Raw genomic sequence first — 131,775 nt, forward strand, 5'->3', positions numbered from 1 at the left:
AATTAGTAAAATTATTTATGATTTCTCAAATATTGTACAAAATGAAAAGTGATAAACTAATATAACATTGAGAAAATATTTCTTAAGATGTATAATACATAATTTAAAATAGACAAATAAAAAGGTGCGAAAAAAGTATTAAATTAGAGTTAAATTATGTAAAACATCTAAGCATGGCCAAATATTGAACTTAGCGCATTACCGATAATATAATTTGAGTGCTTGTGGGCAGGGGTTTGGAGTTGATTGTCCTTTCTGTTGACTCAGCAATTTTATGTATTAACGTTCTTCTTCATGTATTTGAATACATATCGATAAATTAAATTGAATGACATTTTATGATGAAAATATGATTAATTTATTTAAAACATATTAATATAAATGCTAATTACTCACTCGGTGCATTTATAATTACATATATGGTTTGAGATACATTGTATTTGCCTTGTGAATGCCCCGACAAATTATTGTTACAATTTACAATCATACAATTAAGGAATAACTTACATAATTTCATAGTGTAAAATTTAAATTACATCTTATTTCTATTTTTTTCTATTTTACAAAAATTCCTTAAAATAAAAGTCATTTGAATATATAGATTTCATGCGGATACATTATTTGTGATACATTGCAAAAGCTAGCAATTGCACCCTTTAAGGAAAATAGTTGGTTGTTGCTATTAATTGAGAAAATTAACCTAAATTGATTCTAAATCCCACGATTCAAGCATAAGTGATTATTATCAATTCACAAAAATCTGTAACAGATTTATATCTTTCAAAATTCAAATTTCTATTATCTTCATCAAGCCGCCATTGCAATCCAAATCGTGAAGAATTCAAAATACTCAAAAATATTGCTGATACAATATGAATATATATCGATTTTTTTTTAGAAAATGAGGAATTTGGGTAAGCAATTGAGTTATAAAGATTACAAAGTGCTCAAAGCCACCATTTCCGTCGAGTTGGAGATCGATGAGATTAGGTAAATCTTAGAAATTAGATACAGGTAATAACTGATCTGCATTGAAAATTAAAAATGACATGGGTGTAAAAATGTATTTGGTGGTGAAAAAAATGAGCATGAATTCGCAAGGTATCCTCTATGTATTGATACAACAGAGAAAGTTGGTTGAGAGACACATAACTTTGGTAAAACGATCTGATTGAAAATGGTATGTGAGTTTTTTTTTATCTCTATCTCTAATATTGTGTGATACATTATTATTATTAGGAGATGTATTGCGTTGATAACTTTTTTTTGCTTTTGATGATTGTCTGATGTTGATAAGATATTCATGATACATTAGTTGTAAATTGTCAGTAGTGTAAAATTAATTTTATATTTGGTATTTCTACATGTTTTTTGATGGTATGCCATAAATCATTTTTTGAGAGAATCTGTATCAAACAGTAGTAAACGCAATGAATTGTACGTGATACATACTTCAAAAGAGTTAGAATTAACATGTATCAGATACATTTTGTATCTCTAATGTGAGAATAACACTAATTTCTATAACGTTATCAGGCTAGTACTGTGAATATGATACATACAACCAATGTAATGTTTAAGATGTATCAAGTTGTTGTAGCGATCATTATTACGAATGATACATTAATGTATATTATTCGTTGAGATATTGTGAATCATTGTACTACTATGTATTTCAAGTTTATCTGGTGTATGTATTAATGTGAATTTTTTTAAAAAAATACATAACTATGTGTTAGTTTGCTTTTTGAATAATTGTGGTTTGGAGGTTATGCATTTTGAATGACTATTTTTTTTCGAAACTTTGCAAGTTGTTCCCCCATCTGAGTTTATTAGTGCATGATCAACAATGACTCTTAACCTTTCCTTTCGCGTTGCCGCTGTCTTTATGACACTTTCCTCCTTTATCAACATTGACTATATACTTGAATACTAAATATCAAATTTGAAATTTTGCTTCTTCTGCAAAGTTAAAGAACATACGATTGATATAACAACTGGATAAATTTAAATGTATCACTTTTATGTATTATGTATCATGCCCATAAAATTGTGCACGTACATTACTATTTATAACTTTAACTTCAGGATAAAAAAATTTGATAATGAAATTTCTGAAATTACATGTATTGTGTTGTGTAGTTGATTTTTTAATTTGTGATCTCGAGATGGACATATCACTTATCAATATACTAAATATTTAAAAATATTTAGTATATTGATAACTGTTATAATCCTACATGATACGTTAAAGTAGTAAAGATTGTCCATAAGGTGTTCAATTTTAGATTGATACATTACTGTTTGGTTTTAGATAGATTCAGCAACTGAAAAATTGTAATAGACTAGCATTATTCAAAATTTGAAATTATTTATTTTCGTTCTCTCCCAAACTCTCAGTTTTTGAATTAGACTTGTCGACAAATTGTACTAATACAACATGAACTTGTCGATCTTTTCGAGCCATTTTGAAATATGGTAAAGTGAGGTGAAGTATGAACGATGCAAAAGTGATGAAATTGTTGTTGATCAAAATATTTGTTTTGTGAATTTCTAATCAGCCCATTGCTGTTAAATTATAAATCAATGAATTGAGAAAAAAATTATAAATCAAATACATTGTTAAGGTGAAGAAGCAAGAGCTTTGATTTCAATGAATTTACTATGCATTTGATACAATATACAAAAAGGCTAAAAGATATACAACTTTGATGGATACATGTCTATGTGGTAATCACTATGTAAGTGATACATTTAGTATAAATTCAAATTTATGTATATGCCTAACAAATTAGTCCATGATATGTTACTATTCATGCATCTTACTTTGAAGATACATTATACATGATATTACTATTTATATATCTGCATTCATTGTTGCTTCATTAAGAGCTTGAGGCGTCTTGATCTGATTCATCATCAGCGTGTATTATAAATTATGGATACATTAAATTGATAATGTGTCATATACGAACAAATTTTGGTGTATCAAACATATGATAATGTGTCATATAATACTAAATATTCTGATCATACTGATACAATCTTAAGGTCACTTATTTCTGCAATAACATGAATATTCTTTTGAGAGATCGTGTATGAGTAATCAAATTCTGAAGCAATGTCTCCATTATCGAATCGATATAACTCGCCTTTGGATCTCGATTCAGACCTTATCGAAGACAACAACAACTAATATTTTTCTCTTATTTTTTTTAGCATTTCTTGATAATTGATTTCAAAATCCTTGTTGTCGGAGTTAAGAACACTGTCTTCATTAGATGAAAAATGCGATGAATAAGAACTACCTATTGCCAATTTTTTTTTAAAAAAAGACAAATGAAGAAAAAAGATAAAAGAGAGAAATTAATGGAAAAAGAAAATGACCAAACAACAAAAGAGGATGAACTACTTGTTGAAAAGATTTGAAATTGATTAATTAGAAAACGAAAACTCTTGAAATTCAAATTAGAATGAAAGAGATAACTGATCTGGGGAGTAAAAATAGGAGAGATGAAAGGAGTGAATATAGGAGCCGAGATGTGATTTTGTATTGGAGAGGGATAATGTATCCACACAGTTGGGTTTAGGATGAAAAATAGGGAGTTTTGAAATATTTTAAAATAGTAGGGAATAGGAGAAAATATAATAAGTAATGTTGTGTAAATAGGTAATTTTTTTATAATATACAACAATCAACTCCAGCTTCGTTTCTAGCCCAACTGAAGATGGGCTGGGCCTAATCTCCAATGGACATTACTGGTGACTCCAAGTTTTACACAAAATTTGGCCCATACTAATTTTGTGTACATAATTGCATATTTTACCTTTCAAATGAGTGGTCAATAGTTTTTAGCCTTTAGCAACTGGACTTAATACTTATATACCTAGCGAGGTGAAGTTGATGTCATGTCAAACATAATTAGTGAAAAATTATTCTTGTTTGTTCGGAAGGACATAACTATATATATAAATAATTAAGAGAAGTGTAAATAATCCTTATTTTTGAAGGGTGGGATGTTGTTTACGAAAAAAGAGAAAGTGGTTTGGCTTTGCAACAGCTAAACAAACTTAGCGGCTGTTTCGTAGCGCTGATGAAATCACATAAGGTTTTTATTCTTGGGGTTCATCTTTTTAAAGGAAGTTATATATATACTTGTATGTGAAGTTGGTAAATTCCAGAAGTGAGTTAACGTCACGTATGTTATGTTATTACATAACCCAAAAGAAGTTAAAGGCCCAAACGTCGAAAGATTCTCTTTGGATAAATATATGAATGGCCCACAGCATGCACAATCGTGACGCAAAATACCCGGCCTTTTTTTTTTCCATTAAGTTAATAGAGCGAATCTATGATGACTTAGTTGCTTGCAAAAATGGAAGTGGATGGAGGTGAATGGACTGGGAATTCGCGGTTTTTGATTGTGAATTACCAAGATGGAGGAATTTTGGACCTCATGCGCTTTCTCCTATCAGCTAACAAGGAAAACGCTCATAAATTTCTCCACTATTCCGACGGCGGTACCCCTGTGGTGGCGGAAGAGTTGACACGTGTTCATGACGATACCACTGCCGGAGATCATCGATGGGTTATATTTGTCTCCGTTATTGTGCGCAAATTAATCGCCATTTTCGGTAAACCCATGGAATGGTTTGGGTATCTCCTCGACTTCATCCTCAACCTTCTCTCTCTCAATGGCAACTTTTTTGGCCTTTTCTACAATATATTGCATGGTAATACTTAACACTTGCTCCTTTTTAGCAGAGTAGCGAATTATAATGTACACACATCCATGGATTCAACTATTAAATATAATGTGGCTTGTGTAAAATACTTTTTTTTACCGCTAAAGATATTGGGTTTGAGTCGCACCGGACTGTTACTATTCATCCTACCAAGGTTGGGGTGGAAACAAAAAGAAATAGTACGTAATAGAAGATTTATGAGTCACATGTTACATGAGGTGCTGATTTTATCTGGTGATTTAAAAAGTAGTAGCTTTTTTGTTGGGCACTCTTTGCTTTTGAATTTGCATTCTTATTCTTGCCACTTGAATAGGACTTCCAAAATTTAGGAACAAAACTATATTTCCCATAACAACCTGACGTTAGTGCCATTTGCACTTACTTGGCACTTCGCTACTAAATATCATCACACTTATCTTTTTGAGTTGAATGCTGCCTCAAACTATTCTGTTGTGTTTCCATTATCAAGCTTTGTCTCTCTCAAATTATATTTATGAACAAAATGTTTTGTGAAAACAGGAAAGGTGGTGATGCCACAGAGAGGGTCAGAAACGTTTATAAGTGCGATTGGGCATTTAGATGGGCGTATAGACTTATACAGGACTGAGACGTTAACCAAGGAAATTGGAGAGCCTGATTTCTGGCAGAAAGATATTCAACTTGGAATAGGACACAGAGCCCTTATGGACCTCTGTATGATGGCTTCAAAGTTGGCCTACGAGAATGCAAAGGTCGTTCAGAATGTCGTAAATATTCACTGGAAGGTTATGTTATGATTCCTATTTATTTTTTATTTTTTTATTCTTCTGCTCTAACTAATGGAAGAAAATAAGTTTACCATGTTGTTTATGAAAACTTATACTTAAAATTGATTTCCATAACAGATGCATTTTGTGGATTTCTACAATTGTTGGAATGGTGAGAATTCAACCTTTACCTTACATTCGAGTCATCCAAAATTACCATTTAAGCACACCCTCTTTCAGGGGAGAGTTAATCCTTTAAGACTTTGCAAGTCGCTTCTTGCCAGCCTTCAAGGGAAAATAAAACCACATTGTGAACTCACCTTTCATCCTTTTGTTTGTTTATCACTGTTACTGGTTTATTCTCTATGTTGGAGCAGACTTTGACTCATTTACTTCTTTTTCTTCATCATCAATTGTTATGACATCTTCTGATTTATGGGCTGTTTTCTTGTTCTTTCTCTGCACTTGCTGATATAGATTTCGAGAAAGAGATGTCCACCCAGGTTTTTATATTGTGTGATAAGCCAAAAGATGCAAACTTGATAGTCATCAGCTTCAGGGGCACAGAGCCTTTTGATGCTGATGACTGGATCACTGATTTTGACTACTCTTGGTACGAGATTCCAAAACTTGGCAAAGTACACATGGGTTTCTTGGAAGCCTTAGGTTTAGGGAGCAGAGCTAAAGTCTCCACATTTCATGAACAGCTGTTCATGAATAATCAGAACTTCACCAAATTAGAGAATGATGCAACTATTGCTCCTTCAGAAAGTTCTGAATCTTCTACCATGTTCAGTGATTCTGATGCACACAGTGTGTCAGACCAGTCGCCTGAATCAGATAGGCCTACTGATGCCGGATCAAAGAAGTTCAAACTAGATATGCCAGAGAGGACGGCATACTATGTTGTCAGGAGTAAACTCAAAAGGTTACTCAATGAGCACAAGAATGCAAAGTTTGTTGTTACAGGCCATAGCCTTGGTGGAGCATTAGCTATATTATTCCCGACAATCCTAGTGCTGCATGAGGAGATGAATGTCATGGAACGGTTATTGGGGATATATACATATGGGCAGCCAAGGATTGGGAACAGACAGTTAGGGAGGTTCATGGAAGCCCATTTGGAACATCCAGTCCCAAAGTACTTCAGAGTTGTTTATTCCAATGATCTTGTGCCAAGATTACCTTATGATAATAAAACATTCCTGTTTAAACACTTTGGGATTTGCCAGTATTACAACAGCTTATATGTTGAGCAGGTAAAAGCTTCAATGCCCTATTCTTTCTACAGTTATCAATGTTGCTCGTCTAATATCTGGTGTTCTTCTCGAAATGTCAATTGGCTTGCAGCACATTGTCCTCTAATATCCATTCAAGCTTCTTAGATGATGAAACATTTGTCAAATTTATTAATTTCATAGTGTTCAGTCTCAATTCTTTAGCTGTTTCCTCATAGTAAAGTTGTCTAATATGAAATGAAAATGTTCTGTGTGTTGTACTAATACCTTTTCATGGTTGTCTATAGAACGTCGATGAAGAGCCAAACAGAAACTATTTTGGGCTGCGATTTCTGATACCATTGTATCTGAATGCTGGGTGGGAGCTCATCAGAAGCTTTACAATGGGTCACATATATGGAGCCGAGTATGAGGAATGCTGGGAATCAGTTGTGCTTCGCGTGCTAGGACTTTTCCTTCCTGGTATTTCTGCCCACAGCCCAGTTGATTACGTGAACTCCGTCAGACTTGGAAAGGAGAGAAGTACCCAAATGTCGTCTTTTTAGAAATACTTTTGTCACAAAATAGCGGGGTTTACAGCTACAGAAGATCATGCAGAAGGCGTCCAGTTTAGTTTTTGAAGGTTGTTTGGAGTTTATTTATCTAAAGTAAACTTAAATCAGCTTTTTGTTTATGAGTTCAGTGAACTATATGTTCAAATAAGACTTCCCTTTGTAGAATATGTGTTTTTTTTGTTGTTGAGCACTTTGTGTGCATTGGATAAACCCCCAACGTGTAATAGCTACCATACAAGAGAAGTAACTCGCACTGTCCATGTCTTATGTGGCTCGACTCAGAAAGCATTCAGGGGGATTGATAACCACCCTCCAAACCAACTGAACCATTGTGAATAACCACCCTTCAAATCAACCGAGTCCTCGTGAAGGACAAATATGTGGTTTTATATACATTAAATTTTGTTTTTACATGCTTCCTCTTACTTCTTTAGTTTTCTTGACCATATCTTCTTTTTCCCTTCTGTAATTGACATTTTCTTCAAACCATCCAGCAATGTGGAAGCTTGACGATTTTCCTTCAGAGTAGAAATTGAAAAGAATCAACTAAAAAGGATAGTCCTTCGATTTGATTTCCGGCTTAAAAATAAACTAATAAGAATGAGAGAGCGAATAATAGAATATTTTGAAATTTTAAAGATATTCAACTATGTTAAATTGCGTTATAAATTTCTTAAATTAGTAGCACCTAATAGTTTAGTTCTCAAAAGTCAAAACTACTACATAATGTGCTCATTTTTCACATTAAAATGCCTACATGATGTAAAAGTAAAACTCGTAGCATTCTACGTGTTTTACTCAACTCAAACATCCTGTTCATTTTAATAAACGTACGATGAGCTTCTCTCTCCAATTTTCTTTTCTTTTTTTTTTTTAAAAAAATATTTTTTTTTATATCAATCCAAATGGGCTCCAATTTATCATAAATTAGGTAGAAACTTAGATATTAAAGAAAGAAAAGGGTTTATCTCGCAAGTGTGGCTATGGTGGGACGTGTCAAATTTTGGATTGTAGCCAAACATGAGATTTGATTTAAAGGGAATTGGCCAAATCACCGAAAGCAGGCATCTTCATCATAAATTAGTTTGTTTATTTATACAGAATTATACGCTTTTACTAGTTATAGCATTCGGTATCTTTTTCTGGGTAACTGCCAAACCACCACAAATTTCAAGTTTCCATTTAACTCTTCAACTTCAACCCAACCAAATTTATTTGCTTAATTGTGCAGAACCACTCCCTATATCTTCTAGGTGCTTTCATTCGTTCCGAGGTAAGAAAAGATTTTTGTTTCTTTGAATGCTTTATGCCACTCGTTTAACTTCTGAGGTTTGTGGATCTTTTAGGCGACTTTTTTTTTTTTTGTATGTAAAATTTGTTTCATAAATGCTTCTCAACATAAATCTTGACAAAGAGAAGGAATTTTACCAAGTATTTAGGTTCAGAAATGGATAATTTTCTTACTGTGAAATATCCTTATGGCAGGTTTTACTGTTATTTTTCAGTAAAATGCCTCAAATTGGACTTGTTTCTGCTGTTAACTTGAGAGTCCAAGGTAGTTCAGCTTATCTTTGGAGCTCGAGGTCGTCTTCTTTGGGAACTGAAAGTCGAGATGGTTGCTTGCAAAGGAATTCGTTATGTTTTGCTGGTAGCGAATCAATGGGTCATAAGTTAAAGATTCGTACTCCCCATGCCACGACCAGAAGATTGGTTAAGGACTTGGGGCCTTTAAAGGTTTGGTTTGAATTCTATAGACTGATGACTTGAATTATTATCTCAAGGCATATATTTCTCTAAAATAAAGGAACTATCTTGTCATTCAGGTCGTATGCATTGATTATCCAAGACCAGAGCTGGACAATACAGTTAACTATTTGGAGGCTGCATTTTTATCATCAACGTTCCGTGCTTCTCCGCGCCCAACTAAACCATTGGAGATTGTTATTGCTGGTGCAGGTGATATTCCGGGTCATCTATATTTGTAGCATTCGTTTTGCTTATTTCGAAGGAAGCATTTTTTTGCTGTATTATCATTTGAATATTTATTGTACCTGTACATGCCTGATTAACTGTTTGACTACAAAATTTGAGGTTATTAAGCTCTTGTCATTTTGCGACTAAATAGAAAGTCACTGCTGATTGGACTAGGAGCAGTTACACAAGTTGTAAATTTTGACTATTCAGCCATCACTCTCTTTATTTCTGCTGTTATAATGTCTTATCTCTCTATCATTTGAGCCATGATAAGTCACTGAACATGCTATTGTCTGTGACATGTCCAAATGGTGACTCTGAAGTATTAGAGGTGTATATATCAATTCTCCAGTGCAAGATTGATCCCATCCCACTATACCTATATATTGCAGTATGTGGAGTTCCAAAATTTGAACACTAAATTAAGTTACACAATAAGGGGTTGCAACCTTTAATGCATGCAATCTGTGAGAACGTGAAGCAGATATATGATAGATCTTCATATTTCATCTTTACTATGCTGGAGCAGTGACCTCTAAGCTGCCTTGAACTTGTTCATTGACTTGGTTGCAAAATACTGTAACATTCATTTTCAACTAGTACTATAATCAACTAGTAGAAAATTATATTACTACCTAAAGAAGTGTTATTTGCATGATTTGTTCCATTGTACTTCAAAGCATATAATAAAGAAGGCAACGCAAGGTACTAGATAGCTATTTCAGATAAATGGAGCAGTAACATGATTCTATGATAATTCAACTTTTTGGAATATCAGGTTTGGGTGGTTTGTCTACAGCAAAATATTTGGCAGATGCTGGTCACAAACCGATACTGCTGGAGGCAAGGGATGTTCTAGGTGGAAAGGTTAAGAAGATCAAAAATTTCCTTTTTTTTAAAAAATCCTTTTTCTTTTTGTGTCTTTCCCTATTAGTAGTCCTTTTTGGGGTAGGGGTTCTGTTTGTTTCATATAAATGTGCTGTCTTTTCTGGTAGATTCTACGTAACCTAGCTAATACCTTTAGTCTAGATCACTATGTTAAGTAGTTTCAAAACAAAAAACTCTCTCTTAGTTTGTTTTATGTTTTGATGCATGTTTTCTCTAAAGATTAGATGTCCTTTTTGTCTACTTGCTTTTGTTACATTTGCATTTAGGTGCAAGTTGGTATTTGCATACTTAATAATGCATGTTTTAATTTTACTTTTCTGCCTATTCTATGTCCTTTAATCAAGAATCGATTTGCACGCTATTTCTTCCTCGTATTTTATGCATCTATATGCTTTCAAGTTGAAATGGCTAGAATGGATTATCTTGCTTATGGAGTCACCAAGAATTCTAGTTGTATAGGCAAACAATTGATTTAGTATTAGTCTTTATGTGTTCTACTGTTGAGAATTTATATCTCCCTTTAGGTAGCTGCATGGAAAGATGATGATGGAGATTGGTACGAGACTGGTTTGCATATATTCTGTAAGTTTGACCTCTCATTGTTATATGTTTACGTTAATCTTCTATATACTGTCATTGTATTTTTTTTTTTGATCTCTAGCCAATTAGACATCTCCTATCCTCGTTTGTCGTTTATCGTTTATCTTTTACAAAAATAGCCTATTATTGTCAGTAAATCTGTATTTTGTCTAGCTTCTCCTTTCTCATCTTATTATTCATATAGTGACTCATACAAATTGGTGCTTGATCTCTTTTAAGTTGGGGCTTACCCAAATATTCAGAACCTGTTTGGAGAATTAGGGATTAACGATCGATTGCAATGGAAGGAACATTCAATGATATTTGCAATGCCAAGCAAGCCAGGAGAATTCAGCCGCTTTGATTTCTCCGAAGCTTTACCCGCTCCTTTAAATGGTGAGCTAATCACGAGTAAATTTCTCCCTCTTGTAGTTATTTTGTTAAACTTCCCTAATAAGCTGTAAAGTTGATTAGAATTCTAAAAAAAAAATCTGTAAAATTGATAAGTCAATCACACCTATGGGACTTTACTAACCTTAAAAGAGCATAAAAGTTCATTACTTCTTCATTGGACCTTTTGTGTGCAGCTAAAATATTAAATTCTTTGATATAATTTGCAGGAATTTTAGCCATCTTAAAGAATAACGAAATGCTTACATGGCCAGAGAAAGTCAAATTTGCAATTGGACTCTTGCCAGCAATGCTTGGAGGGCAATCTTATGTTGAAGCTCAAGATGGGATAAGTGTTAAGGACTGGATGAGAAAGCAAGTGCGTAATCAATTATGTTGCTTTTTAAGTGCATAAACCCTGGCTATATAGTTACCAGTTCACACACAAATTGTTCATTTGAGGTGTTAGATTGTCTACCTGCCTCTCTTTTGCTAAGAGCATACATCTAGCAAATCTCAGCAGCAGCAAGTTGCTTTGCAGGGTGTGCCGGACAGGGTGACAGATGAGGTGTTCATTGCTATGTCAAAGGCACTCAACTTTATAAACCCTGACGAACTTTCAATGCAGTGCATTTTGATCGCATTGAACAGGTTTCTTCAGGTTAGAATCCTGATCCCACATTCAAAACAAAGAGAGAGAGAGAAGTACTTTTGTCCCTTCCAGACTCTCACATAACATGAAATCTCTAACTAAGGAGCTTAAATGTGATTGGGTTGTCCATAAGTTCATCTTGTTTGGTACGCAACACTAGATTGCTGTAGGAAACATTCATAATGGCAGTTTTGAAGATGAAACTTTTGAAGTTACCATCCGTCAAATAATATACTTTGGTTTTGCTTGTTACTTCTGGAGGGACAGGTTTCTCTAGGTTGAGGGCATATTGTTTAACTGCTGGAGAAGTTTTTGTTTAATCGACATACTCTCAGAAGCTTCTACTAGCAGAAATGGAATTGATTTATGCTAACTTGGACACTTATATTAACCATCCTCCTCCTCCTTTTTCTTTTCCCATTACTTTTCTGAATCATCTTCTGGAACTTCTATTAAACTTCTCCAAATTCTACCATGCAAATGGGCCTCTTGTAAATTATACCCTGAATCTCATGGATGAAGGACTACTTTACTGATTCACTTTTAAACAGCTCAGTTGTCATCTAGTATGCATTTTATTGTCTTAAAGAATTTAAGGTGAACTACTTATAACTTGGAAACAAACAAACCCCGAAAGAATAAGAAATGATGGTGAATTTCTCCATTCAGTTTAGCTTTTCTGATATATTTGATTTATTAATTAACAGGAGAAACATGGTTCAAAAATGGCCTTTTTAGATGGTAATCCTCCTGAGAGACTTTGCATGCCGATTGTTGAACACATTGAGTCAAAAGGTGGCCAAGTCAGACTGAACTCACGAATAAAAAAGATTGAGCTGAATGAGGATGGAAGTGTCAAGAGTTTTATACTGAGTGACGGTAGTGCAATCGAGGGAGATGCTTTTGTGTTTGCCGCTCCAGGTATAATATCCATTATACTAGTTGATTAATCCAGTTTTCAGTTTCTTAATATGAGTTTATGATTTTTGCTGATTTTTGATGAACCAATTAGTGGATATTTTCAAGCTTCTATTGCCTGAAGACTGGAAAGAGATTCCATATTTCCAAAAGTTGGAGAAGTTAGTCGGAGTACCTGTGATAAATGTACATATATGGTTAGTGTTGAATATTTTACTTGTTAGTGTTTGTGTGTAGCATACCTATGTATGTGCAATGAAATGTCTATACATGTATGTTTATAAATATTGACTTGCATATCCTCAGTCTTGTGTGAATTTCCCTTGAATGAGGAATTATGGATGTTGGGTTTTCCGAAACTTAGATAGTAAAAGTGCAAATTTCTGTACATATTTTAATGAGAAGAACTACCATCGTTCTGGCCATTAGTGGCTAATATTCTGCTGAAAAGAAAAAAATTCTCATCATGAATTCATATGTATCCTTAATATACTGAAGCGACTACTGTTATCGGTACCAAACCAATAACGATTGTATAAATTAAACTGCAGGTTTGACAGAAAACTGAAGAACACATATGATCATTTGCTCTTCAGCAGGTTAATTTCATTCACTTTATTCTTCCAAAGCAGTTTGTGTGTCGATGACTTCATTTTCATTTAGTTCCCTTCCTCCTCTTCCAGTGTCATTATTATTTGATACAACATTGAGTAGACGGATTATCAATTTCCTGCAAATTTCCTAGTGACTTAAATCATTAGATTCATATCATTGTAAATGGCTATGTTTAATAGAAAGTTAATGAAGTATTTATTGGTCTAAATAAGCATTTGTTGTTGCCCCTCCCCCTTCCCGGTGAAAATCCTTTCTCTAAGCATTAGCTGGTGAGATTCAGTTGAGGATAGACATGACATGTCACGGCAACCACTTCTCCGTGGCATGAAAAATGGACTAGAGATCCAAGTCGTCCACATTTCATCAGCTATATGTTAATTATGTTCCCTTTAGTTTTTAAATGACACCGCTGGTGGAGACAAGATAAATAGAGCTCCTTTTTCAATTCTTAAAATATTGTGTTGTTTATGATACTTCTATTGGTTCCTTTTCTTAATTTCTCTTTCATATTCATGCAGAAGCTCACTGCTCAGTGTGTATGCTGACATGTCTGTTACATGTAAGGTATTCATATGTAACCATTTATATTGCTCTCAAATTATAATCTGTGGACTTGTGTATAATTTGCTGTGAATTGCATAATGCTTGTTGGTAAGTGTATGAATTCCCGCTGTTGTAATCTTCATTTGGGATATACAATGATATTGGTTTTGTATATATGGAATAGCCAGGGCTATGATCCTGTCTGTGCACGGGCCCGGAGCCACCACATGAGGCAAGTTACACAGGACAAGTAAAGAAATTTTGACGAAACTTAGCCGGAGATTTTTTTTTTCCATTTTAGCTAATTTTCTAAGAATTTAATGGGATAAAATTCTTTTATTAGCTATCTAGGTTCTTGCTGCCTTGGGGGTGGAGGGGTAAGAAGAGAACTTAATTCAGTGTTACCTGCAGTTTTGGAAAGAGTCTACAGATCTACTTCTCAGTTTTATTGGTTGTGGAAATCTGTACAAATATAAAGCATTGCCAAAAAGTTGGAGAAGTTAAACTTGAAAAAAGAGGCTTATGATAGAACACTCAGACAATTGTCTATCGTAAAAATATTTTCCTTTGCTGTGTATAGTCATTATCCCATTCTCTTCATGTGTGTTTTACGACCCTCTGACATAGCTGGCCTCTATGCAGGAATATTACAACCCCAATCAGTCTATGTTGGAATTGGTTTTTGCACCTGCAGAAGAGTGGATATCTCGCAGCGACTCAGAAATTATTGATGCAACGATGAAGGAACTAGCAACGCTTTTTCCTGATGAAATTTCAGCAGATCAAAGCAAAGCAAAAATATTGAAGTACCATGTTGTCAAAACTCCGAGGTAATATAGCATTTGTCCTTCATAGTTGCTCATCATGATATGTTTTTTCACTCTTCATACAAATATTTAGATCATATTTGAGAGTCCTGCATTTACTAGAATCGAGTCCGAATGGAGTCTATACATGAATCCTTGTTGATCTGCTTTTTTTCTCTCAGGTCTGTTTATAAAACTGTGCCAGGTTGTGAACCCTGTCGGCCTTTACAAAGATCCCCAATAGAGGGGTTTTATTTAGCCGGTGACTACACGAAACAGAAATACTTGGCTTCAATGGAAGGCGCTGTCTTATCAGGAAAGCTTTGTGCTCAAGCTATTGTACAGGTAAGTTCTCACTGGTTGTCAGCAGTTGTTTCTTTCATTCCTGGTATGTTTGATTATATTCTGTCTTCTTTGTTATGGTAGAGAAGTGTAGAACCATTTCTTAGGCATTACATTTGGTAGCAGTCTCTTTCTGTAAGCCTGTTTCTCATTAATTTGGCGGGAGAGAGGGGTTGTCAAGTAGTACAACTTCACTTCTGACGGAGCTTCTTTCTCTCAACTTGTACCTTCAACAGAAATGGATGTCGAACATGCCTATACTAATTCTGCCTAGCGTAATAGTTTCTCCAACCAAATTTAATAGTTTGTGCACACACCAGTTAAGTTCAAGGAGTACTGTAGTCTCCCATTCTTAATTATGGTCTTGGTTTGATCCCTTGGAAAAGGAGAAAATGTTGGAGGGAGCAATTTCCCCTTTAAACGGCACGCAAAACCAGATAAGTTGGACGAGTGAGTTTTGAATACTGGATGGATTAAACAAACAAAAAAAAAATTGGCGCACAGATTGCAGTGTTGTGTGGTCTTAGAACCTCAGTAGTAGCGTGATATATGCAGAGAGTTGTGTTTATTCATCTTTTATTACACCTATATTTTGCAGGATTATGAGTTACTTGTTGGACGTAGCCAAAAGAAGTTGTCGGAAGCAAGCGTAGTTTAGCTTTGTGGTTATTATTTAGCTTCTGTACACTAAATTTATGATGCAAGAAGCGTTGTACACAACATATAGAAGAAGAGTGCGAGGTGAAGCAAGTAGGAGAAATGTTAGGAAAGCTCCTATACAAAAGGATGGCATGTTGAAGATTAGCATCTTTTTAATCCCAAGTTTAAATATAAAGCATATTTTATGTACCACTTTCTTTATCTGGGGTTTGTAATCCCTTTATATCTTTATGCAATCTTTACGTTAGTTAATATCTATCTATCGATATTCTAGTATCTTATACTATAGATCCAACTGAACCAAGAAATTATGAACCGTGTCTTCCAGAAATTCTAATAATGATGGGAGCAATATAAATATAAGGATGTCTTTGACAATAAAAGGGCGGTGGAAGAGTTATAGTGAAAGCTTCTGGCCATCAAATGGGCTCTTTGTCACATGATTGAACTACTTCACCACCTACCGTTGGTATCCATAGTAAATTGAGATTAAAAAAAGTTAAAACAAACTATTCATTCCATGTCATTTTACTTTTCAACTTGCTATCTTCTAATTATAAGTGGGTTGTGGAGAGAGCACTGTTGGGTCAGCAAAGCAAAGTAGATTATACTCTATAATATTATGATGATTAGTCAACTGCTGCTCACTTACAACGATGGAAATGGGGATGAGGGTAACTTTAGCTACACTCTTGGGCATACATTGTATTTGGATAGGAAACAATCTACAAAAAAAGGAATGTTCTTAGAAAAAGACTCACTGAATCTGCACTCACTTCTTTTTGTCCTTATTATTGCCGCTTCACAGTTCATTACAAAATCTCTCCAATATACAATTGTGATTTGTGATTATTTCTTTGGGTTTATATTCCACCGACCCATTTTGTCAGGATTTTTTCTAGGCTCCAATATCCAAGTTAAAAGGCACATGAGTTTATGGATTCTCAAGTGATAATTATAGAGATACTAAGTATCTTTAGCGGGGAAGATAAAGATATGAAGTATAAGTTAGGCTATGGCCTATGCAATCCCAGTTCCATTAACCTAGTAGAGAAAGATCTGTGATGAGCTGTATCATATCTTATAAAAAATGATGATGAGTATAAACAAGTAGATCTATTGAGATTTGAGGTCCTCCCAAAACGTAACAATTCAAAATTGTATATTTTGTTATTTGCAAGATTAGTAGATAAATGAGTAACTATCACAGCTCGGTTTCATCTAATTAAACATTAAGCAAATCGACTGACTAATGATGAGTTGAGATTTAAATAATAATTAAAGGCAGAGTGGGTTTTGGACGAATATCCAATGTAGTTCAAGTGAGAACGATAAAGAATTATTTGCCGATGGGACTCGGACTCCAAAAATAGCCGACATTGTGTTTCAAAATCCCATAGGGATGCCTTGTCCAGATTAAGCAACCTTCCTTTTCTCACGCCCACTTTACCACTTTTCTAATCAAAACGCACGTAACTACAAATTACAACAATCATCCCTTGGATTCCAATTTACTATGCCTCAAAGTGTAAAATACGTTCACTCCAAGATTTTAAAACCAGTGTGCTTCTTTCCATGCAAATCCCCACTGTTTTCAAAGTGACCATGTTCATTGTTTACCCCCTTCTTGATTTCTTGGTATAAATACTTTGTTTCCTTTTAACATTTTTCCATCAGGGTCCAGCTCCAATTGAGCTTTTTTCCCCTTTTTACTCTCTTCTCAATCTCCCAAAACTAAAAGTTATCAACTTTACTACTAGTAAGAAATTATGGCTGATCAACAAGTAAAGCAAGTATCATCATACAGGAATGGATCATCAAAGAAGAAGAACAACATTTCAAGAAAGTGTGCTTCCTTGATTAAAGAACAAAGAGCCCGGATTTACATTCTCCGTAGATGTGCCACTATGCTTCTCTGTTGGTATATTCAAGGGGATGAATGAGTTCATCCATCATCAATCCCCAAATCAACTACCACTACTTCTTCAATTAAACGTACAACCCCTACTCTACATAGTCTACCTTGTATCCGTATGTGCTTTCCCCTTTTTGGCTCCACCCATCATTTCCACGTGCTTGATCATGAAAAAGAATCGGGACGTGTTGAAGATATAATTAAGTAAATAAATGTGTACTCTCTCGAGATAGTCACACACTTCAACACGGCTACCTACTCAGGCACTTGGTCGTATTGCTCCTGTTTGTCTTCCATAGTTTCTTAGAAGTCCCTAGTTACTCTTGTCATTTTGATCGTGTACCACTTCACATTTTTTACCCAAACTCTATTGGGTTTTTTTGGTCCATGAACAAATTACAGGGGAGATGGTCACTTTGAAACAGAGGTTTTTGGACAAACAGGGGACAAAAATTGGATGGGGAAGCTGATAAGAGGGCATTTCCAAGCATATGGTGGACACAAAGTTGTTCTATATAATCTGAAAGCCTATTTTGATGTAACAAGTGTAATGCAATCCACCTGACTTTTCTAGTATGTTTAATTTGGAGCAAATAAATATCGACAATTGAATAGTAATTCAATAAGTGTAACACATCCATAGTGATGTGCTAGCATGTTTACTACTAGTAATAAGGAGGGCCGCGATGGCAGCCCTTAATGGAATAAAAGGAAGGGATTGTATGTTTAGCCGTCTTTTGTGTGATGATATTGTAATTCAATATTACTTTTTTTGTTATTTGGGGTCAAGAAGTTAGTTTCTGGGAGTTTGTTTGGCATGAGAATATATTAGATAAGAGTGTCGTTGGATTTGGAAACCAGGTTGGTGATCAACATGCTACTAGCTTGAGCCAACCTGGTTCTACTATTCCCATGTATATAAGATATTTTCATGGACACAATTGGTTTGAACTTGAAATTTTAACAGCTAATAATATGTTAAAAAGATTTGAATATTTGATATTATGTGTAACTGAATCCTGCAACATTCATAGGCTGTTGAATACTTGGAGAAAATTAAAAACGAATTATTTACCAGTAAAAGGAATCTTCACTTGCAAAACTACCCATAACATAAATAATTTATTGTGCTAAAATAAAGCTTTTATTCCCGCCCTCAGTCTCAGTGGGCTCTAAAGTTATATATAATGCTTCCAAAAGTTGCTAAATTCCCCTACACACAATCAATGCAGTCATCTTATTAAATTTGTTATATTCGACTTTTAACTTCCAAGGTTATTGGTCATCGTTTCTTTCTCCATCTGAAATTGATGCATATTTGATGTGTATGTTAAATCAACATATTTATTAGCACATGAATTTTTATCCCTAAAGTATAAAATCACGATAGTATTTAGAGAAACTAAATGAGGTATTTTGCTCCTAGAAAAATTTGTGGCGAATTGAAAAGGTTTAAGTAAGTTGAATTACTACAAGTTGGTGTATATCAATTATATAAACAACAATTTAAATTCAATGTAATTTAGATACTGTCTTATTCAAGTGCAGGTTGGAAATGATTTTGGTTTCAAGTTTGCCTATAACCTGCTTGTGGAAATGCCCGAACCAGAGTTTAGAGCATAACTGATACTAAATGGTCAAGGTAAATTCGTGGTAACATGAATTGGATATGCTTATTTCCCCATGTATACTCCTACAACCAGAAACTGTTGAACCCCAAAACGAATGGGTACTACTTTTTTCTTCTGATTGCTTTTACTAGACTAGATTGAATGCTGGCTTTCCATGACCCCTGAACCTCTAGGGAGTTCCTTTCATTTTGCATGATTGCATAGGTTATGCATTGGAGTTACACGTTACTGAATTAGTCAATGAGAATTTCCATGTCTTATTCCCAGATACTAATGCTGCCTAAGTTTGTTATCTTTAACTTAACATCCAATGTTAGCCATGATGCAAAATCGTAAATGTAATTTATTGAGGAAATCGTCCACTTTATACATTTATTCCTATATGTTAACTTCCTACGTGTAAAAACCAAAAAAGTTCATCTATACAGACACTCACAGCTACTTCAAATTTATGCATACCCCACCACCTTATTTAGGTGCTCCCTCGTTGGATACTACTCTGTTGAGCCACTCAACCACTTCTGCTATACTTGGCCTTTTGAAAGGATTCTGGCTGACACACATGCAGGCAACATCAAGCACTTGAAGCATTTCTTCTTCGAAACCCTTGTCTCTTAGTATGGGATCAAATATTTCTTCTTGTTTACCCTCATTTCTCATTAGGTGCACCCATACAACCAATTCCCTTGACATCTTTGGTTTGCTCATGTCCACAGGTCTTCTGCCAGCCAGGAGTTCTAACATCACAACTCCAAAACTATAGACATCTCCTCTCAAAGTGGCTATCCATGATTGACTATACTCTGGTGGGATGTAGCCAAGGGTACCAACCAGTTCAGTGGTGACGTGAGTTTGGTAAGGAAGAATCAATCTGGACAATCCGAAATCTGCCACATGTGCTTTAAACTTTTCATCAAGGAGGATGTTACTGGACTTTATGTCACGATGAACAATATGTGGTTCACATATCTGATGCATGTAAGCCAGCCCACAACTTGCCCCCTGTGCAATCTTCAGTCGAGTTGGCCAATCAAGTTGGGATGCTCCATCAGTCTTCTCGTGCAACCAGTAGTCCAGACTTCCATTTTGCATATAGGAATAGAACAGCAACCTACAGCCATCATGCACACAGTAACCTTGAAGAGAGACCAAATTATCATGTTGGGCAGTGGATAAAACTTCCACCTCTGCTTTGAATTCTCTTTCAATTAAACCCATATCTCCTGAAAGTTTCTTAACAGCCAACGTAGTTCCATCTGCTAACGTTGCTTTATAGACCAGACCAAAGCCTCCACAACCAACTATGTTTGCTTGGTTGAAGTTATTTGTGGCTCTCAGAATGTCAAAAATTGTGAGATCATTAATCTGATCCTTATTGGTTGGAAACATAACAAGCATGCTGTTATCCTTTCCAATCTCAGCAGACAATCCAGAAGTGGAGTTGTAGGACACAATTTCCAAGTCATTTTTCTCGGCGTCACCTCTTGGAAGGATCCTCCTCTTGGAGAATATCCAGAATGCTATGATGATGACTGTGAAGGCAATGCCAAAGGAGATCCCTAGGATGAGTCCAATTAAGATTTTCCGTTTTGAGGTTTTTCTAACTGCAGAAGGTTGTGTAATTCCTGATCGATCAGGGCAAGGGTGCTGCAGGATTTGACCACACAGTCCTGGATTACCTAAGAAACTAGTGATAGGAAATGTGTCAAACTGACCTCCCGTTGGAATAGGTCCCTCAAGATTGTTGTGAGCAACACTAAAAGAAGACAAAAAATGAAGACCCTTGAGTGAAGAAGGAATTTCACCTGAGAGGTTGTTGGCAGAGAGGTCTAGTTTTTCCAGATTAGTGAGGTTGGATATTGTTTCTGGAATGTTTCCTGTAAAGTTGTTCTTGCTCAGATCAAGAACATGAATGTACTTCAGCTGGCCAATCTCCGTTGGAATATTGCCATCAAGGTTGTTGTTTCCAAGGTAAATAGCTGGTGGCAGGTTTGACAGTAGATTATATTGCTGATTTGAGGCATTGTTTGGTTGAACAAACACAGGCAATTCTAAAGCACTTCTGTCGACCTGATCAGCAGCCTCTTGTGATGCGAGTCTTTGCAGTTGAGTAAGTTCGACTGGGAAGCCTCCATATAGAAAATTCTGAGACAAATCCAGGTAAAATAGATTCTGTAAAGTCCCCAACCAACCTGGAATTTTGCCTGTGATTTGATTCATAGAAAGGTCTAGAACCTCTACCCTCCCAAGTTTAACCAACCATGTGGGTATCTGTCCGGCGAAATTACAACCACCTAAACCCAGAATTTGGAGATTTTGAAAATCTTCAGACCCAATCAAGTCCCTATTATCAGGCAACGTTTCATTATAAAAGTTTTTGGTGAGGATTAGTGTGGTAAGATTCTTACAACCCTTAAGGACTTCTATTGCCCCTGCAAAATTGGTTAGGCTGTTATTGGAAACCGAGAGGAAGGACAAAGCTTGTAAAGACATTATACCAGGCGAGATATCTCCTGTCAGGTAGTTAGTAGCCAGACGGATTGCAGTTAATGACCTGCATGAAAAAAGGCTTTGTGGAATGCTTCCAGTGAAGAAGTTATTTCCAAGGTCGATTATGCCAAGTCGACTAAGGTTGGAGAAATCAAGAGCTGAGAGTTCACCTTCCAAGAAGTTGACCCTTAAATTGAGCACAGTGAGACGGGTGCAGGTCATCAGCGATGGCGGCACAGTGCCATTTAGATTGTTTATATGGAGGAGCAACTGTTCCAATCTGGAGAGTCTTCCAATATCTTGAGGGATCAAACCTGTCAACTCATTGCCATAGAGTGCGAGGATTCTGAGGTTGACAAGGTTGACAATGCTTTCTGGGATGGGTCCAGAAAATTTATTGCCAGGTAAAGATATTTCTTGCAGTGTTGACACACTATAAATACCATCAGGAATGAATCCCGAAAGATGGTTGAATCCTGCTCTCAAAGTAACCAAACTGGAGCAACTCCCAAACCCTTGGGGCATCTGGCCCCTGAAGTCATTGGAAGTGAAATCAAGAACTCTGACAGCGGCTGAGTAGCTGCAAATAAAAGAGGGTATTGGACCAGAGAAGCTATTGTTGCTAATATCGAAACTCTCTAAATTAATTGCTGGCTCGAGAAATGATGATAGTATTGTCCCATTGAAGTGGTTGCTAGAGAGATTTACTGTCTTGATGGGTGATGGCAATCTATCTGATAGCGGCAATCGTCCTGATAAACGGTTATAACTCAAGTCAATGATCTGCAAGGTACTAAATGAGTTGAAAAATCCATCTGGGAGGGGACCAAAAAATCGATTATTTGACAGGCTGAGTTGAGAGAGTTTGGTTAAATTTGCAATAGCAGGGGTTATGTTTCCAAAAAGGCTTCTTGAGGGAAGCCAGAGAGTGGTTACTCGGCCATTATCATCACAAGCAACACCTTCCCACAAGGTGCAGCAATCCGCGGAAGAAGACCAATTCAAAGGAGAAGGTGAAGAGATACCAACAGAGAATGATAACAAAGAATCACGATCAAGCTGATTGCAAGAAGCATGACAGATGGTAGCAACAGAAGAAAGAAGTAGAACAAGTATCAGTATTATTGGATAATAGAGAGATTTATGGTGGGGTGAAGAAGAATGGATGGAAGTAAGAAGCATGGCTTGTCGAAATTGATGATATGTCAGACCAGATTGGAGGCGGCTGTCTTTATTATCCATGATGATTAATATTTTTAGACAACTAAAGATGAAGAAGAAAGACAGTTGAAGATGCCAAGATACTCCAATCAACCATGTGGGTATTTTTTTGGCAATTCTTTGTGCTGTTGATCGTGCAGACTTTAGTCTAACCCCATGAAGAGAAGAGGAGAGAGAGAGTGTTAGTTGATGTTGACAAGGTGCAATTTTTATGTAGCAAAAAGGTGAGGTATGAGTTTTTGAAATAAAGCGTTTACTTTTGGGACGGCTGGTGGACTTTGTTTATTCTATGGATATTTGAAAGCGTGTAATATACATGGGAGAGAGAGACTTTACCATACTATTCTCCTCACTTTGTGTCTTCTTTCTAAGTAATTTTAAGCAACAGATTATGGCTTATTGTTATGAATTTGTTGCTATCCTATGGCCTATGGAAACTGTTTCAGATAATAAAGCCAGCCAGACCTTTAGAGATGGTCACATACTTTTCTCTTTTGGTGTTCCTTTTTTATGCAACTGACTAGATGTACATGTTATGTTCTTCAACATTATTTGGCATCGTGTTCATTTTTTTTTAAAAAAAAAAATACATCACCTGGTCCGTTGACTATTCAATTCGTTTCCCGATCCATCCAATTATTTTATTTGTTTTACTTCTCTTTTTTTGGTGACAAGGGAGTAAATATATAGCCGGATTGAGATAGACACTTTCAATGTCTGGAAATTCCAGACTCCTGAATCCACGGAGTTTGACAGCGTCTCAAGGCATCATTTAGAAAAATTACTCTGCAGACAGAGAAAAAATATCTTTTTGATTTGGCCAATCGATGCTGCTAAGAGCCCTCAACTGTTGTGATACAGAATCTTGAAAACAAAATCCAATTTATTTCAAGTGGAGTCGTCATTTTCACCCTTTGAGGAATCATAATCCATTACCGTGCGCATGATGGTGAGAGGAAAGGGGATCCAAATAATTGTTCAAAAGTCAATATTCATAATCACAACAAATAATCCTCAAAGGAATCATTATGGCTTTTATGAGTATAGTGGAAGGAACACCATCAGATAGGAATCGCACACTTTAGCAAACATATATCATGTCTTCTCACGTGATAAATTTAAGTTGAACGGGATGTCACATGGTAAAAACAAAACGTTTCAAAGTTGGTGCAGAGCATTGTATATATACACAGACAGTTGTTGTGTGGAGTATAGTCAGTCACTTTCACCAACCACCAAAGTTTACCAATTTGTAGAGACCTCAAGACTAAAGAGAAGAGTGTTCCATTTTCAAACCACATGTTCCTCACCAGATAGATGCAGATACTAACAACTTATTCGAGACCAGTCAAAGGTCAGAGTCCTTTTCCATCTAATTTTTCTTATCCAGTAAAAACCACTGCATCTTATTAGCATCCTGGACCAAATATTAATTGCACAACAGATTTCCCTTCTTTTCACTTCTCTTTTTAGGTATGTAGGTACAGCATTACATCATTTTCACTTAACTACAATAGTTCACAAGACAATTCATGAAAATCACAGATGAAAAATACCCTTGTGTGCAAGAGTGAAGTGAAAATATCTCCTTGCAACACATTGATATCAAGCAGAGACATCTTGGATTTCTATAGATTTTTTCTTTTTTACAATTGTTACATCTCGTAACACTAACATTTGGAACAACAATTTGAAGAAAGAAAGAAAAGAATAATTATATGAGATTTATACCTTCACCCCTTCTATTTTTTTTTTCTCCAAGTGGAAGACTAAAACCAGCTTTCTTGCATTGCTGGGAATAATTGGAATTGTTTGTCTGCTAGAGAAAAATGATACAACATGGATAAACATTCAAGAAGTCAATACCGAACTACTCTGAACATATCGTTGTAACAAGCAAGTCCCTTCATTCCTCCAATCCAATCATCATTTGGGTAGAGCAGCTGGCCAGCCTCAATGATGTTCATTACATTGCCAGGAGTCGAGGTGCTCATTTGGCCGAGGCATGGGTAAAACCATGGCTGCTTACTCTGCATCTACACCAAGTCCATTGCAACAAAGGTTAATTACCAATTTTTATTATCTTGGGATTTGGTTATATAATGACAGTGGTCAAGATGAGCAAGATCTTAACTCATCAAAGCCTCAACTCATCAATGTCAGAACAAGCATTTCGTATTTGCAAGTCCCACTTAAAGCCTAATATGCAGCTAAAGAAAGAGGGCGTGAAAAAGGGAATCTACCATTAAACAAGACTCATTTCAGGACACATTAAGGGTGACCAAACAGTGATGATATGTGTAATCCTTTTTCTCCTTTCTAATTTATGAACACGGTCTATGTTAATGTTTAGTGTGCACGAATATCATGGCAATTTAAAACTACTAAATTCAAGAGAAAGTGAAAATCATTCCTTATTAATCAAATGCTTAAACCTTGGTGGTAGTAGATAAAGCCAACAAGTTTTGCACAAAAATGGTAGTGATAATGAAGTCATGTGAAAGGAGAAATAGCAAAGTGCTCAACTGTGTATTAGAAAATTATTAAGGAAATGGATTTTAAAGGATGCTCAGGCTTCAAAGGGAACAAGGAAAAAAGAATGAAACTAGGGACCTACCATTGGATGGATCAACGTGTACAAAAAAACTTGCAGCAACAATCAGATAGCATAGGATCAGCATCAACCCTTTAAAATAGTTTGATGTGCCTTCCTACATTGTGTCAAAGGAACATCAGAAGTTAGCGACAAGCCTAAATTTGAAAGGTCCAGGAACAAAGTACAGGGAAAGATGAACAATTTTTTTTTTTTTTTTGGGGGGGGGGGGGGGGGTTTAGGGGTTGAGATGGGGAGGGAGATGAAAGTGAAGGATGTTAAGAAAGAACTGGGTAGAATGCCGAACCTGCAACATGAATGCCACGACTAGCACTGTGATGAAGAGTGTAGCGGTCTCGAATAATTGAAAATTCAAGTCCATGGGCTTTCCCATAAACCAACCAACAACAACGCAAAACGGTATCTGCATATTTAATAGCACGAGATATGAAATTACCAACTACATACATAAACTCTATCATCTATCTTGAATAAATATAACCTGGCTGCCCCAAATTTAACAGTGACACAGAAATACTACGTGCTCTCAGGAGAGATAGGAAAATCCATAAAATGATCTCTAAACATTTTTCTAAAATAAATAAAAAATTCTCCTAAAATTTAAAAAGCTATCTTGGATAGTTGTAATGCATTAAATGTCTTACCACAAACATTGATATCTGAGTAGAAGATCCAATTGCAACTCCAAGTGTGATGTCCTGCCAACAAGGATACATTAGTAACTGTTTTCGAGCAAAAGAGAAAGTAGATTTAGTTTTATAAGCACTCACAAGCTTATCTTTCATTGCGAACATGATTGCACTGGCGTGTTCTGCCGCATTTCCTACAATTGGAAGCAAGATGACACTAATAAAGGACATCGGCATGTTCAACGAGTCAGATGCACCCTGAAAGAATATTAGTGACATGGGTTTATTACCATGAAGAAACAAAAAATTGCCACTAAAGGATTAAAGCTAATATTGAGCCCTTTTGCATTACACACATAGCTCAACCTTATTAGGTGCTTACGGGAGACTATAAATTTAAGGCAGAGTTAAATAAAAATTCTCTCGTGACTGTGACATTGCGTCCAAAACTTTTCTTGCTCTATATGCTAAATGCTGTTTTTGTAATTTAGAGTTCTGGGCTTCTTCCTCACATGGTTAAAAGAAGGAACAAGCCCCATTCATTTCGTGTGCCTCTATCTTGACATTCTTTACCTGGTGATAAGTAGGAATACACCTAGTTAATTTTCTACTGATCTACTGGTTCTCTCAATTACTGCTGTCAACATTTGAAATTGCTTACTACATGATAGTATTTTTTAAAATGTTCAAATATATTTTTTATATTGTATCTTGTGCATACACATATGCACTAGAATCTATGGATTATGTATTTTTGTTATGTGTTGTTTCCTGCTCTTCAGCAGGTTAAACTTTAAAAGAAATCTGATCTCCCACCCAGCTTTTGCACACCTCAATTACCCCACCACGTGGCTGCGTCCCAACAACACAGGCACCAGGTACTTTGAAGCCACACCCTTGGGTGTTTAATAGTTACTAATATTTGTTCAATATTTATGATACTATATCCAACAATTGTCATGTTCTTGATTATTTTCATGCCTCTTCGCGTGCATGCTCGACATTGCCCCTTGTGTATCTGTGCTACATAGATTGACTTTCTGATCAAATTTTATTAAAGGAAAATTAAACATTTTTCGTTTCACTTTTGACAGACCCTCGGCACGAAGAACACACAATCCGAATCCCTAACTTCCATTCACAATTCCCATGTCCAATAAGTAGCCAACCTTTTTGTAGTGTGGACTTTCCAGTGGAACCAAAAAGCATCATGAGGATTGGACAGGAAAATCAAGGCAGTCAATTTCTGGAGGTCTACTGCACGAGGTGATTTATGAGGTTATTAGTTATCATGCAATTTTTTCTCTGATAACCTTAAAAGGGAGCATCCAAAGTTAAGTAGGAGGTAGATATACCTTTATAAAACTGGTATATACAAACAGCTTGCCGTAAAAGAAAAGGAAAAGGAGGAAGGCAAATAGATCACCTCGATGGCATCTACTAGATATCCAGACAGCACTGATATCCATATTGTCAAAACAGCAAGCCACCCAATAGCTTCCCACTGGGTTATCTCAGGCGCCTCTTCCTCTTCAGGATCTGCTGAATTGTGTTCTTCATCCTGTATACATATCAGAGAAACTATTAGACCCGACAAATCATTTACAGCAATGAAAAATAACAATCACATATTTTGGTATAAACTCATCTCGAGAACTATCTGAAATATGTGCACTCTTCAGACCTCATATTAGGCATTTGATTACTCCATTGAAAAACATACTGTAGAGAAACAGAAAGAGGGAACCTACGGAAAATCAGACAGCTAAAATTAGACCATCTACCTCACTCATAGAGCTATAAAGATTTGGTTGACTCTTGAGCTGAAAGAATAGGTAGCTTGCATATGCTACCAGCATTATGCAACTGCTAAATCTTGAAAGAGCCAACTGTGACTTGCCAAAATGCAATTCCGTGTGGGTGAAATGAAGTACAGCTGGAAATAACAAACCCATGACTGCCATCAACAATAATCCTGAGTTCACAATGGCAGTAGCCTGAAACATTTGAAATTCAATGACTGTTTACACATTAAAGCAGAGAGGCACTTAATGGCGACATTATAATAAGAGATCAAACTGAACCATTGCTAATAAAAATGTGAATTTTATTGTATTAACTTTCAGTTTTATTTAATTCATCAATAAAATGTCATTGCCTCCATTACAGATTTAAATAAGAGTATGAGTTCATGACTCAGAAGAATATGATCACCTTATTAAAGACCTGAACTTTCTGCTGATGAATAATTCCACCACTGAAGAAGGCACAGCCAAGAACCAAGAGCATATTTGATAAAATGGAACCCAGCAAGGACTGTTTAACAACCCGCATCATTCCATTGTTCAATGCATATAGCGAGATTATCATTTCAGTTGCATTTCCAAATGTTGCATTCAGAAGGCCCCCAACTATAAATCAGAAAAAAACAGTGTGCTGGCTGATAAGAAAACGATAAATATGTGGTCGGAGTGGATGCAATCACGGGCTCCACATATTAGACACTGCACACATGTATCTGACCCGTTTCAACAAATATACAATGTACAATATCAAAACAACATGATGCACTATTCCACCAAAGGTCAATGAGTGCATGAGAAACTAATTCACAATTATACAGCAGTGCAGCAGGTTTCTCACAAGCCTTCTCAAACAAAAGAGAAGACACTAAGCGCAAAGAACATGGTAAACATGTTGCAGCAGTCTTTTTCCATCAGAACTTCCACCAAATGATGTGCAGTAAATCATCCCCACTTTAGATGTGTTAGGTTCAACATAGTACGTACATTCATCTAAATGCCTTTTGCAGTTCGGAGTTGAATAGATCTGTTGCTCACTTAGTGCCACTTCTAAATTCACCTTAGATACCATATTCAGATTCTTTAAGTTAGTCTGATGACTGCATACCAACTTGACGAAAGCACTAATTATGACAAGCATTTTGAGAAGCTTAACTTAATTCTCCAGACTAATTCATTTAAATAGGAGCATGCCTGAATCTTTTGAAACCGAAAGGGCATGCTTGAAACTAGAAAATAGAAGTGGAGAACAAATGATACAAAATTAAAAGGGAGTACCTGTTGGCCCGGTATAGAATGCGAGCTGCCTGTAACAAGAGGATTAAGATTGTCAATAAGAGCACAAACAAGAAAAAAAGGTGTATAAGTGAACTACACTAATTTGGAGAGAACAAGCTTACTCGGTTGCATAGCCCAAGCGCTCAGCTAAAGGTGTAATGCCCAGTAAACTGAAGAAAAAGACCCAAGTCTGAAACATCAAATTGTACACAAAACACAGAGATAAATAAGCATATATATAATTAATTATAAGGAAGAGAAAAAACATGGTCTATATTCAGCAACAATGATTACATGTTTTCCTGTAAGATAGTGAAGCAATATGGCGAGGGGGCCAAAAGGAAGTAACAAATTGATCTTTGCTTTGATAATAACAATGTATATACTCCTTAGAAGGCTGATCTGATACATCTTTGTTAAGACCCTAGTAGAGCGACAACTTGCAATATGAGGTGCCTCATAATACAGACTGTCTATTTTGATAGTTCCCTGGGATGAGCTAAATGGAATCTCCTCGTCAAGTTGAAGGTCTAACTTATCCCCAGCAGATCCCATCTCCTGAAACATGAAATGGACCAAACAAAAACTTACGTTGTAATCATTCCAAACTAATCAGAAAAGTATGCAATAAGCAAAAACAAAAATTGAAGTTGATTCAGAGAGACAGAGCAGATCAAGATTCGCCATAAAAGATAGTAAAAGGATAGCAGTGTAGTATAAAGATTGAACATTTACCAGAGAAACAAAACAGCAATTAATTTAGTTATGGTAAGAATAATTAGAGTAATTGTGTTGAAGAAGGGAGCCGGCTGTTCTGAAAATGGAAGACGAAGGTTCCTGGAAGAAGCGCTTAATTAATTAATTTGAAATAAACAATTGATTATAATTATGATTAGTAATTGGAAGATTTTTCAAGTAATCAAATAAAGAACTGATTGGGAATATTTTAGTAATATGTATGTAGGTGCAGAAGTGTCCCACCCACTCAATTATTTTATGTATTTAATTAACAAACATTGCATGTTGGATTAGCTCATTACATCTTTTTTATTTTCCACTACACACCCACAACCAGCCCTCATCTCTTTTCTTTTTCCATAATACAAACAAAATAATTTTCATTATAGAAATCCTTAATTCAAAAAACGGAAATAACTCTAATTTTGCTTCGTATTTAGGAAAATTTTCCCATGATATTTTAAACATAAACAATATCGATTTTTCTCGATAGCTTTAAGATTAAAAAATTTCAAATTGACGAGTATCACCATTAATGAAGTAGTAAGGCTTGATAGGTAAGTCGTTCCAAGAGAGAGAGCTTTTAAATATTTGGATTTGACAATTCAAGGAAATGAAAAGATTGACAATGATGTCTCACGTCATATTGAAGCGGAATGAATGAAGTGGAGATCCACATATGGTGTTTTGGAGATAAGAATGTCTCGTGAAGATTCAAAGATAAGTTTTACAAAGTGATGGTTAGATCGACTATGTTGTGCGATTGAACTGTCGCCGCCCCTTATATCGATAGTTGCAAAAATGAGAATATTGAAATGAATGTATTGCATAACTAGATAGATAAACTTAGAAATGAACAGATTCAAAACAAGATAAAAAGTGAATTATATATGTCATAGACATATGCAGAGAAAGATATGTTGATGTCCTACTAATATGGTGTGAGAGGTTGGATGTCATCCTAGGCTTATGGTAAGGGAGAGGTAGGCTAAAAAAATCTCAAATTAGGCAAGACAACATAACTTCAACTTATCGTGACATACTTGTTTATAGAAAGATATAAAAATCAAATATTAAGATAAAGTATTTTAGTAAGTTATTGGGCGTATTAAATTTACCCTACCAGGGGCATTAGTATCTTCTTTTTTATGTTTGCTTATTTTCACTACTGTAGTGCTACTGATTGTTTGTCTCTTTCATTTATTATCTTGGTATTGTTGCTAGTTATTACTATGCTTTTTTTTGGAAAGTCTTTTCTTTTTTAACGGAGAAATATTTTTTTTCATAAATAAAATTTATGTTCACTCTTTCTATATATATTTTTATTTGTGAAATTTTATGATTAAATCTTTTATCAATAAGATGATTAAAAAAGTATGAGTCATAAAAGAGCAGTGCGTTTTCATTTGATGGTGAGCACTGAGAAGAATAGAGATATGTCAATGCCAATAAATAATTAGTTACAGTTAATGCAAGTTGCTTGAGGTGATAACTACCTCTGCGATGTGCTCTTGTCATTTTATTCGCGCAAAAAGATCTTTTTGTTAATTAATCAATTTTAACATATCAATATTTCTTTTCTTTTCACATTTTATCTTTGACATTAATAACCTAAAACTGTATATTAATTAATAAAAAATAATGAAGTAAAATTGAAGTGTGAGAGTACTTATACATCAAGCTAGCCATTAGACTTGTATATAAATATTCAAGAAAGGGTTAAAATTATCTCTGAACTATTCGAAAAGATTAAAAGATATCTTTTATTCACCTACTGAATTTAAAATTTTTAATTGATTTTTGATCCAAACTCAATTAAAAAATTTAATCACCTCTTCTCTCCCTCTCAAACTTAATAATCTATTTTCTTCTTTATCACGACATACAACCTCAATTAATGGTAATTAAAATAATGCATAATATATGTGATGTAGCTAATTTAATTTGATTCAGTCCACTTCAAATTTATATAAAGAGTATAATGATGAGAAGTATTTGAAGCAGCGAAAGGGGAGAAGGAAGAGGCGTGAGTGTTTTGATGTTTAGTATTGAGTAATAAATAGAAAAACTGATCTAATAGATTTTTATATTTGTATAGAATTATTTTCTAAACACTCCTACTTTGCTTATTACTTATACTTTTGTCGTCTGAACCCAACATTTTGGATTTGGATGGAGGCATCAATACTGACCAACTCCTCTCTCTCTCTCTTCCTTTAAAAATCAATTAAGTATTGCGCTCAAAATCTAAGCTATAAAGAGTTCATCTGGAATATGGAATTATAGATTCTTCCTTGAAGTTGAAGACAATCAACAAATAACAAGCTATAATGAATTGTTATACTATGATTTATCTTCGAATAAAAACAACGATATAATCATGCCACTAAACGAATATAATATCCACGAGTAAAATAAAAATAAAGAATTACACCACTAAATGAATTGTTATCTGATATATTACGGATAAAACAAAATAAAGGTAACGATATAATTACACCACGAAATGAATCCTTATCTGATTTACCCACGAATAAAACAAAGACAACATATAATCATACCACTAAATGAATCGTTATATAAAACAAAAACAAAGATATCGATATAATCACACCAGTAAATGAATCGTTATCTAATTTATGCACCAATCAGACAAAGATAACGATATAATCACACATCTAAATGAATTTATCCACGAATAAAACAAAAACAAAGATAACGATATAATCACACCATTAAATGATTTGTTATCTGATTTAATTTAGGAATAAAACAAAAATAAAGATAACGGTGTAATCACAGCACTAAATGGTTTATTATGTGATTTAATCCACGAGTCACCAATAATAATAATAATAATAATGTAGTAAGAAAACAAAAATTGGAAGTGATTGTGACTGTAACGACTTTTCATGAGAGACTAGTTCGCCGACACTTGCGAATTGTGATACTCTCTCTTGTTATAGACTTTTGAATAGGCAACATTATCACAACAAATATGAATAATCACTTACTTATAGAAAAGTTTTCAAAGGAAAGAACTTGTATGTATGTATGTATGAAGAAAGGAAAGGATGGACAGGGGATAGAGGGAAAAGTCGAGTGATCCTTGTTTTATGAATAGCAGAGGAATGAGCGCAAGTCATGTTACTTAAACAATTCATTGATCAACAGTTTTCCCTTCCTTTTTACCTTCTTCTTAACGGAGGAGGAACCAACACCTAAACTAGTATAATAAAAGAATGATTAATCTTCAACACTACACTTGCTCCTCCCCCAAAAGTTTTTATCTCTTTTTCCCCATTTAAATGTAACTTTGAACAAATCCAATACACAAACAATCAATCACAAGCAAAACTTAGGATGATTTAATAAATATCCAAAATATCATTAATTGAATCACTAAGTTGGGGGCAACCCATAATATTTCTACTTCCCTCAAAGTGGAAAACCAGCCCCATTTTTTCTTTCTCCCACAAATAAAAATCCATCATCAGTAAACAACATTTTAACATTACACCAAAATAAAACCACAAAACTAAAACAAAAGAGAGTGGGGAATTTCTCCAAACCTAAAACCGTCAAGAAGAGGAGGAAAAATGAGGAGGTGGAGGTAACAATGGATGACTCAGTGAGGTCGTAGTAGTAGCAGGACCCGTGTGGGTGGTGCCGGTGCTATTCTGGGTGATGAAGGGATGGCGCAATAGCTGGCCTGCCGTCCACCGCCTGGCAGGATCCCTCTGCAAACAGCACGCAATGAACTCCCTAAACTCCCTAGAAGCACTGGGTGGTGCCTCAGGAGGCTGAGACATACAAATGGCACACATGAGGCTGGCCCAGTCTCCTTGTCTCCCCACAGAAAAGGGGAACCTTCCCAAGTAGAACTCTAAGATGCTCACCCCAAGACTCCATATGTCCCCAGCATACCCGTCGTACTGTCCGTGATTCAGATCTGTGTTGATTCTCTCCGGACTCATGTAAGCGATGGTACCCACTGAGGAATTGCAAGGATCCATAGTTTGTGCCAGAACTCTTGAGACCCCAAAATCTGCAATCTTGACCTCACGCCTGGAGTTGATTAAGAGGTTCGAAGGTTTGATATCTCTGTGAACAATCTTACGCCTGTGGAGGTAATAGAGGCCGGATAGAACCTGTCGAGTTAGATCGGAGAGAGGTTGTTCGAGAGGGATATGGATCCCTTCGAGAGAGCCTTTATCCATGAACTCGAGAAGAACTTGGATTTCTCCGTTGTGATCGAACATATCGTGACACCTAACGACGTTAGGGTTGTCTACATCTCGTAGAATCTCGATCTCACGGCACATCTGAAGACGGACAGAATCCTCGTGGTTACCATAGATCACTTTCAAAGCATAGAGTCTTCCAGTGGGACGATGTAGAACCTTGTAAACAGTACCCCCGGTGCCACTACCGATGCGATTAACCCTCTCGAGCTCAGAGAAATGTAAAGGGGTAGGAAGCGGGGAGGAAGAGGATGAGGAAGAGGTTGGTGGAAGAGGGAGAGGAACAGCAAGAGCAACGTCACGTTGAGGAAGAGGAAGGGTCAAATCAGTACGACGGCGGGGACGACTGCGTTGCCCGGCGGAAGATGGAGGAGGCATGGATGATGCAGCGTTGGTGGAGTTGGCGGCTGGTCGCATGATTGATTGAATAATGGTATTGGATTGTCTGCAAAATTAATTATACAGAGAATGAATGAACGAACGAATGAATGAATGGGGATTTTTTTTTTAGGTTCTAAAAATCGAGAGAAAGAGAAATGCAGCCATCCAACACAAAACACAAAACACAAATAGAGAGAGAGAGAGAGAACTTTCTTGGAAGAGAGGAAGAGTAAACGTATTTGTATTGGGTGGATGAGTAGGTCAGCCTAAATCCTACTATTACCATCTCGTTAACAAATAATACGAATCAAATTCTTTATTCATTCTAACCTTACTTACCAACAAAACATTGGCTGTATTACTTCGTATAAAAAGAAAATAAATATATTTACTTATAACAGTATGAAAGTAGCATGGGTTTCTTAATATATTTTTTTTTAAAAAATTTATGTTAAATATTTTTAGTTTAACTTATATTTCACTTAAAATCAAAACGTTTTGTTTTATAAAAATATCAGTGTTCTTTTTCTTTGTCTGACATAAATAAACATATTTGGTTCATGAAAAATTAAAAGATCCACTCTATTTCATACTCCCAAAAGCAAATTTTAGTATTGAAGCATAAATAATAAGTTAAATTTAGGGATATTTATGTTATTGGTCAGACCGCATCACTCCAAAGGTTTTTGGAATTTAGTTTTGTAAAACTGAAAATGGGAACTATATATAGTATTGCTCAATGATTTGTTGAATCGGATGTTTTTAAAATCAAATACAATCATGAAACAAGAATCATTACCTTGCCTAATACACAATTGCTAACGTTTTCTCAACTCATTCAAAATTGAATGAATTTCTTGAAACAAAACCCATATCTCACTTACTTTTTTGTACCAAATGATGATAGGAATTATTTCATTGCTTACTATTTACCAAACATGAATTTTGGTGGGATAATTGAGTCTTGGAATCATAAATTCAAACCAGTTATACTTATCTTCAACGAGGCCTAAATGTTGAAGACAAAATTATGACATTCAGTGGGTTGAGGTCTTGGGTTCAAATCCCACCACTAGAGCTAAAACACTAGGAAATTACTTTGATCTATTCTTGGATAGAGTTATATTGTATGTATACTGGTTTGTAGGAAGTAGAGAATGTGGGGGTAATAAAATTGCGATACGATAACTAGGTTATGGGGAAAGCGTACAATGTGTTGAATCCATCCCATTGTTTTAGTCAACTTTAGTTATTCAATTGGTAAGCAATTGTTAAAAAGGAATAGTAATTGGAGTTGAAAAGAAAAGATTTGGTAGTTGGCAAATTGGTAAGATTTGCAACCATTTTTGACTTTGCTATGTTTACATATGTCATTAGTGACATAGGTATGGCTTTATCCTTCTATAAATAGAGCATTCTTGCTCATTTGTAGAACACACCAAGTTAGAGAGAAAAACCATTTTGAGAGCAAAGTGAGGTATTCCATAGACTATATAAGAAAAAAGTCTGTAAAGAAAAATAGAGTGTGAGCGATATTTTAGTAAGACGGAAACCAAAAGAGTGTTGTTCCTTTTGAGTGTGTAGTAGTCACTTTGAGTGTTGTATTCGTGACTACACAGTGTAAAATTCCTTACTATAGTAATATCAGTTGCTCCTTTTGGCCCGTGGTTTTTTCCCTTATTCAGAGGGGTTTCCACGTAAAATTATTGGTGTCGTTATTTTCTCATTTTATTTCCATTACTTTTACCATATATATTTTTGTGCTTGTCCACGTTTTCCCAACAAAATGTTTATTCATTCCTAAATCCCTTTCACCCTTAACTAGCTAACTCGATGGAACGTCAACAGCAGGAATGCCAAAAGCAAGACCTGGACCTGGTTCACGCAGTCAAGCAGCAAAGACCTCTTTCTCTTCGGGAGCTTTCGTAACGGCTATAAAGAATGCTACGCACCTCGTGAAAGGCTATTGGGATCGATCCCTTCAACCCTCCTTGGCGTGGAAGGTCGCAAGAGAAAAGGCATCTTAACAAAATCAAGATTTACTACTTGCTATACGTTGCATTTGCCCAAATGTATACATGGAAAAGTGCTATCATCAACACGGAAACATGGATAAGACAAAAGTTGCACCCTTTTTTTTTAATTATATTCTTACTTATGTGTGTAATAATCATATTATGATACCTGCTGGACAAATGACATTTAGTACATATTCATGTGCATGCCAAATCATCATATTTCCTAATTATTTAGAGCTTGAAAAGGAAGAAGGAAAAAAAATAATATTTTTGAGTTTTCTTCTCCTTCTCCAAAGAAGGGCTAGAGGCTGCAAAGGTGAAATGAATAAATATCAGTTGGGGTGGGGGGACTTTACAGTCACCAGAGATCGATACGGCTGAAAATGATCTCAAAAATCTGTCTAGTTGTTATTTGGTTGAGCCAAATTTTTTAAGGGATAGTGCCTTGGTTGGAAGATGTGGTACAGTTTTAAGATAGGAGCAAGGATAAGGCCGAAACATTATCTTAGAATCAGTTCCTACATTTGAAATAGGATGAGACTCTGGTATCACGGAAGCTTTGCAGCTTTCAGAAGGCCCCTCACTCTCTTTAAATTTTGGAGCATCATCGCAGCAGCTTGAATTGAGCTGAGTACAGCCACCCCCAGACGCTTGGCAAAAGCACATCCAATCGTGATCTGCTTTCAAACCCACCCAATCGCTTTCCTGGGAGATCAAATCCTTGTCCAGCTATAAGCTCCTCAAAAGGGATGCAGGAAGGGTTTAAATTAGAAAAAGAAAGTTGTAAGAAAAGCAAAAAGAACGTTGTAAGTGGTGCAAACAAAGTAAAAAGTATCTCACGCATCCAATATATATGGGCCATATTCATTGTGGCAGAGTAAGCATGGTATCAAGAATTTGAGCATAAGGGTAAAAGTCCCACTCATTCTAATCTAATCTTAACTTCAGCACCTCCTCCTATGTTGAGTCCCAAAAGAGATGGATTGGCAGGACTGTGGAATCAGATTAGCTCATGAGCAACAAGAAAATGGAAGATAATAAATAAAACCAGGAAACTCATCAGGAAATAAATAGGCCAGTACCAAAAGCACCTTGACTTTCCACTCTGTTTTGCTACATTTTCCCTCGCCTCATCATCACGCACCTTCTTCACTTCCCAAACCTTGTTCAGATCATTAAGATCCATTATGCTGGTGCTAAACCGCAACTGAACTGACAATGTGGAGGAGTCGTTGACATCAAATTGAAGTCAAAATGGTCAGACATAGAAAAAAGGTCATGTTATTATACAGAATCAATAAGAGAGAACACAATTTCTTTTCTAAAAAAGAGACGATAGTGATATGATGGCTCTTTCAATCCGACGAAATCAAATTAGCCTGCAGCAACTTGGGTCAAATTAATGAGCTTACGCCCACTGAACAAATTGGTTGACAAACACAGTTTATGCGCCGCTAATATAGCGGCTTGTCGAGCATTTGACAAGCAAGGAGGTCAACCTCTTTCAAATATACAACATGAATTCTGGCAATGTAGCTGGACTCTCATGTCGATCCGAATGAATCATCTTGTCCACAGAGGTAAATCTTTGCCTGCTAGGCAAGAGGATAGCAAGTTCCAAATTCTTTCTCGCATTTCTATTACTATGAAATTTATAAATGAAGTAGTTAATGGTAGGGTTACCATTATACTTTTTGTGGTGACGAATCTTGTATGTGTTCTTAAGAAAAGGAATTTTCTCCATTTTTTCGGTGTCTCAAAAGGGGCGTGAAAATACATAAGAACTCTTGAACGGAAAAGAGATGTAACTCTAGTTTCTTCGGAATCGATAGTCAATCCTATTTCCGATAGAGATGGTTGCTTGCCAATTGAATCAGATTTTGACCATTCTTTTCATATCCGTAAATAGAAGACCAAAGTATCAATTAGGGCTACTAGTTAAAGTTCACTAAAATTGACACAATAACTGTTATTGTTTTTGGGTTGACATATACATTTTTTCGTGGTAATCTGTCAGGTGCCTTAGAATTTAGATTGGTGATAAACTAAGGGATGGATAAAATCTTCAATTAAAATAAACAACTAGTTGAGTGAATCTTAATGTTTTACAAATGTCAAGTTCAACAATATATCTTTTGGTACAACAAAGACAACATACCTAATGTAAATATATGTGATTGCCAAGATTGGAAACAAATTTTTATTTTTGAAGTATAAAGTCCGATTATCACAAAAAAGGAACATCTTAAGAGCAGAATCCTAGCAGTATTAGACCTATATCCCTTAATATAATCTCTCACCACTTTTCCCCGCACATCTCAAATTTGTCACATCACCAGTTAACATTGTTCCTTCCTATTGTTGGTCCTACCATTATTGTGTCCGAAACCACAACTCTTCTCCTCTAATCTTATAGGCATAAACCATCTCAATGCCCATTTACCACCTGGATTGCAGCTAGTTCTCTCGATTTAGTATTGATGTGCTTCCTGTTTGATTTGAGGATCCTCCTTTACATTTAAGGTTCTGGAATGTGACTTGTGGTCTGTTACGTAAGTTATATTGGATGTAAAAAAGAGAGGGGATATTTAGTATGGACGAAAAGAAACAAGGGGATCATATTCCATATGAATTTTGGGATTCCAAAGCCCCATCATGGGATAGGGCTTCTTGGGATGCCAACTAGTAAAATCTCTCTTTGCAAATTACTTACTCTGTGAAAAGAAAAGGCAATGAGATGAATACCCAAGTTGAAATTATAATAGCATGTATGTGTCACTACTAATTATCCCAGTTAGTTTTTTGCCCAACATAAGATGAGGATTCTTCTTTCATGTTTTGGAATATGTAAGGATTAACAAACACTATTCATCATTCCATAATTGAAGTAAATTTCAGATAAACAAAACTTGGGACCGTGCAGAATAACTTTGTACGAACAATAGGGACGCAAATTTACAGTAAAAGACAGAGGAGATTTAAGGGCTTACCTGAGTCGCCGGTAAGTCGGAACTCGAAAACGTGTAGACTTTTTTGGTAACTATCTCTCATACAATGTGGGCCGGGCCGGGAAACGTACTTCCGCTCCAATTGATTTGGGCTTTCGCTCAACTTCTTATGCAAGTCTAATAAAAAGATCAATTCAATTAGACTTTTTTCTTTTAATATGACTCAAATCCAATATTTCAATTTAAAACTAACCATAAACTCAACTACTCATGGCCTAATAGTGAACATTGATTTCATAAAAATTCTCATGAAAATCGTTAAGAGGAGATTAAAAATAGTAAATTTATTGTTTTTTTAAAAAATAATCAATGATGAAGAAGAGAACGATGGATACAATAAAAAATAGTGATAAACAATTATATATTTAGTGTAATCTCATTTGTAAAATTCTAGAATAAGTATGTATACGATTTTATACCTATTTAGTGAAGATAGAGACACTCTATTTTATGAACCCTCACTTATAATTAAGAGTGGCAATCGGACCTGTTTTTATTCGGTCCGGTCCGGTTTTCATACCGGTACGTCCGGTATCGGTTGAACCGGTAAGGAACCGGTCTCCCATGATACCAGATCATTTACCGAATTGGGTCCCGATTTTTAATTCGATAGATCCGGTTCCGGTCCGGTCCGGTCCGATAAGCATCGGTTTACCCAATTTTTTTAATAGCTGTTAATTCGACCGTTGGGCCCTTCTAGCCGTTGGGTCGGGGCCCACAACATCAAAAAAATACCCTCATCCCTTTCAAACCTCTTTACACTATAAATATACCCTTTTTTTCATTTTAAACCACAAATTCACAAATTACTTACTTATACATCTTATACAATCTCTGAATTTTAAATATCTCATAAATTGTTAATTATTATATTGTGATATTGACTTGGAGTTTGGATTTAATATTATATAATAATTAAAATAACCGGTTGAATCGGTAAGACCCGATTCTGATCCGGTCCAACCCGATTTCTATCTGATTACTAAGGGATTGGGCGAAACATGTGGGGGTTTTCGGTAAATCCGGTTACCGGTAAGAAAATTCGGTACCGGTATCGATTCCGATAAAACCAATTTGGTTGGACCGATTTTGTCCAATTGTCAGCCTTACTTATAATCATATATTTGCATAAAAGAGAATTTTATGTCCGCCTACATGGAGACACCACAAACAAGGATTTCCTTTTAAATTTATCTATATCATTTTATGAATAGGTGTGATTTTTATAAAAAGTTGAGGATTTTGTCAAAAATTGTGACTTTAATGGAGAGTTGTGACTTTATGAAAAGTTATGACTTTTATGAAAGGTTGTGAACTTTCTGAATGGTTGCAACTTTTCCAAATAGTTATAACATTTCTGATAAGGGTCAGTAAACATTTGTTCACACAATCCTTTGTTGTCTATAAATAGAAAGATCTTCTATCGTTTTAAAACAACAAAAATTATATTCTTTTTCTTATACTTCTGCAAAATTAAATAATCGTGTGTTTTGTCATTATTGAGTGACTTAGTGACAACATTGTTTTGTATCAATAAGTTGGTGAATAAAATCTTTCCATATCAAAAGAATGTAATTCTATAAACCTCTGGTATTTGAGGGAAATAGTTTTCTTAGGGTACATTGTGCATTCAGCGGACTCGATTTTTTCCTTTCTATTTCATTCTATTTTTACATCCTTGTTATGTTTTTCAACACTCATTAATTTGCATATGATATTAATTATTTGTTTTGTATTTTAACTTTGTTGTTTATGTTTATGAAAAGTTATTGTCTCCGGTTATATTGAACATATACACATATAGTATATATATTCATTGTGCAAAAAATAATTATTTTACTCTGTTCCAAAAATTTATATTTTGATATTCTATATTAAATTTTATAACTTAAAAGTATTAGATATAAGTTTACATATTATCTATTTTTACATAGATATGAAATTTCTCATTTATCAATTGTAGAAATTCAAAATGCAAGTTAAAAAATTATAGTAATTGATTTCATGTTCAAGCATAATTTTTTAAAATTTCTCCTAAGAGATATATCACAATTGTATAATTTAACTAAAATGTTTCTTTTTATTACGAAATGGCTTCGTATGTATAATCTTATTTAATTTCTTCTTTATTTTTCTTTTAATATTGATGAAAGAACTAATAATTTATTATTTCGTGAATAATTCATTCATTAAAGGTTCTTGAGTTATTTGATAATAACATATAATTAAATTGGTGTTGAAATATTGTTAAGAGCGTAATGTATGAATACAAATATTATTTATGACGGTGCAAAGTAGCTAGTAATGTAGGTATAAAATAGAAGAAAAAAAGAATTGTGAAATATAGAATACCGTAAAGTAATTTGAAGATGTGATTGAGGTGAAATGGTGAATTATAAAGAAGAAATAAATAAGTGGAAATGCTGTTTGGGTGCATGTGATTATTCAACTGAATTTTCCCACCAAAAACACACTGCTCTCTTCTCTACATTTCCTAAGCTAATTTCAGTAACCGCCCATCGATCGCCGCCGCTCGATTTCTAAAAATGCCTAAATTTTTCCTCTTCTTCACCATTATCATACTGATTACGCACTCTGATTCTTCTAACGAAAGTATGTTCATGTTTCTCTTTTTTCGATTTTTGATTACAGTTTTGCACTGCCTACATTCTTTGAGAATTTGACGATTTCTTGTGAAAATAAATTTTGTTTTGCAGGTCCAAGTTATATGGGGTTTGTGTTCAACGCCACGGAGTTCCCATCGGAAGACTATTACGATTACATCGTTGTGGGAGGTGGCACCGCCGGTTGTCCACTGGCGGCGACATTGTCCGAGAAGTACCGAGTTTTACTCCTTGAAAGAGGCGGTGTTCCATATGGAAGGCCTAATTTGATGACCCAAGAAGGCTTTCTCACTGTAATTACAGATGTTGATGATTTTGAGTCCCCTGCACAAGCCTTCGTCTCCGAAGAGGGAGTTCCAAATGCCAGAGGTCGCATTCTTGGGGGAAGTAGTGCAATTAATGCCGGTTTTTACAGTAGGGCTGATCAAGATTTCTACGCTAGGTCGAAATTGAATTGGGATTTGCAAGTTGTAAATCAATCTTATGAATGGGTTGAGAAGGCTATTGTGTTTAGGCCGGAACTCAAGAATTGGCAGTCGGCTGTCAGGGATGGATTAGTGGAGTCCGGCATTCATCCTTTCAATGGGTTCACTCTGGATCATGTTATTGGTACCAAGATTGGTGGCTCCACCTTTGATACCTCTGGCCGCAGATATAGTGCTGCTGATCTTCTCAATTTTGCAAATCCTTCAAACATTCACGTAGCCGTTTATGCAAGTGTCGAGAGAATTCTGCTAGCTCCATCCGCAGATTATTCTCCATCTAAGCAGGCTGCTACTGGTGTGGTTTTTAGTGACCAATCTGGGCGCTATCACCACGCCATGCTTCGTGGAAAAGGTGAAGTTTTAGTATGTGCAGGAGCTCTTGGTAGCCCACAGTTGCTTCTGTTGAGTGGTGTTGGTGCAAGGCCTTACCTATCTACATGGGGTATACCAGTTGCTCACCATTTACCTTATGTGGGGAGGTTTCTGTTTGATAATCCAAGAAATGGTATCTCCATTGTGCCACCCATGGCACTCGAACACTCTTTGATTCAAGTTGTGGGGATCACTAATTCGGGGGCTTACTTGGAGGCTGCCTCTAATGTCATTCCATTTGCTTCCCCTGCTAGCTCCCTTTTTCTCAGAACTTCCCCGTCTCCAGTTTATGTTACAGTGGCGACCCTCATGGAGAAGATAGTTGGACCTGTTTCTTCTGGTTCGCTTCGATTGGCATCCACCGATGTTAAACTGAACCCTATTGTTCGATTCAATTACTTCAGCAACCCTGAAGATGTAGAGAGGTGTGTGAATGGTACCCGGAAAATAGCACAAGTTCTGAGAAGTAGAACCATGGATATTTTCAAGTTTGATGAGTGGTTTGGCAGTAGGGATTTTCGGTATGTTGGTCCTGCTTTGCCTGTTGATGAGTCCAATGATGAACTCCTGAAGGATTTCTGCCATGAGACAGTGAGTACGATTTGGCACTATCATGGTGGGTGTGTTGTTGGGAAGGTAGTTGATGAAAATTTGAGAGTGCTTGGCATTGATGGGCTGAGAGTTGTTGATGGTTCCATATTCAGAGTGTCACCAGGGACCAATCCCCAGGCTACTCTTCTCATGCTTGGACGGTGAGTTTGTGTGCTGTTAAATTTGTTACACAGTATGTATAGTGTGAGAGAGAGTAAAAAAGTTTTTGGTTGCAGGTATGTTGGTACGGTGATGCTCAGGGAGAGGTTTAGATAGTCGCTGCTGGTTCACATTGCTGCTTCTGTAAATGGTTTGTTGTGTTGCTAAAAATTGATTCACTTCTCTTTTTGCATCTGAATGTTCACACAAATGAAATGAATACGTTGGAGCAAACATGAATCAATGATAGGGCCCAAAATTGAACCTCTTTCTTTCACTACTCACTCACCCAAACATCTTCATGTTCAATTGCGCTTGTCAATCATCACGTAGAAGAAAATTACAATGGTTGTAACGACATAACAATGGCCGACTCTCAACTCCTAACATCACAAATTCTTCTTCTTTAGCTATATCAATTTTTTTTTCCAATTTATTTAACCTAACCTAACAATTGAGATGGTCTTTTCAATTTATTCTCAAACCGAATAACATAGTATTTTGTAATATTTTTTAAAGTTGTGATCCGGACCACTTGAATTTTTGTTTTATATATTATTAATAATAGTATATAGTAAGGTTATAGATAAAAAAAAACCAAAAAGATATTTTTAAAAATTGAAAATTTCCGAAATAAAATAAGTGGAGGGTCGAATTAAAAGAAAAAGATGAAGGAATATCTATATAATATAATGAGTCAATATTCCGCAGTAGGAGTGTGGAAAATGGTAGTAAGAGAAAAAGCAGCGCCATATTCTCGTCCACACAATATTGAGGGTATAATTCCACAAATCTAATTAATAATTTTCCAAGTGGAATTAAAAGTGTGACTTTCGAATCTGCATATGATTTGATTGGTTAAGTGATGACTTTCATATAATTACCATCAATATTAGAATTTTAACAATGTGAAATTAATTTCTGTTAAATTGAGTGTGTGTTCAATTATTTTTGGATATAAATAAAATATTAAGTGTTTACACAAAATAAATAAAGTGTACAAAACCACATAAAATTGTTCAAATGGTAAGAATTCCTTACATCCAATCTTAAAATTGTAAAATTTGAGCCACTAAAAGATGAAAACTCCTGGAAAAAAAAAACAAAAAAATAAAAGCTTATGAATAAATTATCTAATAAAAATAAATGTTATGATAAAGTAAAAAATATATATATATATATATATATTCAAACTCATGACATTAGGATATTTACTTGCAAATAAATTTTATCACGTATGTTTCACATGTTAAATCACTTTCTTAGTTGCACATTTTTCTTATTTTGGTAGAATATCCATATCATAAAACCCAATATATTTTACTCTGTTTTATGTACACATTTATATAAAATCAATTTTTCTCCTTTTGATGTAATAACTTTTAAAGTTTTTTTTTTCTTAAAAACAAATATCATAAAATTATGCAAAATTTCTGGAGATTTTTATTTAAAGTGTCATACAAATTATGCAACATATTTGATTTTTCGCTGGAAATATCAAGACTGGGTAAAATATTGAGTTTGAAATTTGTTTGCTTAATTTTCGATTTTGAAATGACGTTTGAGTTTAAATATTCAACTAATCTAATTTGAAGAAACATGATATAATTGAACTTAGTAAAATTACATAATTTGATTCGTTTGTCTGGTGAAATAATTAGTTAACGTAAAACTATTAGGTAAAAATAAAGTTTCATTTCACTAGTAAAATACATTAGATTTACTGATATATTAGTATTCTTTTTCGTATATTTTTTTACTAATTTTCCAATCTTGGAGGAAAAGGTCAATGGGGTTGGTAAGTGTATCTGTCACTGCATGCACAATATATAATTACACATTTAGATATGTGCTTACGTCCATGTAAAGTAAAATTTAAAAAAAAAAAAAAAAGGCCCACGTTCAGTCATATGCAATGTCCCGTGAAAACTCGTTTTAGTTTAGATATGCAATTTAAAATTAAATTAATTTATTTAGATATATAATTTAAATTTTTCATAAATAAATTGTAAAAATTATTAAAATTCTTAATTCTTATGATAGTTTACGAAATGAATAAATCATTACTTATAAATGAAATATTAAAATATCGTATCACTGTGGCACACCGTCTTAGTACATTTTCATACTTTTGTCTATGAATTATGATATGTTTGTTTAATAAGAATTAAAATAATTGCATTTTTTAATGTTTATATCAAAATATACAATATAAAAATTTTAAACTATATATCCAAATAAAAGAAAATCAATTTCAAACAATGATTTTGACTCATTATTACACATCTCATAGGGGCTGTCGATTAATATGATGTTTTGAAAATGCTCTTATAAGTTTTTAATAAATGAAGTGCACTAACATTAGTTAGTTTCTAAAAGAATCTTTTGGCGGGACCCAATAAAAATTGTGGCAAGGATGTGGGCACATGGCATAAATAAAAGGTAAATAACTAGTAATTCCAATAATATTGCAATACCCTCACACTATTAATTCGGTGTATTAAATTTTAAACTTTTTTTTAATTAAAAAATAGAGGCGTAAATACAAATACAACCTTTTGGAATGATATGTGCGGTGAGGAATTAAAAGTTCTTAGTGAGAGCAATAGCGTTATATAAAATTTTTCATCAAAACGTAAAAAAAAAAAAAACATTTTATACTATTCAAAATAATTTGTTCTTCGTAAAACTTAAAAGTTGACTAATCTACGAAGACTCAGATCTAATTTAATGGTAACATGAGGAAGAATATTTGAAAAGTAAATTACGCCAAAATAAAAATAAAGGTTGTAAGGTAATGACAATTATTAATAGAATTTTGGCTACGTCCATCCATAGCCGATGAAAAGCTAAACAACAATGTCTAAATAGAAATATTTTATTAAAGATTTTTTATGGCTACATCTCCATCCATAGTAGGTGTTTGGGCATATTATATGAAATTGCGATATAAAATTATGACATGAAATCAACGATTGGATATGTTATTTTATCTCATGAAATAAAATGTTAAATTCTTCAAATATCATATTTCAAATACAAAAATATTTCACAAATTTATATTTTGTAAAACACATTAGGATGGAAAGAGACTCAAAGCACTTTACAAATTTGATGGGGTTGCATCAGGGATCAACCTGATTGATGCATTAACACGACAAATTTAGGATGAAATGTCATGCTTTATGTTATTATTTAGATGACATAGTTTTTATTAACATTGCTCACAACTAGGTTGACACTAAATTTGGAGATTTAGAAACAAACTATAAAGTCAAAAGGGATAAGACTGAGCAAGATCAAAATAGAATACTTGGAGTGAAAATTATATACTAATATAATATATAAAGCAAATATGAAGGTGAAGCTCGAAACTCATGTCATCCAAAATAGAGAAAATTTAAGTATTTTGAGTCTATTATTCAAAAAAATTGGGAGAGTGACGAAGATGTCACTAACCGATGTTGTATTCGTAGTTTTGTGTGAGGAAAGTTCTACAATGGTAGTTAGACCACCTATGTTTTATTGAGCAAAATGTTGACCATTCAAAAACTCTCACGTTAAAACTAGAGATTGGAGAAATGGGAATGTTGTAGTAGGTTTGTAGGCATATTAAGAGAGCTAGAGTTATAAATGAGGATATTTGAAGCAAGGTGAATATGACTTTGGTGGAGGACAAAATGTAAGTGTCACGATTGGAATCTAGACTCCAGGCGAGATCGGCGTCGTTGACCTCTCAGAGGTCGCAAACAACCCTACTTACGTCATTCTTACTTTACATAGGTTAATTTTAACGGAAAATTTAAAATTTTTTATTCTTTAAATATACTTGCTAAGCATTTTTTATGCCCTTAAAATTTTAGATTTTTAATTAATAATTAAATCACCTTAAGTAACTATTTATTCAATATTTTTCGGATCGTTACAGTGAGAAGCAAGACGCCTGTGATGATTAGAACTTATGAAGATGAAATAGTATAATGCCTATTGCATTTGTAAGAGAGATTGACTATGGATAGTTTCAAACTTATAGAGTTCTTGACTTTAGATTGGAGATTGTGAATGACATAAATAAGAGTAGAAAGTTAATTCGTATAAGTATGTTGTCTTGTAATTGTCCATACTGATAGTTATGGTATTGCTCTTGTATGTTGTTTCAGGTTTTTCAATTTCTGTTGTTTATTGTTTTGTATGTATTACTTCGTTTTCTAATAATAAAAAAAAAAAGTGAATTAAGAGAAAATGTTTATAAAGAAAAAAAAAAGAAAGTTTGTCAAGAAAAAAAGGTCAAGAGGGGTAGTCCATTAGTAAATTCACCATTCTATATAAAGGAACATGTTTTAGTTTCATTTTGTGTCCAAACCCCTCAAAGCCTCCAACAACTTTTGAGTTTTGCAGTCAGTCTATTTGTTGCTCTCATAAAAATGGCGTCCATCCCTTCTCCTCACACTGCCCGCCTCAATTCTCTCCTCTCTTCTTCTTCCGTCAATCACAACAAACCTTCAAATCTCTCTTTCCTCCATGCCTCCTCAAATCCATCTTCCATCAAACTCCTTCACTCTGTTTCACCATCAATTTCTTCTTCTTCGACGACGGTGATTTGTAATGTCCTCAAAACTGTTGAATCTGCTGACATCTCCCTCTCTAGAGATCTTCACGGCGTTGTATCCACTTCCAAACCAACCATTCTCGTATCCGAGAAGCTTGGAGAGGCGGGTCTAGATTTGCTCAAGAGTTTCGGCAACGTGGATTGTTCTTACGACTTGTCTCCTCAGGATCTCTGCGCTAAGATCTCTCTGTGCGACGCGCTCATCGTCCGTAGTGGTACCAAGGTGACCCGTGACGTGTTTGAGGCTGCTCAGGGAAGACTCAAGGTCGTGGGGAGAGCTGGTGTTGGTATAGACAATGTCGATCTGCAAGCTGCAACTGAATTTGGTTGCCTCGTCGTTAACGCACCCACAGCTAATACTATTGCTGCAGCTGAGCATGGAATCGCTTTGCTCACCTCCATGGCCCGTAACGTTGCTCAGTCTGATGCCTCCATGAAAGCTGGTACGTCGCAAAACTTACTTTTATCACCAATTTCTATAGATCTGGAAACAAGTAGTATCGTATTCTGTCTTCATTTACAACAGAATTTTTAGGTGAAAATTAAAAAATTCCGCTAGCTATTTTTTTTTTTTTTTTTTTTTGAGATTTGAACCTCTACTAATTTAGCATTTAATTAGTTGGACTACGCATTGGGTACTGAAGTTTAAGGTTTGGTATTAACTAAAAGAGAAAGTTAGATCATCACTTCTTTCCATAGAGGTTAGTCTTGTATTTAGCACAAACCATTTTTTCTTTTTAACTTAAAAAGACAAAAGGCATAGAAAGTTGTGAACTCTTTTCAGTTTTCACCATAACCACTTCATTTTTCCAAGTTTAGCTTGACTACTGAGAGGAGAAACAATGAGACAAGTGGGTGGGGGCATTTTTGGTATCAGATCTGTTGGTCTCTGGGAGTAGCTAGTCCAAGATTGTGACATTCTAGCTAGATCTCAACTCTCTTTTTTTACAATCAATCAATTTTTTACAGGAAAATGGCTGCGCAGCAAGTATGTGGGTGTTTCTCTTGTTGGGAAAACATTAGCTATTATGGGATTTGGTAAAGTTGGTTCCGAGGTTGCTAGACGTGCAAAAGGCCTCGGTATGCATGTTATTGCCCATGATCCTTATGCTCCTGCTGACAGAGCTCGTGCTATTGGAGTCGATTTGGTTTCATTTGAGCAGGCCATATCTACTGCTGACTTCATCTCACTCCACATGCCTCTCACACCTGCTACGAACAAGGTATTCAATGATGACACTTTTGCAAAGATGAAGAATGGAGTCAGACTAATAAACGTTGCTCGAGGAGGTGTTATCGACGAGGATGCATTAGTTAGAGCCCTTGACAGTGGAATAGTTGCTCAGGTATATAGGTTCAGTTCATTCACTTCAGTATATTCCTTTGTTCAATTATTAACTTTGAGTCATCCCTTTCTTTCACAGGCAGCACTTGATGTGTTTACTGTGGAGCCCCCACCAAAAGATAGCAAACTAGTGCAGCATGAGAATGTTACTGTTACACCTCATCTTGGAGCTAGCACTAAAGAAGCACAGGTACAATAATTATTATCTATGCATTTGCTTTATTTTACTCAGTTGCAGTGTTTTCAAAATCTTGTTTTCATAGGAAGGAGTTGCAATTGAAATAGCTGAGGCTGTTGTTGGTGCTCTAAATGGGGAACTTTCTGCTACCGCTGTGAATGCTCCAATGGTCCCTCCTGAGGTAAGCTTTAGCATTATTTGCTTATTTTTCACTTTTAGGGCTTCCACTCATACAATGAAATTCCTGCTTCTGTTATCAGGTTTTGTCCGAGTTGGCTCCTTACGTCGTGCTCGCTGAGAAAGTGGGTAGATTAGCAGTACAGCTAGTGACTGGTGGCAGTGGGATTCAGAGTGTGAAAGTGGTTTACAAATCGGCTAGGGACCCTGACAGCTTGGACACTAGACTTCTTCGAGCCATGGTTACAAAAGGCATTATTGAGCCTATATCGGATACAATCATCAACCTTGTAAATGCGGATTTCAGTGCAAAGCAGAAGGGTCTTCGCATTAGTGAAGAAAGGATTATTGTTGATTCATCTCCAGAGTACCCTGTTGAGTCAATCCAGGTGCAGATTAGTAATGTGCAATCAAGATTTGCAAGTGCGTTATCAGAGAATGGAAACATTAGCATTGAGGGTAGAGTGAAGTATGGAGTTCCCCATCTTACACGTGTTGGACCATTTAGCGTTGATGTGAGCTTGGAGGGTAACCTCATCCTTTGCAAACAAGTGGATCAACCTGGTATGATAGGGAAAGTTGGGAACATACTTGGTGAGAGTAATGTGAATGTGAGTTTTATGAGTGTTGGGAGAACGGTGAAGGGAAAGCAGGCAATTATGGCAATTGGAGTAGACGAAGAACCAGACAAGGATACTCAGAAGAAGATTGGAGAGGTGTCTGCAGTTGAAGAATTTGTCTTCCTTAAACTATAGTCAATATTGCTGGCTAATGGGATGGAATGGAACTTGTTATTACGTATTATTATCAAGTAAAAGATAAAAAGGGTGTAATGAAATTTTAGCTGTGTCTGCTTAATGTGTTGATCAAATTAATTTACAAGGAACACTTATCCTCAGTCTTTTATGATGTGTGCTGATCCTGCTCTTCTACTCAGGTAAAACATAAAAATAAAGAAATACTTTATCGCAAAGGTTATGGTGTTAGTTATCAGTGTAATACTTATTCCTATCTTCTCTTAATAAAAGTAGTGTAGGGGCGGTCACCCAATTATGCCTTGTGCTTTTCTTCGACATAATCATGCTGCTTTTCATTTACTACTCCTAATTTTTATTCCAAATAATTGACGAAATTAGGTGATTATAACCTATTTTAACATAACACCAGTTTTGAAATATGGGCAAAAGAGATTGGTTGAATCAATCAAATTGAATTGTAATAAACCTTCCAATGAATTTTGTTCGAAAAAATTACAACATCAATTCAACTACTCAATACTAATTTATTATTATTATCTACCGTTATAAAGAAAAACTCTCTCCGTCCGATATTGTTTGTTATGATTTCTATTTTTAGAGTCATACTATTAACATTTTAACATGTATTTTTCTATCATATTAACATGTAAAAAATTGTACATTTCATATAATTTTAAAATATCTAATTTTTTAATTTAAAATATGTGATCTAATTTATCTTTGAAAATAATTAAATTAATTTTTGAAAAGGACAACGATAAATAATTTCGGATTATCCAACTGAACCAAATCATTAAAGTAGGTAGTATTACATTCATCGAAACAATATAGTAGTAGCAGTATATAAATAATGTATTTGGACAAAACCTCTCTCCTTTATTGTCCCAAAAGAGTCCCCAAATCGGTGTTCTAGGGTTTAGGGAACTTGTAATTGCAGATGGCTGGTAATGCTATTCACCCATTCCACCAACAATGGCCTCCAGCTCCAGCCCCAGCCCCTCCTCTTCCTTCTGGCCCCCCTCCACATCATCACCATCACTCAATGCCCATCGATGAGGTAAAACACTTGCAGCTTCTTGCTTGCTTTTTCCGCTACTCTCAGGTTAATCAATTACGGCTGCTGTCATTCATTTTTAGGTTCGGACGATTTTCATTTCCGGGCTACCGCAGGATGTAAAGGAGAGAGAATTGGTGAATCTTCTGAGGTGGTTACCAGGTTACGAAGCATCTCAGCTCAATTTCAAAGGCGAATTACCCATGGGTTTTGCCTTATTCTCTAACCATCAATGCGCAATCGGTGCAAAGGACGCCATTCAGGTCAGTTTTCATGATACTCTTCTCGAGATTTTCTTCGCCGCTGAAAATGTCTTTTTGCATGATTCGTTACTTGGATGGCTGTAGGGTTTGGTTTTTGATACGGAGGGGAAATGTGTTCTGCACACAGAGATGGCCAAGAAAAATCTCTTTGTCAAAAGAGGTTACTTTTTATCCTTGACTTCTCTCTTTAGCTTTCTTGCTTTTCTTTCTGTTTTCGAATGGAAAAAGTTATATACATGTCCTTATGGTCGAGGTTAGTGCAGGAAAAAAGGGCTAATTTCTTTGGTTAAATATTGCAAGTATAAAGACTTAATACCATTTTATTCAGTGCACAAGATAGTACCTTTTTAGAGGCCATTTTATGTGAATGTGTTACTATTAATTGATTCTTTGAGTACAATTTCTTAAATTCTTTTTAAATATTTATTATATTGACTTATAGGTACTTATGATGTTGTGTTGAAATAAATAAATGCTAAGGGAGATTGTCACTTGGTTGTCTATGGATTACTGTTTTTTTTTAAATCCATATCTGCCTCTGCAAACATAGTCTTTATAAGGTGCTTGAGAAGATTAATGAAGAAGTTGGTTCATTTTTAAAGCAGTCTTAGCTATTCACTTCAATCTTACGAGCTCAAGTTATTTTATGTGTCAAATGCTAGCTTGTGATTACTAAGTGAGATGTTTTATGAAGTGTGTTGAGTTTACATATATAGAATTGCATTGGCTGATAATTTTGAGTTTATATTTCCATGGGGGATTGTCTATTGGAGATTAGGAGGCTATATGTACCCAGATGGGTCAATCTTATTCTTTTGAATAGATGTCCAATGAAAAGAACTTGATAAGCTTACAATGAGATATCCTTAGGTATGGTAGTAGTGGAAAATTCAAATATCTTATACTTGGATGCTAAGCATTATCTAAATCACTCTGTCAGAAGATAAGTGAATTAAAGGCTTACATTAGTTTTACATGTTCTTCCTCCCATGCATGTGCCAGCCAACCCACATTTTTAAGGGTAAGATTAGCAGCAGGGAAAAATAATTGTTTCTATTGTTTATAGACCATATTGGAAAATAATTTTCTTTTATGACAAGGAAAACCTGCAGCTGCCACTTTTTGGGTGCGCACAGGGCCTCCTATGTAATAGCTCGCAAACTACATAGGAGAGGTAACCCGCACCAGGCAAGCCTGGTGCGACAAGCTCGACCAAGAAGGCAAACCCCTTGCTTTAGCTGGCAAGGGGTTTCAATCTTGAGACCTCCAATATGGAAGTCCCAAGCTCAAACCACAGGGCCATCCCGATGGGTCAAAATGATTGTTTCTATTGTTTATAGACCATCTTGGAAAATAAAATATTTTTTTTTATGACAAGGGAAACCCGCAGCCTGGAAAATGAAATGTTTCTTAGAGCCAGAGTAGCTGTTAATCTTGCAAACTGCTTACTCAACATTGCTTGTAAATTTTCTTTTAAGCAAGGCAAAGGGGAATACTTTGGAGCACTTCACTATTTTATTTTAAAAGGAGGAATATTTTGGACCACATGAACTTTGATGACTTCCTCAACTTTGCAGCTTTATCGTTTTTTCTGATTTATATTGGTTTTTATTTCACTGTTTGCTGCGGATTTTCTTGAATTTCTTAATGTTTAGCGCCTCAGAGATAATCTGCTCTAGTGGTTTTACCCACCTTTATTTGTATGACAAAACAACGTCACATTAGATTCTTCTTATTTGATTTGTCTGCAGGAATTGTAGTTGATTCAAATGCACATGACCAGAGTAAACGTATGCGTACTGGAGGTGATTACACGCACAGTGGTTATTCAAGTCCCTCTCCTTTCCACCCTCCTCCCGCACCTGTCTGGGCACCACATGGGTAAGAGTTCTTTGATTGCAATTTTTTTTTGCATTTTATGACAACATTATGATGAAAAGTGTGATAACAGTAGGAATTGATTGTTCTAACAACATAGAGCTAATTTTTGTACTATTTATAGTCAAGTTTCTAGGAGAAAAAAAGAAAAGAAAGAAAGGAGGTCAATGATTTCTTTTATTAGTATTAAATGATTGTATCTCCTTTATTTCCAACCCCCCACCCATCCCCCAAATACAAAAAGTTAAGGGATTGTATTTCTCAGGTATATAACTCAAGCTCCTCCACCATACAATCCATATGGAGGCTACCCTGTTGCGCATATGCCAATGGCTGCACCTGCTCCTGTGCCAGCACCAAGCAGTTATGCACCAGTCCAGGTAATGCATGCATGTCTCTGCCTCTTGTCATTTGTGTTGGATTTGCAATGTTTTGCTCAGAGAACTTAGGGTTGACTTCTTTTCCGGCATGCCTTCTCTTTTGCGTTTCCTTTTTAGGTTTGTCTTTTTTTTTTTAATCTGGTTTACTATGGCATATTTGTTTACGGCTTAGATATGACTTTATGGTTAAGTTGGTTGGATCCGACTTCCTTCAGTATAATAGTATCTGTGTTCTGCAGTTATTTTTGAAACTGTTACCGGCTGGTTTTGTTGGGACAGAGTTATGCTTTTTATAGTAGGTGGATGTAGCATTTCTGCAGTATATGCTTGTTTTGATGATTAATGCATCTTGTATCGTGTAGTTTGAGTTTTGCTTTGTCCACTGATCTATTCTTTTTTTCTTCTTGTAGAATACTAAAGACAACCCTCCCTGCAATACCCTTTTCATTGGTAATCTTGGAGAGAATATAAATGAGGAAGAGCTGAGGGGCCTTATCAGCGGGTATGACTCTGCATTTTGCTATTCCGTTCATGCGGAAGTACTATTTCTTATTTTTATGTCTCCCGTTAAGGCCTAATCTATTCATTTGCTTAATGTACTACCAGACAACCTGGTTTTAAGCAGATGAAGGTTTTGAGACAGGAAAGACATACAGTATGTTTCATTGAATTTGAAGTAAGTTCGTACTATCCCGTACAAGATTCTTCTTGATTTATCTTTAGTTTTTGCTGACATTCTATGCTTCTTCCTGTTTATCAACTTCTGCCTGTGATATATGCAGGATGTGAATAGCGCCACCAATGTACATCACACTTTGCAGGGTGCAGTCATACCGAGCTCTGGTTCAGTTGGCATGCGAATTCAATATCCTTTTTTCTTGTTTAGCTGTCTCATCTATAGTCTACCGGAGCTTGATATTTCAGTCATCCTTTTTACTTTGTTTCTGCCACTATTGTTTTAGCTGTGCCTGAGTCTTGACTGTTTACTTGATAGCGTGTACTTGATGTTGGGCAAATATCATTATGATCGCTGCTAACAGGCCGACTCCTGACTAACATTTTATTCATGATGTTTGTCGAATCTTCCTCTGCAAATGTTGTGACCAACTTTTTCATCCTTTCCCATTCTTTTTCTTCCCTAGCATCCAAAATGAAAAGAGAGAATGATGATAGTGCTTTGTGTAACTCGCATGTGACATTTGAGAAGGGGCTATGCTTCTTTGAAAGCTTACACTTTCCTGTAGCCTTTTCCTAAATACATACTAAACCATGATCTATGTGAGAAGTAGATGTGATAATTTATCTAACAAAGTTGATCACACCGAACTCATGCAAAAATACTACTTTTAGGAATCTGAGTTTCATAAATTTATAATCTATTGTAACATTCTTTATATGACCATGTTTCTCCTTAATATTTAGCTACATATTCAAAGAATCCATTTGGGAAAAGGAAGGACTTTGGCCACCCAGCTGTTGCCCCCAATGCAAATGGAGCTCCTTCACCTCTGACATACTAGTAGCTGCAGGGGATGTATTCTGTTCTCTATGCTCTGCCAAATACAAATGCATCATGCAGCTGTTGCATGCATCCTTGCTATCATCAAGTCATGAGCATTATCATCTTGACATGAACATCTTTTTGGACCATATCATAGTTTATCCAAGACATGCATTTGAAGCACAGTCATCTCAACATTGTCAGCTTATTCAGGGTTCACATTTTGTGGCATGTCATAAGATGCATTTAATTTTTGGCCTTGAATCTTGTTGGTCTGTGGTGTCGCATTGTATTCTACATTTGGGAATTTCTTTATTTTGTGTTAACCTATGTTTTAAACCTCAAGTGACTTCTTAGCACCTCTAACAACGTATTATGTGCGGGTGAAATAGAATCTGCATCATAAATTGAGATCTTAATGCGAGTAGCATCCATCTCAACTCTCTCTGGTTAGGGTTGTCAGTCACTCCTTTAACCCTCTTACTTGAACTGATGATAACGCTATAACATCCAGGTTTTCAGATCCTGGAAGACTGGATTGTCCTGGAAATTCCATTGTGCTTGTGTTATGCAGCATTTGTGCAAAAAGAGGGGACTTCCTTTTACTTGGGGATTGGCGGTTGCTGGAGTTGCTTTATCCAGGTATTTAGTTCCACATGAAGAGTGTGCACACAATCATATAGATGTTGATGCAGCACCGTGTGAGAAGATGGTTCATGTTTGTTTCAGGCTGGTGTGCTAGGTTTGAGCTTTCTCGCATGTTTCCTTTTTGCTCAGCTAACTTCGATTGCAAACAAAAGTTGGACTCCTTGATTTTTCATGGTTGACTGGTTGTGGATAAATGATCTGTAACAGTTTAGAGTGAGTGACTTTGAAGAGTAATAGTTAAGAGGATTTTGTAGGAATTAGTAAATCCATTAGATTCTAAATCAGCCAGTATTTCTACCCCTTTTTTAAAAAAAAATAATAATATAAAGGTTATAACCAAATGATTTGATTTAATTGGTTAATATTTCGGAAAGCAACATGGAATTTCATGGTGCAGTGCGTGCACTGAATATCACAGCCGTAAGTTTGATAATTGGTTGTTTGGTTGGAGTGATTTGAAAAGATGATGTCCGCATGATGATGCAGTGTTTGGTTGGCTATACGAGATGCCTTTTACCTAACTAATGCAGTGTTGAGTTGACTATATAAGATCTAGTAATTTTTACCTAAGCTAATGCAATGTTTGGTGAGTTGATTATTCGTATTGAGTTTGTTAATTTTTTCAGTACAATTGTTTAACGTATGTGGAATATATATATCTTTAAAGTAAGTGATACTACTGCATAATTATTGCTCATTTTATCTTTATATATTTACGCAAGTTATCAGTGCCTTGGAATTTACGTGTGACTAGTTAGCACAGAAAATGATCCTCAGCGGTGATGCTATTTGGTTTATGGCATAACAGGTTTGGTTGAGTAAAAATTTATCCGCATTTGGTGTTCACGTAAAAACAATAAATATGTGATACCCCGTTGCCGTTAAATCGTACTTGGTAACCAATAATTATTGTTCTGGTGTAAACAGGGCAAACTTTTTACATTCCTGGTTGCACTAAATGGGTACATCCTATTAAGAAATGATGGTGTTTTATCACAAGTCATATTAATTGGTTTTTTAAGGTTTTGAAAAATGATTTTGGAACAAGTAAGGGAATGATCTTGATTACTGAAGTCGAGTGAATGTAGTGGACTAATAAAAGTGATATGGTGATTAAAATCCAATTGTAATATTGGTTCCAAATTTCCGTGGAATTTCATGATTGACGGCAACATACTTGGTTTTTCTGGCAATGTGAATACAGATGCTCTTTGGCAAGGAATTTATGGCAACAACTTTGAAAAGGACAATAATTTGAAGACACGCCAATATTTATTATATATATCATAGATAAGAAATAATAAAGTTGGGGGTGTCAGTTTTAATTCGATTATAATGAATCGATATTTAGTACACTTTTTTTATGGAACAATGGGAGGTGACATATCTGAAGTAAGAATGCATGATTAGTTCTTTTTTCGAGTCCGAAAAATATGATTTAGTTTAATTTGATATGAAATTTTAAGATAATTAAAAAAATAATTTTGATCATGTGTTCTAAATTAAAATTACGTAATTTTAAACAGAAGGGGTAATTTAAAATAAGCAAGAATGGTAAGAGTTTATTGGTATACGTGTCTACACTTAATTAATGATGGAATGTTGTTAGAGTGAGTCGGTGTTGGGACAATGGAAAATTGATTGAGTAAACAAGGTCAAAAAGAGTCGTCCACAAAAATCTAAAATTGTGGGCCATTTCTGCCGGAATACTATCTATCCCTATTTTACGAATATTTCTTTAATACGAGGGTTTTTAAATTAGATTTTTATTTGTGTTCGGTATATAAAAGATATATTAGCAAATCTTTTTTATGTAATAATTATTTTTTAAAATATAGAATAATAATTTTTTTAATGGACGTTGTGATGTCGGAGTATATATAGTACAAATAAAAGAATGGTATGGTATGCTTTTCTGAATAAAGAATAAGTAGTTAAATAGATAGTTGTGATTTTTCAACATGTTCCCATTTCTTTTCACACTTGAACCCAAAAAAAAACTCCCAATTTGTTTAAATTTCTTCCTACACAAATGCTACCTAAACTCATATCTTTTTCTTCCTTTCCCTCAAAAAAAAAAAAAACATTTTTGATTATGAAGATAGCTGTTCATAATTTGATCTTTTTCTACTGCTGCTATTTCTCAGTGTCGGCTTTTGCTGTATGTGGTCTCACTTCTGATGGCACCGCTTTAGTTTCCCTTTCTAGTGACTGGATTGGTGTACCCTCTTCTTGGAATGCTTCAGATACCAATCCATGTTCTTGGGTTGGCGTTGAGTGTGATGACAACCACTTTGTCACCTCTTTGAACCTCTCTGGCTATGATATCTCTGGCCAATTGGGACCTGAAATTGCTTATTTGAAACACTTGCTTACCATGGACTTGAGTTATAATGCTTTCTCTGCCTCCATTCCTTCTCAACTCACTAACTGCACTCTTCTTCGTTACTTGGATCTATCCTACAACACCTTTACTGGAGAAATCCCTTCAAACATTGGAAATTTACACAAGTTAACCTACATAAGCCTCTTCTCTAATTCACTCACTGGTAATATTCCTCATTCCTTGTTTTCTATCCCACATTTGGAAACTATCTACTTTAACCAAAACAGTTTGAATGGTTCCATCCCGTCCGGCATTGCTAACTTGACTCACCTGTTGTCTCTCTATCTTTATCAGAATGACTTGTCCGGTCCAATTCCCTCTTCCATAGGAAACTGTACAAACTTGCAAGAATTGTATTTGAATGATAATCATTTAGTTGGTAGTTTGCCTGAGAGTTTACAAAAGCTACAACACCTTGTTTATTTGGACTTAAGCAATAATAGTCTACAAGGAAGTATCCCTTTCAGTTTAGGCAACTACAAACATCTCGACACTCTGGTCTTGTCATCCAATAGTTTCAATGGGGAACTTCCACCAACTTTGATGAATTCTACGAACCTAAAAGTTCTTGCTGCTTTTTCTTCGGGTTTAAGTGGCCCTATTCCTGCTACTCTAGGCCAGCTCACAAAGTTGGAGAAACTTTACCTTACTGACAACAATTTCTCTGGAAAAATACCACCTGAGCTGGGAAAGTGCCAGGCCTTGATGGAATTACATTTACCCGGAAACCAACTGGAAGGTGAAATTCCTAGTGAACTAGGATCACTCACCCAGTTGCAGTATCTCTCTCTATATTCCAACAAATTGAGTGGTGAGATTCCCCCCACTATTTGGAAGATTCAAAGTCTTCAACATATTCTTGTCTATCGGAACAACCTGACTGGGGAGTTACCTCTTGAAATGACTGAGTTGAAACAATTGAAGAACATATCCTTATTTGAGAACCAGTTTACCGGAGTTATACCTCAAGGTTTGGGGATTAACAGCAGTCTAACGCTGCTGGATTTCACAAACAACACCTTCACAGGTCCTGTTCCACCTAATCTTTGTTTTGGAAAGAAACTGGAGAAGCTTCTTTTAGGTTATAATCATCTTGAAGGTGGCATTCCTTCTCAATTAGGACAATGTCATACTTTGACGAGAGTAATTCTCAAAAAAAATAATCTGTCAGGTGCCATTCCAGATTTTGTTAAGAATATAAATCCTATTTTCTTGGATCTCAGTGAGAATGGCTTCAGTGGGAAAATATCTCCAAGTTTGGCAAATCTTGAAAATGCTACATCAATTGACTTATCAGTGAATAAGCTTTCAGGATTTATGCCACCAGAGCTGGCAAACCTTGCCAACCTCCAGGGTTTAAATCTGTCGTACAATGGTTTGGAAGGTGTACTGCCATCTCAACTTTCAAACTGGCAGAGACTGTTGAAGTTTGATGCAAGTCATAATTTGCTGAGTGGATCGATCCCATCCGCGTTTGGAAGCTTGGAGGAGCTATCCATTTTGAGTCTGTGTGAGAATAATCTTTCAGGAGGTATTCCCACCTCCTTGTTTGCACTCAAGAAGCTGTCCAAGCTGCAGCTTGGTGGAAATGCACTTGGTGGGGAAATTCATTCAGCGATTGCGACTGCATCAAGAGAAACACTGAGGTGTTTAAATCTGAGTAGTAACAGGTTGACAGGTGAACTTCCTGCGGAGCTAGGAAAATTTACTTTCCTGGAGGAGTTAGATATAGCTGGCAATAACATTTCTGGAACTTTAAGAGTTCTTGATGGAATGCATTCATTGTTATTCATCAATGTATCAGACAACCTCTTTTCTGGTCCAGTACCTGCACATCTGATGAAGTTCCTCAACTCAACTCCTACCTCTTTCTCGGGAAACTTGGGCCTTTGTGTGCACTGTGATCCAGAAGAAGGCTCAAATTGCCCTGAGAATATCACGTTAAGGCCCTGTGATCTTCAATCAAACAATGGAAGGCACCTAAGTGTAGCAGAAACGGCAATGATTGCACTTGGGGCACTGATATTTACCATTTCCTTACTCCTAGTAATTGCTTACATGCTTCTGTGGCGCAAAAGTTCTGGGAAAGGAGTTGCAATCTCTGCTCAAGAAGGTGCATCGTCCCTGCTTAATAAAGTATTGGAAGCTACTGGAAACCTAAACGATAAGTATGTCATTGGGAGGGGAGCTCATGGAGTTGTATATAAGGCCATCTTGGGTCCAGGGAAAGTGTATGCTGTGAAAAAGCTGGTGTTTGTTGGTATGAAGGATGGAAGCAGAAGTATGGTTAGAGAAATTCAAACAATTGGAAAGGTTAGGCACCGCAATCTTGTCAAATTAGAAGACTTCTGGCTGAGAAAGGATTATGGGTTGATTCTTTATAATTACATGGAGAACGGGAGCCTTCATGATATTCTCCATGAGACTAAGCCACCTGTAACATTAGAATGGAGCGTTCGGTACCAAATTGCTATTGGAGTTGCTCAAGGGTTGTCATATCTCCATTTCGACTGTGATCCTGCCATCGTGCATCGAGACATCAAGCCCATGAATATCTTGTTGGACTCTGATCTGGAGCCTCACATATCAGATTTTGGTATTGCCAAGCTTCTGGATCAGTCTGCAGCAACTTCCGCCTCCAATGCCCTTCAGGGCACAGTTGGGTACATGGCTCCAGGTATGTAATTATCATTTGCTTCCTTTCAGTTAGCCGTGTCTTTAGAGATCTAGTCATCTGTAGAAAAATAATATTGTCTGTTTTTGTTGACAGAAACTGCATTTGCAGCTACAAAGAGCAAGGAGTCGGATGTTTATAGTTATGGCATTGTCCTATTAGAACTTATAACTCGAAAGAAGGTGTTGGACCGTTCACTCTATGGGGAAACAGATATTGTATGTTGGGTTAGGTCTGTTTGGACAGAAACTGAAGAAATTGAGAAGATTGTGGATCCAAGACTTTTGGACGAATTCATAGACTCAAGTGTCATGGAACAAGTAATTGAAGTGCTTTCACTAGCTCTTAGATGTACAGAGAAGGAAGTCAGCAAAAGACCCTCAATGAAAGAGGTAGTCAAGCTATTAACAAGGTCAAGTTCGAGTATACGAAGCAAGTACTAGCTAGCAGGGACAGAGTGAGGATTCCAGCTTCATGGGTTATAATATCTAGGACAATGACTGTAGTAACTGGGTTCTAAATTTAGTATTTGTACATATTTGATGTCTCACTTCTAGCTCCACCCTAGCTGAAGTAAAGAAAAAAAGAAAGGAATATCATTGTTCTTAGTATTACCTGATTGTTTGTTTCACTTTGTTTATCTTATTACCTAGTTGATTATACTGCTTCTTTTTCTTCTCGCGTTACATGGTAGGGATAAGGTCTAAGAACCAGTCTTGTTTTATGGTTTGGATGACGTGAATAAAAGTGGATGCTTAACTAAGTTTACATTTGTATTTATCTTCAGCTCAAAATTTACAGCTTAGCTATGAGTATGAGGTGCTTAGACATGGTTTTTCTTGTACATAACATGCATTGACAAGAAGGTTCATACATACATAAATGTCAAAAGGGGCATATATTTTGGGACCAGGGAAGTGAAGACTATTATCAAGTAGAATAGTTGTACATGAATTCGACTTGAGAGTTTTACTTTGAATAATAAAATTTTGTGATAGATAGAGTAATTGGTAGGGGAAAATCAACAATGGCTTGACAACACTTTCATCATCATTATCAGATAAGAATAGTGACGATGCCTTTTATTTCATAGCTCCCGTTTAAATATTACTTTTAAAAAATGAATTAATGACCTTGATTCAAAATTAATTTACGTATGATTTTATATCTTGTCTTATATACATCAAAAAGTATCTAATGAACAAATGTTTTATATTGATTTGGAGCAGTGAAAATTAAGCTGAAACCAACAGACAGTTTTTAATGATCTTTTCTGTTGATGAGAAGACATGGAAATGTAGTCAAAATGAAGCGTTGACAAGAATGAAGAAATTGAGAAGATTGTGGCCTGTGGACCAATTCATAAACACTCTCAAGTATTCTTCCCTATTTCTTATATAGCCATCAGTATATGTACTATGATGCATGTGCCAAGATTTGTATATCTTTTTTGATTTTGTTGTATGTAGGGGAGGGGGTAAACAATATTTTATAAGTTGTTGGCAAATCTGTTAGTTGGATATAATTTCTGAACAACTGATTGTACCTTCATCTTGTGGTGATGATACTGATCTCTCATCAAAATGTCTGCAAATAGCTACAACTTTTTGACCAAATTGTGATTGGTGAATTTGAGATTCTATCTCTATACCTCTAACTCCTCCAGTTGATGGCAAAAAGGCCTCTTCATAGCCATTGGGGCTTCCATCCCAACGGGAACATATACATACAAGAGACAAACCGTGTCTTTCAATTAGAGATCAAATAATCAAATCAAGATATACAAATTCCAAATGCCAACACTACAAAGAATTTCCTAAATCCACTACCATCCACCACAATCTACAAATTTGCCAACGCAACACAAGTTTCTATCAATACATTTTCTAACCAAGTCGACATCCCATATTTTACAACAGTAAAATTAATAATACATCAATAACTCCCATGAGATCTGACAGAGGACATAGATTGGGCAGAGACAGAGGCTGTTGGACTGTTCAGGTCCCTTTCCCCATTAGCAACTTTGGGCTTTCCACTCAGCTTCTCCATCGCATCTTGAGCAATTTCAGTAAACCATTCATCCTCAGGGAGAACACTGCAGCAATGAGTACCAAACTATTAGGTTGAAGCAGCAACCCCCTTAATGCAAAGCTATATACCACAAATCATACTACTAATAAACAGAGCATTTTCTTCTGATGAACCAAACCCTTTAATGCATTGCAAAATGTACTCACAGTCAGATAAGAATTTGGTAATAGGGAGAGAGTTTATACCTATATGGATCCATCCCTGTTGCAGCAAAGGCTGACATAGCTTTAGAGATTATGTCATTGACAACCCGAAGCAAATTTCTAGATAAGTAGCGTCCTTGCGAAGCAAAGCATGTGACAAACTTCATATCCAAATAGAACTACAAAAAGTTCAATGTAAGTTACAAACATATTGGCAGTGGAGAGAAAAACAAGATTAGTGGATACCAGTAACTACGAACCTGCTGAAGACCAAGATGACCCAATGGCCTTGGTCCTTCCTCTATGTCATCCCAAAAGCTCTGATCTTGTGAAAGCCACAAGATGACAGTTTCTGTAAGCCTCATCAACAACAACATAGCAAATCTTTCCCTTCCCACAAACATATCAGCAGCTATGGCAGCCATTCTGTTTAGTTTGACATAAAGTTCCTGGAAAATCGCAATATACATAGATTAAACACACATAGTTGATCATGTGTAAACACAAACCACCACTGAAACTTCGAGTAATACCAAACCAAAACATTAAGTTGAAATCATACAAACAAAAGACAAACAGATACTAGGAAAAAGTGGTGCTCATTGCACAACAGCTTAGATTATCATATTGTTAATAATTAAGTACCCAGGAAACCAAGATCTCAACTCTTGCATTGTTCTCTCAGGGGTCGTTTGGTCTGAAGAGAAGTTATGTTGAGATTAGTTATAATGGGATAAGTTATGACAGGACTAGTTATGCTAAGATTATTTTTTATTGATTGTTTGGTTTGTCATATTCAAATAAATGCATGACATAATTTCTAAGAATAAGTTGTTTGTTTACAAAAATACCCTCTAATAATAAGTTGTTTGTTTATAAAAGAGGGTTTAAGGGGGTACTTTTGTTATTATACATTTTTATCCCGGGATAAGCAAGTATTCCCCACACAAGTAGGGATAACTTATCCCAGTCATAATTTTAATCATGGGATAAGTTATCCTACACTTGGTAACCAAACAAAGAATTGAGGGGTACTAAAACCTTATCCCGGATTTATTTTTTTTCCTATCCATCACACGAAATGACCCCTTAGTATTAATAAGTATCTATAAACATGAAGATCTAAGCTCTTACACGGTTAAGTATTAATGATTTAAGTATAAAAAAACACCCGTGTTTGCTAAGAGCCTTAGAGGCAAGTGCAAATTCTAATGCTGCAGTAACTAACACATAATAAAGACATCAGTATTTCAGCATATTAACTAACACATAATAAAGACATCAGTATTTCAGCATACTTGGTAGTTGATCAACTTAATGACTCATAGTGCTAGCAAGAAAAACACAGGAAGAGAAACTGCACCTGAAATATTAGAGAAGGCGACCATTCCATATCGTCTGCATTTCCCTCCATGTTTATATACATTTCTGCAGTGAGATGGCTGTCCCCTTCCTCAGTGAAAATAAGATCCAGAGCATGTTGCTGACAAAAGCTATCCTTTAATCGGTCGACTGAGTTCACCAGACGCTTTTTCCATTCCCTTTGCTCAGGGTGACGGCTTTGCCTATCTGAAGCTCTTCGTTGAAGATCATCCTTTTGATTAGCCAAGGGAGCAAGCTTCATAGCTGCACGTGGCAATAGTTCGTCCGCCAATAGAGATGCATTTGCAAGCAAAGCAATTTGTTGAGCTTCAGTCTCAGCCATTCTAACAATTTTATTCCCTGAATCTTCATAGCTGGCTTCATCCTCCATGGAGCCAGGTAATGCTCTTACAAGTGTGTTCACGTATGTATTAAACACTTGAAATAGACCTTCCAAAGCTTTCCCTCCCAACTGCATACTTAGCAATGGTCCCACGTCCTCAAAGAAATCCTAGATAAGCAGTAGGAAAGTAGCAAACTAAATTAAGTAAAAGACATCAGGGCCATTTGCAACATAATACACAAAATGATTGCTTAAAAACATAGAATGCAGGTTTCATGCTGCAAAGAGAAATAAATCTGATAAGTGACAGATTAACACTCACTCAAGCAACTGTAACCAATAAAAACAATTAAAAGAACATTGTTTTGATATAACAAAGTAAGATTTAGCTAATCATCTGAGTCGATCATCTACAGCCAAGAAGCAGTAACAGAGTTAAGAAAAAAATGCATTGCATAAACAGGAAAGGTTGGCATATACAAGGTTAAAGTAATTCAGATCTATATTCTTGAGATGGTAAGAGGAGAGACATGTTATTACAATGTTTTATGTTGAATCTATGTCATGCCATGACCATACTGAGGAAGATCCGTTGCCTCTAATGATTTAAGTAAACTCAAAACACCACTAACTACCAGATAGAAGAAAATAGACGACAATAATTGTCTTATGAAAAGCAGAATAATACTTTTATACTGACATATTTAAGCACATGATGGAGGACTAAAGGGTATATTGTGCTTCACTCGCAATCTTCAAATATCTTTCAACATGACATGAAGTACTAAAAACGGACATAATAACTATAAATGGTGGAAGCCAGAGGTGTTGAAAAGTAAAGTAAGCAAGAGTGCAGCAGGGAAGGCAAGTAGGTCGTTGTGGATATTGACACAAATAGCAGGTGCTTGTGATGGATATATTACACATTTATCTTTATCAGGTCACTAATTCTGTGACAATGACATTACCTGAACCATCAAATTGAATCGGTGCGCACTACTTGAAAGTTTATGCTGATATGCCCCTGTAGAACCAGGAACAGCACCAGCTGACCTACCGGATGCGCGTGTAACAGACGGTGGATATGTGAGTTCCCAATCATCAGCAGCTGCCAAAGCAGCAGTGCTTTCTTCAATTCGTTTTAAGTTGGCATCTAGCGCTTGCTCAACGCTTGGTCTAAAAAGCTTCAGAAGCACAGGACAAAGTGCAAGTCCACGAGCTTCCAACAAGGAACAGTGTCCTAAAGCTATTTGAACACATTCTGCAGCAGCACGTAAGCCACCAGCAGCTGCTGATGAAGTTAATGCATGTCTTTTGACCAAAAGTGCAAATGCCTCAGTCTGCTTAGTAGACCACATCACTAGTTCGGATGTATAAGCTGGCTCTTTACCAAAAATAGCCAATGAATCGGTGGCTGCTTGAGCAATGCCAGAGAATACGAGCTGAGAAAGGGCGGCAGTATAAGCTCCTCCATAAGAGGTGCTAGATGGACGAAGATTTTTCATGTTAAATTGGTATTTCTGGTAATGTGCATTAAGGAGCAAACTATGAGCACGGGGGCCATCCCCGAGCTTTTTAAGAGCTGAAATAGCAGCACGAAGCTCTGCACCACGAGTAGAAGGTTGACAGGCAATTTCAGCAAGCTGATCAGCCAGCTTTTGCCTACGTTCAGCAATGGCAGTTTGTAGTGACAACAGCACAGCATGACCTAACGTTTTCTTCTCTTTTGCATCAGATGCTACGCGTTCTCCTTCATCAAGACTCAACAAGGCTTCATCTACTCTCCTTTCAGCTAATAGAACATCCAGGTGATCAGGAAACTCCGTAAGCCACTTCTCTAGGTCTGAAGGCTCCCTAACGTCAGCAGTAGGAGAGCTATCGGACGTGGACTCGGGAACAACATCAGACAAAGAATCAATATGAACTCCCTCAGCTAAACCATGAATTAAAGTTGCCTGAGTAGATAGCAAGTTTTTCATGGATGAGAGTTCACCCTCCAAATCTGATATCTCTTTTGATGTGCTGCAAGTAAATGAAATACAAAACAAGTAAGCACTGACCAAACACAACAGTAAAGCTATCAGTCTGTCACACACTATAGATAAAGAATATGCAAGCAACAGTTTAAAAAGGCAGTAGCAGGTCAAAATATCATTCTCAATGGGAAGCTTCTCTTATTTCATAGGCGTTTTCAGTTTGGGACAATCGGTCCGTAGCTGCTACATAAAGGACTCACCGAATGAAAGCTGTATAATTGGCATAGACACTTCTGCGCATTTCCTCAGCAGAAGCCCTTTTCAGTTCCAATAGATAAGAGCACAGCTGCCTTATTTCCTGTAAATTGATGGAAACTTCTATCAACAACTCACCACATTCATTAGGCAAGAATTTAAACGCCAAGGTGAAAAACATGGATGCCCAAATATGAATTCAAAGTTAAAACCATATTCACGAAGATAAAACCATATTCAGATCATTCAAATAACAATTTAGTCAAGTAAGCCGAATCCCCTCCCAAGAATTAGTTGTTCCCCTAATCTCAAATATTCATTCCTCCATATTACGACCACGAAAGAAAAAGAGCAATCAACATCTGGTAGAGGGGAACTAGCTTCTGGAAGTATTTGTCATCCCTATCTTTCAATCATTTCCAGATACATGGTTGTCTTCACTTTGTCAACTGCAACTACCTATAGCCAACTCTCTAGAATCTAGATGTGGTCTGACTGGACAAAATAGAAGCTGAGAAGTTTGAAAATGTATTATGAAACTGAGTCAGAAGAGCTATATATCTTTGTGGCAGAAACAGACTTCAGGCAATTAAGATGCTAGCGGAAGTTATGATACCAGAAATGAGTGCCATAACCAGCTGCAACAGCACTCTACTTTAAAATACAGAACTGAATCAGCACTGATCTATGTCTTGTGGAAGGCACAACATTCAGAGTATGTTTCAAAACTAAGAGTGGTACTCACTAAATGGTGCTAATGAAATTTATCATAGTAGCAAGGGGTATTGTAACTTGTGGCATTGCTCCTCCAACATAGAATAGAGAATATAGGTGGAAGCAAGGAGGTAGATGGAGAAAGGTAGAATTTGAAAACTAGTAGCAATAATAAGTATTAGAGCAGCTGTTTTATTCATAATAAGAGCGTGTTTTGGCTCATGAACTAGAAATTCATGATTGAACATCTCCGGATTATCATTCTCGTCTTGGATGGGTCATACTCACCTTGGATAAGCCATTGGGTAAGTAATCTTCGGATAAGATCTTTTACATATGTTTGATTAACAAAAAAAAATGAAACTCTGGATCAGAATATCTAATCATGTCATGTATTCGGCTCACCATTAATGAATATTTTGATAAGAAAACAATTGACCAAATGTCGTGGGAAAATGAAATCTAGTTTTTATTTCACTTAACTTTTTAAATTTATTAATTATAAAACCAAAAACACATATAGTGCCATCAGATACTAAAATTAACTCTTTTTTATTGGTTACTAAAAGTAACTAATTACTATCATCACAAGGCTTAAGAATATTTTGGTAATGCAGTTAAAAAAATTAAAAAGTAAAAAAGAATGTAGTGGGAAATGAACCCTAAAAACTAATCCATTAATTGGAAAAGTGGTAACACCTGGAAATTTGAAAAACAACATCCAAATACAGGGACAAACAAACTAGGATGACTATGCATTTCTGCATGTTTTGAATAGCTTGATTAGAAAGACATCGTGGATGTTTTTAGAGAGGGAGAGAACATATTTTGTTTATAAAAATCACGTATCAACAGTACTTAAAGATTTGTGGAAGGATGAATGCCGAATGATCCAAATATAGCCTTGGACTTCATATACTCCTTACATACATGAGATAAGCTAGCTATATTTTGCATACCATCAGTACCCTCTTGTTGCTGAGATATTCTGTGAAGAACACTAGTTTACTTATTTTTCTGAGGAACTGAAATGGAATGTCACTGTACAAAACTAGTTTACTTAATAAAAAGAAACTTACGAGTTTGTCTGATTGAATAAACATTTGGTTAAATAAAAGGCCTATAATTTGTCATTAAAATATGTGTTATCACTCTTTTTAAGTTCCAATACAGTAAGACTCTCATCCTGGCTATTAATACAACCTCCTTCGGTATTAAATAGTGACATTGGGATTGAAGGTTTTGAGATGACTCATCCTTGCTTACTTTTTGCATCCAAAAACAGAATGATTGAATTGGTCTCCAATACCAAATAATTCAGCCTCGTTCCCCACATAAAATGCACTAAGGGACTATATTATATCCTTGTAAAGATTCACGTTGACACCAGTATTGTCAAAAGCACGATGAAGCCTTGAAACGAGCCTCAAAACGTGTTGAGCATTTCCCCTTGCTAATGTGCACTTCAATGTTGTTATCAAGGTACTAAGGCATACTTTTCCTTGCCATTGAGAAGAGGCTAAACAATAGATATTTCACTTCTTTTTTTATAACCGTGGTGTTGAGGCCAGCTTGCACGCACTTAACTAATCCACGAAATACCTACTACCTCCCACCACCAGCAGATACCTGGTAACTCTATCCATCAATGTTGGCACAGATAGGAAGAAAACACCTAGTGTTTTTTTGTCCGCTCTGAAATTTGAACCTGATATCATGATTCTCACCGACTTCATTGACCTCATTGATTTTTCACTTTACCATAATTTTCTTTTTAATTTCTTTGTTCATGTATCTGTCATTCATGGTTATAATTGATAGCTTTGGACTACATGTTTTTAAATTTTTTCTCCCTTCGTGCCTTTTTCTTGTGTTTTATTTGCCATTGCACTTGTAGCCCAACAGACCTTAAGAGTTTTTTTCTGCTTTTTGCTTTTGATAACACTGGTTGAAACATTTCCCTCATCTCCACCTCCCCAAAATGAAATGAAGTCTGATGTGCTTAACAAGAAGGGAGATTTGTGAGAGCTGATAATGCTTCAATTGTTACTGTCACTCTTTTTCTCTCCAAACAAGTTATAGAGTAAAAAAAAGCCACTTCGTTTACCAAATTCCTTCTACAAAAAAAAAACATTTTCTTTTTTCTTAAGTTATGGAGCTACGAGGAAGGTAAACTCCTCAACTGCCAACAACATTTTCCTTAAAACAACAATTCGTGCAACAAGTCATAGTAAATTCAGTGGAAGGGCTGAAATTGGCAATCAACATTAGCATTATTGTAAATAATTGAGGATACTGAGATGACATCAACTAATTGGAATGAGTTACTATTGAAATCAAGGAATTGTAAATATATCCAAGTGATGCAGGTAAAGTGCGTTCAATGTTAAGTTAAAAACATGAGTGATCTTCATCAATTGGCAGTCGTAAATTCATAATCCTGACCCTTCCGATCCACTAAAACTAACAAAACTCAATAATTTTTTTTGGATAAATCACACGTGGGGTGAAATTGAGCACTGAATTATATATATGAAAAAAAAAAAAGGCAAGGCAATTAAGAAAATTGTACCTTCTCGTTGAGAGAATGACATTTGGACTGGACAAAAGCATCAGCATCGAAATTGTCGGATTTGAAGACGTTAAGATTTTCTTCGAGCTTGGGGCCGGTATCCTTGTTGATTCCTTTAGACTGAGTGACCGCATGAGCTCTTGAACGAGAGGATTTGACGGAAGCCATGAGGTGAATCTTAATGGCGGATGTTTAGGGTTGAAATATAGAGCAAAAATAGGGAAGACGTAAGAAAATCAAAAGGGTAGATCTAATCCTAAGGTGAGAGTTGTTATCGCCATCGCCATGATTGACGAAAGAAGAGGAGATTATTAGTTGTTCGTAGAAAGAGAATAAAAATTTGTTTGATTGTGTTGTTGGTTCGCTAATCGCCAGCCTACCCAATTTTCTTTCTCTTACCTATCTTTATTTACTGCCCGCCCGGTACCCATCCCTACCTTCCGGCTGCTTGTTTCGTTTTAACTTTTCATTTTTCTTTACAACTCAAATTGTTTTACATTATTTTGATATTAAAATTAATGTACTAATATTTTGGTGTAAAATTAACTGCCGTTACTATTATTATTTAATATTTTACTACAGGTTACTATTTTATTTTATAAAAGAACTATCATACTATTATTTAATATTGAGTTACTGCTATTATTCAATGCTAGGAAAATTATATATATAATAGCAAACTAATTAATCAAATTAAATATTATTATCACACTTTAATTTAATTATGTCATGTAGCAAACTGTTTGTCATTCAGCTCTCTCACTCAAACTCTCAAGTCCAAACATTCTTGAAGTGGAAAAAATAAATATAAAAGACTGATTTAAAGTCAACATTGTCTAAAATTCAACTATTGAAAAGATAAGACCAATTCAAGAGACGAACATTGATTACTCATTAGTTTAAAAGATAGACAATGATACATATGGCTTGTTATCTAATTAAAAATAAGTCTATACGAGTTATTTTTTCGTTGGACGACATTGTTGACATTCTTACAAACTTGCCTATTTATTAAATGATAATGACTTTTTTTATGAGCTATTGTCCCTTAATGCAAACTTGTGATCATCAATTTATTTGGATTTCAAAACAATTTATGAATTCAAACATAATACGAGAAATACTATATCATCCGCATTCAACAGGAGAAATACTCATAATTGTAGCGTATAAATATTACGAATTAAAAGGAAAAATAAATAGTTGTTGACAACCTATATGAGAGAATGACAATAATTTTCTTTCTATTTTTCAATTTATTGAATAAGATAAAGAAATAAATATGTTAAATACATTAGTGACAATCATGTCATTTGATACTCTTAATTATAACACATATATATTAGAAATTAAAAGGAATTTTTGTGAATAACATATATGAGAAAATGACAATGATTTTCTCTAATATTTAAAATAGGATAGATAATCACAAATTATTTTTATGGTAAAGAAAATTTACCAACTGATATTGATGTGTTTATTATTGACGGAGTAGTAGAAAATTCATGATTTGTTAGCTTTTTTCTCGATATCTAATTCTTTTTATGACTATTTTTCAAACATCTTGTTTATTTTAATTGTTTTTCTTTCATTTTTTATTTTTTAACCTTTCAGGTGTTAGGACCGAAAATAAGCAGGTGTAAACGCGGAAGCTAGCATAGCAAACCTCGAAAGATCACGAGTAAGAAGACAACGAGAAATATACCAAAAGACACAAAGATTTAACGTGATTCGGTCAATCGACCTACGTCCACAAAGGAGATGAGCAATCCACTATAAATATGAGAGTACAAAATACAGAGGGAAACAACCTTAACCAAATTCACTCAGAATACATGGTTGGTTCACATAAGTGATAACGTATCAAACTTGTGACCCACAATTTCTCCCCCTAACCAAAACTCTCAAGCCCTTTAAGACTACATTGTGAATGCTGATTATGTAGAAGGAACATGTCTCTATTTATAGAGTCCTAAACTTTTTCCTACTAGAAAAAGTATTAGTCAATCCAAAACCTTTTCCTAAAAGGAAAACCTATTTATAATAAGAAATTTAGGGCAAAATAAAACCCAACATCAGGAGCATCAAACAAGTTTACTGAATATGCACGTATCAAAGAGAAAAAAATTCAACAACATAGCAAATAAATAAAAGAAAATCATGAAAGGGAAGAAGGTATCAAGCACCAGAAAAAGAAAAAGAAAAAGAAAAACAACAAAGCTCCTAGGAAGTAAATCTAGAGATAAAAGAGAAAAAAATCTCAAAATGAAAAAAATTTCATCGATTTCAGCGTAAGATAATAGACATATCATTGACAATAAATATAAGATATGTGGAAATTAAATTAATTTTATGCAATAGTTAATCTAATATCCTATTTAGTATGATATTTCTATTATATAGAAGAGCGAAGTGATAAGACGATCAAGGGTAAAAATGCAATTTCATTCCAACAAAAATATATTAAGAAAAATAGTAAATAATTCTAAAAATATCTTTTTATAAATAAAATGAATAATCATTAAGGGTAAAAATGTAATTTCAAGCTAATAGAAATCTACCAAGAATGATAACAAGAAAATTAAATAATTCTAGAAACATCTTTAGTTATTGTTTATTTGGTTATTACTTTTTTTTTTTGCGAGTTATTGTAATATCTATTCATTACTCTATTTTATTATCACTTTTTTAATCTAACTCTTAATATTTTTTCTACTCATTATGCTTATAAAAAATGCCTACTTTAATATAAAAATACATTATGAATTAATTATTTTTACCTTTATTTGACTAATTAATATACTTGAAAATAAATAAGTGTGATAAAATTAATAATATATATTAGATTGAAATAAAGAAAAAGTTGTTAAAAGATAACTTTACAAAAAAAAATGAATAGGATGATATATTTGTATTTTAAGACGATCACGAATGAAAACATAATTTCATTATAACAAAAATCTATTAAGAAAAATAGCAAAAACAATGAATAATTCTAGAAACATCTTTCTATATATGAAGCGAATGATGATCAAAGGTGAAAATATAACTTCACGCAAACAAAAATTTATCAAGAATGATAACAAGAAAACTAAATGGTTCTAGAAATATTCTTAGTTATTATGATTATCATTAACTCATGTTGTTATTACTTCACTTTTTTATGACTTATTGTGATATTTACTCATTACTTTATTTTACTATCACTTTCATTTAATTATTGATATTTATTATATTCATTATAGTTACTACAAATGTCAATTTTAATATAAAAATTCATTATTTAAAATATATAGTTAATTACATTTAATTTTATTTTTGCTCTAATTAATACACCTAAAAGCAAATAATTAAATGTAATAAACTAATAATATATATTAGATTGAAATTAAAGAATAAATAAAATTAGTTGTGTTATTAAAAAATAATATTTTAAGAAATGTCAAAAAGTAACTGTACAAATAAAATAAATAGGATTGTATAGCTCTGCATTAAAATATATAATCAAATTTTTACTTTTATTTGTTTTGAAACATATTAACCTGAAGAGTGAACTAACGTAAGTTTGATTTAAATTTAAAGTTGACGAGTCAAAATTTGATATTTTTCTATTATATAAAAAGTATGAAGTTGAGGATAATCAAGGATAATATTGTTATTTCATATATATTTCATTTTAAAATTCTATAAATTCTATTTTTAAATTTGTCAAAATATTTTTTCAAGTGACTAAATTTCCTGCATAAATTACATGATTATTCTAGAAACTATAAATTATAAGATTTTTTTAGAACTAAGTCCATGACTCAAGTAAATAGACACTAACACATTCTTCATTTCATTCACTCCTCAATTCTCTCCCTTCTCATGTCATATACCAATAAATTTGTCACCCCCTTTATTTGTAATTTGCAACCTAAATAATACATGTTTCGATATAGATTTCTTATTAGGAAGATCAATAACACAATTCTTTTTCAATATTAAGATTTTTATTTTTAATTAGTTCCCTACATGATGACTCCGCTTTTGTAAAACAATTATAAGATAAAAGTAAAATTCACTATTTCTTAGTATGAACACGTCATTTTGAGACTTACACACATAACAAATTTTGAACAAAATTCAATTGATCCATATTATTCAAACATTCTTATGAATATGATAATGAACCAGATAACATGTTAAATCCAATATCAATTACAATTTCAATTCTCAAAAGGTCTAATTCATAATGAATGTATCCAGTGAGCAAGCTCTTCAAGAATATAATTTTCAAAAATTTCAGAACATGTTATGACCTTTCCTTTTGTTCTCTTTAGACTTTTAAATTTCATGGCGTTGCTTTTATTTTTGGATTGCAAAATTATTTTTTGAAGCATCTATTTTATTTGATTTCTCTTTATGTATAATTCCAAAACATATATGTCATTATCTAATTAATTGAGAAACATATATTTGTTTATTACTATTATTTTATATCAGTTAAAATCATTTTAAGCAAGTTATGTAAAGTATTGTTTTAACTACCTTATGTTAAATTACTGCAGTATATATGATGTTAACTTTTGTTGATATTTTCAAACTCTCATTATTTGAGATAAAACATTCATCCATCAGGTATATAAATTAGTTTGAAAAAAATTTATTTCCTTACTATACTAGATTGTTCTCCTAATTTTAATGAATATAAAGACAAAATGTAAAGTTATACTTTTTTTAATCCTTTTATCATTTTGTAAAGAATGAGAAGATTCATTTTAATTTTTTTTATCAAGTAGGTCATTATTTTTGTTTGTTAAACACCTATAAAATAAATTTATAAGTGTACTCAAAATTAATAAACAGATGGATCAGTATGAAAATTTTTAATATATTGAGACTCATAATTTTAATCTATTTTCTTGAATGATTTTCAAATAAAATAGAAAAAGAATATCATTAAATTAATTATTTAATTCGAATGACATGATGTCAAAATAATCACGGGAACATCTGATATTTTATTATTATTACTTATCATGTTTATTTGAAAATGTCAAAAATAATTTTTTATATTTGAATTTTTTAGAAAAAATTAAATTTTTGATGTATCCTTAGATTGTAAAAATAATTTCTGACCTTTATTAACTTTGTGCCCTCCTTGACCCCTCTCTAAAGGAGTATAACTTGAATTCTTGACTATTGGGTATAGTACTCGTAAGTAATTTTTTCTCATTGTCCCTTGATTTGATCGAACATGTTGTCTTGCTTTATCTCTCTCTCACGCATGTTCTCTATAGTAATTTATTAAATGTGGCTATGAATTTTTTATTGGTTTAAAATTTTCTATTTCTAAATGTTTAATCTCTTTTTTGGAATAGAATCAACTCTTTGAAAAGTACAAAGCAACAAAATATTTTGGCCATGGACAATATTTTTCATATCGCTATGTGATTTATGTGTTCATTGTGAAAACTTTGAAGTACCAACACTGGTAGAAAAGTGATATGTTGTGTTAATCATGTAGCATATGATGTCGGATAGTGTAATGAGTCAATGACACATGCTTGGATTTGATTTTGCAAGTGTATTAAAGAAAGTAATAGGTAAGTGCGATATATATGATCGTATGTAGGGTGTAAAAAGAATATGAAAGATCGACCGAACCAATCAAACAGAATGGTGTCGGACCGGTTTATTAAATAAATATTTAATAAAATTGTGAATTATTGTTTAAGTATATACCGTGCCAAACAAGTAGGATGGCTTTTTCATTTTGTAAAAGAAATCAATTTTTTTTGAATCGAACAATCTTACATGTGTGTCAATATATTTATATATAAATATAAATAATATTGGAGCTAATTCGTGAATTATACTGTCTATTTGATTCTTCGATTATTTTTTAAATAATAGTAAATTACTTTCATGTATGAATGATATTGAGTTTGAATTAAAGTTAATTGGGAATGAACATGATATTGTATTAAAACCTTAATTTGTTAATTTGATTTTTAAAAATGATGTAGACTTATTATGTCAATTTTTTTCGTTTTCTCTGATGTCAAACTTAATATGAAGTTATTATTTCTTTTCTTAATTATTTTGTTTAAACTTAATATGAAAATATTATTCTACTTTAATTTATAAAAAAGAGTTCATTGTAAATTAGACAAGTTTAAATGTTGATAATAAGAATAAAAATAAGTGTGTTTTACCCAAAAAAATAAAATAAAATCTGGTTTGATGTGCATAATTTGTTATCCCAAAAATCCTTTTGAGTTGAGAAGGGAATGGCGAGTCACCTTCCAAGTTCATCTCTTTGCGTATGGAGTGATGTGAGGTTCCTAAAAAGGAAGGTGAATCTAAGGCCAATTGTAAGGAACAGCCATGGAAAACCATTCCCAGCTGAGGTATCGAGAACCATTCTGGAATTATCTTCAGTTGGCACTTTATCCACACCGACCCAAGATGGTTGGCCTTTAGGTATTGCTGTACCTTTCGCTGTTGACCCTCATGGAACTCCTCTACTCTTTCTCAATCACTCAACTTCCAATTTCGCTCTCAATTCCAAGTCTAGCTTCCTTGTTCAGGTCTCTCTCTCGATATCTCTCTCTCTTCTTTTGTGTTTTTCTTCTTCTTCTCCTCTAACCCTTGATCTATTTACTCAGCTACAACAATATGGCTTGCGGACTCCACAGTGCACCATACAGGGGACGCTACAAAAACCCACAGCTTTGAAGGTATCCCCTTTTTTACTTCTCAAATTAATTACTAATCTCCTTCTCCATTCATGATACTAAACTTTCTTCTTTTAGATGCTTCATTCTCTTTGGGAAAATAGATTTGGCCATCAAGTAGATGACGATCGCTTATTTTTGCTTTCTGTCGAACGGGTACTTCAGATGGATGATTTTGCAGAGGTTTGTAGTGTCTATTCTCCATCAAGAATGCTTTATCTCATTCGCCACTTATATTTTATCTCCATATACTTTCAGGATGGAATTTGGGTCACTTCAGAAGAATATAAGTCAGCGAACCCTGATCCTCTTCGAGACTTCGCAGAAAGAATGATTGACGAAATAAATACTAACAATAGGGAAGACATCTTACGGTTTTGCAACATCTATCTAGATTTGGATTTCCAGGTATCTAATGAACCTAACATTATGATTTTCTCTTATTCCCAATATAGTTTTAAATTTTCATTTTTGTTTTGTTTTTTTAGTATAATAAGTCTAGGTGAAAAAAAAAATCTGCTTCAAGGAGGGTAGAGGCAACCCATTATCCATCAAAATTTGAGGTTGGAAACAACAAATAATTTGAGTTATTCAATGTTCGTTCGAAATACCCTTTTGACTTTTTTTTTGTTAAGAGAAGAACAAATTATGGGACCAAGTTTTGTTGAATTGAGCAGAAAGATATTTATCATAGGTAGACAATGTTTTGGAATAACTGAGAAAGTAAAGCAGGACAACATTTTTGTGACAGTGAAATATTTAATAAACCCATGATCCTGAAAATAATTTTAGGTTAAGGGCATATAGACCATCATTGAACGATAGAGATAAATAATTATCAGAGTTCCAAGAGTGATATATATACAAAGAACTTTTGGTAAATCTAACCACTGGTCATACATGATCAAACTTCTCAGAGCTTAGGCTTTGGGTTATGAAATCGGATTAGCAGTGGCATCGTGATGGCCCTAGGTTCACATTAGCAGTTGATAATGTGCCTTTTTACCTGGCTCAAGAGCTCTGTTTGATCGTTTTCCCACTCTCTTTTCTAGTTTGATAGGTACAATTTGGTCATTTTCTCCATGTTCCATTTTCACCAAATAAAAGCTCTCTTAAGTTTAGATTGACATGCATGGTTTTTATGACCTAGTAGTCTGGTAGAATGCGTGATTGTTTGCATATTTGTTATGTGCTCTGGGTCAGAGAAAATGGTTTGGGCATGTGAAGAGGAGGTGTGCGGATGTGCCAATAAGGAGGTGTGAGAAGTGGGCTTTAGTAGGAGTGAAGTGCGGTAGAGGTAGGTCAAAGGAGAATTGGGGGAGGTGATTAGATAAGGTATGATTCAATTTCAGCTTTTTGGGTGTTGTCACCTTTAGATGGGAAAGGCAGGAAGCTAGCCCTATCTCCTCTCAGCCTTGACAGTAGTAGTTTTTAGTAATCGGTTAGTTTTTTGTTTCTTCAAGGTGTTTTACTATGTTTTGCTTCATTTTCTTTGTATGTTAATATTTTTTTGCAACGATGGTCGAACATCTTCTCTTTTGAGCGGAGGGTCTATCAGAAACATCAAAGAGCATGTTGTTGTTGGTTGTTGTTTTGATCCAGGTCAAGGAATGGTAATGTTTTGCTAGTCTCAAGAAGTATGTTTTTTGTTGCAGGTTTGCGATGGGAAGATGCTTTGGGTTGATAGATTAGGTTTTGATGTCCGGTTCAGTTCTCCTCTGAATGATGTATTTGAAGCTCGTATCCCTTTTCCGAGAGAAGTTACAGATGAGAAGGGTGCAAAATCATCTTTCAACTGCATGTCTCAATTTGCTTGGGAAGTAGAAAAGAATTTCCATGCAGCAGATTTTGAAAAGGTGAAACAAGTGAAAAAGATGGAGCACAGAGGAGTGTGAAGAATCCTGATGGTTGTTATTACAATGTGGTGGAACATGTTCCTGACTCCATTGCTTTTGTTGGTGTTGAAAGACATATTTGGTTTCTTTCAGTAGCGTGGAAAATCAAAAGAGACTATCGTTTTGGTGTGTGTTGTTTTGCTTCCAACCATAAAATCCATAAGAGTAGTTGTATGTCATCTAACCAATTTTTCCTTTAATTCCGGATGACCAGAATCAAGATTATTATTGATGTCCGATTAATTGTTTTTATATACTCTATTAAATCAAAGGACAAATCATTGAGCCAAATGGCTATCACTTGCTTGAGGAAATTAATCTTAGTAGAAAGCCTTCATTATCCCACCATAACTTTATTATTATTAGTAGTAGTATAGTATAATAAATGATGATGATGAGATTAAATAATCTGAAACCAGCGCTTCTATAAAAAATATTTGCTCATACCCACCCACCCTCCCTCTAACATTATTTTAAAATTTAATATTGATAATTGAAAGTAGTATGAATATAAAATATAAAATTGTTGTTGTGAAGTGGAGTGGAGTAGTATTATGATTGAGAGTATATATACATGATCAAAAGGAATCACGTTTTTACCTAACCTCCTCCTGTTGGTAAATCACAAGGATGGATATCTTACCTTCTCCCTCACTAATTAATGCTCATGAATATCAGGTACTATTACTTTTACTTTTCTATTCTACATTGCTGATGCCGTCGTAATAGCAACATATCTGCGACCAACGCTCCTACTCCCACATATAATAACAGCAGGTCAGTTACATGTTTACTCCTCCAATCAACTTTTCCCACAAATAAAATTACTAACTCTTGTTCGGTAAAAGAATATATAGATATTTGTCATGTACTACGTACACCTGTCAATAACATATACAAATTACTTTATACATCATGCAACATGCTTTCTAATCTTTTTTGGGGCTTCTCTTCCTAATAAATAATCAGCATTTATCAAATCTAGCTAATGGGCACTAGTCTATACATTTTTTTTCCTTCCAATTCAGAACTATTCTCGTACTATACATATTATATACAACCAAGTAGTGCAGCTGAATTATGCAATGCATCGCTGATATAACTTGATGAAGACCTTAGCCACAGGGGTCTTTGGAACTGGGATCAATTTTCCCGCAGCAGCAAGAGGCCAACTGTAACGACAATAAACAAAGATGTTGAGATGTAGATGAGATTATCGCTAGTCAACTCCTTCCTTTCTACCATACCTGATAATACCAATGACAAGTGAAACCATCCATAATTTCCAACTCAGTCCAACCGTCGACGTAAATTTTCCAAGTAACTCAATGATAATGATCTGTTCAGTTGTATGGAGGGATATGAGAGTCAGTCACCAAGAATTCTAATCAGAATTTTATCCATTGCTCAAAAATCTATCACCTGAAGTATAAAAGTAGTTCCCACAACCCCAGTAAAGAGGGGATTTTTGGTCACGCCAGTAAAGACATTCATTTCATCTGGCTTTCGAGCATTAACCTCATTGAATATCTGTATTTCCATTTAAATTAGTTACATATCTGAGGCTTCATGTGTAATCTAGCCTTGAATAAGACAAGCGAACAAAGAACATTATCCATACAGAGAATAACCATTTAAAGAAATTACACACACATTTCTTTCTCCTAATTTGCACCAAGAATGCAAAAAGCTTACTTGGCAGAAAACAAATGCATTGAAAATTAAGGTATTCTTCACCATATTAGCATGTTTTGGGTCATCATTCTCTAAGCTGAGAATGCTCTTGCCCTGGAAATTGAGTAGAAGAAGGATTCCGATTTGGTAGAGAGCCTGCAGAAGAGAAAAATAAAGAATTTGTTTATACAAAATGTGGGCTATTAAACTTTCTGTTTTTACGGTGAACATAGCAAAGATAGAATGAAACAACAAATATCCTATATCAGTAAGGCCACAGACCTGAATAAGCAAGTTCCTCCACATGATATTTGTCACCAGAGGTTCCCTAAGTTTCACAAAAAATTATTAAGTGTCAAAGCATGTAAAAATCCTGAAAAAGATCTTGAGTCACAGTAAAATAAGCAAACCAACACTCCCCAATTATTTTTTTTTTAAGAAAACCAAGTGCACTGATAACTAGAAATTCACAATTCTAAATGTTAAAAAAGTCTCACATTGGTGGTTAATGAGACGGGCGGACTCCTTATAAGGCTTGGACAATCCTATTCACTTTGAGCTAGCTTTTGGGGTGTGAGTTAGACCTAAACCCTACTTTAACACCGTATCAGAGCCATTGGGCGTGAGGTGGGGTGTTAAAGAATGTCAAAAGTCCCATCATCGGTGGTTAATGAGATGGATGGACTCATTATAACGCATGTACAATCCTCCTCCCTTTGAGCTTGCTTTTGGGGTGTGAGTTAGGGCTAAGACCCAATTTAACATTAAAGAACCTCGAGTTTCCCATAGAAAGCATGTCTGAATAATTTTTCTTCACAAGAATTATATACTGAGCCGTGAACTAGAAAAACCATGAAATATTTAGGAAGGTGCAAGCCAAGTTTATTTTAGATAAAGAATCTGTCCCATGATGAATTTTATTCCTGCAAGTGAGGGGTTCTGAGATTAAATAAACAACACAGAAGCTAACATCTTGATGCACCTTTTGGAAAGAAGTGGATAAAAGTAGGTGCATAATATTTACACTAGGAGGGCTCTCATATTTAGTTGAACCATCATACGCGGAAGATGCCTATGAAAGACTTTGAATATCTCACATTCTGTGAAATGGAAAAAGATGCATCTAGCATAGAGGTAGTTTCATCACAATAATATAGAACACTTCAAGCTTACATTCACAGAAATTACAATAGATGTTCTGATCATGCACCATTTAGACCTCAAACTAGCAGGCTCTGTGGCATAATTCATTTTATGACAACTGCAAATCATAAAAAAAGTATCAAATATAAGGAGATAGAATGGTACATCCGAGTTGCTCACCTTCGACCAACAGGAGGTCTATGCATAAGATGGTCAGTTGGTGGTTCAGTAGCCAAAGCTAGTGCTCCCAGAGTATCCATAATGAGATTGACCCAAAGAAGCTGCAATAAGAGTATCCTTGAGCAAAACGAAAAAAGAAGAAGACTTCCAGCAAATAACTATATGTAAGTCCTTATTACCCACTGAATGATAAACATAGCACACGTATGTACTATATATCATTCTCAAAAAATATATACATACATATACATATTTATACCTATGAAATTACAATTTTATATACCCCTGCATCCGTGTAGGTCAAAAGATAGATAGACAGATAGAGAGAGAACCTGCACTGTGTTTAGAGGAACATCACCAGAAGAAACTGCTGCCACAACATTGATTACAAGAGCTGCGACATTAACAGTGAGCTGGAACTGAATGAATTTCTGAATATTTGCATAAACAGAACGACCCCAGCGTACAACCTACATTGAGATAAATTAAGTCAAGGACCACGGCTTTTCATTACGCTAGTACACTAAGACACCACAAACTTACACCAGCTGATACAACACAGATATGGATTAAAAAGACACATCATCTACTTCCTCGGTGTTTTGCTGCTTTCTCCAAGTTGTTAAATAAACATGGCTCAAAGGATGGGGTGCCAGTCCAAGAAGAATAATATCCACTAGGAAATTTGACGATGAGAAGGCAAAGGGATGCAATAATAAGATAAACAAGAAGCTTGCACTGCTTGTTTCTCGTAATCTGACTCCTCTTTTTTGCCCTTGCACTCCCTCTGTCACTTCATCGTTTAACAAAATATCTAAAAGATCTTTGATTTTCATGTTGACTTCCAAAATTTGATAAGCTAGTGTTACATTGTGTTTGCAAATCAATACAAGTTTAGAGTATATTCTAATGCCTACTGGTTAAAAGTGCTCAACATCTACATGCTTAATGCAAAATAATAAATTATGATCTCAGAATAAGTGGTCAAATTTTTAGAAGCACTATCTGTATTTCCAAGTCACCTTCACAAATTCAGCCAAATTACCTTTCAAGATCAAAATAAAAAATACAGAACATGAATACATGTCTGAGTTTTCATGTGCTTTTGACCTTCAAAACCCACCCTTCATAGTTCAAATAAATGTTCTCATCAGATTTCTGAAGTTCTGATGAATATGCTTATATTAACAGTGAAAAGACATACAAAAGCATTCACAACATCACATGTAGTTGAGGTGTAATGAAAGTTCAGACTAAGGATAATAAGTGATTTTTTTCCGAAATATTGGTCATTTTGATAGTAAAGGAGTTAGTAGATACAGAGTAACTAATCTCAGAATGACATTTTACATATCTCAGAGGCATTATAAGTTGGTACAATTCACCCTCTTTCACAGCTTTGTAAAAACATATCTATGAGTTTTTGACCTCAAAGCCCACCTCCATAGGCCCACAAATGTTCTCATCAGAATACTGAAGTTTATGATAAATGTGCAGTATTTTAATGATGAAAAGATTTAATAAGCATTTCTGGCATTGTACATAGTTGAGACCTATTATCACAAAAAGTAATTTTTAAAAATCAAACTAAACATTTTCTTCAAACACCAAAAGAGATTTTCCAACTCACCTTCACTACTGAAGCAAAATTATCATCCAAGATAATGATGTCAGAGCTTTCTTTTGCGACTTCTGTTCCTTGGATGCCCATGGAAAGGCCTATGTCGGCCTAAATATTGAAAGACAATGAAATTAACTAAACACAGAAAAATCACTAGACAATACAAAAATTAACATTGAAGAATTGCAGCTAATAAAGCATTCAAATAGAATAATGTAATTAGGCACAAAAAACTGCTATTCCAGACCATATACAGCACCTAAACTTTGGCAATATTATTAAACCCTGAACATCAAGTCATGGGTACATTACTTACACAGGAGAATAATTTATATTTGAGGTCTATCACAATACTCTGACGCAGATAAGACAGTGGTCCCATTGGAGATATGTAAGACTCCATAAATTTGAACCTTTCTACCAGGTCTAATACGGATTAAGAATCTCAAAAATCCCACAAAAACTGGAATGTGGAGACCACCTGAGGATTTTACAGACAAAGTAATTCAATGGACTAGGACGGTGTGGAAGCACGGTGAGCAAAGGGACAAAGGTCCAAAATGATTAAAGATTTTATAGTGCGACAATGACAACTAGAAATAATGCTTTTGTGTTACAAAGGAGGCTACAGACTAGTACCATATCAAATGGACATAATAATAAGTATAGGAAACGTCTCAGAAGTGATTTAAGGTCTAAGGAGAGCTAGCATAAAGTTGAAATTGGAAGCTATAGCACGAACTAAGTTTTTGATGAGCTCGCACAAGGTCCAACTTCAAACAAACATATCTACCCGCATGTAGACTTTTATGCACAAACCGTTCATCAATGAGCTCTATACAAAAATATATGTACGTTTTACTGAAGTGCAATCGAAATGGCTGGGGACACCACATGGCCCGCGTTGCGTTAAGACAAACTTCAGGAAGTCGATTCTTTTTCATCCATGCTGGCACCCCGCATCGTGGTAGGCTAAAAATATGCTTGTTTCTTCTATTTTTTGGTCTACAAAGTGAGAGAAAGAGGGGCATATGTTTGGACGATTTTGGAGCTTCTCTCTAGTTTTTCTCCCCCAAAGACCTCCTACATCAAGGTAAGATATTCCTTATCTAATTTCCTCACTTACTACATGATTAACTCATAGATTCTCATGCAGATTTTAGAACACTCAAGTTGCTTCCCAAGAATTCAAGTGAAGGATTTTGCAAGGGTTTCTTTCTAAAGGTAATACTTCACCCTCAAACTCTCATGCATTAATAATTGAGGATAACGTGAGTTTGTTTTAGTGTTGTAACTTATGGTTGTGGAATGGTGATGAGAAGCCATAAGTTTGTGGCTTTAGTTGATGAAAATGGTAGAGAATGGAAGAATTATTGCAGGTGAAATTGTGGGATGAGAGCGAATTTTTGGACTCATTGGCAATGAAGGAAGTTGTTATGTATGTTGTGAGAAATATAAAAAAAGAATGTTATTGAATTGTTGTTGTGTCTACATTGTTACATTGAGACCCTATTTATAGACCCTAGAATACAATCCTTTATCAAGTAGGATACTATTAAGTATTCCTATTCATATTCTAATAGGATTGTATAAACATATTCCTATTCTAATAGGATTGTATAAATCTATTCCTATTCTAATAGGATTGTATAAACCTATTCCTGTTTTAATAGGATTATATAAACTTATTCCTATTCTAACATATCTAAATTCGGTTGTAGTGTCATTTTTTTGACAAGGGGAAGGGTTGTTGGATGAAAAAACACCATTAGTGGAGGTTGTAGAGATTCATACTCAGTGCCTAGGCACCCTCCAAATGGGATATCACATCTTTGAGAGGGAGGCAAGAAAAAAGTATTAGGAAAAGATAAAACGAAAGACGAAGGAGAGAAGATCTCCATCATGCATCCTTCAACATCCTATGTGTTCCTTTTCTTTACTTGTTAAGGTTTAGCAAAGACAATGCTAATTCTTTGATATTCGGCAGTAGATTTAGTTAAGTAAGAAGCTTAGATATAAAAGGTGCTTAATATTTGATGGTTTTAAAAATATTTTTATCTTTGTTCCTCGTTAAATTATGCATATTTTATGATATTGATGTATTCCTCATGTTTAGTGAAGTTGAAATACTTGCCCAATTGTATTTGAAGGGACAACATCTAACCGGGTTTGGATGAAAGAAGTAGAATGCAACGCTACTCAGGAAATCAGAAAATGACAAATTTAAATAAACTCCTAGCTTTTTTTTCTTCTTTTTTTGTGGATAAAGTGCTAATATTAAGAGGAGCTTACTAGATCATCCTGCATCTTGGACAAAACTAGATTAGTCACTAAAGGGGCATTCAAATGTAGGAAATAGAAGGCAGTCAATGCTACACATAATAGCAATAGAACATTAGGGAGTTCCACCAATTTATGAGATCGGTTCCATATGACCAAGTCTACACTGAAGCCATCCTTAATGATTAGAAAAGCTTAAAGTACGAAATATAACAAAAACAATGATTATAACTCAGGCAATGAGTATTTTGAAACACTCGTTATTAAATCCTTCAATAACAAAATGAGGTTTAGTTGAACCCCTAACCTTCATTTACTATTAAATTTTCCTTAAGTTCGCCTCTTGTATATTGAGTTCTCTCTGCATCATGTTCTTCTTCTTCTTTTTAATTTATAGTGACCGACCAAATTTCAATCGTTTATTGCTCAAGTGGCATAGGATCAAAACCACTTCTTCTTAAAGTTTGTTTTAGTGCTCAGAGACCAAATGTGTACAAGGATCAGCAAGTGAAGACTCAAAAAGCAGAAGAAAACTAAACAATTGAATAAACGGAAAGTGATAAGAAGGTCATCACACCTCATGCAGTGCAGGAGCATCATTAGTTCCATCTCCAGTAACAGCAACGACTTCCCCTAGTTTACGCAGAGTTTGCACAAGCAAAAGCTTGTCACTTGGTGATGACCTTCCCATAACCTAGAAACCAGTTTTCTACTTTTAACAAGATGTGCCAACATACAAATGGAGATACAAGTAGATTAAATATATAAATCAGTTATTATCTCTTCATGGATAACATACCGACATTCTGTTTGCAACTTGTTCTCTCTCCTTCTCAGACAACTCACGGAAGGTTTTCCCCTCAATAACTTCAAATTCTGTGACTTCAGTATTTGAACTTAAAATTCCACACTCCAAGGCAATTGCTCTAGCTGTTTGAATATTATCTCCAGTTACCATCCGCACCTAAAGGTTCTCAAGAGTAAAGTTTTTGCTTATAAGAACAAATGCTTAAGCTAAATGCATTCCAGATCTCCTCAAATTAGAAGTCACGGTCATGTGGCTAAATGTGCACACCCAACCATGACATACTGTACTATATGCATCCTGAAATGGCTAATAATTGAAATATTTTAAACCATTCAAGACCTACCAAATTTCCAATAAATTACCTGTAAAGAGGAAGATAGATTTTGATAGAATAAACATAAAACATTAGTATACTTAACTGGTTCAAAGTGTTTGAAAATAGGTTCAATTAATTAAAAGAAAACACCTTGGACCAAGTAAAAGTCTTCTTGCTGACAAAGTAAGATACGATTATATAGTCGATCATTTCACCTTATTAGCTACTATTACATCCAAACAAAAAGATTACCTTAACACCAGAATCACTGCACTGTCTCACTGCATCTTTGACACCTGGACGACAAGGATCCTATGTAAAAAGGAAAATAAAGATGAATGAGAACATGCAAAACAACTCACGAAAAATTAAATACTGCACACAAATATGTATCATGTCAAATAGTTTTTTCATAAGGTGGTGTCTCAGACAGCTGGGCCATACACTCTATCCATCTCATTTTCCATATCAGTTTTAGTTTAGTTGTCCACGAAGATTAGAAGTCAATTTAATATATTATACTTTAACAGTATTACTCTATCAAATGCCTTGAGATCTATCTATTTATTTTTTTAGTTCTATTTTTCAATAGGATTTGACATCATTTAATCCTATGATAACTTCAATTAATGTTAACACATATGTTTTAAATAGAATATTTTTTTTGAACTGACGTTTTAAAAAGAATATTCAAACCATTTTCTCTTAAACCCCACGATAGTTGAGCCAGGTGAAACTTGAAAGAGGAGTAGGATGGTGGGAGTACCTGTGCTGCAGACATGAGATTGTGAAGTAATCAAAGGATATGGTAAGTATTTGTCATAAATTACAACTACCAGGTAGACAAACTTGAGATGAGAGAGGACACGAGCAGAACAATATTCAAGAGACTATATACACCTCAATTACACGACCTTACATAACATGCACCTTTATTTTATTTTGAGCTGCAAAAGTATGATTAAGAATATGTACCTTTATACCGAGTATAGCAAGCAAAATAAGGTCATCTTCTGGTAGAATCCATTGAGCCAGTTGTTCTTCATCAGTTGGAACCTCATTCACATTACAAGTTTGGTATGCAATGGCAACACACCTCAAACTTTTTGCTGCCATATCTTCAATGGCTTCTTTCAAAAAATCCTGCAGCCAACATAATTACTAAAAAGAGATGAAAGGATAAAGTCTGCACTAAAGTGTCCTTTTGTGATTCATAATTTTTCTCAAGTTTTTAATGGCCGGATTTAGGACAACATAATGTCAACAGAAAGTAGTCCTATCTCAATTTTATCAAAATTTTCTCTCTTAGAAAGTAGTCCTAACTTCTTCCAACCTTCTCCTTTTCAATGGATTGCAAGCAGCCATTTGAATCAAGGTATCCAGTACAAGATGCCAGTATAATTTCAGCTGCACCTTTCCAATGCATATGAACTTGAGAGCCACTCTGCAAAAGAAGAAAGAAAAATCATTAAATATGCGATTAATAACCTCATGCATGTGCAGATAATTAAAAAGTTCATCCACTCAAATATATAGATTAAAGGAAATCAGAAGTGTGCATCAACAGAAGAAACTATAATGTGAGCCATAAAGAAAACAAGAAAGAATGAACTTGAAAATCCAAAGAGGCCACAGCGCCTCTGCTAGCTCTTATCCTAGGAAGCCCTTATTTCATGAGATTATGTACCTGAATGTCATAGTCCAAAAACTAACTCTATGCTGATTTATCACCGGATAATCATACAATCAGGTGACACGAATGCTACAACGGATCCTAGGTCAGTCCGAAGGAATCACTAGCAGTGGGGCTTATTATATATATCATTTCTAGGAATTTTCTATTCTTAAACCCTGAGGACTGTTTGATACGATCTTTTGATATGAAACACAAGTAGATTATAACTTAGCCTACGACATCTCGCGAAGAGATAACTTGTTGCAGTACATCATCCCACAAACACTTACATGCAGACTACAACTTTGATTCTTGATTTTAGCACTTGAAGCCTCACAAGGTAGGTTTTAATTATTTAACTAGTTAGGAAAAGAAATATCACAATATGTTTCTCCATTAAACTACTTATGTGGAGCAATAAATCCCTCTAAATGGGCATAATTACGCATAATTTTAAATTAAAGAAACCTTGGCAAAGCGAACAGGACTATGAAGCAGCAAGCACTCGAATATCAGATAAGTCGATTACCTGCTCTCTAACTACAACACCTCCTCTCTTCTTTGTAGAATTAAAAGGAGAGACATGAAGAACTATGGATTGTGATCTGACAACATCGAACTTCATTCCAATCTGAGTAAATTGTGCATTAGTTGAATAAGCAGATTTTGTTGATTTATATCAGTAAACGGAAAAACAAGTTGTTAATACTACCTTGACGCCCCATGAAAGAATGGCTTTTTCAGTGGGAGAGCCTGAAACCTCTGTTCCCTTGCCATCCTACGAAGAGGGAACTGAGTCAAAAATAGAATGAACCAAAGGTAGTATATACATGCATGCCAAAGTAAACAAGAACATTGATTAGATAACAAAATAAAATTAGAAGTATTGAGCATGGTGAGGGAGGGAAAGATAAAGAGGTGCAAAGCAGTTGATCCAAATACTACTGTGAATGTGCAATTAGAAAGACAATGCATGTTTTTTCCTTTGAAGAGTTGATCTGTGGGGACTTATATTGAAGAGCATTTTGAGTAAATGTCATCTAAGAAGACTATTGCGAATTCTCATCTCAAACTTTATCATGAATGTCTGTCACCCTAAAGCCATCAAAATACATGGCACATGTATGAGGAGAGGCAGAGATAATTTAGGGAGCGACAAGGAAACAGGGTGAATACCTTAGAAGTAAAGACACTGCCAGATGTATTCTGAGTTATGCCCTCATCCAGAAGAGAAGAAACAGCTGAATGCAACTGTGAACCATCTTCAGGTGAGTCGAGCTTCTTTTTCCCGACATAGGCTTCTACGACTGTCATCTGCACAAACACGAGCATATAAGTCATCATATAATTTGTGAATCAGTGTAAATATGTAACTGAAGTTGTCAATTTAAGATCAAAAGCATGAACCAGCAGCGTAACCTGATTCAGAGTCAGTGTTCCAGTTTTATCACTACAAATAGTTGTAGCAGAGCCCATAGTTTCACAAGCTGAAAGTCTGCGCACCTGCAAATTAATCAAAGAAAACTATTTCATGCATGATTATCATAGTATCAACATCCTTATATATTTAACTAAATAATCAAACAGATATAGCAAAGGAGGAAAGACATATGTACCAAAGCCTTGTCAGCCATCATTTTCTTCATTGAGCATGCTAAACTGTCACAACATTTAGAGCAGGCAATGATTTAAGAGGATTATAAGGCACATGAAAATTAAGTCAACAGTGTCGAGTAAGAAGCACTTTTTTGATACTTACGTCAATGTAACAGCTAAAGGAAGACCTTCAGGGACAGCAACAACCACAATTGTGACCTGAAAATAACTTATTGCATTAGATAGATGACTCGAATTGTAGGTACTGAATCTGTCAGACACTTAATGTCTTCCATGAACAACAAAACATGGACTAATAGTTTTATACAAAAAATACAACCATTGATTATTGGAGACTGAAACAGAATCAAAGTATTAAATCATGTGGGCACTTTTAACAGATTGTTGAATCCATTTTGGATCATTTTTTTCCCTCTTTAAAATTTATCGACACTTAAGTTTGGCCATTGAACAATGTGGAGTCCAGTGTTATCAAAGGTGAAAAGCGCAAAAAAGCTCTAAGGTCTGATGGAGCTTTAAGCACAAAAAGTGTGGCTAAGAAAAGTGCAAAGGGACAAAATTTACAAATATATATGTTTACTCTAAGACTAATAATTATAAACATGTATGACAAATATATGACCATAGAAAATGAAAAAAACATTATGATAAAGTGAAATATCAATTGTTTACTATCACTTCTTCCGAAGAGGCTCACTGGCAAACTTTGTCTTAGAACCTTGATGACGATATTGAAGCGCATATAAAGCGAGTTGAAGCCCTCAACACGTTATGAGCCTCGCTTTAGGGCTTAAGTGCGCCTTTAAGAAACACTGGTGGAGTCTTAGAGTATATTGTCCAAAAAAGGGGACCATTTTAAATACACATTGTTTAGGAACACATCTCATCCTTTCTCTTTGTTTTTTGGGCAATACAAGTCTATGCAGGAAAGTTTACTTAAAAATCTCAAAACTCCACTTTGTGGGCCTCATTGAGAAAATGTAGAAGAAAGGATAGAACATTTATAACAAAGAATAAATACAATTTATATACTACGTTAAGTTCTAATTATATGCATACACAAAGGGGATATAGAGAACTCGTATAGCTGACCACAACTAGTTTAGGGTTCAAGCGTGTAGTCGATTGATTAATATATGACAAGACTCCACTTCTACACTCATTGATAGGTTATAAATGCATGTTACTTTTTTTGAGAACTAAAAAAAAAAAGGGCCCTCTGTTGTGTGTCTGTTCAATCTAACCCAGATATCTCACTAGAATCTTATCTTCCATGTCAATAATCCTGATTGGACATGACAAATAGCTTTCTGAACTACATACAGAACCTAAGAGCAGTGAAAATCAATAGAAAAAGGCTTTATCGATTCTTAGGTAGTGGACCTAAAATTTGCAACTCCACTGGTGTCCATTGGAATCCATAATATTTATAGTGCCTAAAGGGCAAAGCCTGTTCGATAAAACTTAAAAACATTGATCAGCAAGAACTTACAGCTGCAGTGATGATATGTACAACTCCATCCATTGTTTTACCAACACTGGTCTGTCCATGAACAAACTGGGTAGTCCCATCTGGATTTTTGCTATGCCCAGTGAAGAACCTGGGGGACAGAATATTTAAGTCATATGCAATATTTAGCATGAAACCATACAGAGAAGCTTTGGAAGGGAGCAAAATTTTCACCTGCTCAAAAGAACAATGAGCACAAAGAGAGCAACAGCAAGGCCAACAATGCCGATAAAGGTGGCAACCCCATTCAAACGCACCTGCCATATTGTAATTGAAAAGCTAAACACAGAATGGATATAACAAGTAGAGAAACTGATGATGATGGACAGCACATTCTAATATAACCTGCAAAGGAGTTTCTTCACCAGTATCCTCTGATATACTCGCCATCAACAATCCCCATTCAGTATTGATTCCTACACCAGTTACCTAAATAAAAATATATGTTTAAGAAGATAAAGATGAGGGAGCTTTGTTTTTAATATAGAACAGGAGACGGTCTTTCAATATGAGATGTTTGGATAAAATTTAGCTGAAGTTGAAACAAAAAGAGTAATTATACATGTTTGTACATGAATTTCACTTGGAAAAGAAAGTTGAAGTTTTGTGAGTGGACTATTATTTCATTTGAAATACATCAAATCAGTTTTCCAACTTATATTATCTATTTCAAGAAATATTGAATCGAATTGTAAGACAAACATCGGTTTGTAAATAATAATTTGTGTTTTAGTTTGGATAATGAAATAAAATTTATGGCCAAATGGGAAACAATGTCTAAAATTTCATCTGCTCCAAATAGAAATTAGCTCTTAAATCCTCAAAGGGATTGGGGAGATCGGAATAAAAGAAACAAAGAAAGAAATAAGATGATCTTACAAGCATGGTTCCAGCACCATCTGCTACCTTGCAACCAGCCATCAAGAAAGGTGCCTTTTGATTTTTGTTTACCTTTAAAAATGATATGATATTTAAGATCATTTGGATCAATGAGCTTACACATACTATGCATGAAGGTCAAACCAACTTACAATCTTGCTTTCACCAGTCATGCTAGACTCATCAATTGCCAGAGAATGACCAGAGATCAAGACTCCATCTGCAGGAACCTGAAAGAATACCAAAGCTTTATCTCTTTGATCAGAAAATGACTAGAGAAGAGGCAGAAAAATCTACATAGCCATCTTTACCTGATCGCCTATCCTGAGAGGAACAAAATCACCAACAACAATTTCGTATATTGAAATTTTATCCCTTCTGCCGTCTCTTATAACCTTTATAGATCATTTTGAAGCAGTTAATTTTTCATGTATACGATAAGGATCGTAATTAATATAATTGTCACGGGGCTATGGTTCATAAACTGCAATTACCTCTACTTGGATATTTCGTTTTTCTTCATTTAAGTTCTGAAATCGCAAGGACTGTCTGTAGTCACTTGTTGCTAAATGAAAATTTACAAAACAAAATTAATTAAATCAAAGATGTAGTAGTAAATAAGGATTGGTAGGGAATAATGCCCCCGCCCCCCACCACATGGGTTCTATCAATGAACTATACACCTCAATCACGAAATATACAAACAAACCCAGAAAACAAGATGGGAGCTTGCAAATCCACTCTGAAAAGCTAGGACAAGTTAATTTATGAAGAAAAAAAAGGCACGAGGAGAACTACATAAATTGAACTCTCCTTTCAAAGAAAAAGGAAAGAAAGCTACATTATGATGATCAATTAGCAGGATTGCAACTCATGAATTGTTAAATTGCAATACTCACATAACACACCTCACCCCAGAAATTCAAGACTAGGAATAATAAACAGCTACCCTTTTTGTTACCAAGAAAGAAGAGAAGAAGATTGATTTGATAATAGAGTAAACATAATTAAACTTCAGAACAAAATAAGTGAATAGCTCTTGAAGAATATTAAAGAACCTTTTTCATTGTAAAGAGAAACAGAATAATCAATTTATTTGATAGGAAGGAAAATGCGTGTAAGAATGCAACTTGTTATCTGGAGAACTAAAGCTACTATTAGCAAACAGAAGAAAGAAACTATATTTTAGCAACCGAAATATTAATTGAATATGATTAATAATCTGCTACATGAATCTGATAAGGCTTGACCAAGCTAAACACGTGAATAGAGAGAGAGAGAGAGAGAGAGAGAGAGAGAAGAAAGTATAAATAGCAAATTAAGCTGCAGCTATGAGTTTTATCAGTTTCCTGAAATTCTGAGAGGTTGATATCTTTAGTCTGATTCTATTAGTTTCATGGTTTTCTTGAATGTTAATGAATATTCTTCAATTTGTTCCAGTAGTCAATACAAATTTAGTAACCTGGGATTGACAAAAGAGAAAGCAGCCAAGCCATTGTAGAGTTTAATGAATTCTATAACTCCATTCACTTGGATTAGAAGTAGTAGACAAACAAGAAGCAAAGTAATTACCTGTTACAAAATAGCAGGTAGAATTTAATGACTTATAAAATCCATTCACTTGGATAAGAAGAAGTAGACAAACAAGAACCATAGAAATTACCTGTTACAAAAATAACAAGAAGTACGGCAAAAGTTATGCTTCCACCATCATACCATCCTTCTTTCAGGCCCTGTATAAATAATCATGAATGGAACTTTTAGTAACAATCATCATTAAATATAACATCATCTTCTGATTTCCTAAAATAATCAAGGACCATCATTAATTTTCCATTCTATACATGCTTCTGTTTGGTAAAGAAATGGACATGAACCTAACTTAATCTGCCCAAGACCATATAAGGAGTCCAAGTACTTATCTCACAAACAATGTGGGATTCAACACCATCACCACCCCTCGCACGCTCAATACTGGACATATCTGCTTTATTTTTTCCTAAAATGAGGTCTATACTGGTTGATAGACGTCAAATTGACAACTCGGAAATATCCAGATATTTCGCACTTCCCAATAAAAGGTTAAAGATAGGCTATAGGGGGGAAAAAGATAGAAAAATGCAGAGTTTTTAACATCAAATAGAAGAACCTATAATATAAAGAGCAAAGTACCTTTGTGTGTATTCCAAGTGCCAGTGATAGTACAGCAGCTACAATTAAGATGATGAGAGTCAGATCTTGCCAAGCCTCCCAAAGGAATCTCTACAAAGAATAAAGATAATAGTTACATCTCACTTCTCCTTACAGAAATCAGTTCAACAAGACAACTTGGGAGAAACTAATACCAAGTAACTGCGACCCTTTTTCATGGGATACGTATTTGCCCCAAATACATTTTTTCTTTTTGACAATTCAATATCATCATCAGCAATTCCTGAATCAACATCTGTTTTCAACTTCTCTGATAAGCCTTTGGCCTGAAGATGTCAACATCAATATCAGAATGCCGATATAGATGAGTCCCTACTAGTAGCATGGTTTTATGTAAGATAACTAAAACTCAGTGAAGTTAACTTACTCCTCCGTATTGTTGCAGTGCAGAAAGATTGTGATCCCTAGTCACTGAAGCTAGCTGTTCAAGTGAAATTCCATAGTCACCACGAGGAGGTAGAGGAGCAACTTCGGTACCCAACACTAGAAAATAGAACAGATACCAAAAACAAAGCAAATGACAGAGTTTAAGGTACGTTGTTACTTGTACGAATAGTTCGTATCTAAGCGACCTACAGTTAAAGACAGAGACGTAAAGTTAACTATATCCTTAAATTCATTTGATGTTCAAGATATTGAAACTTCGGCTAGCACTTTGTCTGTCTACCATAAAATTAGCTTGAGGCAGCTTGGCTACCCTGTATGTGCTTCCAAAAGAAGTGTGAAACAATAGAACATAGTAGATCAAAATTATCATTTTTTTTTCCTTGTTTACTTCAACAAAGAATAGAATTATGGGCTCAGAAGATAGATTTCTTGATTAACAAATCTAGCAACCATGAGACAAAATGACTGCGCTAACTTCAGTTTTGCACCAAACAGGTCGAATGTGATGAAAATATTTACCTAGAAAAGAAGAAGACTTTTACAAGTAAACGATCTCGGTTGTTAGAAGAAAAGAGGATGAGGGGGTGAGACAGGCAGAGAGTTGGCAAGCAATGAGTTAAGAAATAAAGCAGCTACGTTTACAGATGTATCAATCAAAAGAAAAAAAGAGTTGAGAATTTTTCATGTGATGGATGCTTTTCTGGGAATGTATATTGTCCATTTAATAGTATACATTCAATCCGAAATGTCAGTGATGCATGAGCACCAGTTATTTTACCAGTGTTATGCAAGGGAAGCGGCAATATTTGGTAGATATTGAAGATAAAGCATTAGTTGAAAAGGATTTGCAAAGTATATACCAATAGCTCGTTGTCCAGCAAGTTTAAAAAGTAGTGCGGCCTACAAAAGCAAAGCAGGGATGGTGAGATATTCATTAAATCAATCAAAAGAAGAGGGTAGAAATGAATTTGATCATTACTCTTATGACTTGAGCATGTGCTCTGATCATCCTTCTTCTTTGTTCTTTCTCTTGGGCTTTTCTCAAGTCGAGAGTATACCTAAATCGGCGTGAAGCATTAAGCACAAGTGCAGCTTCCTGTGAGTGATGAGAAAGATGTTAGGATATTAATGCGTGAATAGAGAAAAATGTACTAGTTTAACGCAAATTATGATATGAGATGGAGATGATCAACTGTGTCAACACATGAAAATGAAAATGAAAATTTCAATTACCCTCCAGCGTTTAAGAGCGTGGAAAGATACATTCTTGGTATTGGGAATGTGGAAAAGATCAGAGAAGTGGTGTTGGGGAGAAGAGTTGAGATGGGAGGAGCCGGCTTCCAGGTCCATGGTTGGAGCAGTCGTCAGATGCCACCACTCTCAGATATATATAGTAAATGAGAGAGAGAGATACATACATCCTTTGTATTTGTAGTGAGAGGAGGAAGAGCCAAAAATCATGTAATATGAGGTCGAGCGACTATACAGGGAAACCACAAACCTTGATTTGGGGTTTTGCCCAAAAACCGTTTTCTATTTCAGGGTTTTCGCGCAAAGGATGGGTTTTTTGCTTTACCACCATCACTTCATGTGATGCTCACACCAACATTCTCCTATCAAAATTAATACATTAATTTCTTTCATAAAATTTCATTAATAGTTTAATAGGAAACTTTTTTTTTTATCATTAATTTATTTCTTTATTCATTTGCACCACATACCATTGTATGCTAGCTAGTTTGAGATATAATATTTTGATAAATATAGCTGGTAAATGGCTTAGTTAGCTGCATTTTTCTTGTAATGTAGATGTAGTAGTTAAGTCTCTGTATAAATAATAATGCATTTTGGCTTAGCAATTGTGTCTCTCACATCAACACTATTTCAGATTTACATTTAGACCTTATTTTGTGAAATCTCATCATCAACCATTTATATGTATGTATTTTTCGGAGAGAACTTTAGACAAAAAGTTCCATGCATATAATGACATTCAAATGTTTCTTTTCACATATATATACATATATGGATGTCATTGTTGAAACAAAAGTGTTACATACATTACAGCGAATTAAGCATTCATGTATTTTGGGCTCTGTCAACAAGAAAAAGTCTTTCAACTTATTCATACCATAATGTGACATGACTTCCATCATCATCCTTCTGCTGCTATAAATAGAATATCAGAAAACTACTGTAACTAATCTTGTACCAGCTTCACGCCGTTGAAGTCTGCAATATAAAAGTATTAACACATGTACTAAGAAACAATATTATGGTCCAATCACCTCACTTTTGTAATCATGAACAGAATCAACAACCTGCAGTGTCAATAATATATTTCGCTAATTAATCGACCAGATTAGTAAAGAAGATTATTTTTCAAAAACTTTTTTTTTATTAATGGCAATGGCATTAGAATGAATTAATGATGTTACCTGATTTGCATTATCGGCAAGTAAGTGAATGTAGAGCTTCAGCGAGAATAACTCGACAAGCTTTAGGGAAAGAAGAAGAAAATTGCACCTTACAGCTGTTGTGACGGCTCTCTGGCTATATATTAGGAATAATGGAATTTAAAGTGTGTAAATTCTATATATATATATATATAAATACTAGTTGTCGTCGTCGTCCATTCTATTGTATATCATAGACAAAGGACATTGGTGAGCTATTCTTTCGCTCTTTTTACTACACCAACCAACAAATCATTTTTTATGAGATCGAATCGTATGGTTTAGAAAAATAAACCATACATACCATAATCATATCCTTTAAATTGTCTAATCATTGAACTTCTACCCGAGACATGTTGTAACTATATATTGTGTCGCAGAAGTATCACATTCACAAATACACATACGTATAAGAGATAACTAACTCCCTGTCAGAGTAGCAAGTTTCTCATCTAGCCCAAAAATGCAGAGCTGGCAGCCAAAAGGAAAAAGGTACACCCCAATTTAAGAGGCGAACCTAAATTTGCTATGCTACATACAGTTACTACTGCTCCATGTTAGAGCATTATCTTTTATAAACTACAAAGTATAGCAATACATCCACCCAATCTGGAATTAACAGAGTAGTGCACATCCTTCCTTCACCTCATAGGAGAGAGGCTAGTTAGCACTTTCTTGGTGAGTGGATCCCATTATAATTAATCATTAATGATGAACTCGAAATCGACCTTCTTTCCTGGTTCGCAACTGCCTATCTGATTCTTCGCTTCCACCTGACCTTCCAGAACTCACTGCCCGATCATTCCGAGTAACAATTTTTATGGGGTGCGCTTCTGTATTGAAAACCCACTCATCAAGGGAGATAACTGATGATGGAGAGAAAAGAAGATACAGATATTTAAGAGTCTCCGCAAGAAAGAAGCTTTGCATCATATTGTCTTTGACACCAGTGTTTACCTGGGGAAAACCGGCAAAAATGTGTTAAAACAATGATATCACCCTAATGATTGCAAGCACAAAACCCTGAGTTCAAGAGGTTCTCAATGACTTTTGATTGCTGACCATGAAGTCACTTCGTCGTGATATAAGTTGGCAATTGTACATGCTAAAGTTAGTTGCAACAATTTAATAACATCCTCAGAAACTAAACACCTTGTATGTCCAAAACCCTCCACTTCATTTTTATCTGCACAGTTTCCTTCATAACTGGAAAAAAAAACATTGATCTACAAGGAATGGGGTCAAGTTCTAGCTGTGCCTGGACAAATTTAGCTTCAAATAGGAGAGGATGCAACGAAAATACTGAGATCATCTATGAAATATAGTAGCTTTGAATTTGAGCTTCAAGTGGGAGAAGATAAAGATCAGAGGCAGCAAGAAAACAAAACGGAGTTCTAATGTTGCTCTTTGCTCATAATTTTACAATTGTGGATGGTGGACTGGCAAACATAGACCTTTTCAATAAATCAAATTTGAGTTGCTCAATAAATCAAATTTGAAGCCTGCATGTGATTAAAGTACAGTAGAAGTCGGATAATTTGTAAAAAAAAAAAAAAAGACCAAGTTCAGAGGCGAGCTGGTGTTTACAAAAGAATAGAATCAACTAGGTGCACCAGGTTTCTATCAAAGAATACAACATAGCCAATAATCCCACAAGTGGGTTCACTATCAAAAGATAGCATAAAAAACCACATGCACGTATGTTCATCTCAATCATCAATATTAAAATCCAATAGAAATAATGTATTTAATGAGGGGAGACAAGTTTTTGCAGAGAACACGAGAAATAGCAGCAGTTTCTTAATGTCCAGAAACAGAATAAAAAATGCACCTAAAAGAATTGAGTTTGAGCTTACATCTTTAAGTCCAACATATCCAGACTCTACCCTTGAGTTCTTTTCAAATGCTTGAAATATGTTCCAACCCCACTCTTGGTATGTCTTGTTTCCTGTTAAACGCCAGAGGTAAAACAGTGACTCAACTGTCTCTGGCCTTAATATGTTCCATGATGTGCCCACACTCATATCCTGAAGATTATTAAACAGGATGAACAATTGAAGTAATAACTTATCAGTTATCACCATTAGCAAACAACAAAAACAAATATCATCCTGAACTAAAACTGAAAACACTGACTTGGCCGTCATTAAAAAAATAGTTCTCTCCTGCCAATTTTGTAGGTGTTGACTGGTAAAAGTTATAGCAAGTCCAAGCAAGCTGCAAGAGAACATTAGGATATTCAGCTAAATAGAAAGGAATACTAGAACTTTCTGGCCAAAGGAAACAGCACTGCAGTCATTAAAAGCTCCTATATAGATTGAGCCCACCGATACTCTGGGCATTCCTATGATGTGAAAGGCAAGTTATATCATAGAAAGCAAGCACACTTAAGAGTCACTAACGTTTTGATCTTATCACGTACTTACCCTTCAGCATCCCCAGCTAAATATAACAGTCAATGGAAGTGAACATCCGGTGGTATGTGAGCATTGCCCAGAGCCCACCATAGCTAATGCTCAAAGTTGAACTAAAACGTAAAGCTTTATCAACAGAGATCACCTCTCAAATCAATTAATCAATTACTAAACCTCAAACACAAACTAGTTCTTTTGAGAACGTTAACTTGTATATTACTACAAAAGAAATAAACAGCAGTAGGGCCGTGCCAAGCCATATTTACAAGAAATCAAACCCAAACTAGTAAGAGTTGACTATGTGAATCCTCTGTATCCATTCCAATGATAAATAGGGTTCACTAAACCTAGATGTGCTCTAGGTGATGCTCTGTAAGTTAACAATACCTCCTCAGCCAGTGATAAGAACTTCTGAGCCTCATCAGGGCTATAACCAGATGATCCTAAAGCTAACATTCCAGGAGCAAAGCATGCAAGTTCATCCATCTGCACAAAATCCAACGGGTAAATAGAAGTATAAAACAGAGTCAAGAACTTAACACATCTCAGTCTCCCCAAATATATGCAAAAGCATGTACATCACCTTGTCATTTACAGAACTTCCCATCTTCTCACCAAGATACGCAAAAGACGAAGGGGTCGTCCTCCGGACCAAGCTTTGAAGACCTTTCATTGATGTCTCCCACATTTTCCTGTTTGCAGAATTAGTGGAAGAATCATATTGAGGAACACAGAGGAATGAAAACTTTGTAGAAGAAATATAAGAAAGTTAAACAAAATCATATGAACCAGTATCAAATAATAAAATAAAATCATTTCATATTTCAAAACATATCAAGTTCTCAGAAAGGCTGAATTTTTTTTAATAAAGGACTCAGAAAGGCTGAATTTTTTTTAATAAAGGACTCAGAAAGGCTAATATGCATCAAACATTATTCTTTTCCGCATCAGAGGTCCCCCTTTGTTCAAGCTAAGCATTTATGATAGCACAATCTTCTCACTATAACCAATTTCATCTTCTGCATCCCAGCACCAGAAAAAGATAGGATAAAGGAAAGACCAACCACCTAAAAACAAATTTCAGTAGTAACTAGTACTCAAAGCTCTTCACATTAGACACTTCAAGTTCAAACTCCCGTGAAATTTACTTAAAACTTCCAATCAAACGAAGAGTCTAAGCAGCATAACAAAGTTTAATACCTCAGCTGCCTCACTTTGACTACTGTAATGTGCTTGGGAAGGAACTCAATAAAATGTTTTTGAAGCTTGCAACCAATAAATAAATACATGTGAAAAAAAAGTATAAATCTGTGAAAGATCAAAACATTAAATGTAAAGCATCAAGATAAATTTTTTAAGCACTGTTACAATAGGTGAAGCCAAGCTCTTCAAGCGGTAGCTTTGACATCAAGTGAAAAGATCAGTTTTAGGAGAGTGATACAAAACTCGTACTCCCTCCGTTTCAATTTGGTTGTTTGGTTTTGACTTGGCATGATATTGAAGAAAGTAAAGAAGACTTTTTGAATCTTGTGGTGTTAAACTAAAGATATGTAGCATATATCAAAATGTTCATTAATCTTGTGGTCTTTAAGCATTCTTTTTTTCTTTCTGGAAATTGGTAACTTAAAGAGGCATTCTTTTCAGAGCGGACTAAAAAGGAAAGTAAGACAAACAAATTGAAAAGAAGGGAGCGGTAACTTTAATAACTAAAGTTATAATGATACGTATTTTGAGGCCATTGCTGGATAAAACATTCTAATCCCCGGTTATCCAATGTGCTTCCATCTTAATCTTGTAGAGCGATAGAAAAAACATTAATCATTTATTCAGGTCTGACTGAAATATCATCAAAAGTCACTGCTAGCTTCAATTTAGATGTATTTGCTGCTGTACTCAAGTACGATATCATGTAATCACAACAATTATGTGGACTACTTGGAGAGAGAAATAAGAGAACTTTAATATAGAGAAGGACTATGTACATGAAAGGAAAAGCTTTATATCCCTGATTTCCTTTTGGTGCACCCATGAGATCCCTGTATGTAAAGAAACTGGATGCCGTTTCATATCTTTTTGTAAGATTTTCTACTATTTGGTATACTCCTGGTATGCAGATGTTTAATGCCATTGTATTATAAAATTTTATTGCTTGATCAACAAAAAAGAAAAAGAAACCGTGCATTCACAGAGATATCATATTTCATTTCTTTCAGTTTTAAATCCTAGCTACAAATTTTCTTGGGTTTCTTGCTCTTGGCTTTCCTACTTGAAAATCTTAAATGCTCCAAATATGTTAACATTGTCACAGAATATTTTATGCATTTGCACAACGCATGATCAAAGATTTGATTTCAAACTGATGCTAAGTATTGAAACAGTAATATATGCACTTACACCTACAGGAACCATGAAGTGAAATACCGAATGCACTGAATTGAAAGCTTTAAAAGAACAACAATATATGAAGTGAAAATAGAGAGAAGTAAACTTAAGCTGCTTACCTATAATGACTCACAGCAGCAGTTCTGTTTCCTTGTATCCAGACCTTGAGTAAATATTCATAAAAGCTGAAACAAAAAATTATTATATTAACTTTTTTATGAAAAGAAAACATGGAGGATCTAAATGTCACTTCACAAATGTATAACGAAGGTTCTCCCCCATTTTATTTTTTTATTTTGGGGAGAAATACTCCTAATCAATCAGGTTTTCACTGGGATCATTCTGAAATGGACAAACAAAGGTCATTTTACCTGTCACCCATAGCTCCAAATGTTATAGTTGAGTATGATGTTGTGCCTTTATGTGGATTAATGTATATCGGAAGCAAACCATCATCTGGAAAAGTTCTGTTAAGTTCTAAGATGACATTCTCCACCTGAAACAGGAATATACACCTTTCATCACTGTTGATTATATAATTATATAATAAAGTGTGCTTCCTAACAGCTTAAGTTGTTAGATGATATGGTCACACAATTCAATATTGTACCATAACAGGGGGAGATCTAAGATTGAATCTCGCCGTCACCCATTAGAAAAAAGAAATGCAACAGCTTGGACTATAAAAAAAAAGAGCCAAGCCGGCACATGAAGGGTAATGTTGAGAATATAATTAAATAATAACAGTGTGCTCTTTCTAAAAGCTTTTAGATGAGATGGTCACACAATTCAACAATCACCAAGAGGAGACTGTCCAACAATCTGTAGCTTAATCAGTTAACGTGGTAGCAATTTTCTATCATAGTTCTTTGAGAACATGAATTAATTTGTATTTTAAGAAATTCTCTCAAGCATACCTTTTGTTGATATTTTCGGTCTCCTGTCCTCTGTGAAAGAGCAATAAACTCAAGCTGCTCAGTACCAGAATCTGCCAGGATACTATCACCCTGAGAGCAAAGAGCGAAATAATTTCAAAAAAAAAAAAAAACTCACAAACCACCCTCTGGAAAAATACATGTTTCTGCAACTATAAGCAACATGTGACATCTCACTATAAGATAAGTCAATGTGCTTCGCACAAAGGGCAAGAATAAAGTTCTTAAAGAAAGAGGAGAGGTGAATGCAGGGAGAGAGTGGGAATACGAAGAGAAGCATACTAAATGTTCTTTGAGCATATTACAAGGGAACTACAAGAGATTCCTTCGTTCAGGCATCTCCCAATAGATAGATACTTTTCTCCTATGACGGGTTCCTTCCATGATCTTCACAGAACATAAGAATCCGGAAAACCAAATCTTGTAACTTGTCATACAGTAATAATCACGCCCACCCTCAAATCTATTTTTGGGAATAACTAATCCCTCAATCTTCTTGCCATAAGATATTGTCGTAATATCACAAGGGGAATGTAGGAGCAATATATTAAAAGTTAAAAAACTTACCCCTGTCCACCCAGGGTTATGTGGATTCCCATGAGCCAAGTTGATAATGTTGTAAGGGATGCCAGATTCGGTATTCCATGCAGGCAACAATCTGTCAGCAATGTCTTGAGCCTTATCAAGGAAAAGTTTATCACCAGATAGATCATACGTACTAAGAAGCCCACCTACAACCCTGAGTGGTTGAAAAACATAATTAACCAACCGAGACTCATAGTTCCATATTATTGGAACTGTGAAAGGATAAGGACAACTAATTAAAAACTCATAGTAAACCTTATAAAGCAACCTTATGGTTGTCTCAAAAACACTTGCATCATAGTTCTTGTTGAAATCCAAGGAGTTTGCAACCCATCTGTCATCAGAAAGTTATTAGCCACTGTTAGCCACATGGAATAGTTCAACACAACATAACCAGTGTGTTACGTGGAATAACTCATTGGAAACAATTTATAAATGGAAGTTTATATACCTTACATACTCCTAATATGCAAGACAATTCAAGAAATTATAGCAAGTACGCTTAAGGAAAATGGAAGTGATGAACTCTTCAAGATTTGGCAAAGGTCAAGATGCAAGGCATCAAATTCATAAATAAAAGGAAAAGCAAGCAAAACGAGGGAAAGGGGATGGAACAAGAAGGTAAATGGAAAATTGAGAACTCTTGATCAATTACAGATGCATTTAACTTTAAAATAGAGACGACATACAGTACCTTGCTTTTGACAATTTTCAATATATTTTAGTTCAACATTAACAATTTTCACGTATTTGGTGAATGCCAAAACACCAAATAAAACCTGCTTTTTAATTATTAATTAGGCCCTTCTAAGAAAAAAACAAAACGCGACGCCTTTGTCGCCTTGCCTCACCGCATCGCAACTCGCCTTTTGTCGCCTTCTTTATCTTGCCTTGCCTTGCCAGGAATAGGCGACAAGGCCTCGCCTTGCCTTGCCTCTCACCAAAGGTGATAAGGTGCTCGCCCTTCACAACACAGTTCTGGTCTGATGATAAAACAAGGACTACAAGTAATAGAGAGAAAATTATCCTGCTTGTATGTACAGCGGGGCGGTCGCAGTAGAAGATGATACCATTTTGGACAAGTAACTGATAGTCACAATTGTACAACCAAGAACAATGAAAAAATTACAATATTCTTAAATGAGGTGATACTGGTTCCTAGCTATATAGGAAAAGAAAGATGATTCTAGAGGAGACATGAGAACAAACTCACTTTCTAGCTCTCTGAAACTGCTCATCCAAGCCCATAATATATAGTGTGTCAAGAGAATCTATCAAGGTTGCTCCAAGACCACCAAAACTGTCAACACCATTCTTTGTTTGCGGCTGGCATTAAATATTTTCAGCATGTTAATTAAGTACTTTTACACAAGTGCAGTAAAGAAGTAGTGTAAGAAGTACGAAGCACATAGCAGAAACTAACTGCAGAATCAAGGCAAGTTTCCACTCCTAAATATATTCAATTACGAACAAAATAATAAGGATATGTCCAACAGATCTCACGCAATCATTTCCTTTCTGATTTTCAATAAATTATAGTTCATGATCAAGAAGAGAAAAAGGGAGACTAAACTATGATTGCATACAAGGTGATACTATTTCCTTCCATAGGTAAATATTTTTTTTGGTTAAATCATATCACCAAAGAAATTGCTGATTATGCAAATTACAAAAGTCAGTTGCATCTTAGACTTCAAAGGAAGTAAGAGAGGTATCTATTTTCATATACATATAGTTCTTTTACGAACAATAATTCATACACATATAGTTCTAAACAAAAGTAGCAGCAAAGCCAGGTAGAAAAAAATGTTTATCAATGTTCAAGTCTATCTTTTCATGAACAGCTAGATGACTTTATCGATAACAGACAGGTGCAGCATATCTTGTTACCTTTGTCAAAAAAAAAAAAAACAGACAGATAGGTGCAGCATAAAGCAGACCTCTTTTGAGAGATATAACTTCACAGTTGAGTGAGAAGTATGTGGGAAGAAAAATGGGTGATATTTGATTGCTTTATTTTGGGACCAGATGCATGGGCAGCATGAGGGGTATGTACTTTGGGACCTCACATTCAAGAGAAATCTACAAACCAGAGATGGAAGAGTATCAAAGGTTGCCGGAGCTACTTTACATTCAAATCAGGTTCAACCTTTTTTACTCATGAAGGTGGGCATTTGAGAAGCAATGGTATGTTCATGGTCAAATCTCTCCATCAGAGCTTGCTTCTGAAAAAGGAGACACTTTCCACATCTTTCAGTTTGGATTCATGGGGCGCCTAGAAAGGTGTTTTTCTTAATACAGATTGCAGTAAGGAGCTGATTCTAACAGCCAAAATTTGAGGAAGACAAATATCACTTGTGTTTGTTGGTGTTATATGTGCAAGTGATCAGGTGAAGAAGTTGATCATCTCTAGGTGCATTGTGAAGTCGCATTGAACTTGTGGAGGGTGGTCTTGAACTTATTGGTGTGCAATGGGTTATGTCAAGTATTGTTAGAAATGTGCTACACAGTTGGGCTGGAAGACGTAGACGTAGAAGACAAAAGGCATGGAATATTTCTCCACTAGACCTCATATAGGTCGTACGGAGAGAGAAATATGAGAGCTTTTGAGGGAATCAAAAATGATTTTGCACAGTTAAAGAATAGCCTTTTTTACTCTGACTGCTTTTTGGTGTACCCTATCTTTCCTACTTGTATAGAGGATTGGGTGGTTTCTCTACTTTTGGTATACCTGTTGTAAAGTCGGTACCTCTTATGGTACGGGGATCTGGAGAGATATAAGGAAACTGTGGGAAATATTCGTTAGTGATGCCTCACTTATGGTGGGAAATGGGGAACATATTCAGTTTTGGAAAGATATTTGGCTAGGAGACACTCCTCTAGTGAATGTTTTTCCAAACATTATCCAGATTGCATCTCATCCAGACTCAACCATCTTGCCGTACAGGGAAGACAATGTGTGGAATCTGATCCTAAGGAGAAATCTTAATGACTGGGAGTTGGAAGAGGTTTTTAGCCTTATGGCCACCATTCAGACTTGTGCAATCAACAGTCAACGCAGGGACAAACTTATCTGGAGACATAGCAGGGACGGATCCTACTCAGTTAAAGCATGCTACCTTCAACAAAGCTCCAAGAAGACCTTAATTGTTCAATAGCCATGGAAATTAATCTGGAGAACTAAGTTGCCACCTAAAGTTATTTGTTTCAGTTGGATTACTCTAAAAGACTCTTGCTTGACTCAGGATAATATCATGAGGAGGAAATTCCAAATAGTCAACAGATGTTACATGTGCTTGTGCAACTCAGAATCTATTAATCACTTGTTCCTTCATTGCACAGTTGCAACAGGCCTATGGAACATGTTCTTCTCACTTTCTGGACTCACTTGGGTCATGCCAAGATCATTGAGAAAGGCCTTTGTGTGTTGGAGTTCTTGGAAAGTTGGGAAGTCCATCAAGCGGATCTGGTCTTTGGTTCCAAGCCTGTATTTTGTGGTGCTTATGGACGGAGAGGAACAAAAGATGTTTTGATGGCACCCAACTCCCATCTCTACCGTTAAAGCAAGATGTTTGATTACTCTTTTTGGCTGGGTTAATCTCTCTCCTGTACTTAGTGTCGATTCTTACCTAGAATTTATCAGCTCCATAGATCTCTGCTGTTAGCTGTTTACATAGCTTTTTTGGCCTTTTTGGGAGCTGATATTTCTTTCTTTTGTAATCTGTGCATCTGCTTGATGCTTTGTTAATGACATTCTTCTTACTTCATCAAAAAAAAAAAAAGGTATACCTGTTGTATGCAGAAATTTTTCTGCCCACTATAAATAACAGTATTAAACTTGCCAAAAAAAAATTGTTAATAAGTAAAGGTCATTTTGGTAAGTTCTACATACTCATATTGCGTGTAAAAAGTCTTCCCTGATTTCATAAATTTTGTGCCCAGCAGTCGCACAAAATGGGATGGAATGAGAAAAAACATAATAGATACAAAAAACTAAATCTGTATGATAGTAGGAACGTTAGAGAATCGCTACTGTTAGAAAGTCTCAAATTATCAAAGGTTAGAGAATCGCTACTGTTAGGAAGTGTAAGGAGCCCAAATAGAGCAAAGCATATCATGATAATTCATATATTTAAGGTGTAGTTGTGCTTTCGTAAGCTAACCTACAGAACATTGTAATTGAAAAACAAGGAGTCACACAATTATCTAGTCAACAAAAGGTATAGCACTTTGGAAGCTCACATAACATTAAAAGAAGAAGTAATGAAAAATGTGAGAAATATAAGAAAAGAATATTGAATTGTTGTTGTATTTACATTATTACATTGAGACCCTATTTATAAACACTAGAATATAATCCTTCACCAAGTAGGATACTATTTACTGTTCCCATTTCTATCTGTACTCATATTCTAAATATGATTGTATAAAGCTATCCCTATTCTAATAGGATTGTATAAACATATTCATGTTCTAACAATCTCCCTCAAGCTAGTGCATACAATTCATGTACCTAGCTTGTTACAAATGTAATTAAATACGAGGACCGATGAGAGGCTTGGTGAGATCTCTGCAAGTTGATCAGTCGACTTCACAAAATTAACAGTCAATCTCAATGTGCTTAATCTTCTCATGAATTTGATGCATAATGCCGATAAAATACAGAGTGATAAAATTGTAGTATTGAACTTCCCAAACCAAACTAGCAAAGACTATTTCAGACCATAGCGTGACTCACATAATCGACAAACAAGGCTACTAAACTCCCCCCCCCAAGCAACAAGGTGCTCAAAACATATTATAAAGTATATGGATCATGATGAAATCAGTAGACGAGTTGATATTAGACAAGAAAGTCACTAAAAAATTGGCCAAAACATGCTCATAAGCCGGAGTACTGGATTTGATAGCTAAAATTTGTCACAATCTAAGAAATAAAATTATATGAGTAGGGTCGGAACAATGTCACGACCCAACTAGAAAATACAAATTATCTAGGATAGTTTGAATTGACGGAACGACCCTATTGAAAAAGAGAAATAATATGGGTAGTAGGGTTGTGTATTGGCCGGTTCGGTTCGATTTTGAAGTTTATCGGGTTCGCTTATTGGTTATCAGTTTGTAAAGATACTAAACCGTTATAGAACCATTAAGATGTTGGCTTATCAATTATTGGTTTATCAATTTTTTATAGTTATCGATTTAACCGTTAAAATTTGACACAAAAGAAAATACATTAAAAATCACTTAGAAACAAGGTGACAAATCAAATAAATATGCACTTGAATTCACAAGTTACGTCTTGCTCAAAAGCAAACACTTTTATATTGTAGAATAATCAAGTGTTTGAGAAAATCAAAAATAAAAATAGGACATTAAACTCTAAGTCGAGGACTATATACACAAAATGGTATAAATATAATTATTTAATTTACTATCAGGTTATCGGTTAACCTGTTAAGAAAAAACTTTAACCCGTTAAGAACCGATAACCCAATAACATAAAAGATCAAAACCGTTATCAAAACCACTAAACAAATAACCCAATACTATAAACAAATAACTTTTTTATCGGTTCGGCTTATCGGTTTAAGTTCGGTTTTGAACAGCCCTAATGGGTAGGGTAGGAATGATGGCACGACCCTACTGAAAAAGAAAAATTATACAGGTAGTGTTGGAATAATGGAACAACCCTACCAAAACAAATTTGAGGAGTCACCGAAGACAAATGGAACTATGCAAATCAAATCTGAGAAGTCACTGAAAATACACATGATACTATGCAACTCAGATATGGGAAAATAGTTTGGAAAAATCCAGGATACTACACAAATTAAATATGAAAAGTAGTCCAAAGAGATGCATGGTGCTACGCAAATCAAATATGCAAAAAAAGGTAGTCATCGGTGCTACACAAATTATATATGAAAAAGTAGTCACCGAAAAGATGGCACAGTGCTACCCAAACCATATATGAAAAAATAGTCACCGAAAAGATCCCACGGTGCTACACAAGTTAAATATGAAAAAGTAGTCAGTCGAATGATGGGCGATGCTACACAAATTAAATATGAAAAAGTAGTCGCCGAAATGATGGCACGGTGCTACACAAATTAGATATAAGAAAGTAGTCACTGAAATAATGGCACGGTGCTGCACAAATTAGATATGAGAAAATAGTCACATGAAAGATAACAATGACCCAACTTTTGCTAACATAATTGTTAGCCAGACGGGCGGCATATATAAGTAAGTAATAGCCGCTCGCCGGCAGTGGAAGCTCTTTGATTTTCTATCAAGATCGTAGAGGCTTTGATACCATGTGAGAAATATAAGAAAAGAATATCATTGAATTGTTGTTGTGACTACACTATTACATTAAGGCCCTATTTATAGACATTAGAATACAATCCTTTAACAAGTAGGATATTATAGACTATTTACTATTTCTATTTCTATTTGAATTCCTATTCCTATTGGACCTATTCTAAATATGATTGTATAAACTTATTCCTATTCTAATAGAATTGTATAAACGTATTCATGTTCTAGCAGAAAACATCAATCAATAGCTATAGTGTTTAAGAATTTCCTTTTTTAGACTGGCACATAGGGAGAGCATAGTGCAACGGCTACCTTTTTTTACGCCTCCAATGATCTGATAATGAAATCACAATATGCAACAAAACAAAGGCAACATTAACAACTTAAAAAATAACTTATTAGAAGTGACATCCAAACCTGTAGTTCATCATGGCCCCATGCATATTTTTCGTAAGAGCTCCAAGCATGAAGCATAGCATCTTTTACTCTCTCTCTTCGCTGAGCATCGAGGATATTATCTGGTGAGTCCATATTCTTCACCGCCTGACCACCTTCACCACTATATTTCTTTTTTGAAATTGATATGTCTCCACCATTCTTCAATTCTTCCAGCTAAAAAGTATCCAGAATAAATACAAACAAGTTGAGTGTATAAAATTAAAAGCATGAAGGCTTCACTGCAAATAATAGAAGATAGACTGAGAAGCAAGTATACATGAAAATAACACTGGCATAACTGGCTATATTTTTGATATTGAGATGTAACTAGTTATCTTCGGTCTTTGTATTTCTTTTTCCAGAAAATGTAAACCGAACCATTAAACTTTTAGACAAAACAAGAAGCAGAAGAAAAGAAGTACATTGCACATAGATATTTTTGTAAAGTTGCATTGAACACAGACACACATATGTGTGTTATGTGTGAGTGTTATTCTGGAACATCATTTTAAGTCGTTGGTGTTGGTAGTCTTAAGTCTTCTTGCATACTGCTCCAGTGCTCCTCAAAGCCAAAGAGAAAGCCACTCCCCATTCGTCTAGACCGTTTTTCCACCCAATGTCATACTTCCCTTTTAATGCCAAGGGAATAGCAAAAAAGGCACAGATTTGTGAAGCACCTTAGGAAAGTTGCAATAGCTCGACTCAAACTCACATCCATCATATCTTGCTTGGTCAGTACCTCATCTACAAATCTTTTCATCCTGCTTAGAGCTCAGTGAATGTATCACCTTCTTTAGACTAATTTACTTGATTTGCTTTTCTGTTTTTTTTTAATAACGATTTGCTTTTCTGTTTTCTGGATCCTAACTCTATTTTTTCTGCTTTTGTTCATTTCCTATAATATCTAAACTTGGTGGGATGGTCCTAAGCTTTAGTCACAATGTTTTAAGTTCCAAGCCAATTCAGAGGTAGTACAACGACCATAATATCTAAACTTGGTGGGATGGTCCTAAGCTTTAGTGACAATGTTTTAAATTCCAAGCCAATTCAGAGGTAGTACAACGATCATCTTCACTAAGCCAACCAAATTAAGTGGGGCACTGGAAGTACAGCTCTGAACGAACTTAATCAAATTGAGGAATTAAGTTCAGTGAAAAGGTGGTAGACGGACACTCTTCACTAAGCAAACCAAATTCAGACTTCATAACCAAACTGGTCATATAAATTCCTCTAGGCATTCATATTTTCCTACATTAACACAGATGTTAAATCTATCACGAAAGTTTATCCGACTATTCCATTATAAGTAGTTAAACCAGATTCTCAACCACGTTCAATTTGAAGAAGGAAGCACAGGAGGTAGCTCGTGTAATTGCAGCTTGTATTGGCATGTATTAACAGACGCTGTATGATACCAATTCCCAACAAGGCATGAAGAAGGAAGGCAGCCACAAAAGAACCAAAATAGTAGGCTGATTATTTAACTTTAAAATTCCACAGCTACAGAAAACTCAGCTAAAAAAGATAAAACTACTTACCAGATTCCGCAAGTGTATCACTTCTTCATTCAACTTAGAGATCTCTTCCTGAAAAAGAAAAAAAAGGTTCTGGTCACTTCACCGAAAGAATTATTTTCAGAATGTTCAAGAAAAAGCGTAGACATATTGTGACTCATATCCTGACAGCTGCTCACTTGGGCCCCCAACAGAGTGGGAGTGGGAAAATGGCAATCAAGAGAACTTCTTAAATATCCAGGCAATAAGTCGACCAATACAACAGAATGGCGGTAGAGGCTAACTTCTTCTTTGGTTCCTTTTAGCAGATTTTTAAAGTAATAAAAGATTAACATTCAGAGAGGTTAAAACAAGCAAATAAAGAAGAATGGGAAAGGGTTGAAAAAAAAAAATAGGCCCACTGAACTCATCTCCAGCAGCTCATTTAGAAACTTGAAATTGCCTAGATCACATTTATCCAACACTGATCTTCAATAATCAGCGAAGATCTCTATTTCTGTTTTCCAAGGAATGTGAAAACTAATCAAATCAGAAGAAACAATGTGTGCCTCTAAACTCTGGCAACTTAACATCCAGAGTACATGAAAATGAGAAACCTAGTGATGAGTTCCCTTTTAACCACCAACTCAATCAAAGCATCAACAGAATCTGAAAGACAGACACATGAGGGAGTTGCTAAAGACTTGTGATACCTGCTGCGTCTTTTCCGTATTAACAACAAGAAGCAATCACAATCTCAATCTCAGGAATCCCAAATAGGGAGGGGGAAAGGGAAAATAAAAACGTAAAACAGATAAAAGAATATGTCAACGTAATAGATGTTTTGATGGGGACATCGACTCCCATTCATTGCTAATGGTGAATTTTAAACCGCATAATATAATTCTTAGCATGGATGCCAAAATCTGCAATTACATAATTTTATCATAACTAACTAAAGATGGGTTATTTAGAGATTGTTGAACCAAAATTAAAGATGATTGAAAAAATTAAAACTAAGAGGAACCTCGTGATCACGGAGTAAAGTTTGTCGATCCCAAAAGAAGAAGGTTGCAAAAACGAAAACAATGAAGAGCAAGGCAAGGCGCTTAGGTCGTTTCAAATAGTAAGCCGGATTTATGTAACGCCATACAGTGGAAGACGATCTACTCCTCGCCATTCCACAGTGCAGATCGAATCGAATCGATTGGGTTTTGGGGAGGGAAAAGACGAACCAACAACAAGACCGAGTCAGTCACTGGACTTGTACGGAATAATAAATATGAACACCAAAACTCTCACCTAATCACTACAAAGATTATCCAAACAAAGCCTCTTTAACAACTTACGCTCTTTTGGTACAAAGACATCATATACTCAAACAATATTTAGCCGAGATTTAAATTTTATCTATTATATTTTGTATTTATTTGCTTAGAGTTATATTATGATATTATTTCATTATAATACATAAAATTTATATAAAAACAAATTGATACAGCTCATACCACTAGTTTTGAAAATAAACTATTGACTCGTTTGGCATGGACGGAGCTAATAAGCTTGCATAATGGGTTTTGTCTATTAATAAATTTATTAAATATGCATAATTATTAAATTTAAAATTCAATTATTATCATTTAAAAATAATTGACACCTTCAAAAATTTCTAACATCGTCTTTGACATTTGATGATTAATCAAACTTAGTGCTCAAAAATCGTACTTTCATAAAAAAAAAAATTAGAAGTGTATTATTGAAATATTTTATTAGAAATTATGGTGTTCATGAGTTCATTTAAATATATTAATAAAATATGGTGATAAATTTTACGGAGCTAGTTACGTATTAGGTATAATTAATTTGTCTATTATTACTCCATTTGTATACCTGTGGCTAGTGGTTTACATAGATTGAATTGGTTTGGGCTTTTAAAATATTAAATTAAATTATTTTTGTTAAAAAATTTAAATTTATAAACTAAATTAAAGTTATATAACTCAATCTTTTTTCAAATACCAAGGACCATTTGTGTTGAATTTTTTAATTTCTAAATCAAACCTCAATTTTTTTGATTTTTTTTCCGATAAAGTATTCATATAGACATATAACTAACTTGTGTTTTGAACTTTTTGTTTAGTTCAATCAACATATAACTTTATAACTCACTCTTACGAAATTAATACAAAATATAAGATGAGAGATGAAGCTAAAATATTCAACAAAAAATAATAATAAATTATATAAAATAAATATTGTAAATTGATAAGTCATAATAAGAATGATAATAATTTAAAAGTATTGAATCATGCTAAATAAGTATTAATTACAAGATTAAACATTAAATAAAAATTAAAACTTGATTATGTATTTTAAATGTCCAAAGTAATAAAAAATTATAGAACAAATATTCAACATTATTGTTATTCTTAGTATTGACTTAACTTGTTTTGTTAGCATTAGTGTTGATTTGATTTTGAATTAAGCTTTATTAAAATTTATAATATCTATGGACTATAGTCAAATGTATAATCAATTTTTTTTTAATTTAATTTGACTTAAATCATTTGTTATTTATTTAATTCACTTAAACAAACTCGTACTATTTGAACACATATACCCTCTTGAATTTACTTTACGAACACGTGGCATAAAAAATTGAAATACACACCTTTTTGAGCGTGTGAAATTAATATATTAAGTATTAACGTTTTCCTTTTCTTTTTATTTTTTTAAAAATAACAATCTTTTTCTCTTTCAATAGGGTCCGGTCCGGCTGCCACCATTTTTTTTTACAAATGTACTATTAATTTTTTAGATGTAGAATCAACTCCTAATTATTTTTGGCCAAAAAGAACGGAGATTGCCGAAAAATAGAGATCTTCATATATGTCTTTTTTATCGAAAAAAAACCAATTTACATTTCTTTGCCTAAAAAATGAAGATCATTACAAATATTTTCAAAAAAGCACTATCGATTTAAATGGAAATAAAAAAGAAGGCATAGAGAAACAAAAATAGTAAATTCATACTTACAATACGTATCCCATTTTTCTATATTGAGAAGTAACAATGGTGGAAGGAAAACTATTTGGTCCAGAGAAGAAAGGGAGAGGTTGGGGTGCGGGGAGGGGTGTACACTTTATTTATTTTTAAGTTGAAATTCTTTTATTTTAGATTTAAATTTATTTATATTTAAAATTTATTTTTATAAGTTAAAATGTCATATGTCTTTATTTGATTTGTTATTTCAATTACATACACTTTAAAAAAATATTTGATAAGTATTTATTTTTTAAGATTTGAATGTCAAAGAATTGACATAATTTAAACTATTAAACAACTTTGACTTAATTATCGACTAGCTTTGGCATAGGTTTTTAGTTTCCAAAGAAAGACCCGTATAGAATGCTTATGAGACTTTTCGATTTAATAGTAATAAAGAATTTTCAATTGAATAAGTTTAATTTTGGGAGCAGATGAAGTAATTACAGTTGAAAATTGAAATTAGAAAAAAAATAAACTAGTATAAATTTAATTGGTTAATGCTCGCAAATTCCATATTCATGTATTTTGAATTGTCTACTTAGAAGTGTAAACTAAATCTCTTATTTCTTTCCTAGTCACTTTCAAGTTTCAACAAACAAAGAAAAATGAGAAGAATAACAAAGAAACAAAACTTGCATTAATTTACACAATAACATTTCTATATTAGGCAGAAAAAACTATGAGCTCATAACAACTTTAGTTTAGTTCTCCACATCTCTCCAATGACCTTCCTTGGTGATGGATCATCTGGTCCTTTGTCTCTTTGTCCTGATGTGAAGTACAACCACCCGTTCCAGAATCCAACAAGTGTTGTTTTTACACGGTAAGGAAGTTTGCCTAAAACTTTCCATGTCTGCATTGGATCAAAAACCACAAGGTAGTAAAGAATCAACAAGACAAAAACAACTATCTTATATTACCTCCACTTTTGACCAGACAAAATTATAATAGGGCAAAGAAATGTGGAATTGGAAGCCACATTCAGGCATATCTTTGATGAGCAAGTCTATCATGAGGAAAGAAAGGGCTAAAGGATGAATTTTTACTGCTGCACCACATTTTGAACAGTTGCCCTCCAAATAGACCCCTATAGAAGACTGGTGGGGTAGCTACTAACAAGATCCTTATAACACACTCTAGATCCTTTGTGTACCTTTTCTGAAGAGTGAACCATAAGTTGAATTGAAAGGATAAGCCTAAGCAAATCATTCAGTTTGATGAATCTACTAAGCTAAAAACTGATGGAAGCGCCAGGTTACAAGTCAGCACTAAATCTAAGAAAAAGTGAACACTATTAGTTTGTTGAAGATAAGAAACAATACCTGTGTATCGAATTGAAATTGGAGGATTTCTCCAACAAGGGTCATCTTTTTGGTATTTGGGTGCTTCTCAGTAGTTCCTCCAACAATCACAAGAGACCTATTGACAATAGCCCAAGCAAACTCTATATGGGAATCTGGCTTTGGCATGGGAGTTAACACTTTCCATGTCATATCGTCATCTAACATGTAAACATCATCATATACGACCTGTAAAGTCAGGCTTCATAGTCATATTAAGCCAAAACTACATTAAAGTAAAACATACACATTCTCGACCCCTACATCAGCTCCAATTCTCAGTATGTTGGGAGTATGGAACTTAATCTGCTTTTATTTTTTGAGAAAGGCAACATTCGTATGTATTGACAAAAACCAGTACTTGTGTTGTACTGGAAACCATAATAATAACTTATCAGCGAAACAGGATATCTGAATCAAATTCTAAATAGAGCCAAGGATCTCAATAATTGACTCAGTGTCCTCTAAGAACATCTCTTTACACCAAAAATAAAAAAGTTTGATACAGTTCAATTTGATCTTCTGAAGATCACAACTTTTGCTACAGTTCAACTTTTGAACTTAATCTGCTTTTATCAATCCCCAAAAATTCTTCCAGTTTTCATCTATTGGCTAATACTGTTTTTCAATTTGCAAAGGGATCTGGATAGTAGAGAACAAAGATGAGAATGATTATATCAACTAGAAATCAATAATATCCCTCAAATGTATAGCAGACCAAAGAACCAACTAGCCAAGAATGTCTTCTTTATTTCAGTAAAAGTTTTCCCAATAAGGCAAAAATGACCTTCCATTTGGCAAATTTCATCTAATGGTACAACTTGTTGACACCCAAAATGAGAAAAACATGCTCGCCAAATTTTTTTCACACAAAAAAAATCAAATCCCATAAAAGGAGTTATCAATGTCCAAAGCTTAATTGAAACACAAAGTTTTAAAATTCAATAACCAATACGTTTTACAGATTGGTTGAAGAGGAACAAGAGATACTTTGAAGGTCAAGAAAAAAATTTCTTTTTTTATAAAAATAAGATGCCTACAGAACTAATAGTTTTGGTGTACATATAAAATAAGTCTCAGTATTTTGATTTTCAGGAAATTTTGGGGATATAACTGGAACAGCAATGCTGTGTTCCTTGTTTATATTTTTATAGTACATCCTTGGTAATTTCTTAATGAAATATTCTTAACTCATACAAAACAGCCAAGTCACAGTTCAATTACCTCATTTCTACGTGAGCATTTGAAAATAGGTGATCCAGGTTTAGCCATAAAATCACCCTCTTGACCACCAAAGACATAAAGTCGGTCATCAAACACAACACAGGCCCTGCGTGAAAGTTCAAGCAAGATCCAGTTACTTCTACATCTCCATGTGAGAAATAAAAAATCCTATTCCTATTCCTCTTCTAACAGACCCCAGCACAGATAATTTTCCCCTCCTCTGCCTTAACGATTTGTAGACATCTATTCCTGCTCAAAGCACAAAAAGGGTATCTCACAAGCATCTAACAATAACCAGGCAAGAGCAGCTAGATACACGAAAGAGTTCTCCAGAATACCAGACTATTTTATAGTTTTATACCAATTCCAATAAAGAAGCATCATTCAGTTAAAACTGAAAGCATAAGCTGGAGAACAAAAACAACACAAACTATCAACATCACAATGGGCACAATATCTCCCTCAATATATCCCATGTTATCCCACAAGTAACTGCACTCTTGTGGATTTCAAATCAACTAAGCAGAGAAACCATCACTTAACTGCCAAAGTTCTCATCACCTTACAAAGATAAAAGATTACTATAGTAGGAAAAACTCATTCTCATTGTTGATTTTGAGCTCCTAGAACCCAGTTACTATTCATTAGATGCTCTATGCTGAAAAACTATATTATCCAAAGTATTGTTTTTTTCAGGTGTAACATTCATTCTCTCTAAGAAGAACCCTTCACAGTGCACATCGGGATTTCCCTTTCCCTCCTTTTCCTTCTGAGGGCACCATAAGTAATCGACTGCATATATTATATTATGCTTAAGATAATATTTGCATGAAATCGGCCAAATACCTGTGAGGTCCACCACGAGGAATAGGTATCTCAGCCCGCCACTCCGTTTCTAAAGCTTTTCCATCTTTAACAGCAATACTCCAATGCTCTAATCCTGGGGTATGCCGATTCTCTTTGCTCCCACCCATGACATGAAGCCTGCCTCTCCAGAGCTGTGTTGCAGGCGCATACCTGAGAATCAAGCTCATTAACAGGATATTACAATTTTACAATAAAACTTAAAACGTATTACAGTAGTCCTATCTAGTCAAATATCTCAAAATAAATATAGTATGTTCAGTCAATGAAGTAGCAGAAACTCCACTGTGACTTAGAATTCAAACTTAATTGAAGCTTTGGAAAGATGTAGAAAAATAAGGACTTTGAGGAGCCAGGCGAATAGTTTCTTTCCACTGTGCGTTGTCAAGCAAAAGTAGTGGTAATAAGAAGAATAGCTGTTTACAGAAATCAAATATAATGTAGGCAAACGCTAGTTTCTGCTCTTACATATGAAGAATTTTCTGAACAAAGTTATAATCTTAGATTCATACAGAATTTAGCATAGTAGCAGCAATTAGTACCAAGTCTTCCAAAAGAAATGGTTTAAAGTAGGAATGGCCCAGTTTGATGATTCTTGCAGACAGCAACCAAGTTGATAGAGAAGATACTATTTACGGATTGGGATAAGTAGAAAACAACAATCCAGTGTGGTACCTTGGGAGTGGTAAAGGAGGCAAGTCCTGCCATTGCTTGGTTTTGGTGTCAAGAACAAAATTGCGGGCAGTAGGACCCCGGCACTGGGGACCGTATTGTCCAGTAACCACATAAATGTATCTCCCATCAGTTACCATACCCAAGTGTGAATGAGCCATTTCTTTGGGCATATCAAATGTTCCTCCCCATGAGTTGGCGGTGAAATTGTAAATATCGACATGCGAGTGAACCTGATAGAAAATGAAAAAATTTATTTAAAAAAAAAAAAAAAGGAGGGATGGAGAAAGAAATAACGTACATGATCAATGGTTCCATAACCAGCAAAGACGAAAAGAAGGTCGTTGATCTGTAGTGCAGCGCCGTCAAGACGAGGTACAGGTGATGGTGCCATCTTCTCCCAGTTCAGTAGCGGGGCAGGCAAATCGGCAAAGGTAGCCGATAAAATCCTGGCATCTCCTCCTTTTTTGTTAGATATGGGTAGCGTGTTATTAGGAAAGAAGAGAAGATTGGATGATGGTGGGAGTGGCCAATTGAAGGAGGAGGAAGAAGCCCAGAGCAGATCTACAAGAAGAAAGGTTCCCAAGAGAGCCACACAAAGAAAGACCAGCTTGGTGGTGCTGCTACTAGTTGCCTTCCCTATTCTCATCTCATTGCCCACCCCAGATCTCACCAAATCTCCTCTACTTCATTATTAATAATTTGGTTATAGGATGACAAAAATCTTAAATCCATATATATTTTTTTTTGGTTTCGCAGTGCCCCTTTTGTCTTCTTTTTTTTGACCCTAAGGCAAAAGGTACCGTAAAAAAATGATTCACACTTTTCTAATATACTAGTTTCAGAAATATCACAAATATTTTATATAAATTTTGTTTCGTAAATGACATATTTTCTCCACTTCAAATTTATTGGTATTTACTAAAAAAATCATTATTTTTACAATTGAAAGTTCATATATCATCCTAATAAAAAAAACGCAAATCCTTAATTATAAAATTGACTAAAAGTGCATAAATGGTTAATTTATGTACTAATATGATGATTTACTATTCAATATTTAGTTTATTAAATAATTTATAACATTGAAATTTAATGTAGGAATAGAATTGTAATCTAACTTTTCCCTAACATATATACACACAATGATGTAATATTATATTCTTAGTTTACTTAATTAATTGTTAATTATGTTTTCTTTTTCTTTTTTATGTGAATGGTTAATAAGAAGCTGGTATTATTGAAATTGTTGAAAGACTAAAAGATTGCAATTTATTAAGCTCCTAAATCTTGTAACTCTTTATTTTTCTACTTTTTGATAATTAAAATTCAAGTTTCATAATGTTCTTTTTTGGCATAGACAAGATAAAGATAAAGACTTAGACTCAACAATTTTAAGATCCAATATGGATAAAACTATCACTGCTACATGAAATTAGATCCTTCATAATACTCTTCTCTCGAACTAATTAGAGAGTGATATAATAATTATAACTCATGAAGGTTATTTAAAAAACAATTTCACAAATGAGCTGAAATCAACATATTTATTTTGATTCCTACTTCACGCGAGTATTGAAATATTATTATTAGATAAAATGAGAGAAATTAGCGAAGTCATAACATTCTTGCAATTAACACAACTTCCAAATCTTCTTCAAATCAGAAACATCAAACATCTTAATAGAATAATACTCAAACGTAACTAACTAAATAAAAACAATAGGAAAAAAAGAGGTATCAGCTTAAATCTTGAACAAACAGACACACACTTTTCATTTATTCATGCCAATAACATTTTTAACTATATCTACCGGCCCTTGTATGGAACCCTTTAATTGACACATTAAAGATAAATAATGAAAAAGAAGAAAAGGACATGTGGTATTGAAACTGCAGAGGAAAATTTCAATGAATTTACCATACTTCACTAAAGTGACTATTTATAAAATTCTATAACTATAGTTGGAAGTTGAAAAACCTTACAAACATTGAATTAATTTAGTAACATGAAAAGTTATTTTAAAGTATTGAAAATGCTGAAATAAATGACAATTGAAAGCATATTAATTCACCTCTTTGTATGCCGAAATACTTAATTGATTTTTATTAAAATTTAAATATGCCATGTATGTGGACATTATGGTGTAGTATTGAATATGATGATTTTCTTCATTAATGATAGAATATTTAATTAATATTTTTATAATAATTTTATTTAGTGTAGGATAAAATAGTAATACAATTTTTAAATTTTGAGCTTCATGCTTATAATAATATATGATATTATATATATACATGGATTAGAAACACAATTATACTCTCAAACATTTCATCTAACTCTATTACAACATGTCATGTAAAAGTTTAAACAACAGCATAGTAACTACTTACTACTATACAAGAAATGAAACACAAACTATTTTCTCCACAATAAAAATTCTTAACCTCTCTAAGTATTCTGAACATAACCTATCACACTGGTATAGCATCAACTTTTGACGCATCTTCACATCTTAACACAATGCCCTCAAGGCTAGCAGGAAATATGCATTTCAGCCACTGGCACCCTGTTGTAAATGCCTCAGGAGGTGGGACAATCATAAGCACGTTTTCATTCCTCTGAACCACTCCAATCACACTCACTGTGCTTCCTTCTTTTATATACCTATCACAAACACCAAAAATAAACATCTTAATTTACTAAAATATTCTTTTAAAATCCTATATCATCTACCGGCACCAAAAAAAAATGAGAGCGGACAAGAAATCCTACCCTTCCTTCAGTCGCATTATACGATCATCACTTGAAAGGCTTCTTTCTCTCAACCACCTGATAAATTCTGGAGATAACTCACTATTCAAAGGATCCACATCAACAACTACTGACTCGTCTACATAAGGAGTCACCTTTGCACCATACCCAGTCTTAACCAATGCTCTTAACCCTGACTGAAAATCAGAGATATAAAAGTCGACCACATGCCTCTACAAAACAGTACAGACAATGAGTTCAAGTCAGCAAAGTAAAATCTCAAAAATAGTTAAAATTTTCATACATCATCCAAACAATGGGATATCTTTAATCCAAGGTCCTAAGACTAAATCCAGCATCATCATGAGAAGCAGGATAACAAGATTAGGATATCTGTCTAGCAACTCACTTCTGAAGACCTGACGCCCCATGTAAAACGCCGGTGAGTAGGATTTGCAGCTTTTGAATCCCATCCTCGATACTCATATAAACTTGTGGAAGAATAGACACACCTAGGAACTTTTTGGAAGGATGACTCAAGAGGCACATTTCCACAAGTCACCACCTTCATGAAAATAGAGTGTTATGATAATTATAGTTCAGACAGATGTCAATCAACAACAGGAAAAGTAATTGTTGAACAGAAGAATCTCAATGTTCATAGGTTAAAATATCACTTTGGACTAAATAGCAATAATAACTTTATTCCATAAAGAGACAATCAATATCCCGTGGTTCTAACCTAGCAACTTCACATAATATAAGAGTTTCACCAATTCCAAAAGCTTGTTCATTGTAGAGCTGATAAGAAATGATGGAATCAAAATCAATTATCTACTAGAAGACTAGAGAGGCACACACATGAAATACAATTATGATAACTTGAGAATGACTATGACTTATCTGATGAGGGATGACGGACACTTGAAGAATCCCTGCTACTTATTGTTAAGAGTGGAAGCTAACTTTTGGGTTTGTGTTAGGCCCAGGTGCCATATTTTCTCACTTATAACAAATTACTTAGTGCAAAAGGCTTTAGATTTTCATGCAAAAAAGTGAGGGACTGAAAAAAAAAAAGACAACAAGGGAAGCTTAGATGGGGGTTAGCTGGCAATGCTTGTATTCCTGGTAGATGCAGCTACAAACTAGTACTGTTAACAAGAAGCTAACGAAGCAAAGCTGCTGAAATAGCTAGTTCTGGTTATGGATACAATAATGGTGCAACTACACCACGCACCAGATCCCAAGGATGATATTCAGTCCATTTGCTTACAAATAGCATGCATGAGTGAGAAGGGTGCACTCTGCCATGCTGTTTTCTGATTAGATTTCTTTCATGCAAATGAGAGCTTGAGCGTCAGCAATAATATATCAAACTTTCATATAACAACAAATGGTTGAATACAAAGTCACCCAAAGAAAAGGAAATAGGTCCTTAATCCTAAGCTCTTATCTTGCTATTTCAAACTTTGCAGCATCAAATGACTTGTTGGCAAGGAAAACAAATGGTTCAACGGTTACACCTGTTCCAGTATTAAGCAATTCAGCAACAGTAACATAAAGTCGTTCTTTGCTTTAAACAATATTCTAGACAAGTGATGCTTATTTAAATTGATACCTACGATTTTGTTTCCCGTAACTCTTCCTGATATTTTGGATTCATGAGAAGGCCAGAACAACTCAATAATCCTAGAGACCAAAAGCCATTCAACTAGAATGTGCCACAAAATTACCCACAAAGAAAACCCAACTCCAACACCATGATCCCAGCAGCATACCACCTGATTGCAACACTCACCAGCTTTCACCCATGTCCTCGCTAATAACCCTCACCACTTGAGACTCTTCCATAGTGCACAACTACCATAGCAGACATTATATCAGCCACTAAAATAACAGCTGCTGCCCGTGAGCAATCCATATGCAAATACCAAATAAGCTCTTTCCAGAAGAGGAAAAGAAAATAACTACCGAAAGTGCTGCTAACACCATCACACGGCGGTCATGTACTACTTCTCATCTATTGCATACCACCACCTAAGCCATCTATAAGACATTACCAACAAAACCCATCTATACTCTCCAAGTTGTAGTTCTCCTAACTTCAACAGGCCATGCTATTGCAGCCATCATGTCCCTCAAAAAGGAAGGAAATGGCCAAATTTAGTTGCACTAGAGTAACAACCACATTGATTTGAATATGAAGAGAAAACATTTGTGAAGATGAATAGGGTGAAGTTGCCTTTTGAAGAACGCATATCAAGTGCTATCTCTCAATAGATTTTCTTATCTATTTGGGTGCAGCACACCAATAGGTAACTAAACTGCAGAAGTAATAGCCTAGTGTAAAGGACCCACCAACTCCAAATCACCAAGGGCACAAATGGAAAGGAACGTGATTGACTCCTACAAGGGAGGGTGTGGGCGGATGGTGTTACCATATCAAAAAAAAATAAAATTAATTAACTGGACTAGTTGAGGACTTCTACTGGAAACTTCGTAATTACACTAAAGGTCATTCAGATTGAAACTGGGAATTCGTGAGTGGTAGAAATGGATTTGCATATTGCAAGATAAATATGAAAAGAAGTTCCAGGAAGAAAATTCAAGTGTCCAAAAGAAAAATTTATAATAAGGTAATTCAAAATGATAGCACAACTAAGAGATTAATCAAATAACTCTTAAAAAAAAAGAACATAAAACATTCATACATGGCCACCAAATTAGGACTACACCCACTGGGAACTACAACAACTATTACCATTACACCTCGGAGCCCCAAACAAGTTGGGGCCGGCAATATGAAAACTCACTAAAATTCATGATTCTTCAATCAAGCGCATCTCAAGCGACCACGGGAACTACAATGTGGAAGAAATACTTCTTAAAGCCTTTTAAATGTCAGAACCAAGCTTTAAAGATAGCCTTGTTACCTACAAACTACCAATATGACAGCAATATAAAAGGCCAAAAACAACAAGAATCTTAAACAGACCACTAATATACACTTTATGCGTAAACAACAGCAAGACTATAAAATCTAAAGTTTAAAACAATGAAAGACTTTTGGGGCAAATGGGATTGTTCAAATGCATGATTATAGTATGACATCAGATTACATTTAAAATTACTAATTTCAGCATCCAGAAAACAATGACATCGATATTAATCCAATAACTCTTGCAAGAAGAAGAATGAATCATCATTTAACCCAAAAAACAAAAAAAAAATAAAAAATCAAGATAGCCATCTCAAAAAAAGAAAAAGTCAATCAAGAAGGGCAGATAAACAGAAGAAGTAGAAGATGAGTAAATACAAACTTGAGAAGAAGAGGATGACGACAAAGAAACCCTTAAGTGATCGTGGAAAGGAGTCTTAACACTCAGTTAGCAAATGTTCCTGTCTTTCTCTCTTCCTCTTTTTAAAACAAAAACAAAAAACAAACTGTTGAAGTTACACACAGATAATCAAATATGTCTTGCTTGGATCACATTGCACCTTATGGTGTGAAGCGTACGCTTCTTACACGTGCATCACTTTGTCCATGAAACTTATCCCTCCTTAACATCACAGTGTTTCATTTACTTAAAAGAAACAAAACAATGCTACACAAAATGTTGGTATTTCATTTACCCCTCAATTTTAAGATGAGAAACGATATCTTCTTAGACTTTCGATAGGGACGCCCCATTGTTCATCCATCTTTGGGATAGTTTGAGAATATTCTGATGAGGGTTGAATAAAAAGACAAAAAACCCTCACAATGAAGGGGAACTTATTTTTTATTAAGAAAAATAAAATTGACTTGAAAAAGCACAAAATTTATGTAATGAATAAAAGATAAACAAAAAGATTGTTGTCTAGTGGAAAATGTATTCCATGGAACAAAGACCAAAAAGAGAAAAAATTATTGTCATAAAAGCAATTCTTCGTTTATTTTTTCTGCATCGTCTACTTTGTAATATCAATCAACTACGCTTCAATTTGTATGTAAACCAAAGAAAGAGAGAAGGGTTGGCAATTGGCAACTGCAATTCCTTTTTTTGTGCAACTTGATAGTTGGCTCCAATTCCTTAAAAGAATTGCATTCGTGATTCTAAATGTAAGTGAGATGAGATTTTAAATCTTCCATTCTGTGTGCGACGACACGGAGGAGAAAGTGAATGCAGTGAGATGGGATTAATTAGTTTTTTTTGGAAAAAAAAAAATGCAAACATCATGTTTATTTTCTCTCCCCGAATACTATTGATTGATAGAGATCATTTTAAGAAGAGTTCAACTATAAAATCAACTTATAAAAACTAGATGGATTTGTAATGCCATAAATGACCTATTGTGTCATTAGTTACAATCTACTAAGAAGAAGCTTTACTAATTTTACTTAATCACTCATTAAAACATCCCCGAACTTGACAGAAGATGCATAGTGTGGAAGTGGCCAATACCTATCCATGGTTTGTACCATCTTGTTCCTCTCGCAAAATTTTCAGGTAGGTGAAGTGAAACTAGCCTTATTTTTATATAGTTATGATCAAAGCTAAGAATAGACATATACGACAAGTGGACATCTCTAATTGGCATACTCTAAGTTTTAAGGAGAAACAAAATAATGAATGGCTCTAATTCCCAATCAAGCACCAGAACTGCGCAAAGTTAAACGGTAAGAAGTAAGATATCATCATACTAGGGAGAAAATACATACCCCAGAAACCTTGACATATTCGCCATTTTTGGCTGTTCTTAGTTCAGAATCTGGATAGCGGGTAATAAAACGAACTATAGCACTTCCACCCCAGCAAGAGTTCCATAGGAACAATGCAGCAACAATGCCAAATAGAACCACAACAACAATGACCAGAATAGCATTGTGCACAGCTGCAAGAATAAATCCCCCGGCAATAAATCCCATGAGAAATAACAAAACCATTGCCCAGAGGATAGGTTTAGGGAAGCTCCTCTTGAAGGAATACACATCATTTTGATTGAGAGTGGTGACAGCCTGGCTGTTAACAAGAGAAGGGGCATGAATCTTTGCTGAATCCAAGGGACCTGAGATTTTTCTTGGGGCCCCAGAGGAATTGAGAGGGCCAGAAGAGATAGGACCAGAAGTAATAAGACCTGTTGCAGGGAGAAGTGGTGGTTGGGGACCTGAGTTTTGGCGGCCAGTTGGTGTGACACCTCCAGATTGAGGACCGGATGATTTTTTTATAGGCTCACCATGCTTGGTAAGGGGGCCAGAATTAGATTTCTTAGTCGAAAGTGAAGCAGGCATCCCTGAGGATGATATGGGACCTGAGGTTGAATAGCTAGTCCTAGCAGAAGGAGTATTAGAATTGATAGGTCCTGAATGTGATGTTCTGGAAGGTGCAGTTGTTATGGGGGCAGATTTCCTGGATTTGGAGCCATCGACAGGGATATCAAACATTTTTCCAAGCTCTCCCGACTTCTTAATGTCACCACCAGTATAAGGCATGGGGGCAGAAGTGATTGTTGGTGTTCTTTCTTTGGGGTGTTCTGGGCGGCCAGAGACGTAAAGGCCATTGCTGAGCTGGTGAGATGGGAATCTAGAACCCATTAAATCGTTTTCCCAAGTCTGGCAGTGTCCATTTGAAAAATTAGGATACAAAAGGGATATGTATGAGTTACAAGTGAGGAAGAAGAAGAAGTACCTGAGAGAGTGAGAAAAGAGGAGTTGCAGTCCGTACTAGCTAGTCGGTAAGCATCACCATCGCCAAATTCAGAGTAAATAATGAGATTTCAACCTAAAGTAAAAGGAGCGTAACACCGACGGCATGGATGCACAATTCAGCCCCCATCCCACCTTTTTTTTTTTTTAAACCCTTTTCCTTTTCTCTTTCTACATAATATAATATTACTTTGATAGAATTAAAAAAATAAAATTACATTATTCTTTCATAACTAAAAAAAACAAGTAATTAGAAGGAGTATATTTATTTATTTTTATACGTAAACTACACTAATTTATTCATCAATGACCAACACAATCATTAAAACAAATGCCAAATGCATATAAAAATTACTCACCACTAGTGCAATTTTCTTAACATAAATTTCATATCTATGATTAAATAAATGTTTCCTCCACTTATCCTTAGACTGATATTTAATAAGGATCCTGTTATTTACTATTTGTTTTTTAATTTTTATATTAAGTTAATAGTAGACAATATAATAAATGAAAAAATATATATTTTTATTCAAATTTAAGTATAAATAACGTGAATCACACATAAATACAAAATGTCATAAATTTTAAATTCGCGAATTTCAATAACATTAGAAATTATCGTGTCATATTCATTTTTTAAAATTGTATCTTCATAATGATCTTCACAAAGTAAGCCTCACATAATTGCAAAAAAACAAAATATATTGAAAAGAAAATAAAACTAAAAAGGAAAGAGAAAGTAACCTATGAACAAAGTGACAAAAAGAACTAGCTCATCACCAAATTGGAACCAAACAAAAATGTATATTTCAAAAAAACAAACACACATACAATCTGTTACCTTGTATTTGAATTTGAGTGCGATATTCAAAATAAGGTAGTAAAATACCAAAACCAATGAGTATACAAAGCATTGGTAATTAGTTTGATATTAAGTTAAAAGAGAAAATACATAATTCCTCCGTTCTTTTGTAATGCTTTTTTAAAAAAGACATTGAAATTTTACAAAGATTCTAATACCTCTTTATTCTTTTTTCGTATGGATTTATTACCTCCTTGTGTTCCTATATGGCACCTAGAGTGTATTCACTCGCCACTTGCGAGTGAGATAAGTTAAAAATAATAACTTTATTTGTTTCATTATTTATTTAATTAGAAATATTATTTTCTTTTTTACTTTATTTTTTTGATTTATTATATATTTTTAATTCGAACCTGTCAACACTGATGGTTAGTGGTGTCAAATAGGCGGGCTGAGTTGAAATTGAAAATATTATAATGGGTTATCGGGTTGGATCTTGACCCGCCCAAGTTTACTTTGGACTCAAATGGGCTAAAAACGTGTTGGGTCTTGACCCGATTAATATCAATAATTTATCATATTGATAATTAACTTTTATAATCACAATTTGAATTTCCGCTCAAGAATTTTTTGTTAAAAAAGTAACAAATAGATAGATAAACCCTAAAAGATGTTAAATAAATAATAATTCAATACATTCTCGGATTTTTATTTATGTTATGTTCGGTATACATGCGAATTTTTTTCCCTAAAATATATATACATATCTAACACAAAATAAGAAAAATGTAAAAAAAATAAAATAAAAATGGAACAAGGGTTTGTTGTGGTTGGTAGGGGGGGGGTTACGAAGGAGGTGGGGGAGTGGGGTATCAAGGTTTTTTCAAATGAAATAGAGGATGCATTACACATACGATTGAGCTGCATTTCTCAAATTAATAAGTGATAGTTTAAGTATGATATTCATATCCTTAATAGTTTATATATGAAACTCAAATAAAAAAATAATTTAAATGTGTTTTTGACACTTATAAAATAAATAAAATTGGCAAGCACTTTGTATATTTTTTTGGACTTATGAGCAGTCACAAAGTTGGTCATTTGTCACACTTTGACGTGTTCCTCATGTTTAGCTTTTCATCGGTAAAACTTATGCTTCATGAAGCCAGGGCGTGATTCAATAATACAAGGACCTCTAGGTGACCTATTAATTAATATTATACATTAGGGAGCAGTAAATAGTATGTGAAATATAAATATGATATTTTCATTAAATTTATATAAGGTCAATTCATATATACTGTTACAAAATAACTTTTAACGGTATTAAATATTAACACTAATAAAGAGTGCTGAAGTAATTTGCCGGCATTAGTTAAGTGTATTAGAATCAATCTGGCTAGATATTTTAGGGGCATATACAAAGAGTTACAATTGCCGCTAAAAATACATATTTATCGATAATTAAGAATTAAATGTCACTATTGATCATTTTTATTGTAATGAGATAAGCATAAAAGAATGTAAATTAAGAAATATGTTTAGAGAAAATAATCATGTTTCCGAAACTTAGCATGGTAATTATTCACAAAATTCTTTCATCGGCTTCAAGTAATTTTCGCTACCTCTCATGCCCTTAAATGATTTGAAATTGTATAACCCTAAGTATTGTGAGGGTCACATAACTCCACACTTTTCTCCTAAGTTGTTAAAACAAAAATTTTATATATAATTTTATACAAATCAATATTATCTCTCTTATTCATATTTCACCTTTTTCTTCTATAATCAATACTTCTATCCGATTTCGAATTTCAAATGGGCAAAAATTCAATTTATCCCTCCCGAAATTGATTCAACTTTTGTAGGTAATTCTAAAATTTAGTCTTGTACAATTTTTTTTCCTTATTCAACAATTTTATATGTATTGTGTTTCTTACTTTTTTTCATAATTTTTTGGTGAAATAATCGATTGTTCTTATTAGATTACAAATTCTTCAAAATCAAAATGAATGAATCATCTTTATCGACGAGGATTACCAGAGGTATTTCATTGCATGTCAATTTTGTTGACAATTTACCCTCGTTTTCAATGGGTTTAACTTAAGATTTTGGAATTGATGTAGGGTAAAATCCAAACAAGTTCAACATGAATAAACAATGGAAGAATTGAGATCAATGAAAAAATATGACCCTAAGGCAGTTCAAAAAGTTCTTAACAATGCCAAAGCTAGAGCATTAAAATTGTACAACGAGGAAGAAAGAGGAAAGCAGT

At 34.8% G+C, this 131,775-nt stretch overlaps 16 protein-coding genes across 32 annotated transcripts; 8 read left to right on the plus strand and 8 right to left on the minus strand.

Moving 5' to 3' along the window:
- The first annotated feature begins 4,250 nt into the window (after positions 1-4,250).
- On the plus strand, positions 4,251-7,449 carry LOC101267789 (triacylglycerol lipase OBL1). Its single transcript, XM_004235468.5, has 5 exons — positions 4,251-4,734; positions 5,266-5,510; positions 5,631-5,664; positions 5,970-6,751; positions 7,018-7,449. The coding sequence occupies exons 1-5, from the start codon at positions 4,377-4,379 to the stop codon at positions 7,273-7,275; spliced, it is 1,677 nt and encodes a 558-aa protein (XP_004235516.1). The 5' UTR covers positions 4,251-4,376; the 3' UTR covers positions 7,276-7,449.
- A 590-nt stretch (positions 7,450-8,039) lies between these two features.
- PDS (phytoene desaturase) lies at positions 8,040-15,903 on the plus strand. 8 transcript variants are annotated; one of them, XM_010320110.4, is made up of 16 exons: positions 8,040-8,430; positions 8,516-8,557; positions 8,770-9,018; positions 9,108-9,240; positions 10,037-10,125; positions 10,671-10,728; positions 10,966-11,121; positions 11,346-11,494; positions 11,657-11,776; positions 12,475-12,688; positions 12,780-12,882; positions 13,237-13,284; positions 13,819-13,864; positions 14,486-14,673; positions 14,832-14,994; positions 15,590-15,903. In XM_010320110.4, the coding sequence occupies exons 1-16, from the start codon at positions 8,305-8,307 to the stop codon at positions 15,647-15,649; spliced, it is 1,944 nt and encodes a 647-aa protein (XP_010318412.1). In that variant the 5' UTR covers positions 8,040-8,304; the 3' UTR covers positions 15,650-15,903. The 8 variants fall into 8 exon arrangements, 7 of the variants coding, with proteins under 7 accessions (XP_010318412.1, XP_069150945.1, XP_010318414.1 ...); XM_069294844.1 differs by having other exon boundaries at positions 8,065-8,348; positions 8,790-9,018; XM_010320112.3 differs by having other exon boundaries at positions 8,209-8,430; positions 8,790-9,018.
- A 1,377-nt stretch (positions 15,904-17,280) lies between these two features.
- Positions 17,281-18,344, plus strand: LOC104646517 (small polypeptide DEVIL 22). Its single transcript, XM_010320143.4, has one exon. It carries the CDS (start codon positions 17,421-17,423, stop codon positions 17,592-17,594), a length of 174 nt encoding a protein of 57 aa, XP_010318445.1. The 5' UTR covers positions 17,281-17,420; the 3' UTR covers positions 17,595-18,344.
- Positions 18,345-19,510: 1,166 nt separating this feature from the next.
- LOC101267502 (tyrosine-sulfated glycopeptide receptor 1) lies at positions 19,511-23,446 on the minus strand. Its single transcript, XM_004235467.5, has one exon. The coding sequence runs from the start codon at positions 22,927-22,929 to the stop codon at positions 19,666-19,668; it is 3,264 nt and encodes a 1,087-aa protein (XP_004235515.1). The 5' UTR covers positions 22,930-23,446; the 3' UTR covers positions 19,511-19,665.
- A 1,061-nt stretch (positions 23,447-24,507) lies between these two features.
- Positions 24,508-30,970, minus strand: LOC101267212 (vacuolar cation/proton exchanger 3). Of its 4 annotated transcripts, none has more exons than XM_010320141.4 (12): positions 30,610-30,970; positions 29,526-29,789; positions 29,354-29,421; positions 29,232-29,260; positions 28,366-28,562; positions 27,936-28,148; positions 27,578-27,712; positions 26,293-26,409; positions 26,167-26,220; positions 25,809-25,925; positions 25,526-25,619; positions 24,508-24,944 (listed from the first exon to the last, which is right to left on the minus strand). In XM_010320141.4, exons 1-12 carry the CDS (start codon positions 30,646-30,648, stop codon positions 24,934-24,936), a joined length of 1,338 nt encoding a protein of 445 aa, XP_010318443.2. In that variant the 5' UTR covers positions 30,649-30,970; the 3' UTR covers positions 24,508-24,933. The 4 variants fall into 4 exon arrangements, with proteins under 4 accessions (XP_010318443.2, XP_019068743.2, XP_004235514.1 ...); XM_019213198.3 differs by having other exon boundaries at positions 24,508-24,938; positions 30,610-30,663; XM_004235466.5 differs by lacking the exon at positions 30,610-30,970 and adding an exon at positions 29,967-30,470.
- A 2,366-nt stretch (positions 30,971-33,336) lies between these two features.
- MKK2 (MAPKK) lies at positions 33,337-34,807 on the minus strand. Its single transcript, NM_001247659.2, is given in 1 exon segment — positions 33,337-34,807. A coding segment is annotated over 1 exon segment (1,080 nt). The 5' UTR covers positions 34,631-34,807; the 3' UTR covers positions 33,337-33,550.
- Positions 34,808-41,973: 7,166 nt separating this feature from the next.
- Positions 41,974-44,128, plus strand: LOC101250204 ((R)-mandelonitrile lyase-like). The gene is made up of 3 exons (XM_010320140.4): positions 41,974-42,233; positions 42,338-43,853; positions 43,929-44,128. Exons 1-3 carry the CDS (start codon positions 42,167-42,169, stop codon positions 43,966-43,968), a joined length of 1,623 nt encoding a protein of 540 aa, XP_010318442.1. The 5' UTR covers positions 41,974-42,166; the 3' UTR covers positions 43,969-44,128.
- Positions 44,129-48,204: 4,076 nt separating this feature from the next.
- On the plus strand, positions 48,205-51,235 carry LOC101266918 (D-3-phosphoglycerate dehydrogenase). Its single transcript, NM_001348361.1, has 5 exons — positions 48,205-48,903; positions 49,430-49,806; positions 49,885-49,995; positions 50,069-50,164; positions 50,244-51,235. Exons 1-5 carry the CDS (start codon positions 48,276-48,278, stop codon positions 50,913-50,915), a joined length of 1,884 nt encoding a protein of 627 aa, NP_001335290.1. The 5' UTR covers positions 48,205-48,275; the 3' UTR covers positions 50,916-51,235.
- Positions 51,236-51,742: 507 nt separating this feature from the next.
- Positions 51,743-57,004, plus strand: LOC101266614 (RNA-binding (RRM/RBD/RNP motifs) family protein). The gene is made up of 9 exons (NM_001348366.1): positions 51,743-51,975; positions 52,056-52,235; positions 52,320-52,395; positions 53,987-54,116; positions 54,379-54,493; positions 54,904-54,995; positions 55,100-55,169; positions 55,276-55,358; positions 55,920-57,004. Exons 1-9 carry the CDS (start codon positions 51,856-51,858, stop codon positions 56,011-56,013), a joined length of 960 nt encoding a protein of 319 aa, NP_001335295.1. The 5' UTR covers positions 51,743-51,855; the 3' UTR covers positions 56,014-57,004.
- A 1,264-nt stretch (positions 57,005-58,268) lies between these two features.
- On the plus strand, positions 58,269-62,316 carry PORK1 (receptor-like kinase PORK1). Its single transcript, XM_004235463.5, has 2 exons — positions 58,269-61,705; positions 61,799-62,316. Exons 1-2 carry the CDS (start codon positions 58,675-58,677, stop codon positions 62,143-62,145), a joined length of 3,378 nt encoding a protein of 1,125 aa, XP_004235511.1. The 5' UTR covers positions 58,269-58,674; the 3' UTR covers positions 62,146-62,316.
- Positions 62,317-63,429: 1,113 nt separating this feature from the next.
- On the minus strand, positions 63,430-71,684 carry LOC101266009 (exocyst complex component EXO84B). The gene is made up of 7 exons (XM_004235462.4): positions 71,162-71,684; positions 67,881-67,978; positions 66,613-67,666; positions 65,303-65,812; positions 64,200-64,388; positions 63,982-64,118; positions 63,430-63,800 (listed from the first exon to the last, which is right to left on the minus strand). The coding sequence occupies exons 1-7, from the start codon at positions 71,327-71,329 to the stop codon at positions 63,638-63,640; spliced, it is 2,319 nt and encodes a 772-aa protein (XP_004235510.1). The 5' UTR covers positions 71,330-71,684; the 3' UTR covers positions 63,430-63,637.
- Positions 71,685-77,206: 5,522 nt separating this feature from the next.
- On the plus strand, positions 77,207-80,092 carry LOC101265521 (glutamyl-tRNA reductase-binding protein, chloroplastic). The gene is made up of 5 exons (XM_004235461.5): positions 77,207-77,736; positions 77,815-77,886; positions 77,962-78,066; positions 78,142-78,291; positions 79,539-80,092. Exons 1-5 carry the CDS (start codon positions 77,437-77,439, stop codon positions 79,776-79,778), a joined length of 867 nt encoding a protein of 288 aa, XP_004235509.1. The 5' UTR covers positions 77,207-77,436; the 3' UTR covers positions 79,779-80,092.
- A 520-nt stretch (positions 80,093-80,612) lies between these two features.
- Positions 80,613-97,717, minus strand: LOC101265214 (calcium-transporting ATPase 9, plasma membrane-type). 4 transcript variants are annotated; one of them, XR_003246183.2, is made up of 33 exons: positions 97,313-97,711; positions 97,059-97,175; positions 96,940-96,979; positions 96,060-96,175; positions 95,827-95,958; positions 95,654-95,743; positions 95,145-95,214; positions 93,976-94,046; positions 93,793-93,876; positions 93,634-93,711; positions 93,482-93,553; positions 92,948-93,031; positions 92,777-92,859; positions 92,585-92,693; positions 91,235-91,290; positions 91,092-91,134; positions 90,895-90,978; positions 90,652-90,789; positions 90,188-90,253; positions 90,005-90,106; positions 89,134-89,244; positions 88,776-88,943; positions 88,053-88,112; positions 87,476-87,640; positions 87,254-87,370; positions 84,406-84,504; positions 83,108-83,245; positions 82,776-82,876; positions 81,735-81,780; positions 81,474-81,608; positions 81,201-81,361; positions 81,026-81,117; positions 80,613-80,950 (listed from the first exon to the last, which is right to left on the minus strand). XR_003246183.2 is itself a non-coding variant. In XM_026030247.2 (33 exons), exons 5-33 carry the CDS (start codon positions 95,848-95,850, stop codon positions 80,857-80,859), a joined length of 2,688 nt encoding a protein of 895 aa, XP_025886032.1. In that variant the 5' UTR covers positions 95,851-95,958; positions 96,060-96,113; positions 96,940-96,979; positions 97,059-97,175; positions 97,313-97,717; the 3' UTR covers positions 80,613-80,856. The 4 variants fall into 4 exon arrangements, 3 of the variants coding, with proteins under 3 accessions (XP_025886032.1, XP_010318439.1, XP_004235507.1); XM_026030247.2 differs by having other exon boundaries at positions 81,201-81,308; positions 96,060-96,113; positions 97,313-97,717; XM_010320137.4 differs by having other exon boundaries at positions 81,201-81,308; positions 81,516-81,608.
- A 929-nt stretch (positions 97,718-98,646) lies between these two features.
- Positions 98,647-114,895, minus strand: LOC101264908 (mannosyl-oligosaccharide 1,2-alpha-mannosidase MNS1-like). Of its 3 annotated transcripts, none has more exons than XM_004235458.4 (14): positions 114,134-114,895; positions 113,152-113,199; positions 111,593-111,787; positions 106,065-106,177; positions 105,120-105,185; positions 104,834-105,005; positions 104,249-104,338; positions 103,703-103,827; positions 103,451-103,516; positions 101,533-101,641; positions 101,337-101,435; positions 100,672-100,752; positions 100,392-100,562; positions 98,647-99,492 (listed from the first exon to the last, which is right to left on the minus strand). In XM_004235458.4, the coding sequence occupies exons 1-14, from the start codon at positions 114,284-114,286 to the stop codon at positions 99,241-99,243; spliced, it is 1,740 nt and encodes a 579-aa protein (XP_004235506.1). In that variant the 5' UTR covers positions 114,287-114,895; the 3' UTR covers positions 98,647-99,240. The 3 variants fall into 3 exon arrangements, with proteins under 3 accessions (XP_004235506.1, XP_069151773.1, XP_010318438.1); XM_069295672.1 differs by having other exon boundaries at positions 114,456-114,558; XM_010320136.4 differs by having other exon boundaries at positions 114,409-114,558.
- Positions 114,896-116,613: 1,718 nt separating this feature from the next.
- Positions 116,614-121,058, minus strand: LOC101264607 (kelch repeat-containing protein At3g27220). Its single transcript, XM_004235457.5, has 6 exons — positions 120,556-121,058; positions 120,258-120,487; positions 119,565-119,735; positions 118,719-118,824; positions 117,477-117,683; positions 116,614-117,007 (listed from the first exon to the last, which is right to left on the minus strand). Exons 1-6 carry the CDS (start codon positions 120,901-120,903, stop codon positions 116,840-116,842), a joined length of 1,230 nt encoding a protein of 409 aa, XP_004235505.1. The 5' UTR covers positions 120,904-121,058; the 3' UTR covers positions 116,614-116,839.
- Positions 121,059-122,522: 1,464 nt separating this feature from the next.
- On the minus strand, positions 122,523-129,012 carry LOC101264303 (uncharacterized membrane protein At1g16860). Of its 2 annotated transcripts, XM_004235456.5 has the most exons (5): positions 128,679-129,012; positions 127,712-128,602; positions 123,419-123,574; positions 123,031-123,242; positions 122,523-122,922 (listed from the first exon to the last, which is right to left on the minus strand). In XM_004235456.5, exons 2-5 carry the CDS (start codon positions 128,582-128,584, stop codon positions 122,730-122,732), a joined length of 1,434 nt encoding a protein of 477 aa, XP_004235504.1. In that variant the 5' UTR covers positions 128,585-128,602; positions 128,679-129,012; the 3' UTR covers positions 122,523-122,729. The 2 variants fall into 2 exon arrangements, with proteins under 2 accessions (XP_004235504.1, XP_069151774.1); XM_069295673.1 differs by lacking the exon at positions 128,679-129,012 and having other exon boundaries at positions 127,712-128,663.
- Between the last annotated feature and the right edge of the window lie 2,763 nt (positions 129,013-131,775).

This window comes from Solanum lycopersicum, chromosome 3 (assembly GCF_036512215.1).
Source record: "Solanum lycopersicum chromosome 3, SLM_r2.1".
In the NCBI taxonomy this organism is placed as follows: domain Eukaryota; kingdom Viridiplantae; phylum Streptophyta; class Magnoliopsida; order Solanales; family Solanaceae; genus Solanum; species Solanum lycopersicum.

Coding starts and splice junctions, on each gene's coding strand:
- LOC101267789 (XM_004235468.5), top strand. CDS start 4,377: ATGGAAGTGGATGGAGGTGAATGGACTGGGAATTCGCGGTTTTTGATT. Junction 5,665..5,969: donor TTTCTACAATTGTTGGAATG/GTGAGAATTCAA, acceptor TTGCTGATATAG/ATTTCGAGAAAGAGATGTCC. Junction 6,752..7,017: donor ACAGCTTATATGTTGAGCAG/GTAAAAGCTTCA, acceptor GGTTGTCTATAG/AACGTCGATGAAGAGCCAAA.
- PDS (XM_010320110.4), top strand. CDS start 8,305: ATGAGATTTGATTTAAAGGGAATTGGCCAAATCACCGAAAGCAGGCAT. Junction 12,689..12,779: donor TTTTGTGTTTGCCGCTCCAG/GTATAATATCCA, acceptor TGAACCAATTAG/TGGATATTTTCAAGCTTCTA. Junction 12,883..13,236: donor GTGATAAATGTACATATATG/GTTAGTGTTGAA, acceptor ATTAAACTGCAG/GTTTGACAGAAAACTGAAGA.
- LOC104646517 (XM_010320143.4), top strand. CDS start 17,421: ATGGCTGATCAACAAGTAAAGCAAGTATCATCATACAGGAATGGATCA.
- LOC101267502 (XM_004235467.5), bottom strand. CDS start 22,929: ATGGATAATAAAGACAGCCGCCTCCAATCTGGTCTGACATATCATCAA.
- LOC101267212 (XM_010320141.4), bottom strand. CDS start 30,648: ATGTGGATCTCCACTTCATTCATTCCGCTTCAATATGAC. Junction 28,563..29,231: donor ATTCTATACCGGGCCAACAG/GTACTCCCTTTT, acceptor TCTGATTTATAG/TTGGGGGCCTTCTGAATGCA. Junction 28,149..28,365: donor AAGTTCAGGTCTTTAATAAG/GTGATCATATTC, acceptor CAAATGTTTCAG/GCTACTGCCATTGTGAACTC.
- LOC101250204 (XM_010320140.4), top strand. CDS start 42,167: ATGCCTAAATTTTTCCTCTTCTTCACCATTATCATACTGATTACGCAC. Junction 42,234..42,337: donor CTCTGATTCTTCTAACGAAA/GTATGTTCATGT, acceptor TTTGTTTTGCAG/GTCCAAGTTATATGGGGTTT. Junction 43,854..43,928: donor ACTCTTCTCATGCTTGGACG/GTGAGTTTGTGT, acceptor TTTTGGTTGCAG/GTATGTTGGTACGGTGATGC.
- LOC101266918 (NM_001348361.1), top strand. CDS start 48,276: ATGGCGTCCATCCCTTCTCCTCACACTGCCCGCCTCAATTCTCTCCTC. Junction 49,807..49,884: donor ACAGTGGAATAGTTGCTCAG/GTATATAGGTTC, acceptor TTTCTTTCACAG/GCAGCACTTGATGTGTTTAC. Junction 50,165..50,243: donor CTCCAATGGTCCCTCCTGAG/GTAAGCTTTAGC, acceptor TTCTGTTATCAG/GTTTTGTCCGAGTTGGCTCC.
- LOC101266614 (NM_001348366.1), top strand. CDS start 51,856: ATGGCTGGTAATGCTATTCACCCATTCCACCAACAATGGCCTCCAGCT. Junction 52,396..53,986: donor AAATCTCTTTGTCAAAAGAG/GTTACTTTTTAT, acceptor ATTTGTCTGCAG/GAATTGTAGTTGATTCAAAT. Junction 54,494..54,903: donor GCAGTTATGCACCAGTCCAG/GTAATGCATGCA, acceptor TTCTTCTTGTAG/AATACTAAAGACAACCCTCC.
- PORK1 (XM_004235463.5), top strand. CDS start 58,675: ATGCTACCTAAACTCATATCTTTTTCTTCCTTTCCCTCAAAAAAAAAA. Junction 61,706..61,798: donor AGTTGGGTACATGGCTCCAG/GTATGTAATTAT, acceptor TTTTGTTGACAG/AAACTGCATTTGCAGCTACA.
- LOC101266009 (XM_004235462.4), bottom strand. CDS start 71,329: ATGGCTTCCGTCAAATCCTCTCGTTCAAGAGCTCATGCGGTCACTCAG. Junction 64,389..65,302: donor CGCCTTCTCTAATATTTCAG/GTGCAGTTTCTC, acceptor GCGATTTTCCAG/GAACTTTATGTCAAACTAAA. Junction 63,801..63,981: donor ACAGGGATGGATCCATATAG/GTATAAACTCTC, acceptor TCATTGCTGCAG/TGTTCTCCCTGAGGATGAAT.
- LOC101265521 (XM_004235461.5), top strand. CDS start 77,437: ATGGCGAGTCACCTTCCAAGTTCATCTCTTTGCGTATGGAGTGATGTG. Junction 77,887..77,961: donor AAAAACCCACAGCTTTGAAG/GTATCCCCTTTT, acceptor TTCTTCTTTTAG/ATGCTTCATTCTCTTTGGGA. Junction 78,292..79,538: donor ATCTAGATTTGGATTTCCAG/GTATCTAATGAA, acceptor TTTTTGTTGCAG/GTTTGCGATGGGAAGATGCT.
- LOC101265214 (XM_004235459.5), bottom strand. CDS start 97,429: ATGGACCTGGAAGCCGGCTCCTCCCATCTCAACTCTTCTCCCCAACAC. Junction 97,176..97,312: donor ACGCTCTTAAACGCTGGAGG/GTAATTGAAATT, acceptor CATCACTCACAG/GAAGCTGCACTTGTGCTTAA. Junction 87,641..88,052: donor GCAGTGATTCTGGTGTTAAG/GTAATCTTTTTG, acceptor GAGAACCTTTAG/GTGCGGATGGTAACTGGAGA.
- LOC101264908 (XM_004235458.4), bottom strand. CDS start 114,286: ATGGCGAGGAGTAGATCGTCTTCCACTGTATGGCGTTACATAAATCCG. Junction 101,436..101,532: donor GAAGTTCTGTAAATGACAAG/GTGATGTACATG, acceptor GATTTTGTGCAG/ATGGATGAACTTGCATGCTT. Junction 100,563..100,671: donor ATTTTTTTAATGACGGCCAA/GTCAGTGTTTTC, acceptor AATAATCTTCAG/GATATGAGTGTGGGCACATC.
- LOC101264607 (XM_004235457.5), bottom strand. CDS start 120,903: ATGAGAATAGGGAAGGCAACTAGTAGCAGCACCACCAAGCTGGTCTTT. Junction 119,736..120,257: donor CCTCCTTTACCACTCCCAAG/GTACCACACTGG, acceptor CTTGATTCTCAG/GTATGCGCCTGCAACACAGC. Junction 118,825..119,564: donor CCTCGTGGTGGACCTCACAG/GTATTTGGCCGA, acceptor ACTTTCACGCAG/GGCCTGTGTTGTGTTTGATG.
- LOC101264303 (XM_004235456.5), bottom strand. CDS start 128,584: ATGGGTTCTAGATTCCCATCTCACCAGCTCAGCAATGGCCTTTACGTC. Junction 123,575..127,711: donor AATATGTCAAGGTTTCTGGG/GTATGTATTTTC, acceptor ATTTTCATGAAG/GTGGTGACTTGTGGAAATGT. Junction 122,923..123,030: donor ATAATGCGACTGAAGGAAGG/GTAGGATTTCTT, acceptor TGTTTGTGATAG/GTATATAAAAGAAGGAAGCA.